At 33.8% G+C, this 106,547-nt stretch overlaps 1 protein-coding gene and 1 pseudogene across 9 annotated transcripts; one reads left to right on the plus strand and one right to left on the minus strand.

Moving 5' to 3' along the window:
• The first annotated feature begins 31,199 nt into the window (after window positions 1–31,199).
• Window positions 31,200–60,572, plus strand: DUO3 (Homeodomain-like superfamily protein). 9 transcript variants are annotated; one of them, XM_090307394.1, is made up of 14 exons: window positions 31,200–31,625; window positions 31,925–33,336; window positions 33,468–33,581; window positions 33,660–33,825; window positions 35,072–35,156; window positions 37,546–37,602; window positions 40,541–40,600; window positions 40,695–40,889; window positions 46,998–48,416; window positions 49,114–49,295; window positions 54,319–54,397; window positions 54,493–54,553; window positions 54,647–55,146; window positions 56,805–57,320. In XM_090307394.1, the coding sequence occupies exons 2-10, from the start codon at window positions 32,031–32,033 to the stop codon at window positions 49,135–49,137; spliced, it is 3,426 nt and encodes a 1,141-aa protein (XP_090163520.1). In that variant the 5' UTR covers window positions 31,200–31,625; window positions 31,925–32,030; the 3' UTR covers window positions 49,138–49,295; window positions 54,319–54,397; window positions 54,493–54,553; window positions 54,647–55,146; window positions 56,805–57,320. The 9 variants fall into 9 exon arrangements, with proteins under 9 accessions (XP_090163520.1, XP_038903857.1, XP_038903854.1 ...); XM_039047929.2 differs by lacking the exon at window positions 56,805–57,320 and adding an exon at window positions 59,471–60,572 and having other exon boundaries at window positions 33,468–33,825; window positions 54,210–54,397; XM_039047926.2 differs by lacking the exon at window positions 56,805–57,320 and adding an exon at window positions 59,471–60,572 and having other exon boundaries at window positions 33,468–33,825.
• Window positions 60,573–83,763: 23,191 nt separating this feature from the next.
• Window positions 83,764–86,055, minus strand: LOC150032332 (uncharacterized; annotated as a pseudogene).
• Between the last annotated feature and the right edge of the window lie 20,492 nt (window positions 86,056–106,547).

Consider the following 106,547-nt stretch of genomic DNA (forward strand, 5'->3'; position numbering starts at 1 on the left):
AATTAACCAACTTGGAAAAAAGACATGACTATTCAAATGACCACGAATAGTCTATAAACAGGCATCTTCTTCAAATTGCATATATATATATATATATATATTAACCATTACTTTTCTCGCATAAAAACATTTATCCCTTTTCGTAAACTAGTTAAAGTTCGATTTATTTCCACAGAGTATAATTCGTTGGATCTTGTGGACGAGTTGCTGCTTCCATAAGAAAGTTAATTTATTCTATCTTGAGAGATAATGACTTAAGAAACTCAAGTACTAGAGTGAGTAAAATTGTTTTAAAGAGACAACTAAGTCCTTGGGCTTAGATTCTCTTACGTTTACAAGGTTATGTGGGTGAAATTATTCATATAACAATCTTAAAGACATGTCCAGTTTGTTGGTTTACTTTGTTGATCTATTTTAGAATTATTAGTACATCATATATTGCTTAAAAAGATGCTATTTTGTATGTTATTGAAATGGAGTAATTTGATGGTTTGAAAGGATATTGAAAATTATTGAATTTTGTTAAAGAACCATAATTTTGTTAACCAGAAGAATTTAATCCGCTCCATCTTTTCTGGTTTTATTATATTTGACCATGTGATTTCACTTTTAAATTTTATCTTAGTTTACTTGATATTGCCGTCAATTGGTCCCAATTCTATTCAAATTAGCATACAGAGATTATTTGATTTGCATTGTTGCTCTCTGTAATTTCACTCATTCATTGGTGCAGTGTTTTTTTTTAATTAAAGAAATTAATTGAATTGACCTTTGGTTTGGTAATTTACCAAATGAAAATGGAACTAAGAATATTGACTTTGTAATCTCCACTATTGTATGTGCTCTTTCTTTTCCTCTGTGCATTTGTGAGGTGGTTTATGTTTTTTTTTTTAAACATTTGATAATTTGAAAATGAGGTCAATATTAGGTGATTTCAAGATCTTTTTCTGTCTCGTTTAATAATCATTTTATTTTTTGTTTTTGTTTTTAAAAATTAAGCCTACAGAGACTGCTTGCACCTCCAAATTTTCTTTCTTTATTATGTACTTTTCTCTAATGGTTTAAAAAATTAAGTCAATTTTTGATAACTAAAAAAAATTGTTTTCAAAAAGTTGTTTTTATTTTTTAAATTTGGCTAAGAATTCAACTATTGTATTTAAGAAAGACACAAATCATTATAAGAAATGTGGATGAAATAAGCTTGATTTTCAAAAACGAAAACTAAAAAATCAAATGATTACCAAACTGACATATATTAATATACACTCATGAGGCTTATGTTTTACGTATATTTATATACATGGATGCTTTGAACTTACCATTGAAGATGTTATGTTTTATATCTTTATCCTTGGTTGATTCTCTTCATCACACAATTGTGTACACCAAGTTAATCTATATGGGGGCATTTGCGACAAGGACTATCCTCATACTATAATAACCACCTCTTGTTACCGTAAATACTATTTCAAAACTCTCAATTAGCTACCGTCAACATTATTTCAAAACCCTCGTTTGCTACAGGATTTACTATTTTATACTTAGCATTTTTTTTTATTCTTTGCTACAGTGTTTACTATTTTCTTCTCAAACTAAAATAGTTTATACCTTAAACACATACTATTATAACCCAAACTAAAATATACACCCCAAATAGAAACTATTATAACCCAATTATAAAAATTTACGATTATAATAGCTAACTCCTTGCCTAAACACCTCTATATTTATTTTATCCATTGTTGGATTCTCCCTCTCTCCCTCTTCCTCGCTCTATATATATTACTTTTGTTGATTATGTTTTATCTAGGGTTTGTATGCTTGTAACTTATAATGAGATCTCTTTGATAATCTTATCACAATTTCTTCTTTATTGCGGAAGTTATTTAGTAATACTTTACTTAGGTTTGTTTTATTGTGTTTTGGAAGAGATGGTCCTTCTTTTATCATAAATTTTCATAGGTTGAAATCATTCTATCGACATGAGTTCATCATTTGACATATGTGCAGTGGATTATTGTTTGATGTTTGATTAGCCATGAATATTGCACCATCTTTGTTATCTATTTTTTTTCATTGGCTTATTTTGGTATGCTTTTAATTTAATGCATAAATTGATATCAAACCTAATATGTTCTTACGTCTCCAAGTTTATTGTTGCTGCTTAATAAGTTTTATTTTGTGACAATATGTTCAGTGAAGTTATTTGGCTTTGTTTCATAAATATTTGATGATCGATGTCACATAAATGTCACCAGCGATACCAAATTGTTGTACCATATAATTTTGGTGTAAATCATAGGAAAAAAAAGTTTTCTCTTTCGCCGAAAGTATGAAAAATTTAACTTTAATGATTTCAAATAACAACGAGAAGAAATTTCATTCTCCCTTGCAACTTAGAATATGACAATTTTCTTTAAAAATGCTATTGTAATATTAAAGGAGAAGCTAGGATTGGCAACGGGGCCGAGGCGGGTTGAGGGAGGGTTCTCCATCCCCGTCCCCATTGGGAGATTTTGTCCACATCCCCGCCCCCGTCTCCACCTAGGAAACGGGTCCCCACAGGGACTCATTCCCCGTTTTCCTATGAGGATTTTTTTTAAAAAAAAATTTCCCTAAAATTCTATTCGGTTTGGGCTTTGACACTTTAGTTGGGCTTAAATTGAGCTAAACTAGGCTAGATATAAAAAATTAAAATATATATATATATTTAAAAATTAGGCTATATATTATATAGTGTGTTATATAGTCAACCCATCCAACCCCGTCCTCGATTTGACCTCCTCCCCGGTCAAAACGGCTCCGCGGGGAATTTTTCCAACCTTAGGAAAACCCAACAAATAAGAGTTGCTTGTACTTGAGGCATAGAAATATATGCAAAATATTTATGCAAGAGTCACATTTTGAGTTGACTAGATAACACACTGTATAATGTGTATAGTGATTTATTTGGCCAAAAGCTATGGGAATCATTAGAGAAAAATAATATATATAAGACAGAAGATGTCAAAGTAATAAAATTTATAGTTAGAAATTTTCTAATCTATAAAATGATTGATTCTAAGATAAGATACATTTCATAAATATGTCTCCTCATGGTTGAAGGTTAATTATATTTTATATGGAATTTTATATATGAAAATATAGGAAATGATGGAACAAACACATGTGCAGCGGATAAAAAAAAATCTAAAGTACTCTAATTAGATTAATTACAAGGATAAGCATGCATGCAATAAAACAAGAAAAAAGAGGAAAAAAAATACAACCTTTATGGTCTTTGAATCTTCTCCAAATCAGCTTCAATCTCCTCACAGTTCGTAGACCATCACGAGAGTCTTTCCGACTATTCTCCGGCTTTAGAATGGGATGGTGAAATCCAATGAATTACTAATTTGGAGAGGAAAAGGCTAAAGCTTTAAGAGAAAAACGGATGAGATTATCACATAATCTCATCTAAACCCGCTATGGCTAAGAGGTCTTCAAAAGCATTAAACACTCCTTTTAAAGACCATTGCATGCAAACATGCAACCAAAAAGTGGGATTTAGTAGGACAAGTGTCTTCAGATGAAGACAACATTTAGCAATGCAAAAGTTGGCATTTCCCACTCACAAATGTTGGATCTTTCCACTAACTTGGTCAAAGTTTGACTCTTAAAGTCTAAAGTCAACAAATTTGACTTTTTTACTTTCAAAAATAAAAAATCAACAATTTGACTTCCATTGCATTTTTTACCTAGTCTACAAATTGACTTTTAATACAATTTTGACCAAATCCATTTAATTTCAAAATTAATTCTAATAATCAATTTTAAAATTAAATTAATATTAATTAATTTAATTAATTTAATTTAATATTAAATCCAACACTTATCCCAATTTATATGAATCACTATTCATAATCTTGATATTTAAATATTATTTAAATATCTCCTATTTTCTCTCTCTTTATGTTTAATTCACAATTAAACATTAGGTTAAATATATCATATATATATTTAATGCTTTGCTCCAAAAATCGAAGTTGAACACTTCAAATTCGTTCATCACATTGTCCTAAGGTTTAGTCCGATATGAGCTAGTAGGGGGATCTCATGGACCTACAAATCATGAGCTCCAACGATCCGCAATTAACCGACTAAACTCTTTAACCTAATTAACCATCATTGGTTAACTATTGGGTCACTCCACTAAAGTCCAGTAGTTGCACTCCTCTCAGTGTAGATATATTATGTCCACTCGATATAACCATAATTAATAAGTCAACCCTTCACATGTTGTTCGTAATAACGACTGGTCAAAAGCTGTTTTACCCCCAAGATTACATCTTGCTCATTAAGTCCTACTGATTCTCTATGAATGATTCGTTTGTGATCTAATCACTAACCGAGTCCCTCTCAGGCCAATGAGAGGGTGGGGCCCCTTGTTAAAGACCTGGAGTCAGCACTTAAGGGAACAACCTCTCTACTATCTCTAAAAGCGAGTAGGAGTGAATTCTGTCTTGCACCCTATGTCTTTAGCTATCTACCTAGTCTTACCCCTGAAATGGAAGGCTTATTGAGCCAGCGTTGTTGAGTCAACCCTTACCCATGAAAATCTAAGGATAATCCCGAATAAACAGGAGTTCATAGTTAGCTCAGGATTAAGGTCAAGTTACCTAGGTCATCACTTTGAAATAGTCAGTCTTAAAGAGTAAACAGTATTATAAAGTAAGAGTGACTTAATTCTTGGTCCGATCTTATGCAAACTCATTGCATAGGACGTCCCCACTCCTTATGTTAATACATGAACAAATCAAGATCATTTCATTTGTAGCACTTTACAACAAATTGTAACAATTACAAAGTGGGCCGCATCCGATAGTGTTACCAGAATAAGGTACCCAGCCTTATTCATATACTATAGACCGCTTTGACTATTTGCTGAACTTGATACACTTTTATGTCTCCACATAAAGTTCATGTATTCAAATAATAGCCATGGATCTTTAGTTTATTGGGTTTAGACTTTACAAGTGCAATTCACATATTCAATAAAGTTTTATTGAATAAACGTCAATAACATCTTTATTGATAATAGAATATGTTTAACATTACAAACTACGAGTTTTAGGACATACAACTCAACAAACTTCCACTTGAACTAAAACTCCAGTGGATTTTACATATATATACAAATATATATACAATGTTGAGTAATGAGAGAATAAATACAATAAACTAGGGCATCAGATACCTAGTACTTCTCCCACTTTCCCTAGTTCTAACTATTTCGCAGTTATCGTCCCACTAGGTGACCCTCAAACACTTTAGTTAAGAAGGCCTTTGTAAATGGATCAACCAAGTTGTCTTCAGAGGCAATCTGCATGACAATCACGTCTCCTCGGTGTACATACTTAGCTTCAATGGTGGAGTAAACAATACAACTTTGCTTGATACTTCTCCGCACTATAGCTCTTCCGTTCAGAGTGAATACTAACCCCAAAGTAGATCTCTCATAATCTATATCAGTTTGAAAGTCAGAATCAGTATATCTAGTAAGGATCAGATCCTTAGCACCATACACGAGCATATAATCCCTCGTTCTCCGTAGATACTTTAGGATGTTTTTAATGGCAATTCAATTATCATATCCAGGATTGAACTGATATCTGTTGACAGTTCCAAAGCATAGCATATGCCAGGATAAGTACATAACATGGCATATATTAAACTCCCTACTACTGATGCATATGGAATTCGTTTCATAACCGCAACCTCTTGAGGTGTGTTAGGACACTATTCCTTAGACAGATGAATTTCATGCCTGAAAGGCAACATACCTTTCTTAGAATCTTGCATTTTATATCGAGACAACATCTTGTCTAATATAAGATGCTTGAAACAAGGCTATCGTTCTATTCTTGTGGTTCCGAATGACTCGGATCCCAAGAACAAATTGTGCTTCTCCCAAATCCTTCATTTGGAATTGCATTGCTAGACATGTCTTAATGTCAGCAAGAAATTCTACTTCATTCCAATGAGTAGAATATCATCAACATATAGAACCAGAAAAGCTACAGTTTTGTTGACAACCTTCTTGTAAACACAAGGTTTGTCAACATTCTGTTCAAAGCCATAAGATTTGATCACAGTATCAAATCTCATGTTCCAGGATTGAGATGCTTGTTTTAGCCCATAAATAGATCTATTAAGTTTGCAAACCTTTTGCTTTTGACCCTGTGCAATAAACCCTTTTGGTTGAGACATATATATATTCTCTTCAAGATAGCCATTCAAAAAAGTTGTCTTGACATCCATTCGTCAGATTTCATAATCATAAAAAATGGTATTGGACAAGAGTATCCTAATAGATTTGATCATGTCAACTGGAGAGAAGGTTTCTTCATAGTCCATCTCCTATCTTTGGGAAAACCCTTTTGCCACGAGTCTAACTTTGTAGGTCTGTACCTTACCAGCTTGGTCTCGTTTTCTCTTGTAGATCCATTTGCAACCAATGGGTTTTACCCCTTCTGATTGATCTACAAGATCCCAGACTGAATTTAAGTACATTGACTCCATTTTGAGGTCCACTGATTTTATCCATTTGTCTTTATCCACATCACTCATTGCTTGTTTAAAAGTCAATGGATCCTCTAAACCGTCATCAGGTATGACGACCTAAGATTCACTTAAACCCATGTACTAGTCCGGTTGTTTCACTATCCTCCCATTACGTCGAGGCATTATCAACTTTTGAGAAGGATGTGAAGTACCAGTTCCATCAACAACTCTTGTTGAAAGACCTGCTCGATCAAAGACTCTTGTCGATCTATCTATAGTTTCTTTGGTTATCTCATTTAATACTAGCTTACTGCGAGGTTAATGATTTTTAATGTGCTCTTCCTCCAGGAATGTTGCATTCGTCGACACAAATACTATATCTTCCTGAGGATCATAAAAGAAACCACCTTTTGTCTCTTTGGGTTAACCTACAAATAGGCATACCTTTGAACAACGTTCCAACTTCTTTGGATTTTGCACCAACACATGTGTTGGGCATCCCCAAATTTTAAAGTGACGTAAACTACCTTTACTTCCTCTCCATAACTCATAAGTTATTTATGAAATACTTTTCGAGGGAACCATGTTCAATATATACACCGCAGTCTCTATTGCATAACCCCAAAAAGAATTTGACAATTGAGCATAACTCATCATAGAACGAACTAGTCCAACAAGGTTCTATTTATCCTTTCTACAACGTCATTTTGTTGAGGTGTGTCAGGTGTTTTGAGTTGTGACTGAATTCCGTGTTCTATCATATAGTCCTAGAATTTTAAGTCCATGTACTCACCATCTTGATCTGATCGAAGCATTTTAATATTTTTACCTAATTAGTTCTCAACCTCTGCCTTTTCAAGTATATCGGACTTATGATGCATTAGGTAATGTAGCCATACCTTGAATAATCATCGATGAAGCTAATGTAATATTCATACCCTCCTCTCGCTTTAACATTCTTTGGACCACAAAGGTCTGAATGTACTAGCTCTGAGGGTTATTTGGCTCTAAGACATTTTCCCATAAAAGATCTTCTGGTCATCTTACACTCAAGCCAAGATTCACATGGCTGTAAAGAGCTATCTTCTAACTGGTTTAGAAGTCCACTCTTAACCAATCTCTCAATCCTACTGAGATTAATGTGACCTAGTCTTAAGTGCCAGAGATAGGCATTTGGAGAAATTTTCCTTTTCTTATGATGAGTTTCAATTGTTTTAAACATCTCTATATTCAAAACGGCTTTTACCTCAATTGGTTTTAACACGTATCTCTAGATTTGTAGAACATACTATGTTACCTTTTGAGATAATGAATATTTCATTATAAATAAAAGAAACTTTATAATTTTGTTATAGCAAACATGAGATAGAAATTAAATTCCTTTTCATAAAAAGAATGTTATAAACATTTTTAAGTAAAAAGTGTCTATCTCCAATAAATAACTTTATATCTCCCATTGTTTTAGCCGAAACAACATCCCTGATCCCTACCTTAAAGGTTGCTTCGCCTTTGTAAGTTGTCTCTAGGAACTAGTTTCCTGAGCTTGTACAAATATGATTAGCGGCTTCTAAATCCATTATCCAGGTTAACTTATCATTTTCCACCAAGCACGTCTCAATAACAAGTAAATCATATTTACTTTGTTGTGCTTTCTGTAAAGTAGCAGAATTGAGAGATAGAGAACATTCATCTGTTAGAACATAGTATAAATCATCAACTGCTAGTACATTCAATTTCCATGTTGATTTATCGTTAAAAGTGTCGGAAGCGAGTAAAATTGAAGAATTCAACATGCTGAAAATATAAACAAATTCTAATTTTTCAATTGCTTCTAAACTCAATCAAATTTTAGCAAAGTAATAATATACCCAAATTTCATTATTTTATTTGCAACGATACTATAGTGAGTCAAAATAAGTGCTACCGAGGGACAATCAAATACTCCTTCACTAAACAAGATATTTTTTACTAAATACTATCTCCAGAATAACTCATATCCCGATAGTTATTTAGTTACCATTTTCGGTCAAGAACTTACTAACACTTAGTAATTCTGTAAGTGTAACCCTCTATTTTTAGATCTCGAAGATTAGCAGCCCCAATAATGCTACCGAATTGGAAAGTCAAAGGTGGGAAACGACCTAAGAAATCATATCCATTTCTAGAGTTTGAATTGTTCTGAATTCCATGTTACAACCCTCTGAGGAGATAGTCGTCGTTAAACGACTAGCAAGGGCCGCGTAAAGCTAACCAGCAGGTGCAACATAAGAATCTCACGGTTCAAACCAATGGAAGAGACCGTAGGACACATTGACACATATCCTTCACCCACTTACTATGAACTACTTTCCCCATTCACCTTGATCTTGTCACATACAAACACTTTCTGAATGGAGCAGTTAAGGGTTAATCGACACGAAGCATTGTATGGACCTTACGGTGTGAACTTCTTAGGGACGTGAGAGTTGAAATCAATATATCACATATTTGATTTTTCAATGAATAACTTTCCCTTATTCACCTTGATCTTGATTCATGCAAACACTTTCTGAATGGAGCAGTCGAGGTATAATCGATACGAAGTGAAACATGAATCTCGATGTGAACTCTTAGAGACGCGAGAGGTAAAAACAACATATCATATATGTTATTAATCTCCCATTAAAGTATTTTAACAACATATTGTTGGGGTTGATGCCCTAAATCTTGTAGGGTTCTATAGTTTGTAAACATTGTTGAACAAACTCTTTATGGATTTAATAAAATATTTGATATTTTATTCATTATCTATCAAATATGTGATATTTTAGTTGCATTGGCTACAAACCAATAAATTAACATCCAAGGTTATCTTTGTAACTTAGACATGTATGTGGAGACATATGAGTGGATCTTATTTATCACCTGAATGGTTTGTAGTAGATGGATAAGGCTGGTTACTTTATTCTAGTGACACTACGAGTATGACCCGCTTTGTAGTTATTACAATTGTTGTAAAGTGCTACAAATGACCTAATCCTAATCATTCGTGTATTAGACATGCGAGTGGGGATATTCTATACAAAGGAGTTTGTATAAGACCGGACCACGAAATGTTTAGTCCCATTATATAGCGCTGGTCATAATAGAGACTTTCATTTTATCAGGATGACCATAGGTAACATGACCTGGATCTTGAGTGAGTTCTGAACTCCTAGCTATGAGGGCGATCCTTTGATTTGTATGGGTGAAAGTGGCCAGATCGCCGACTCAACAAGCCTGAGAGCTAGAAACATAGCTACACAAGATGAAATTCACTTCTTCCCCGAGGCATGGGTAAGTAGATAAATTTCTCCCTTAAGGGAAGAAGCCCGATAAGACCCCATACCCAAAGCTAACATCATATAACCCAATTGAGACATTGTAAAATAGGCTAAACTTCTCTTAATATCTTTTTGAGCAAGAGCTAAAGTAGCTCCAAATAGTACTGTTATTATACCTATCAAAGCTATTAGATTCATGATGTAAGGTATTATTATAAAAAGCGGAAGAAGCTGAGCGACAAGAAAAATTCCCGCTGCTACCATCGTAGCAACATGTATAAGAGCCAAAATGGGGGTATGACCCTCAATAGCATCAGATAACTATACATGAAGAGGAAATTGAGTAGATTCAGATTCATTGGAATCAACATGAATTATGAAGCAAAGAAATAGAATTGGGCCACTATGTATATTAGATTAATATTACATATATGTAATTGATATGATATCTATATATAAATAGAAAGATGAACAATGTGGCGCCACACCCTCTCCTGGCCCGAGAGGGGTTCAGTCATAGTAGGACTATGATCTATTGTTCATTAGAGAGATACGTGGTACTTAAGAAGTTAGATGTAACTATAGGAGCAAAATGATAATTTGGCCTAACTGTACTTACGAGCAATTTGTGAAGAGTCTGAAGGAAATCGTATTCGCGATTTCCATGAGCAGTGAAAGAAAGATAATTCTAAATCATAATCATGAATGAACAATACATTTACAGTCGACTTTAAATAAGCAGTTATACAATTAAAATGTAGAAATTACAGCATAAACAACTCAAATGCACAAAGCGAAAAACTGTACGAACAATGGCAGAAGCGTCTCTATGCTCTGTTGCGCACGAATGCTCGAACAACAGTGACCACGAACGCTCGATCTACACGACCGCAACACAGCATAAATACTTCGCGCTCGTCCTCAGCGATCGCCTCGGTCACGAACTCCTTAACGACACGAACAGCCTCTACAGCACCACAAACGCCTCCAGAAAACCTCAACGGTGTCGAGTTGAGTCTGACATCACCAACAAGGCTACCTTGGTATTCTCGGTGTGAGAATCTAGAGGGTGGGCTCTGCTCGACTTAGTATGAGGCAGGTGAAGGAGGAAACACAGATCGCGTACACGACTAGGCAAGTGGGAGATGGCGGAGACCTATCATATAGGTTGATGCCCAATCATTTAGATAAAGCTAAGCGATCGTCTAGCAAAATCTATGCGATCGTTTAGCTCGATCTTTCGCCTACAAACACTACACGATCATTTACTTAGGCCAAACGATCGTCTAGTAAAACTATGCGATCATTTAGTAAATACTGCATGATCGTTTAGCTGGCCACTGCATGATCGTTTAACTCGCCCAGCCATCGTTTAGTAAATCTGTATTTACTTGACGATTATCGTGAGATCTTTTGCGCGAGAGCGAAAACTCAAAACTTTTTACGAAAAATTTTTCACCTGTTTGTAAATCATCTATAAAATTAGGAAAACCATTTTTCTTTTAAACTCACGATTACCATGAATCCAATAACCACCCACTAATTTGGTTATTAAAGAAAAAGAATTAATTATTCAATATTCAATATTATTATAAATATAAATGATAACCAACTTATCATACTATATTTATAACCTATAGTTTTAATATTTCATCTCATGAAACATATAAACCATAGTTCTTTTTCTATTCCATGGTACTTAATGTAAATCTCATTTACATCAATCATCCACTAGATGTATCTCATACATCAAACCGAATATATCATATATAATCAAAATACCTCTTGTCAATTTGAACATTTCAAATCAACACCAAGAACTGATCCTCGACTGAATCCATTGAGCTACCAAGGGGACCTCATGTACCTGTAGCTCGAAGCTCCAACGGTACGTGAATAACTGACTAAACTCTTTAGTCACGGGATCCACCATCCGTTAACTGCCAGGCACTCCACTAAAGACCGAAAACTGAACTCTCCTTACCACAGACATATTATGTGTTCATCTTAACCAACCAATAGTGCGACAACCCTTCACAGATTGCTCATAAGTACAGTTGGGCCAATAACCATTATGCCCCTATAGTTACATCTGTCTCCTTAAGTACCAAAGATCCCTCTAATAAATATAAGTCATAGTCATACTATGACCGAGTCTTCTCTTCCAAAGAGAAGTTGTGGCCACTATGTTCAAGCCTCATAATCAGCCCTTAAGGGAGCAATCTTTCTACTTATCCCTACTTCGGGAAATGAGTGAAGTCTATCTTGTGGATTGAGTTCCCAACTCCCAGATCAGACAAGTCCCGAAAAATGTAGGCATGTTGAGTTGGCAATCTGTCCACTCTCACCCATACTAATCAAAGGACCGCCCTCAAAGGCAGGAGTTCCCAAAACACTCAGGATTGAGGTCGTGTCACCTATGGTCGTTTAGGTGAGATGTAAATCTCTAGTATCAACGGCGTTATATACAGAGTCTAGTCATCTCGTAGTCCAGCTCTTATACAAACTCTTTGTATGAGACACCCCCGCTTGCACGTCTCCACATGAATGGTCAGGATCTACCATCTGTAGGAGCTTACAACACTTGCAAACCTCTACAAAGTGGGTCGTATCCATAGTGTCATTAGGAACAGGTATCCCACCTTAATCCTTATACTACAGACCTATTTAAGTTATCACTTAAGGCATGATCCACTTGTATATCGCAGATACATGTTTAAGTTCACATAAGATAACCAAGGAGCTTTGTTTATTGGATAACTAGAATTAAATAACACTTATATTATTCATTGAACAATGTGTATCTTTACAAAACAACGAGACTCCGAGAGAATTAAGACACCAATCTCAACAGAGTCATCATACTATTAATTGGTTATATCCAGTGGACACATAAATATATCTGTAGTGTGAAGAGTATAGCTGTCGGTCTTTAGTGGAGTGTCTGACAGTTAACAGATGATGAATAATGTAATTAAAGAGTTTAATTAATTATTCATGTACCATTGGAGCTTCAAGCTACAGATCCATGAGGTCCCCTTAGTAGATCAATAAGATTTAGTTTAGAATCATTTTTTTGGATTAATTTGAATTGTTTAAATTAACAAAGGGATTTAATTATATAATCGTTTCAATTATATGTGATATAATTTTCATAATGTATTTGATACATTATAGCTTAATGGAAGGATATAAAAATTTGAATGAGATTCAAATATACTTTTTATGAATGGGATTCATAGTTGTTAAATTTAATATAAATGAGATTTATATTAAATGTCATATAATAGAGAAAATAAACTAAAGTTTATATTGTATGTGATACAATATTAAAACTATAGGTTATATGTTATATTTGATATAACATATAGGTTTATATATATATATATATATATATATATATATATATATATATTATATTATTATTATGTGAATAATAAGGAAGGGAGTTACAACTCCCTTCCCTATCTTTTCTTTCCACCCACATTAGTGGGGGTGATTATTCTATTGGAAAAAAGGGAATAAAAAGAATTTTTTTTTCTAGTTCTGTTTGTTAAAATTGGTTGAACAATTGAGAGGTTACAGAAGTGTTCTATGAGTTTGTCTTGTGAGAGAGTTCTCAATCTTCTTCCTCCTCCACCTTAAACTTCCCCTCTTAACCAAAATAGTTAGAGTCCACCACTCATAGGATCTCATCCTGAGAATATCAAGGTTTTCGTTGTGGTAATGTCCAGGTTTTGGTTCGAGATTAATCTTGAAGAAGGTCTTCAAGTTGTTCGTGATTGTTTGAAGGGAAAACGCGAAGAAAAGTTCTTCAAATGTGAGGTTTCTTAAAACCTTTTATTGTAAAGCATGTTGTAATTTAGACTTTAAATGAATATCTTATTGTCCGTTTACTATAAACTTTGTATTCGATAATTAATGGAATTTGGTCGATCTGCTTCCACTCAAGGTTCTCCTCATATGAGTTCCTTCACATATCATATATGTTATTAAACTCCTACTGAAGTGTTCTAGTTATATTTGGGTAAAACTTTACTTAGGAACGTTCCAGCTAATTAAAAAAACATAAGTTTATGTGGTTTATCCAAGTATAATGCTTATAATTGGATTTAATCTACGATGTCTAGGTGAAAAAAATAATGTTAACACCTTATACGGCTCACGTGTGCTCATAAAACCGGTTAACAACGCTCAATTATTTGGCCATAATCCCCAAGTATGAGGTGTTCCATAGACCTCAACTTAAGTACCCCAACCTTAAACAGGATTATATACCGATTGAATTTGTAACCGTATTTTCTTAGATGCCGACCTATTTTAACTATTAAAACAGGTGATTAATGTAGGATCTAAAAGGCAATACTAGAGGAGGGTGAATAGGATTGACTACCATTTTTTTAAAAAAAAAAAAAAATAATTTTATCTTCAAACAATGCTCAATAAAGTTAACCCACTAATTTGATTAAAGAAAATTTATGCAAGACAAAACTTAAATCATGCAAGTTATGATAACTTCAAATTTAAAGACAATTTAATCAAGGATAAATTTAAATGACATACTAAAAATTAAATCGTGCAATTTGGAAAGATTAAAAAAATAACTAAGACAAGAAGCAAAAAATTTGAAGACAAGAAATAATAGAGAGAGGAAGAGAAAACATCGGGAATTACAGTGGTTCGACAAATTGCCTACTCCACTCTCCAAGACTCCTTCTTGGGTATTTCACTAAGTGATCCTCTTGCAGGTGAGGACCAAACTGACACACGACCCTCTTTTTCCTAGGCTAAAGAGAAACCCAAGATCCTTTTTACTGGTTCAAGATCAAACCAATTTCTTTTTCTCACAACCCAAAGTATACCCACACCTTAATACAATTCCCAAAAATTAAAAGAAAACCTCACAATATTACCTCTTGAAGGCTAAATATACAAGTTGAGCACTCAGGGAAAAAAAAAAAACTCATAAAAACAATTCTAGGCCAATTTAGGAGCAAAGAGGACAAGAATTTGAGAGTAGAGAGAATTGAGAGCTTAAGACTTGATAGCTTTTGCTGTGTCAATGAAGAGTAAAATCAAGTCGAATTTATAGGCGAGGGGGATAAATTTTGGTCATTGGATATGATTGCAAATGAAGGGTGGAGATTGAATAAAAATAGAAAAGGAAAGGATTTGAAAAGGAATTTTGAAAGATTGGAATTATTGAGATTTGGAGAATAAAAAGGATTTGAAGGATGAAAATTTAGGAAGGAAATCAAATTTGGAAAGGCTGAAATTTGGAGAAAATTGGACTAGGAAATTAAAGGAAAATAAGAAAATAAAAATAAAAATAAAAAATAGCCGGATGATATGAGCACCACGCGCACAGGGGAGGAGATTGAGCATCACGCGCCGCATTCTATAAAGAAACCGCAGGCACGTACGGCGCACGTGCGCGTCCGGGCATGAAGCTACGTGACCGCCACTTGTCATTATCTCATTCGTCCATGGTCGTCACGTCACTGCCACATCATGTGCCACGTCATCACCACGTTAGCAAAAAGTGATTGGTTGGAGCGTCACGTCATCCACCACGTCATCAATATTGACCGTTTGTGTACCTCGTCACCCGCCACGTTGGATGCCACGTGTCACTGCCACGTTGGATTTCCTTTCCAATCTTCTTTTGCTTATAACTTTCTCGTTTGAACTCCGATTTGAGCAATTCAAATTGCGTTGGAATCGTCTTTCCAAGCTCTACAAGATAGTGACTCTGAAACACTGAAAATGTTAGTACAAAAAATTTGAGTTTGTTATCATCAAAATACTTGGTTTGATTGAAGTCCTAAAGCTAACAATCTCCCCCTTTTTGATGATGACAAACCACCATAATACCAAAAATAATGCTCCACCTTTTGTTATCAACAAAAAGATATACAAGTGATTTTTCTCCCCCTTAATCATACAAATAATGCTCCCCCTCAATAAATTATAACACATAAATTCATAAAAATGTGAATAATGTTCCCCCTATCAAACATAATTAGGCAATTCTAATAATACCAAGTGCAAGTCTATTTTTACAAAAGGCTTCTTCATTTAATGCCTTTGTAAGAATATCTGCTACCTGGTTCTCAGTATTAACATAATTAATGACAATATTCTTATTTTGCACATGCTCTCGAAAAAAATGATGTCTAATATCTATATGCTTTGTCCTAGAATGTTGAATGAGATTTTTAGTTAAATTAATTGAACTAGTATTATCATAAAAGATTGGTACTTGTTCAAAATTTAAACCAAAATCACGCTACGCTTGTTTCATCCATAAAACTTGAGAACAATAACTAGCAACGGCAATATATTCAGCCTCAGTGGTAGATAATGCAACAAAATTTTGCTTTTTACTATACCAAGATACTAAAGAACTACCTAAAAAATGACATGTTCCACTAGTACTTTTTCTATCCGTTAGACTACCAGCAAAATCAGCATCAAAATATGCAATCAAATCTAAAGATTCATTTTTAGGATACCATAAGCCTAAATCAACGGTACCAAGCAAATATTTAAAAATTATTTTTATAGCATGCAAGTGCGATTCTTATAGTGGTACTTTAATATCTACATTTTTACCTTTTTCATCCTTATCAAGTTTTGTAGTGGTACTCATCAGGATCTTTGCTACTTTTGCATTATCGAACTTAAACCTTTTGAGTAGATCTCTTGTGTACTTTTCTTGATTTATGAAGATTCCATCTTCAAGTTGTTTAATTTGAAGCCCAAGGAAGAATTTAAGTTCTCCCATCATGCTCATTTCAAACTCACTATGCATACATTTAGAAAATTCTTCACAAAGAAAAGAGTTAGTAGCACCAAATATAATATCATCAACATAGATTTGCACTAATAAAATATCATTATCTTTAATTTTGATAAAAAAGAGTAGTATCAATAAGTCCCATTTTAAAACAATTTTCTAGCAAAAATTTACTCAAACGGTCATACCAAGCTCTAGGAGTTTGTTTAAGACCATAAAGTGCTTTATTTAATTTAAGAACATGATTTGGATTATCAAAGCTTTCAAAATCAGGAGGTTGTTCAACATATACTTCCTCCATTATGAAACCATTTAAGAAAGAACTTTTTACATCCATTGGAAATAAAGTAAAATTCTTATGAGATTCAAATGCAAGCAGCATGCGAATAGATTCTAATCTAGCAACAGGAGCAAATGTTTCCTTATAACCTATTCCTTCTTCTTGACTATAGCCTTAAGCAACTAGTCTAGCTTTATTTCTAACAATATTACCAGATTCATCCATTTTATTTCTAAATATCTATTTAGTACCTATAACAGGATGATCACTAGGACACGAGACTAGTTCCCACACATTATTTCTTTCAAATTGATTTAATTCTTCTTGCATAGCAATTAACCAGAACTCATCAGATTTAACATCTTTAAAAGACTTTAGTTCAATTTGAGACACGAAAGCAACATTATTTAAGACATTTAAAGAAGAGCGAGTTCTTACCCCTTGAGATACATCACCTATTATTAACTCCTAAGGATGGTGAGTGGAGAATCTCCAATCTTGAGGAAGGGATTTTTCTGGCTCTTTCTGAGATTCATTTGATACTGCTTCCCTATCTTTAATACTAAGATCTTCCATAGGTATTTCTAATTCATCACTAGCAAAAACTTTATTAGTGGCAACATGTGTTTTTATCAAAAATAACATTCATTGACTCTTCAATATGAGTTCTTTTATTAAAAACTCTATATGCTTTACTACATGTAGAATATCCTAAGAATATGCCAATGTCCGTTTTTTACTCAAATTTTCCAAGTTTCCCTTTGTCTTTCAAAATAAAACATTTGCAACCAAACTTTGAAATAGTTAATATTTGAGTTTTATTATTAAAAAGCTCATAAGGAGTTTTATCTAAAACAGGTCTTATTAAAACACGATTCATTACATGAGATGCAGTATTAACAGCTTCAGCTCAAAAAGATTTTGGTAAATCATATTCATTAAGCATGGAGGTAGCTAATTCTTGTAAATATCGATTTTTCCTTTCTACAATACCATTTTGTTGAGGTGTTTTTCGAGAGGAAAAATCATGAGAAATTTCATTTTCTTCACAAAAATTTTCAAAAAAAGCATTTTCAAATTCTCCTCCATGATCACTTCTAATTTTCGAAATCATAAAGCCCTTTTCATTTTGAATTCTTTTTGAAAAGCTAATAAAAGATTTTAAAGCTTCATCCTTATGAGATAAAAATAAAATCTAAGTAAATCTCGAAAAATCATCAACTATAACAAACACATAATGTTTTCCACTTAGACTTGCAACTCTATTAGGTCCAAAAAGTTCCATATGTAACAGTTGCAAAGGTTTAGAAGTAGAAACCATTTTTTCTAGTTTGAAATAAGACTTAGTTTGTTTACCCATTTGACAAGCATCACAAATTTTATCTTTTTCAAAGTTTAATTTTGGAAGACCTCTAACAAGGGATTTCTTAGAAATATTTGAAATTAAATGCATGCTAGCATGACCTAACCTTCTATGCCATAATCACGAATCTTCATGCAATGCAGATAAACATTTATTTTCTACTATAGGACAAGCTAATAGATCAATAGTATAAACATTTTTATCTCTATTTCCTACAAACAAAACTTTTCCATCACATGCATTTTCTATTGTACAATTTTTATCACTAAAAATTACTCTATATCTTTTATCACATAATTGACTAATACTTAAAAAAACATGCTTTAAACCATCAACCAACAAAACATTTTCAATAAGAAAATTCGGACCATTACTAATATTACCTTTGCCAACAATCTTACTCTTTTTATTGTCACCGAAGGTAACGTATCCTCCATCTCTCTTTTCTAGGTACGTGAATTTCGTGTGGTCCCCAATCATATGTTTTGAACATCCACTGTCCAAGTACCACTTATTCTTTATGGATCTCAAACATACCTGAGAGAATTAATTCTCAAGATGTAACCTTAGGTACCCAAATTTGTTTGAGTCCTTGGGGGTTAGCTAACAAAGATTTAGGAATCCATCTCTTTTCATTCATAATATTGATTTTTCTTAAATTGCATGCATAAGTTTTATGACCATGTTTTCCACATGCATGACAAATAATAGAACCTTCTTTGACAAAGTAGTTTGTAAATTTCTTTTGTTTTTGGTGAGGTTTATAACCTAAGCCACTTTTATCTAATATGCATTGTTGCTTATCCATCATGATATCTAAATTCTTTTTCCCATTTGTAAACTTTAAAAGAGTATCTGAAGTATCTTCATTTTTATTTTCTAATAATTTATGCTCTTCTTTTAAAGCATGCAAATATGATTTAGATAAATCTAGATCTTTTCCTAATGTCTCATTTTTCTCGTTTAGATTATCAAGCTCAATTAATAAATTATTATTTTCAATAGCTAATTTAACATTTTTCTTCCTAAGAGACATATATTTGCAACCTAGTTTTTCAAATTCAATTTTAACTTCATTATATGCATCAATGAGCTCATCAAAAGTAAGGTTTTCATGACTTACCTCATCATCGTCGTCGTCATCGTCTCCAAAAGCCATAACGCACATTTGCTACTTCTTCCTCGCTTTCAGATTCGTTTTCATCGCTTTCATCCCAAGTAGCTTTCATGGCCTTCCTGCTCTTCTTTGAAATGGATTTTCTTTTAGGACAGTCTCACTTCACGTGTCCGGGCTTTTTGCATTCATAACAGATGATTGTATCTCTGTTGCTCTTTTCTCCTTTGCCTTCTTGATTGTTGACTTTCTTTGAGAAGTTCTTTTTCCTAAAATGCTTTTGAACTTTTTAGTCAAGTAAGCGAACTACTCATCATTTAGTTCAGCTTCAGTTTCAGAGTCTTCTTGAACTTGAGTGGACTTCAATGCTAGGCTCTTCTTCTTTTTGACATCTTCTTCCATATTGGCCTTCATGATTATCTCATGTGTCATGAGAGATCCAACGAGCTCCTCCAGTGGAAGTTTTGAGAGGTCTTTTTCTTCTTGGATCGCCATCACCTTAGCTTCCCAACTCTTAGGCAATGATCTAAGAATTTTTCTCACATTTTCAAAGGTGGTATAAGATTTTCCTAATCCCTTCAAAGCATTAACAATATTCGTGAACCTAGTAAACATTTCAGATATAGTTCATTTGCATCCATTTTAAACAATTCATAATTATGAACTAACATGCTAATCTTTGACTCTTTAACTTGATTAGTTCCTTCATGAGTTACTTCAAGCATATCCCAAATTTCTTTAGTAGAATTACATGCAGAGACTCGATTAAACTCATTAGGATATAAAACACAAAACAGACAGTTTATGGCTTTAGCGTTAATAGAAAACTTCTTTTTATCTTCATCATTAAACTCTTTTATTCCTTAGGAATATCTTTATTATCAACTATCTTAGTAGGAATTAAAGGACCATTAAAAACAATTTTCCATAGATTATAGTCAGTAGAAATCAAATAAATTCTCATCCTAGTTTTCTACCATGCATAATTATTTCCATCAAACAAAGATGGCTTAGTGGTAGATTGACCTTCACCATACCCATTTATTCTAGTAGTTGTCATAATCGAACAATTAAGTTTTTCAAAAGAGGAAGAGAATATAATAATTTTTTTTCAAAGATTTTTATAAAGAGAAATACTTTTCCAAAATTTAGATTTTAATCAAAAGATTTCAAAGTTTAAAGAGTAGAGAAAAAAATAAGGTTTTAATAACCAATTTTCAAGAAAAAAAATTCTAATGAAAACAGCTTTTAAAACTTAATTTTTCAAACTTTTTGCAAAAATTAGAAAATTTTCAGATTTAATAAGATTAAAAAAACAGAATGTAAAATCAGGAAAAAAAAATACAAAACCTTTTTTAAATAAGAAAATCGAGCTACCTGGTCTGATACCAATTATAGGATCTAAAAGCAACACTAGAAGAGGTTGAATAGGGTTGACTACCATTTTTTTTTTAATAATTTTATCTTCAAACAATGCTCAATAAGGTTAACCCACTAATTTGATTAAAGAAAATTTATGCAAGACAAAACTTAAATCATGCAAGCTATGATAACTTCAAATTTAAAGACAATTTAATCAATGATAAATTTAAATGACACACTAAAAATTAAATCATGCAATTTGGAAAGATTAAAAAAATAACTAAGACAAGAAGCAAAAAAATTTGAAGACAAGAAATAAAAAAGAGAGGAAGAGAAAACAACAGGAGTTACAGTGATTCGGCAATTTGCCTACTCCACTCTCAAAGACTCCTTCTTGGGTATTTCACTAAATGATTCTCTTGCAGGTGAGGACCAAACCGATACACGACCCTCTTTTTCCTAGGCTAAAGAGAAACCCAAGATCCGTTTTACTGGTTCAGGATCAAACCAATTTCTTTTTCTCACAACCCAAGGTGCACCCACACCTTAATACAATTCCTAAAATTAAAAGAAAACCTCACAATATTACCACTTGAATGCTAAATACACAATATTATCCGCCACATCATCAATATTGACCGTTGTGTGCCACGTCAGCCGCCACGTCGGATGCCACGTCAGCAAGGTGCCACATGTCACTGCCACGTTGGATTTCCTCTCAAATTTTCTTTTGCTTATAACTTTCTCGTTTGAACTCCGATTTAAGCGATTCAAATTGCGTTGGAATCGTCTTTCCGAGCTCTACAAGACATTGTCTCTGAAACACTAAAAATCTTAGTACAAAAAATCTGAGTTTGTTATCATCAAAATACTTGGTTTGATTGAAGCCCTAAAGCTAACAGTTAACCTACGTGAGCATACAACTTATCTTTGTTATGGACTTTAATGTATAATCCAATTTTATAACAACTTATAAAATAATAGGCATGTTTTGCATCCACGACATGCTTTTATATAACAATTATATAAACATTCATTTCATGCATCAATATAACAACTTATATCAAAACATGGAATCCTACACGTGCATACTATATCTTATAAGACTTATAATATACTTGCAATGCATGCTACATGCTTATCCAATGGTGGGATTTTAAATCTACATAACATACAATCTGCACACGATAGATAAATTATTTAATCTATACATTCACAATGTATAATTAAATAAACACACTAAAATGGACCGGTTTTGACAATTTCCTGAACTTGATTCACGATTATGTCTCCACATAAAGTTAATGTATTCAAATAATAGCATGAATCGTTAGTTTATTGGATTTAGACTTTACAAGTGCAATTCACATATTCAATAACAATTTTATTGAATAAACGTCAATAATGTCTTTATTGATAATAGAATATGTTTAATATTACAAACTATGAGTTTTAGGACATACAACCCAATAGGAAATTTCTTGTGAATTATGGAAAGATTGAAACCTTAAAATTTTATATTATTGTGGGGTATATGAGAAAATTAGTTATTCCAATATGATAATCTAAGTTTTGAAATATTGGATAACAATTAAAAAGAGGCTAGAATGTGTTTGAGTTGTGTACAAAATTTTTGTATACCTCATTAGTGAATAATAATAAGTCTCGACATATATGACGAAGACTTAATACAATCAAACAACTACTTTCGTGTAGAATTATCACAATTGATTTTGTAAGGTCATAAAATAATATTGCGGATCCGCTTGTAAAAGACCTAACTAGAAAGTTAGTTGAAAGTTCATCGAGGAAAATGTGAATAAAGCTTTAATTTTAAAAAGTTAACAAGAAAGGCAACCCAACCTAGTTGATTGGAGATCCCAAGATTTAGGTTCAACGGGCAAACCGACCTTTGGATAACTTAGCGAACACGGCGTTGAATTTTTTTTCTTAACCATTATAAGGATGATGAGACACTGCAAGTGTGGTTTTGGGGTAAACATTGTGCTTTTAATGATTTCTATAAGTTGTTGAATAATTATTTATCAAAATAGCACATACAATGTTCTATATAGGAATCATCTATGTGAGTGCGAAGGTGCCGCTTCTATGAGAATTTTAAGGCGAATTCTCTAAAACACTCATGATACCAGGTGATGTTCAAGGTCAAAATGAACGACTATAAGAACAAATTTTGTTATAATGAGAAACTATGTGACTTCAATTGTCTTAGTTTAATGATTTCGTTGGAATAAATGGTAGTCACCATTCATGTAAAGTAGTATCGTTTCATAAATGAACGTGTCTTTTCGTAATTAACCAACTTTAAGAAGTGACATGACTATTCAAATAGCCACGAATAGTCTATAAATATGTTTATTCTTCAAATTGCAAAATAATAATAATAATAATAATTTTTAACCATTACTTTTCTCGCATAAAAACACTTCTCCCTTTTTGTAAATTGGTTCATGTTCGGTTTATTTCCTTGAATCTTGTGGACGAGATGCTGTTTCCATAAGAAAGTTAATCTGTTCTATCCTAGGAGACAATTACTGAAGAAACTCAGATACTAAAGTGACTAAAATCATCTTAAGGAGAAAACATGAAGTTGTTGGGCTCAAATTCTCTCACGTTTACAAGGTTATGTATTTTCTCATATTTTTTGTGAAATCATTCATATACACAAATTGCATCTAACATAGGTTGAGCAAGATGAAGATGAATTAAAATTTCAATGACCAATGTGTCCAAATAGTGAACGACCAAAATCCTAAACTCAAAATGACTTTTGAGATCTCCTATAAAAATCGCTTTACCATCTAATTCAAAACTGAAACCCTAAATTTTTTAGCGTGACTAACTTATTTGGCACCCTAGTTCTTTAAAAATACAAGCCAAGTTTAGGGACTAAAATAAACATTTTTTAAAGTTTAGGGCCTATTGGATAACGTTCTTGCTTCTTGTTTCCTATTTCCCATTTCCTGCTTATTTTTCTTTTTCTTTTTTAACAACAAGAAGCATGGATATGTTTGATAACTATTATTGTTTCCCGTTTCTTAAAAAAAGAAATAGAAACGGAAACTTGTTTGATAACTATTTTTCGTTTCTCGTGTCTCGGTTCTTTTTTTTTTTCTTGTTTTTTCCTTTATTTTTTTAACAATATAATATAAAAATAGAAGATATGTCATACATTAAACATCGAAAAAGATATTATCACTTTATGTCATCTAATACAAGTAAGTCTCGATGAAAACTAAATATAATAATAAATTGTATCATATTCTTCATACGTTGGCCAAATTTGATCAACACTATCCTCTCTAACTCGAGCCATTTGTCTTAAATGAGTCAAGTCAAATCCAACTTAATTATATTATTGTGTAAATGTCGTGGTCGTAAAATATTAAAATTAAGCTAAATGAATATCTTAATCGACAAAATTTATATATATAGTAAAAGTCAACTCAATTATAGATATACTAAAATATTAGAACTAAGATAATATATTAGCATGCATATTGCAAAATTTAATAATCAAAATTGAAATATAAAAGAAAAATTAGTATACATGTTGAAAATTAAAGTAATATATAAATTCAAATATTGGAGAATTTTAAATTTTAAAATTAAATTAAAATAAAAATATAGTAAAATTATTTTTGTAGATGACAAGATTAATAAAGAAAATAAAGAAAAGATGAAAGATGAAAATAAATATAAGAAAACAAAGAATAAATGAAATTTAAAATATAAAAAAAAAAAAAAAAAAAAAGAAGCTAACAATACATATTGAAAATTAAAATAATATATAAATCTAAATATTAGATAATTTTAAAATCTAAAATTAAAATAAAATATAATATAACATTTTTTCGTGAACATAAAATTAATAAATAAAATATGAAAAATGAAAATAAATATAAAAGAAAATAAATTAAAACGGCCCATCTTAAATCTGGACATGCAAAATTAACAATAAATTAAGGAGATATTTTGTTAATATAAGACAAAAAGGAGAAATTTTTTTTTTTTTATTTTTTTTTTTTTGTAGTTTATTAAAATACGTTCCTCAAATTTTAGAAATAAGAAATGGGAAAGGTTATCAAACAAGTCCGTTTCTTGAAAAATGAAAAACAAAAACAAGAAACATGAAATGGAAATGTTATTAAATGGGTTCTTAGAGACCAAAATAGAACAAGTTTCAAAGACCAAAATAAGGTTTAAAGTTATAAATTATTTTATTTTTTGGTTTTATTTTTAAGATTCATTAAAATGATGGTATTTTAACCATTTATTATTATTATCATCCTTTTGAAATTGAAAAAAGATCGATTTAAAGTTAGTTTGTCGGGAAAAAATTAGGATTTTTTTTCCTTTTAATATTGTGATTAGGAAAACAATTTAGGGAAATATAGTGGTTCTGAAACTATTTACAAATTTATGGTTGTTTTGGAGTTTTTGAGGGTGGAGATTTTATGTAAAATATTTTGTCGAAGGTGCAACCCTCGAAAATTAAAAAAGAGGTCGAGGGTTCCTCGACCTAAATGAAATTGAAGAATACGATAAAATTTGAAGAAGAGGTCGAAGGTCCAACCCTCAACCTATCGAAAATTAAAGAATAGGTCGAAGGGTGGAAATTAAAGAAAGACGACACAATTTAAAGAAGAGGTCGAGGGTTGAAGAATACGATAAAATTTGAAGAAGAGGTCGAAGGTCCAACCCTCAACCTATCGAAAATTAAAGAATAGGTCGAAGGGTGGAAATTAAAGAAAGACGACACAATTTAAAGAAGAGGTCGAGGGTTGAACCCTCGACCTAAATAGACGACAAAATTTAAACAAGAGGTTGAGGGCTCAACCGGTCATTCGGGAATATTTTATTTAGTATCTTTCCTCTGTACGCCGCATTAATCGCATACAATCGCTTAGTAAACTATGCGACCGTTTAGTAATTATATACGATCGCACACAACGCTTAGTCAGTTATCCACGATAGTTTAGTAATTATACACGATCACACACAATTGTTTAGTAAATTACAATGCGATCGTTTAGTAATTATACACGATCACACACAATCGTTTAGTAAATTACTATGCGATCATTTTGTAATTCTTTATTAATGTAACAATAGGTGCAAACTTTCGGAAATAACAAGTGAACGATGAACAATTTCTTTATTAGACGATAGGAATCAAACAAGATTAATCAATCACTTACGAGACGTTAAACGATCATTTACAATCTCTCCACGATCACTCAATATGAATAAACGATCGTTTACTAAATCCTCTGTGATCGCCCACAAACTTCTATACGATAACTTAACTATTACTATTACACAATCGCCTTCTCAAAACCTATATGATCGCCTACCTTTTACTATACGATTATCTACCAACTGCTACACGATCGCTGAGCTTCACTATACGATCGCCTGGTGGAAATAGACGATGAGCGGCACGCTGCGATGGCTTCTCCATGACAGCGTCTGCCGGACTCCCACTCTCGATAGCTCTTTCTCCTCACTATACGATCGCCCATAAACTTCTACATAATCATTTAGCTATTACTATTAGACGATTGCCTTCTCAGAACCTATACGATCGCCTACCTTTTACTATACGATCGTCTACCAAGTGTTACACGATCGCTGAGCTTTACTACACGATCGCCTAGTGGAAGTAGATGATGAGCGGCACCCTGCGGTAGCTTCTCCACGACAACGTCTTTCGAACTCCCACTCTTGAGAGCTCTATTTCCTCAACACAATTGCTCACAAACTCTTACACAATCGCTTAGCTATTACAATTATATGATTGCCTTCTCAAAATCTATACGATCGTCTACCTAGTGCTACACGATCGTTGAGCTTTACTACATGATCGCCTAGTGGAAGTAGACGATGAGTGGCACGCTGCGATGGCTTCTCCACGACAATGTCTTCCAAACTCCCACTCTAGATAGCTTTCTTTCCTCACTACACAATCATCCACAAACTCCTACACGATCGCTTAGCTATTACAATTAGACGGTTTCCTTCTCAGAACCTATATGATCGCCTACCTTTTACTATACGATCGTATACCAAGTGCTACACGATAGCTAAGGTTTACTACACGATCGCCTAGTGGAAGTAGACGATGAGTGGCACGCTGCGATGGCTTCTCCACGACAGCGTCTTCCGAACTCCCACTCTCGAGAGCTCTCTTTCTTCACTACACGATCGCCCACAAACTCCTACAAGATCACTTAGCTATTACTGTTACACGATTGCCTTCTCATAACTTATACGATCGTCTACCTTTTACTATACAATCGTCTACCAAGTGCTACACGATCGCTTAGTGGAAGTACACAATGAGGGCACACTACGATGACCTCTCCATGACAGCGTCTTCCAACTCCCACTCTCGAGAGCTCTCTTTCCTCACTACACGATTGCCCACAAACTCCTACACGATCGCTTAGTTATTACAATTAGACGATCGTCTTCTCGTAACCTATATGATCACCTACCTTTTACAATACGATCGTATACCAAGTGCTACACAATCGTTGAACTTTACTATACGATCACCTAGTGGAAGTATACCTTTACTACACGATCACCTAGTGGAAGTATACCTTTTAGTATAACTTTCGACCTCTTTTAAAACGAATCTGAATCTCTGCAGCATGTCAGCGACTCGTCCCGTCCCATTCATTTAATTTTCCCAATGCCGAACGCCTGTGAGTTAAGTTTTCAAAACTCAATCTTTAACCTTATAACCCCCTTCCCCTCCTCTCATTTTCTCACTGCCTTCATTCTCATTGTCTTCAGCCTTCATTCTCTCATTCTGCCTTCTTCAAACCTAATTAAAACTCTTACAAATTTGCTTTTGCCTTTTTCATTTCTTCATTGGCAAATCTTCTTCTTCTCTCACATTCGTCCATTAAATTGTGAGGTTTGTACCTTTACTATACAAAATTTCATTTTTTTTAAATAACTATAAATTTTGTTTTTATTCTCATACTATTATTTTTTTTTTATAATTTTTATTACTGTTTAGGAAACAAAGAACAAAAAAGGTAACGTTAATAAAAAAAAAAAATCATATATCCTCACAATATTTTGTTTTTTTCATAGTTTTTATTGTAGATCCATATTCTCGTAATATTTTATTTTTTTCATAGTTTTTGTTGCCGGATAACGGAGAAAAGAGAAATAATTGTCACTTTAAGGGAAAGAAGTAAAACCACTATTAAATTTGTGAGTTTACTATTTATTTATTATTAGTTTTTTTTTTTTTTTTTATTTAGTAGATCTATCATGTTAATTTTTTAGTATTTGTTGAATTCAAAAATATTTACATATTGATGTTAGTAGTTCTTTCTCTATTAGGGTTAATCTTAATAGTTGTTATTAGTGTTAATCTTATTTATATTATGTTATACCAACATGTTAATCTTATTTATATATTATTTGTTTTTGTTTGTATCTAAGTATAGTTTATTATTATATTTAAAAAGTTGATGTTTACATTTTAATATTTTTAGTTTAATATATTATTATGATTTTTTGAAATATATTTCTTATAATATTTGATTTTTTGAGTATTAACTTTGAAAATGTAGTTTAAAATAGTTTGAAAAAAATTAATTTGTTGTTATGTTTAAAAATGGTTATAAAGAATTTAATTTATTATTATGTTTAAAAAGTTGATGTTCATAAACCTTAAAAAGTTGACGTTTGTAATTTAAAGAGTTTAATATTTTTTTGCTTAATATAAATTTATTGTGATTTTTTTTAATATACTTCTTATAATATTTTATCTTATTTTTTTTGTATTAGATTTGAAAAAATAGTTTAAAAAAGTTTACCTCATTGTAATGTTTAAGAAGTTGATGTTTATATTTTAAAAACTTTAATATTTTTAGTTTAATACAAAATTGTTGTGATTTTTTGTATAAATTTCTTATGATATTTGAAAATTTTAATTTATTGTTATGTTTAAAAATAGTTTTAAAAAGTTGACCTTATTGTGATTTTTTAAATATATTTATTATATTATATATATATATATTCTTTCAGATCATGGCTTTAAACCCATGACTTGTTGATTACGACCAGTCCATTCATCGATCATCTATTGTATGGCGAGATCGTACTACTAAAGAAATATCTTGCAGGCGTTGAGAGACAGTTCTCCAGCGCACTATCCCACTTCACCCTCGAATACTACTGCTAGCACATCTAGATTCTATGAGATTGCCAGATTAAGATTTATTCAGTTGGACTAGAATCTGATCACAGCCTTGGTCGAGAGATGGAGACCTGAGACGCATACATTTCATATGTTGGAAAGTGCACTATCACCCTACAAGACATAGAAGTGTTGTTGGGGTTACCTGTTGATGGTGAGTCGGTCACCAGAGTGATGTACGATGACTGGTCACAAGTTTGTCAACTATACCTCGGTGTGACCCCACATGCCGAAAAAATTAAAGGATCGAGGTTAAGTTTGATATGGTTAGGAACACAATTCCATGAGCTCGCAGATGATGCAGGCGAGAAAACCGTCATAAGATATGCGCGAGCATATATACTACAAATGATGGGTGGAAGTCTGTTTTCCAACAAACCAAGTCACTTTGTTTACTTGATATTCCTGCCACTATTAGCCAACCTCTATGATGCAGGGTGGTATTCATGGGACGGAGCATGTGTTGGCATGGTTGTATAGACAACTATGCAAAGCAACAAGACCTGAGGTTCGTGAGATAGCTGGGCCTTTCATACTTTTGCAACTATGGGCTTGGGAGCGTTTTCCAACCATGGCTCCATAATGTCAATGACTCAGTTAGTTGGACGAGCCTACGGTTCTCGATATTTTATTTTAATTCAATCTAATTTTAATATCACTGATCTAGTTAATTTAAAATATAAATAATCAATTTAAAAATTTAGGTGGAGAGACAAATTTTGTGTGACTAGGAAAACCACACGTGTAGTCAGCTAGTACAGATACATGTTTGATCTGCTTTAACCTGACCAGATACATTAACACTGAACCAAATTGATTATTTTATACACATTTATATTACATTTGTCTTTAATGTTGTCCAATATAATATTTTGTGTTTTAGGTTATTTGGGAGCCATACAAAATTATTATGCATACTTTATCCAATTTCTGTACGAATTATTAAAACATATGGCGGACAATGAGTCATCTCATATATTTTCACATTGGTGAGTGACATCTTTCTGACAGGGTGATGAGACAATTCGGTTTTCAGTAGGATGTCTCATCGCCTTGTAATACTGAACCTCTACTGCATGATATCAACTCAAGGACGGTCCGAAAAAGTTGCACATTTGGTAGTGCGATGACACTATCGTGCAAAGTTTATTGTAGTGGGAATTTCTATTGAACAATTTGACAGAGATATCACTTAAGACTACATTCATTGGTATAATAATATCGCAAGGCGCTATGTCACTCGTCCGGGAGTAGTTGTGGGTCATTTGGTAAATGAATGAATATTATCTAATTATTTTTAATTTAAATTTATTTTAAATATTATCTAATTGTTTTATAATTCACATAGATCAAACACAGTAGACTCTGTGATGTTTCGAATGATCCGAACTAGGTTCTTGCTATATGTAGTGACAACCAAAGCTATATGAAGAAGATATATGTACGATATACCTATTGTTCCTCCACCAGCTCCTAGACGTAGAGGACCTGTTCGGGAAGATGATGAGTTTGATGAGGTTACCCATAATGTGGAAGAGTTGACCCCTATGATTTAGATGCAAAGTCAAACTGATTATGTTAGTCGAATGATGATGATGCTAGCATTTGGTTTAAGACATTACGACTTAGAGGCTGGTCCTTCGTCTTCATACGTACATGGATATGGTCGGGGTCATGGAGAGCATAATGAATATTTATATTATGAAGCGCCTCTGAGGTACCAGAGCAACATTAAGAAGAACTAGAGCCACCTCAAGTTTGAAGTCGACGACGACAACCCGCTCGAAATTGACGACGTCCGCTTGTGGGACACATTGATTTTTGTAATTATTTTTATATAAATGAAATATTTTAATTTACACTTTTTCTTTTTTATGAGATATTATTTTTTTTAATTTGTTATTTTTAGAGTTAAGTTAAATAAAATAATAAAATATTTTTAGAAATTGTTTTTATAAAATAGAAAATTTAAAAAGAAAGGAAAACTAAAGGTCGAATTTTGAAGACTCGACACATTAAAAAAAATTAAAAAAAAGGATAAAAATCGAATGTGGTCGAATTTTCAACCCTTGATATATTAAAAAAAAACCATATTTTTATAAATAGTTTCAAAACAATAATATTTTTATAAATTATTTTTAAAATTACAATATTATTTTAATTTTTCCAAATTAAAATGATAAAATTCAAATAAAACTGTGAGAGTTGTCAAAAAAAGAAAAAAAAAAAACTGTAGAAAAAACAGGAAAAAAAAAAAGCGAAGGAAATCCGTCTTCACGATCGTTGCAGAGAATAAAAAAAAAGAAAACCTATAAGCGATCGTGGCCGCGATTCGCATGGCGATGAAGCTTTTGGCATTGCACCGGAAGAATGGTACAAGAACGTGCAGCATGACCTCCAGTTCAAAGACCTAATTCGACTAGCGGCGGAGCAACGGCGGCGCAACCATCTGCTATGGGTGGTTTTCAAAGAACTCCGTAGAACGGTGATGAAAAATTGAGGATAATTGAAGCTCTATTGTTATTGTCCGGAGAGGGAGGGGACAGTTGAAATTAGGTTAGGCTTATTGGTTCCGGACAATCGAGGTCAGGGAACGGAGCTTTTTGGACTCGAGGTAAGTGATGAAGTTTTGTTTTCGGAATGGTTAATAGCTGTTGGGGATGTAATTGAGTTCGGCGATGGGATGGAATGATGTTATTCCGGTTTGAGGTTTATGAAATTGGCGTGGGGAGTGGCAAATTTAGCTGAAGGGGATTGAAACTTGTAACGCTAACAAGTTGGGGAGCGTTCATGCATAGGAAAATATTGAGTTTTGAAGGCTATTGACATTTTTTTGTAAATATTATTTCTTTCAGCAATAATGCATATGGGTCTACACGTCAGTTTTTCACTTTAATTTTCGTTTTCTATCAGAAATACTTTCACTAGAAGCTTCATCAAGTCTGAGCTCTGACCGAAGGTTTGAATGGTGATATCATTACTGGTTCTGAAACTGTAGACATGAAGCTACCGAACCTGGATGGAGATTCATAACCGTGTGTCCGGAGATTTTGGGCAGGATGAGGAGATTGTGCAGAAAATAACAGATTCTTATATGAGAACATGTGAGAAAGAACTTCAGAAAAGTGGGTCTAAAAATCCAAAGAAAAATAAAGAGGAATTAAACATGCAGCCAGAGATTGAGACTGGTCAGGTACAATATAATGGATCAAGTACAGGGACTGATACTAACGATATTAGTGCAGAAGAACTTAGTTGCAAACCACCTCAGAAGCCCTCAGCGGACTTAGAAGATGAAGATGCAATTTGTACACGCACAAGGGCTCGTTATTCACTTGCTAATTTCACTCTTGATGAACTTGAAAACTTTTTACAAGAGACGGATGATGAGGATGACCTTCAAAATGTTGATGATGAAGAAGAATACAGGAAATTTCTTGTTGCAGTGTTGCAGGATGTAGATGTTGACAGCAAAAGTCAAGAAAATGAAACTGTTGAAGATGAGGATGAGGATAATGATGCTGACTTTGAGATAGAACTTGAAGAGGCACTTGAGAGTGATGTTGATGAAGTTACAAGAGACTTGACCCAAAAGGAGAATGACAGAGCTGTAAGACGACCAGAGACTAGACAGAATAAACGTTTAAAAGCGTCGGTTCAAAATAGCAAACGACATTTAGGACAGGCAAAGCGGCCACTGCGGCCACTCTTGCCAATATTGCCTAATGAACCCATTGCTTCTTTTTCCCCTCACGATGGGAAAACCTTGGCAACTTGGAATGCTCCTACTTCTAGGTCTTCTGTGAATAAGGATAACTTAATAAATGGCTTTGCGCCAAATCAAATAGGCCAATTATACTGTTTGATTCATGAGCATGTGCAACTTCTCATTCAAGTCTTTTCCATATGTATATGTGATTCTTCTCGACAACATATTGCCTCCCAGGTACATGGATTAATCTCGGAGATGCTTCACAAACGGAATGACGTATTGGCATGGAAAAAGGTTCCATTTCCTAGCATTTGCTTTGACTTTCCATCTGTTTATTCGTCAATGCCAGATGAAGTAACCAATAGTAGTTTCCAAGTGCAAAGAACATTGGAATCAGACAACTTTTGCAGTGGACAAATCACGTGCTCTGCTCAACAAACCTACCAAAGGGTTGCATCACAAACAACTTATGATAGAGGGGGTGATTCTGTTTCTAGTAGACTGGTGGTTGGAGGCTCAAGTTGGGCACCATTTGTAAGTGGCCCAGTACTATCTATGCTCGATGTAGCCCCGCTGAACTTAGCTGGAAGCTATTTGGACGATGTTAATACTGGTAAAATATATTCTTAAGTGCTCTATGATGTTTGGTAAAAGATTTAGTCTCAAGTTTTTGATGTGCTATGACAATCTTCTGATGTTTCTAACTGCATTTCATATTTATTATTGGGTGGGACTGCATGCCAGTTGTTCAAGATTATCGAAGACGTAGTTTGGAATCAACATCAGATACACCCTTAGAAAGAGAACCCCTTTTCCCCCTCCCCAGTCTCCATGCATTTCCTGGAGTTAATTATGAAGGTATGTCTGGAAGCATCTCATCTGTCAACACAGTAACACTTTCTCCTAGTCAACAGCCACCTAAGAAGTCATTAGCAGCTACTCTTGTTGAAAGCACCAAGAAGCAGTCTGTTGCCACGGTTCTAAAGGACATTGCGAAGTTAGCCCAACAATTCTTTCCTTTATTCAACCCAGCATTATTTCCTCATAAGCCACCGCCAGCTGCTGTGGTAAACCGGATTCTTTTCACTGATGCTGAGGATGAGTGAGTTACTTTCTATCCAGCGGAAGTTCATTTTTCTTCTCTCCTAGTTGTATTCACTTTTTTGCTTCACTTCCCTGGTTGCTGCTTCTCATTACCTTAGACTTGCCAATGCTTTATGGTAATATGCGTGACTTTGATAATTTTTGGCTTCACTGGCATGTGATGATATTAAACACCAATTTTTTTGCCCTTGTATTTGGGTCTGAACTTCACAGAGAGATGTGAATTAGATGAGCTCTGTAAAAGGTGTCATTACACGTGCCACAAAATCTTCTTCTTGTGAGCTTTAAATTGAATGAAATAATGGATTTTTTCCCCACAATTCTTGTAGAGGGGTCAAGAGGATTTGTAGGTAGTTGAGTACTTCAGTAGCACCTTTTTGCCTATGCCCATTTACTTGCCCTTTTGTATTCTTTCATTTTGCTTAATAAAAGCTTGGTTTTCATTAAAAAAAAAAAAAAATCAATCGAGGCCTTTGTTTACCCCATTAGTTTGCAGGGTCAATATCTTGTCACCTCACCCTCTTTGTGAAGTTTGGATTGAATTGAAAATGAAATAGTGAGACTTGTGCTGTAAAAAGCCCGGTTTTGATTCCTTCCAAATTACCTATTTCCTAGGAAAAAGTGTTTGTGCTTCTTAGCCCATCCCCCATGCCAAAATTGATGGTTCCCAACCTTGAAAGATTCTTTTAGAATTTCTTTTAGGAATGAGCCTCGAATGAAGGAGATTTCATTGCCCTATTTGGAGAAAAGTGAGTCTCCTCATTGCTTTAGTGGCTTTGGCATTGGTAATGTTGAAAACACGATATTGCAATCCTTTCTAAATGGAAGTAAAAGTTTTTTTCTGCTTAACCTTATTAGGTCTTCCAATGGTCTTTATGGCTCGAAAGAAGATAGTAGAGTTTTTTAGAGAGAAAAATCCTTCTCAAAGAAAGAGCATCAATGTTATTTGGAGTCTTGTTTGTGTTGTGAGAAGGGAAAGAATCCGTTCTAATTACAATTGATTAGATCCTGAAGGATGTCAGAGGATGAGTGAATTAACCTTTGCATATGATGATATGACAAAGAAAAGTATTTGTTTCTGATTGGCTATTATTTGTAATTATGTGATTTTCATTATTAAAGTTATCATGCTTCAGTTCTGTAGCTTGTGAGAAAGTTTGGATTCCCATATTAATTCACACAACGATGAACTCTTGTGCATGTCACTGCCTCATTGTCCATGTCTGTTGTTGATTCATATGCAGATTATTAGCCCTAGGATTGATGGAATACAATACAGATTGGGAGGCTATCCATCGGCGATTTCTTCCTTGCAAATCTACACATCAGGTAGTTTTTGCTTTAAATTTCAATCTTTTCTTCTTCTTTCAATTTTTGGAAGCTGTGATTAGTGTTTTTTAAAGTTCAAGGCACAATAAAAGCGTAATAGTCTTCTATGGCTTAAGTGCAAGGCGGAAAAAAAAAGTGCGGGCTTTTTTTTGTGATGCGCACTATATATAGAAGTACTACATTAAGAAGAGAAAACATAGTTCAAGTGAAAATATGGAAAAAAAAGACCCCTAGATACAAGAAATTTTGCATTTAGGCTTAATAAAATTGATTTTTTTTAGTTAATAAGAATGAAACCCCTAATTATGACTATTTTTTAAATAATGAAAAAGCCCCAAGTCCAAGGCTTTGAGCCATGGGGCTTACAAAAGGCGCACCTTTGTGAGCCTCGCCTTAAAAGCGAGGCGCAAGACCTGTGCCTTGAGCCTAGGCGCATGCTCGGGAGGGCTTTTTAAAACACTAGCTGTGATATAGATAGTCATTGAAGTCTGAACTTCCCCACATTTACAAAATTTGAAATGTTCATGAATGTGACTTTATTAAATTGTATTGGTGGTAGTTTTTGCGGTTAAGAGAACATAGTTACCTGAAAAACAACATCAGAGTACAAATCCCTGGTTCCTAATGGATATAGCACTGAGTTCTCTTGAGAACATTGAAACACTAGGAAGGACAACATCAAAAGAGTGTTCAAAGATTTTATTTTATTTGTTTATTTTTTTCCTCTTCCTCCTGAGAATGCCATCCAATGTTTTTTTCTTGAAAAAGGAAATGATGCTTTTCATTGATATAATGAAAAAAGTCTAATGCTAAAACATATAAGATATCAAATATCAATAATGCAAAGTTACATAATTTAAACTAAAGTTTCCCCCGGAAAGGGAACCAACTTTTCATCGATACAATGAAAAGAGCCTATGTTGATACATAACAAAACATGAAATTAAATCATGAACGAGCAAACTATGACCATCCAAAGAAATAGAGAATAAGGTAAGTTAAATTCAAAATATGAAAGCATTCCAATTTAGACAAATGTTCTGAATGGAATAATCAACAAAAACTTTGGATTGAGAAGACCATGAAGAGGCAAGAAGATCAGTCAAACTAATCCAAAGACTTGTCATGGAAGACTTTTTTTAAGGCTCACCAGACAACCGCCGATGGTGAGGGGCAAGGCGAAGTGCACGGCCATCACCTCGACAATGGAAGTTCCACATGTTTATGGAACGATATCTGGATTGGCACTTCACCTATCAACAGGACCTTTCCACACCTATATGCACAGTCCACCAAGAAAGACAGCTCAGCGAAAATGCATCTTGAGAAATGGGATTGAGAAAGAATCTAACAGTGGAAGAGATTGAGGAGTGGTCGAATTTATCCTCCACTCTCTATCCCCAGGTGACCAAACAGTATGATATATGGAAAGGGGCTTTAGATAAAAAATAATAATAATATAGAAAAAGGCACCTACTCAGGAGCAACTTTATCCCAGAAGCTAGCATCGAGTGGAAATCAATCTCATGAAGATTTCTATTTGTATTTATGGTAGGGCAGTTCCCCAAAAAAGGTCACAAATTTTCATTTGGGAGCTTTGCCATGGTAGTATTTGCACAGCTGATATTCTTCTCGTGAAAGCCCTGTGGCTTGTGTCTTTTCCCAGCTGGTGTTTTTTGTGCCAAACTAGTGAAGAATCCTTGGTGCATTTCATCACCTCATGCCAGTTCGCCTCTTCATTTTGGACAATCATCCTTGCAGCTTTAAACTTCGATACTGCTTTCCCATATGTTGTGATTACTTTACTTCCGATGATCTTCATAAGACACTAGTTTAGAATGGAAACGGTAGTCCTTTGGATCACCAGTTTAGAAAGGAAAAGTCCTATGGTTCATATGGTTAGAATGGATTCGGCACATCTTTGAGGATAAATTTACTGATTTTCCCTCTTTTTCAGAACACTGCAATTATGTTTCTCTTTCATGGAGTAAATTGTCACTTTATTTTTGTGCTCTAGTGTTACACCCCTTACCCATTGAGAAAGTTTTTTGTAATTCCTTTGACAATGTTTACCCTCTTTTGTAATTTCATTTTATTAATGAAATTAAAGATACGGCTTTCTCATTTAAAAAAAAAAAGAAAGAAAGAAGGAAAGAAGACCAACATCAGAGTGATTTTGTTTGTCCAAAGTAGTGACTATGAAATTACGTTTTCCTTTGGTGTTTAGCATGAAAATACCAGTCTAGCATTATTTGAAAATTGCTATGGTAGAGCTGAATAATTCTTCTTAGCATGGTATTGATTATCAATTATGTTTTCTTCTCCTATTGGCGTTTGCTTGCTATATGAGCCTGTACCTCTTCCTGATGTTCTGCTATTCATTTTGCAGATTTTTGTTAGGCAGAAAAATCGATGCTCATCAAAAGCACCTGAAAATCCAATCAAGGTATGTTACTATTTTTTACAGGGAAAATGAGACGTAAACTTTTCCCTGCAACTTATCTAGATTTAAAAAGAAGTTTGCTCTTTTAGTTTTAGTTCTTCTTGATTTTTTAAACTCCTTGCATGTCTTACATGTATTATGCAACTGTCTCAGATGGTGAATAGAGTATAAAGGTTTTCCAGCAGTTTTTGTTATATCCGAAAAGAATCATATGATTACATGGATTGAGACTTCCTTGTTAACAGTACTGAATAAAGGGGGTGTTGATGGAAAAATGGCAAACGTACACACATATGAGCATCTCCGATGCCAAATTCTTGGTTCTTTATATAAAAAATGAACTTGGGAGATAAGGTGCATTGCTTATCACCCACATTCAATATGCTGAACTTTGTGAGGAAGATCATTTCAGGGATCACACGTGGTTTAGGGATTCGATGGAAAAGGGTTGCTTTAAAGGTGTTCCTTCAAAATCACTATTTGGTTGTGGTTTTATTTCAAGAGACTAAAATTTCAGTTTTTGTCCATCAGTTTATAAAGTCTATATGGAGTTCTAGGGTCATTTATTGGGTGAATGTGGAAGCTTGGGGTTGGTCTAGAGGGCTTCTAATTTTTTGGAATGAAAGTAAACTCAAATTTTTGGGGTTCATAAAGGAGAAAAGTGTGGGTGTGTGCGTGTGCATTTTTTTTTAGAATTCATAAATAAATTTACGAAACGAAACACAACTTTTCATTGATAAAATGAAAAGAGACTACCGCTCAAAACACATGGAAACGAAATAAAGAGCCAAAAAACTTAGAAAGTACAATGTCAAGAGAACCACGCTTTAGAACAAAGATTAATCAGAAAATAAAGTCCTCGATTAAACAAAATCTTGAATAGAAAAATTCACATAAAACTTAGATAGAGAACACGAAAAAGCAGTGATAATCCTTGCATCTTTAAAACAATCGTGGTCCTTTGAAAGACAGCCACAAAGATTTCAAACAAGGGGCATGAGAAGGTTTGAGTCGATGGAAGAATGAGTATTGGTTGAATTTTCTTTGATCAATGTCAGAAGTTTATCTTCTGGACCACATCTTCATTTCATTTCTGCAACATGTGGTTGAGAATTAAGGATTTTTGAAACCTTGTTACGACTTCTCATTCCTCTAAATGATAAAGTTCAGTGGACTTCTCGTAATCTTGCGGGCAACGAACCGCCACGTTGCTGCGATTCGAACACTTCACCGGACCATTCAATTAGTAGGTGCGATGGGCGGTGTGTACAAAGGGCAGGAACGTAGTCAACACGAGCTGATGACTCGTGCTTACTAGGAATCCTCGTTGAAGACCAACAATTGCAATGATCTATCCCCATCATGATGAAATTTCATAGATTACCCGGGCTTGTCGGTTAAGGCTATAGACTTGTTGAATACATCAGTGTAGTGTGCATGCGGCCCAAAACATCTAAGGGCATCACAGACCTATTATTGCCTCAAATTTCCTTGGCCTAGGTGGCTATAGTCCCTCTAAGAAGCTAGCTGCTGTGGGGTACCTCCGCATAGCTAGTTAGCAGGCTGAGATCTTGTTTGTTAACAGAATTAACCAGACAAATCGTTCCACCAACTAAGAACGGCCATGCACCACCACCCATAGAAGATTGAGAGTTAAGGATTGAGAAAAACTTATAGCGATTTCTTTGTTGCAAGATCGTTCTAGCCGCTTGGCTATTTTTTCAACTCCAAGCTCAGAATCTTGAAGATGGCTTTAAAACAGTGGTTTTATTGTTTATGAAGCAATTTAGAAATTGAAAGAAAAGGATCTTTTGTCAACAACCGTTATTTGGATAGTAAAGCAGAGGAGCTTCTCTTGTCTTTGCATGATTTAAATTATCGGAAAGAGATCTTTATTTTTGGAGTTGCAAACTTCAGATGGGTCTTCATCATTGGCTTATAGCGAGATTGAAGAGGAATTTGTTTGATTTTTACTGTAAAACTGTCCTTTGCATTGTCTTATGCCTTCAGTGCGCCATTTATGTTTCAAGAATGGGGAATCTCTTAACCACATCCCTTTCAACTTCTTTGTGGTGTTTCATAGAATTTGCAAGCATATTTAAATGGAAAATATTTAGGTGCATCTCTATCTTTATGCATCTCACCAAATTGTCCAATTATAATTTGTCGTGTGAAAAAAATTTCTTCTTTTTTTGAAATATTTTACTTCATTTTGTGTGTGTGATGGAAGTGCGATGCATAAAGATTGATGCATCTTGGGATGCACCGGAATATTGTTCTAAATAAATTGGGATTAATGCTGGAAAAGCCATTACTTTGCGTTTTGGATGGAAAACATTCTCTGCACCTTTCAAATTTCTGCACATATTCCTAATGCTCGTTTTGTTTTGGAATGCTTTGTTTGATAATTTTTTTTTTGTTTCCCTTTAGTTTCCTTGGTTACTAATGCAAGATGAAAAATTTTCCATTTATAGAGAATTGAAAAGCAAATTAATCATAATCCTAATTAACTAAGGAAACTAATCCTAATCCTAATCAACCAAGAACACTGATCTTAATCATAATCCTAATCAATTAAGGATTTGACCTAGATACCTTAATTTACTCTAATCCTACTATATTAGGAAAGACTCAAATTAACCTGACAGGACATTTTTACACCATGAAATACTTTTGATTTTGTTGTTATTATTATTATTTTGGGGTTTCTAGATGGAGTACTCTCTCAAAGATCTTTTGTAATTGTTCTGTTTTGATATTCAAGTACTTCTATCTTATACAAAAAAATATTCAACTCAATTGGAAAGTAATGCATCACCTTTGGCTAATTGGGAAGTTTCTTCTTTCTCCTCTTTTAACTTTCTTTGTTGAATGACATCTTTGTATCTTTCGAATAAAAATTGAGGATTATCAGTTGATGTATGACAATTTCTTCTTGCAGGCAGTTCGGAACTTGAAGACTTCACCTTTGACCGTGGAGGAGGTAGCACGCATTCAAGAGGTTTTGACCAGAAGATTCGTGAATTTATTATTTATATGGTTTTGCATTTGTTAAATGCCCTTTTAACTTAACTCTCTATGAAATAATTTCTCAGGGACTTAAAATTTACAAATCCGATTGGATGTCTGTATGGCAATTTGTTGTCCCCTATAGAGATCCATCATCATTAGCAAGGAAATGGCGCACTGCCCTTGGAATTCAGAAGTCTTATAAACAAAATAATCCAGAAAAGAAGGAAAAACGACGTATATATGAATCAACACGGAGAAAGATGAAGGCTGCAAATCATGTAAGTTGGTCATATTCTTTTGGACGAGAGGGTTTTCTCCTGTCTCTTGAAACCATTTATAAAAACTACTCTTATACACTTGTTGCCATTATTTCAAGATCTAATGTGTTTCAACATTTTATGGAGATTCATCAAGATTAAGAAAGTGGGAAGATAAGGTATTCACCTTATCAATTTTAAGGGAGACACTGGCAATGCTTTCTTGGCAATAATTAATTATAAATGGAGAGCAGTGCAAAAAGAAAAAAAATAAAAATCAACAACAGCAGGAGGCATTGACAGAAAAATCCCAAGACTCCAATACTCTTTTCCCAGAATTCTTTTATTTTGCAATCCATTTCTCCAAATTTTCATCTAGGGACAGTTTAATCCAAAGTACTTTACCATTTTCTTTGATGTCCCATAGGCATTTGTATAGTATGAAGCCTTTGACTTAAGAATTATTTCTACAATGCTAAAGTAATGTGTAATCATCCTTGTTCAAAAATTCAACATGAAAGAGTATTTTCCTTTACCCCTTACATGTGGTGATATTGATGGGCCCATGCCCATTTCGTTTTGAAAAATCTTGGCTTTAGAAACCTTCTTTCTGCTCTTTAATTGAATCCTGGTGGTCCAATAATCCCATTGTTGGTTAGCGTGGACACGGTTTGATGATGAAATTAAAAGGCTTAAAGTTCTTTCTTTGTTCTTGGAGTCAGACACAACGTGAGGCTGCATTGATTACCATCCTTAATTTCTAGGCTCCGTTATTTGGATAATTTGGAGGATCTTGGCCAGCTCTCAAGTGAACAACTTTCTTCTTGTCGTTCACATAAGGAATAGATTGAATGCTTGACGGCTCAGGAACACATTTATTGGAGGCAATGCTATAAGCTTAAATGGTTCCTAGGGGGGATGAAAATACCCGATTCTTTCATCCTATTGTTGCAATCGGTAAAAGGAAGAGTTTGATGACTAAACTCCTTTCTAAGGAGGGTCAAAGCCTTTTGACAGGAGGTAGTATCGAGTTTTGTGATTTCTGAAATAAAGGTATTTGACCACACAGTATAGTAATGTCACACATGACGTGTTTGCAATTTCAAGAACCAGAAAGTAAAGCGATAAACAAAAATAGACAGAACACAAAGTGTGATAACCCAGTTCGGTGGAATGCCACTTACATCTGGAGGGTAGTGTGCCCATGGAAAGATACTTTTACTAATATTAAGTTAAGCAACTACAACGTTGTACTTATCTAGAAATGGATGACAAAAACAGTGATACACGAATAACTCAACTCTCTAGATGAACGTTTAAGGTGTGTTTGGGGCGATGACTATCCTAAGACTATAATAACTACCTTGTGCTATAGTAAATATTATTTTGTATTCCTTAATTAGCTACAGTTAACACTATTTCAAAACTTTCATTTACTATGGTATTTACTATTTGCTACAGTTTTTACTATTTTACATTCATCATTTTTTTATTCTTTGCTACAATGTTTACTGTTTCCTTCTCAAACTAAAATAATTTACACCTCAAACACATACAATTATAACTCAAACTAAAATAATCTACATCCTAAACACAAACTATTATAACCAACCTAAGACTATAATAACCAACTTCTTGTCCCAAAAGCCCCTTTAAGCTTCCCCTAAGTATAAAAGATCTTCTCCCAAGGAAACTTAGGTTCCCCCTAAGTATATATTAGTAGACTATCTCTTGGGCTCCCCCTAAGAGTGAGAACACTTCTCAATGGTGATCTTCCCACCTTGATGTGAATATCTCTTCACATAAAGCATTTAAGCTCCCCCTAGTTAGAGAATCCCATCTCAAGTAATAAAGAGATCTTAGGCTCGCCCTAAGACCAAGAATAATCATCTCAACAATACTGCTTCAACAAGAACTTCTTCAAGGTCGAAAGAAACTTAGAAACATGTTTTGCACTCTCAGTCGTTGCACACAAACAAAACTATTCAATACAAAGATGTTCAATCTAAAATGGCAACTCTAGCAAGCAAGCAATTTGCCCTTCAGAAGAGGCAGCGGAAAAAGGAAACCCAACCCACAAGAGCAAATAATCGCAGAAGAACAAATAAGGAAAAAATTATCCTGCAGAATCAGCAACGCACGAGACATCCTGCAAGACACTTCCTGAGATAACCACCGAACCGGAAGCACCAAACACCCTAAAACAAATATAGCCAATTCCAAACTCGAACAATTTCAATTCTAAGGTATTCATTAAGAAATGTTGTCCTCGGTTTCTCCCAACTTATATTGATTGGAGCCCTATTAGTGGTGAGCATGCAATAGATCTTGAACTGTCGTTTTTTGAGGAGGAGGTTTCTAGGCCTACTTTGAAGCATGACATTATGAATATGATTCACAATTCTTTTGATGCTGGGATTAGTAATGCTTCTTTGAATGAGACCTATATTTGTTTCATCCCGAAGAAAATTGATTCCAAGTCGGTCTCTGACTATTGTCCTATTAGCCTTATCCCATGTGCTTATAAGATTATTGCTCATGTTTTGTCTAATGTCTGAAGATGGTCCTTCCACACACAATTACTCTTAATCGGCTTGGTTTCGTTGAGATCTGGCAGATTCTGGATCTGTTTCTTATGGCTAATGACTGGTCTCAGAATGGGAAAGAAGGGGGGGTGGTTCTTAAGCTGGATATTGGAGAAGCTTTTGATATAGTGGATTAGGACTTTTTGGATGTCGTTCTTTAAGCCAAGAGATTTGGATCCATTTGGAGATCTTAGATGCGTAGTTGTATCTCTAGTGCAAAATTCTCAATTATTATTGATGGTTGGCTCAGGGTAAGATTTTTCCTTCTCGCGGAATCAGATACAGAGATCCTCTCTCGCTCCTTTTTTTATTTATCTTGGTTGCTTATTGTTGAGTCTTCCTATGGATCATAGTTTATCAAAGGATCTTATTGAATCTCACTCTATTGGTGACTCTCCTTTGTCTTGAGCCGTTTACAACTTTTTGATGATATTTTGCTCTTCTCCACTGCTGACCATACTACATTACAACATCTTTTGGATGTCATCCATATTTTTGAGCAAGTTTCTGGTTTACCTATAAATTTCTCTAAGAGGGAGCTTTTAGGGATTAACCTTTCTGCCTATGAATTGGATTGGATGGTGACTACTTTTGGTTGTAAGCAGGGGCACTGGCCTACATCTTGCCTGTTTTCCTTTTGGGGAGGCAACTCACCATCTTCTAGTTTATGGCAACCGATTTCTCCCAACTTATATTGATTGGAGCCCTATTAGTGGTGAGCACGCAATAGATCTTGAACTGTCGTTTTTTGAGGAGGAGGTTTCTAGGCCTACTTTGAACCATGACATTATGAGTATGATCCACGATTCTTTTGATGCTGGGATTAGTAATGCTTCTTTGAATGAGACCTATATTTGTTTCATCCCGAAGAAAATTGATTCCAAGTCGGTCTCTGACTATCGTCCTATTAGCCTTATCCCATGTGCTTATAAGATTATTGCTCATGTTTTGTCCAATGTCTAAAGATGGTCCTTCCACACACAATTACTCTTAATCGGCTTGGTTTCGTTGAGATCTGGCAGATTCTGTTGAGATTTGGCAGATTCTGGATGCGTTTCTTATGGCTAATGACTGGTCTCAGAATGGGAAAGAAGGGGTGGTTCTTAAGCTGGATATTGGAGAAGCTTTTGATACGGTGGATTAGGACTTTTTGGATGTCGTTCTTCAAGCCAAGAGATTTGGATCCATTTGGAGATCTTAGATGCGTAGTTGTATCTCTAGTGCAAAATTCTCAATTATTATCAATGGTTGGCTCAGGGTAAGATTTTTCCTTCTCGTGGAATCAGATACTCTGCTCCTTTTTTTATTTATCTTGGTTGCTTATTGTTGAGTCTTCCTATGGATCATAGCTTATCAAAGGATCTTAGTGAATCTCACTCTATTGGTGACTCTTCCTTTGTCTTGAGCCATTTACAACTTTTTGATGATATTTTGCTCTTCTCCACTGCTGACCATACTACATTACAACATCTTTTGGATGTCATCCATATTTTTGAGCAAGTTTCTGGTTTACCTATAAATTTCTATAAGAGGGAGCTTTTAGGGATTAACCTTTCTGCCTATGAATTGGATTGGATGGTGACTGCTTTTGGTTGTAAGCAGGGGCACTGGCCTACATCTTGCCTGTTTTCGAGGCAACTCTCCATCTTCTAGTTTATGGCAACCGATTGTTGAGAGAATGCATTATAAGCTACATAACTGGAAGTATGCTTATCAAAGGGTGGTTGTCATACCCTTATTCAGGCTACTTTGTCTAGTTTGCCTACGTATTATTTATCTCTCTTTTGTGCTCCTTCTGAAGTTATTAAGAGATTAGATAAATTGATTCATGATTTCTTTTGGGAGGGCTCTTGTGGTGAAGATGGCATGCATAATGTGAAATGGGAAACGACTCAACGTCCTAAATTGATTGGTGGCATTGGTGTTGGAAACTTTCGTTGTTGAAACTCTATCCTTTTGGCCAAATAGATTTGGCCTTTCCACATGAACAGGATGCTTTGTGGAGACAACTTATTGTGGCTAATTATCATTCTCCTTTTTGTTGGCTGACTGGCATTTGTGGTTCTAAATCTCCTTGGCGGTTCATTGGCAGACCATCGATTTAATTTATACTCGTACCGTTTACCTTGGTAATGGTACTTTTATTTCATTTTGGAAGGACCCTCGGCTTAGTTGTTGTGTTCTCTCTACCGTGTTCCCTCGTTTGTTTCATCTTGCTCATTATCCTAACATTAAGGTGGCTGTTGTATGGATTGAAGATTCTAAAACTTGGGATTTACATCTTCGTCGTAATGTTAATGATCTGGAGATTGTTGAAAGGGCTTCTTCTTTGTCTCAGCTGTTGTTATCCATCATACTTTGTCTTTCTCCTGATTCTTTAATTTGGTCTATTGGACCTTCTACGTATTCGACTATTTGACTAAATCTCTTTTGGATAATTTGGTGGATACGATTGAACCTCTTGTGAAGGATCTATTTTCTGCCATTTATATGGATCATTCCATAAGAAACCATGGAAGCTTAGTCTTGGTGCTGAAAGTACTGCTTAATCGTCTTCAACATAGTATGCCCTACATATCTATTTCTCCATTCTAGTGTCTCGTGTGCCATAGCCATTCTGAATCATCTGCCCATCTATTTATTCATTGTTCTTTTGCTTCTCGCTTCTAGCATATCATTTTGGAAGCCTTTGGTTGGTTGTTGGCCTGTCCAAATAATATATTTGACATTCTTGCATCTTTTCTGGTGGGACATCCTTTTCTTGGGGCATCTTTTATGGGGCGAGTGCAGTAAACGTCTTTTTAGACCCTTTTTCAGTTTTTGACAGTTTCATGGATTTGGTTGTGTCTACAGTTTTGTATTGTATACATAGACACTCTTTTAAGCATTTTAGTCTATCTTATTTACTTTCCAATTGAAAATCTCTATTGTAATCACCTATAGGTGCTTTGGAGTCTCCCTTTATTTCATTTATTCAATGACATGTTTCTTACCTAAAAAAAAAGATAATAATAATTAAAAGAAAAATTCAACTTGAAAGAGCATGAATGAAGAGGGTGCAAACATCTTCCTCGTTCTTACAAATACTGTATTTCTTTTATGACAAAACCGGGGTTTTTCTCTTGTGAACTTTTCACACTTGTTGACACTGCCCTAGCAGAGGGTCACCAGAACACCTTGATATTTGTTTGTTTATTTGGCACACAAAATTTTGTACATCTTTTAACCTGGTCGAGAGGTCAAAAAGAAAAGATTTACCTGTGAGGCCTGTCAGTAATTAAAAGGTGATATTAATGATTAAATCAGATTTACCCGTAAGGCTGGCCTATCAATAATTTAGAAGTTGGGATCATTCATTTGATTATATAAAATATATGCCACAGCTTGCTGAAAATGCATGCTTGCCATCTAATTAGAGTGTGCACCCACTTCAGCAATATAGTTTCACCAGTGCTCCTGAATTTTAAGTATGAGGTAATAGATTGATGGCTATGAAATTTCTTTTCACTGACGGCTCAAGTTTTTTATTTTGATGTTTTTGCAGGAGTCTAAGTTTGAAAATACTGGCAGGATAAACAATAATGGACTCAATCTCGTTGATGGTAACCTTCCTTGTGATATATTACCGGAAAAGGATATCCAGAGTAGAGAACGAAGTAACACAGTTGAATCTGGAGACATGCAAACCCAGAAAAAAAATGTTGATTGGTTTTCTTCTGGACCAGCATTCTCAGAACCTCCACAATTGCTTTCAACTACAACTGGACATGTAACATCCACTACAGATGCACAGAATCTCAGAGTTTCAGATGTGAAGTCTCCGATGTACTCTAGGAGTTATTGGGCTCGCAGATCTAATAGTTCACATTTGGTCAAACTAGCTCCCGACCTTCCACCTGTCAATCTTCCTCCATCGGTTCGTGTGGTTCCCCAGTCATTTTTCAGAGGATCTCTTTTTGGAGCACCAGCAAAGGCTTTTGTAGCCAAAAGCAATAAGGAAGTTTCTCAGGCGACCAATACAGTCAATAGCATGCTGAACAATAGTAATCCACCGAACAATGTAACCAATGTCATCCCACTAACGGAAGATGCTTCTAAATCAGACATGGAAGAATGCAGAGCTAACAATGATAATCCTACTGAGACAGAAAGGGGAGCAGATTCTGATCTTCATATGCATCCTTTACTTTTCCGGGCCTCTGATGATGGATCTGTGCCTTATTACCCCTTAAATTGTAGTTCTAGTTCATCTGATACTTTCAGTTTCTTCTCAGGAAACCAACCTCAGTTGAATCTCAGTCTATTTTATAATCCACAGCCAGAATACCATGTTGGCTTTGAAAAATTATTGAAGTCAAAGAATTTCACTTCATCACATAGCATTGACTTCCATCCGCTCCTGCAAAGAACTGATGATATAGAACAGGTAAATACGGCTGCATCTTTGGATGGCAGATCTCCTCATGGTCACAACATATTTGGTGCTGTACAGAACCAACCTTTGGTTAGCAATGGACAGTTGCCTAGGGGTACGGAATCCTTTAAGCATGGTGATAAGAGTTATGGTTTGGATTTAGAGATGCACCTTAGTTCAGCATCCAATATAGATACTATTCCAGGGAATAGAGTATTCACTGCACATGATCATTTGAAGTCAATGACTGCTAGAAATTCAGAAGCATTAGAGAACCTACACAATGGTCACTTGCATGGAGAAACAAGAAGAACTAATGAAGAGAGCAATCTTGTTTCTGATGCTCATCCTGGGGTTCAACCATCTATGGACAATTGCAGTGATGATGTGGATGACCTTTCTCACCCAGGTATCGTTATGGAACAGGAAGAATTAAGTGACACTGATGAAGAAGTTGAAGAAAATGTTGAGTTTGAGTGCGAGGAGATGGCTGACTCTGAAGGAGAGGATGGATCTGACTGTGATCCAATTACTGATTTGCAACAGAAGGTGGCCTTACTCTTTTATTAATTTTAAAGATGCTTATATAAAAATGGTTGAGATTTGAGTATATACGTATTTTCCCCCCTAGTTGTTTAGTTTTTGCCTGCATTAGTCAGTAGTAGATTTTTGACAATACAATAATTTGTGATCTTTGAAATACTATTAGCTGGTATGAATTTTAAAGGTTTATGTGATCTTCTCCATGTCAACATTATCAGCTTCTCATAATTGTTTATAGACTCAGCTGGCAAGGGGGTTTTGTGAGGGTTGGACAAGCTTAGTTGTTCCGCTTGTTGCGCTATAAAATATAACTGTGATCCTTGGTTGCACTACAACCATTAAGGGAATTGGTAGCTTATCATGATAGCCTCTATACATTGATGGCATTAAATTGAAAAGGAATGCGTGCAAAATAGTTAAAACATGAGTGTGCTATTTCTCTAAGCCCTAACCTGTGCCTGGCGGAAGCTTCTCATGCAATTGAGGCCTCATTCCTAGGCCTCCTTTTTCTAGGTGGTTCTTGACAAAACAATCAGGAAAAAACAAAGTGTATGTGTGTGTGTTGGTCTCTGTGTGTGTGTTGCTTCTGTCATAGTATCCAACTCTCATTCAATCCTAATGTGTTGATATAATTCTGCAATAACTTTTAGATGGAGGTGTCTCCTAGGCTGAAATGTATCATTTCTGATAAATTCCTTGGCAGAGGGTTACTCGAAGTCCAGGCTAAGTGAGTACTGGAGACTTTCATGTCCATCGTAGAGGAAAACTCGATATCATAACCATCGCAAGTTGGTCTGCCACTTCTCAAAGTTGCTTTATATATTGCTCCCGAGCAATTTTTTGAGAATTCGATTCAATCTTGGAGACCAGAAAGTCATTTGCAGTGTGAGTATTTCTAAACTTCTGGATTCTAATCACATTTTACTCTGTTTCCATCTTCTTCTCACATTTTGACTTCTGTTGATTTCAAACTTTTTTCCTGGAAAATGTGCTCTAGTCAGCAACCTTTACTTCTGTGCAAGTTGCAGTCACTTTGTTATTTTAAAGTATTTTTAAGCATTATATTATATTTATCTTGTGCTTAAAATCTAATGATTTTACAAGCATTCTTTTTTATTCACTGCTTCGTTTTGTATTAAATTTTTACATAAAAAATGACATAGTATTTTGTCATTTCTCATTTGAGTGCTAGTGTCCTTGAACTTTTCCTTCATTTCATATTCATCTCTGGCAACTAACTGGATGTAAGTTATTTTTTAGAATATCCTTTGTGTTCAATCGTTTAGATTTTTTGTTTTATTTATTTTTTATTCATAATTGTAATAATAATAAACCTGTTTGTTGTTTGATTGTATTTGATAGAAATGATACATTTTCAAGCTCCCACGTTCAAAGCTTCCAAAGGAATATCTAGAAAAATACAATCCCAAGTTTCTAATTTTTATCTGATTATTTAACATGATTTCATATGTAAGTTCCTTAAGCGTTAATAGTCTTAGTCAGATTCGCTCTAAATCTTCAAGAACTAACTTTGAAAAAAGGTTGGTTGGTATTCTGTGAGGTGGTTAGACTTTCTGGTCAACGTGGACACATGTTTGCTCCTGTAAGCCTTGTACAAAATGGTATTTGCGAGTCTTTACTCTTTAGAATCAATCTTCTCTGATGATATGAAGGTGCCTCAAAGTTTTAAGGGAGTTCTTCAGCGAAATCTTAATAATCTTCAGAGTAGCAAAATATGCTATCACCATGTTCCTCTTCTTGGGTTAGGAAAGATAAGTGGTGGATGTAAATTAGGATATCTTGGTCAAATCATTAATTGATTAGGATTAGAATTATTTTTCTTGATTGATTAGGATTAGTGTTAGTTTCCTTGGTTTAGTAGGATTAAGATTGGTTTCTTTGATTAATTAGGATTAGAATTAGTTTGTTTTCCAATTCTCTATAATTAGAGAAATTACCTTTTTGTATGATAACTTTTAATTGATAATAAAGGCTTTGATTTGATTCATGGAGAAAATTCTTCTTTTATCCATGAGGCTACATCAATTTGGTAACCTGGTTTGGGTCATACAAATTCAAAGGGGCCATCATGTGAAACACATGCTAGGAATTGAGCAAACATGTTGGGTTGAATCACATGGGTGGAGTTGAATGGATCACGTGTTACCACGTATTCTTCCTCATTGTCTTCCAAGTAATTGACTATAGCCAAAGATTCAAAATTCCTCAAATTGGGTTGCCCATGTCTGTCGTCTTCTTCATTGAAATCACCACATCTATTATCACTTCTTATTCTTTCTTGAACATGACTTCCTATGTCTTTCTCCTAGATTTTTCTTCATTTATTTTTTCTTTCTTGCTCAGTTAGTCCACGTGTGGGTTCCAAATTTCTTTTGGGTTTTCTATCTTATGTGTTTCTTGTTAGATTCCACAACTTTGGTTGAATTCTTGATCTTCTTTTAATCTAACAAACTCTAGGTTTTGATTTTCTTGAATTATTTCTTTTTTGAACTCTTGCCATTGTTCTGAAATCTGATTCATGTTTTGCGTCATCCTTCCCAACACAAGTTGGATCTCTTTTATTCCCTCCTTCATTTCTTCCTATAGTTTAGGATTGATGTACAAATTGGGTGTTCTTGAATAAGTTTTAACCTCATAATTGTTGTAGGACTATGCTTGAGTTTTCTTGAATATGTTTCAACCTTTATTGGTCGTTCTCTATACACAAAATAATGATTTACGCCCCTAAATGTATTAGTTATGCTATAAAATTCCATTCTTGAATGATTCTTCAAATTTCTTTTTGCTCTCCTTGAATTTAAAGGGTTCCCCTAATTAGATGCGTGTTGTTCCACGATGAGCACAACTCACGAAGCTCCCTCTTACAATCAGTGTTGTCGAGAGTTTCTCAGTCTTCCACCGGCGGCAGTCAACGTTGGCCCAAATGACTGCTCTGACACCAAATTGATATAGTCTAAGAGATAAAAAGAGAATTTTCTCAAAGAATCAAATCAAAGTCTTTATTATCAATTAAAAGTTATCAATATAAGACAACAATTTCTATATTCATAGAGAATTGGAAAGCAAACTAATCCTAACCCTAATTCATCAAAGAAATCAATCCCAATCCTAAGTAATCAGAGAAACCAATCCTGATCCTACTAAACCAAGGAAACTAATCCCAATCCTAAGCAATCAAAGAAACTAATCCTAATCCTAATCAATTAATGATTTGACCAAGATACTCTAATTTACTCTAATTCTACTACATCACGATCCTTGTGTGGTTTCTAGATTGTTTGCCTACTATACATATAAGGATGTTCATTTTGCTTCGGAAGATTATTTTCGGTCTACGGTTGGAGAAAGGAGCAACCACCTATAAAGGAACATTTAGAGATGAATTTAGATGCAGGAGTCTTGTGCATGTCTTTTGTTGGTACATTCTCAATTGATAGATAAACAACTACTATTGTCTCCTGGTATAAATTTCAACCAATTAGTCGGTTATCTTATGGGATAAAATATTCTTTTTAAAGGGGTTTCTAGCCATCGACCCTTAAAGGATAATCTTTCTAATCATGATTCAGATGGAAAATCAGTGGTTAGTGCAAGTCTAAGAAGCATGGACATAAGACACAAACTCGGACACGGCACCACACGACGATATGCCAATTACAAAAGAACTAGGACACAGACGTGTTGGGGATACGCTCTTTTTTATTATTATTTTTAGGATATATATAAATTTAACATGAAATACTAAATGCACTCCATTAAAAAAAAAGCATAAAATGTCAAGTTAATTAACAATTGTAAGAGATGAAACATCGAGATTTCTAACTTCATTTTTTTTCTTTTTTAATCTTTGGTTAAAATGGAATTTTCTTTTGTTTTGTTTTGTTTTTTTTTAATAAATTTTACTTTAACATATAATTGATTTAGACTTTAAATTTGGGACCAACATAAAAGCTTTGGTCATTTTCTATTTTAAAAAATTTCTGAGGTGTATCCAGGAAGTGTCCTAAATGTGTTTGAAACTAAAAATAAATAAATAAAAATTTACGTGTCTGACATGTGCTCAGAGCGTGTCCGAACGTGTCCGTATCCAACACAAACACTCCGCCCAAAATGGGGTGTCCGTGCTTCATAGGTATAAGTAGAGTTGGGAAGTTGTGGATCTTTAGGTGCAACCATGATATGTTGACATAAATTTAGAGGTTTGCTTCCTAGACGATTTTGATACCTTATTTTAAAACGACGAAGATGAGCAAAAACTAGAAGAGCCAAAGTCTGTTATAGATCAAGCAAATAATTCACCTATTATTTCGGCCAATTTTTCTTTTTTGATTGAAAAATGTGGTTTGCAAATGAAACCAACTCCAAATTGCTCATCATTGGTTAAAGTCTAGTTGGGTGGTTGGTCTAGTGATGGAATTAATTTTGTGGAACTCCAGTGATCTTGAGATTAAAACTAAATGTGTTTCTTTAGCTCAAATCACCTATCGACCCAAAAGCTTAATCTGATATGTGAAGAAAAATTTAATATCATATCATCTAACACTCTCCCTTACTTGTGGGCTTGAAATATGAAGAAGACCCAACAAGTGGAAATCAATGTTAATTGGGGAGGAAATAACATTGTAGGGGTTTGAACACGGGACCTCCTTGGAAGCTTTGGGTGAAGGCAAATTATCATATTATCTAACACTCTCCCTCACTTGTGGGCTTGAAATATGAGGAAGACCCAACAAGTGAAAATCAATATTATTGGGGGACGAAATAACATTACAAGGGTTTGAACACAGGACCTTTTGAACCAACCTGTTTTGATACCATCTTGACTCAAAAGCTTAAACCAATATCATATCATCTAACACTTTAAAAGAAATTTTGGTTTCTCCGGCAGTTTTCAAGTTTGGAAGCGGCAGCTTAATAGCTTTTTGGTTTATATTGTGGGTTAGCTCTGAAAATAGAAGTCTTCCGTTCCTTGTTTATATCTGCGTACCACATTGGTGGGTCTTTGTCTACTGGGTTGGAATTCGTGTTCTTGGAATATCTCTACAAAGTTATTTCCGTTGAAGATATGCTGGATTTTCATTGGCTCTTGGGCTGTTCCTCTGAAATAAAACATACATCTTTACCAGATTTTAGGAGTGCTGTCTTGAAATCTCAAACCTTCCCTCGTTGGGTGGGTTTTCTTCAACAAATTGAAGGATTATATTTCCTGGTTGCTCATTAGTCTTTTATTGGCTTTGAAATTAAAGTTTTTATGGTCTATACCAGTGGGAGATAATTTTTCAGGTTTTTGGTGTTTTAGGATTAACAGGATCTTTAAATTTTATTGTTTCCATGCTTTGTTTGTTTCTTGTTCCGCTTGTCTGGAGATTTTTTCATGGATTATAGTGTTATTGTCTATCTTTGATTTACTTTGTTACTTTCCTCTCTTGGGGGTTATTGTATCCTTGAACTTTATTCTTATCCTCTCTCTTGGGAGTTATTGTATCTTTGAATATTAGTCTTTTTCGTTTTATCAATGAGAAGTTTCAATTTCTTTTTTAACAATATTGAATTTAGTCAAGTTCAATATTGTTTTGTTAAACTTGAGCTTGCACAAATCAAGAACGTAAGAACCTTGCTGAAATTTTAGTCTAAAATAATTATTGGCTTAATTAATCACTACTCTTCAACTAATTGTATCTGTACGTGTACATAATACCAAAAATACATCGAGATACTTCTAAACTGTGACTGTTTAACATGAAATCATATTGGTTTTTACATGGTTTTTTGCTGTAGATTCCTGGGATCATGTCCAAACTCCAAGAGGCAATTAAGTATTCTCCTATTGTTGTTCACGGTAGAGAAAAAAAAAATCTTATCTTGCATATAATTATTATTTTGGTAGGTTAATTCACTCTTTGGAGATACCTTTCAACATTGAACAGATGAAGAAACAAAAATACGCTACACAAGTAGCTAATTAAGTAAGAGGGTCTTGTTCTTTCTATTGTTTTATTTAATTTATTCTGACGAATGTGATTCCGTGATAATATTCTGTGGCTTTTTCCTCCTATTGCAGTCCTTGGCACTTTTCCACAGCCACTAGTCTTGATATGCATGGGAAAGTGCACAGTGAAAAGGTTGGTAGCATATTAATTGTTTTATTTTCTATAATTAGCTAGAACTGCTCCAAACACCTGTCAACTATGGTAACCACTTTTCTGTTAAATCAGCCACCATGAATTTAGGCCAAGCATGGCAACATTGGCCAGTATTTACCCACTGCATTTCAAAGTCCAATATTCCCAAGAAAGTTTAGGTATTTATTCGAAACTTCATTCAAGGGAAGCTAAAAAGTTGTGACGATATCAAAGAAGAATGTCTACATATCTTCTCTTCAATTGGCGTGGGTTGTGTAAAGGAAGCTCTGAGAACCATGGCCTCATTCTTTTTGCACGGTCCAGCCGCTAATGCATGTTGTTTTCAGTACTTTTGGGTTAAGTTGATGTTTTCCCCGATCTTATGAGGACTCCCTTCTCCAGCTCCTTTTGGGCCCCTCAAAAACCATGACAAAGTTTAAGGATCAGTGCCGTTTCTGCCACCCTTTGGCGTTTATGGCTTCAAAGAAACCAGTGAATATTCACTGGACAGCAGTTGAGGATAGACAGTTTATGTGACCTTATCAAGCCATTCCTCTTCTCGGTGTCTCTTTTCAGAAAAAGAAAAAAAAAAGGTTGGTGGTTATAATTTAACATATTCTTCCCAGTTGGGGAGCCTCTCTTTAATCCCTTGGCTTTTTGGGGATATTTGATCTTCCATCTTTTGAATATGACTTTTTGATCGCACACTATTCTCTGTTTCTTATACAAAATATTATTCAAAGAAATTTGTTTTTCCTCGCCTCCAGTATTGGTAAATGCTTATATGTATTTTCCAAAATCTAAGCTGTTGAGTTAGCGTGATTCTGGTATGACCTGCGTTTTAGTTTTCTCTTTTAGTTCCTCTAATTTAGTCCAAAACTATCGAAGGGCACTGGATTATGCTTCTGGTTTTTGGTTACACGTTGATAGTTTCCTTTAAATATGAAGGGGAAAAATGAAAAGGAGAATGTTTGGGATAAAAATGCCCTAGATAGTTTTAAGACACTTCAAAATAAACTAGCTCATCCACCTCTGCTAACCTTATCAGATTTTAATAAAATTTTTGAAGTCTCTGTTGATGCTAGTGGTGTAGGTATAGGTGCAGTCCTCTCACAAGAATCCCACCCCATAGAGTCCTTTAGTGAAAAACCAAGCTTAGCTAGATAAAAATGGAACATGTATGAGCAAGAATTATATGCCTTAGTGAGAGCTTTGCACCAATGAGAACACCATTTAATAGGAATGATATTTGTTCTCCTCACTGATCATTACTCCTTAAAATTCATTCACTCCCAAAAACACATCAATATAATGCATGCTAGGTGGATATCCTTCATACAAAAATATGAATATGTCATTAAACACACCTCATGCAAAACTAATAAAGTAGCTGATGCCTTAAGCAGAAAATCCGACCTTCTAACTTTATTGAGAGGATCCATAATAGCTTTTGATCATCTACTTAAATGGTATGAACAGGACACAGACTTTAGCACTATTTGGACAGCATGTTCCTCTAACAATCCCCCTCGAGATTTCCACATATTTCTCTTTCATGGCAATCAGTTATGCATATCACAGGGCTCCCTAAGAGAGAATCATTAAAGAAGCTCACTAAAGTGGCTTCTCGAGTCAAGTAGGAAGAGATAAAACTTACATATCTTTATCCGAATGTTTCTATTGGCCCAAACTAAGAAAATATATCTACAATTTTGTTAAACATTGCTACATATGTCAAGTATCCAAAGGTAACACTCAAAATTTGGACTACCTCGAACCCAAAGAGGTTACAACTCCATCTTTGTTGTAGTGGATAGATTTAGCAAAATGGCCCATTTTATACCATGAAAAAAACAGCCGATGCCCTAAATATTGCAAATCTTTTCTTTAAAGAAATTGTTGGATTTCATGGCATCCCTACAACCATTGTATCCAATAGAGATGTTAAGTTCATGTCCTTCTTTTGGAAAAATCTATGGAAGAGGTTTGGAACAAACTTAAAATATAGTTCCACAGACCATCCACAAACAGATGGTCAGACCGATATTACTAACAGGACACTTGGAAACATGTTGCGCTGCCTAAGTGGAGATAAACCTAGACAATGTGATGCTTCGCTTACTCAAGCTGAATTTGTCTACAACAACATGCAAAACCGATTGACAGGGAATTGTCCATTTGATATTGTTTATACTAGCCCTCCTAGACTAACATTTGATTTTACAATTCTTCCTTCTTTTATTGATATCAGTGATGAAGCCTCTGTGATGATCGACTGCGTGCAGAGAATTTATAAAGAAGCCATTGAAAACTTGGAAGCTGCCAATGAGAAGTATAAAACAGAAGCTGACTCCCACTGCCGATCAATAACCTTCAAACCAGGAGATTTGGTCATGATCTACCTCAACAAAGGAAGAATTCCTAGAGGAGCTACAAACAAACTTTCACAAAAGAAATTTGGACCATTCACCATCATTGAACAACTTGGAGAAAATGCTTACGAAGTAGACCTCCCTCCACACATGAATATTAGTTCAACATTCAATGTAGCTGATTTATCATTATATCAAGCTCCGGAAGACTTCAAACTCTCACCATAACTGATGTAAGAAGAATAGGGTTAATTGAGTAATTAGGTAATATTCTAGTTTAATTCCCTTTTTACCCCCACTTGTAAGAAAGCTCTATAAATAGGAACCTTGCCCTCTTGTATCAAATACATTATTCATTCTAATAAAAGATCCACAATCTTGATTCTCGGAGATAATTATCCTCTTATCTCCTTTAGACTACATCAATTTGGTATCAAAGCATCCGTTTGGGCCAATGTTGACTGCCGCCGGTGGAAGAACGGGAAACTCTTGACGAAGCCCATCGCAAGAGGGAGCTTCGTGAGTTGTGCTTGTTGCCAAACAACACACATCTAATTAGGGGGAACTCTTGAAATTCCAAGAAAGAAAAAAGAAACCGAAGTTTATCAAGATTTTGTAAGAATGGACCATTTTCAATCAAAGAGGACATCCAAAAAAAATCAGCAGTTGGTATAGGCAAGAAAATCAAATTTACTTCAAAAAACGATGCAAGAATTTTGACTTGAAGTGATCAGAAGAACTCCAACATCCTAATTTTGCCCATGCTCGATTTTCTCAAAGGATTTATCATTATCAACATTGAAAATTTGATTCTAGTGACTCGAGTGATGTTTTTAAGGCATTTTTGGACGGAATAAGAAGGCGACAATATCGAAAAAGGACCCAATGATCCAATTAAACCCATTTTTCAAGAAATTAACAAAAAGATTGGGAGTTAGATGAATTAAAGAATCATCCAGAGTGGATTTTTACAGCTCAAGAAGAACGAACAAAGACTCAAAATTATTCTTTTGGTTATGAAACATGATCAAGAAAGGTTGATTCAAGAAAATCAATGGACGAGTTACACTACGAGATTGAGGCATATCCAAGAATCTAACAAAATGTTTACTTTGATCTTGTAGCATTGGAGGAAATAGAGAAAACAACAAAAGAAATCCAACATTCATTAGGGAAAATGACTCAACATATTGATCAACTATCAATTCATTTGCAAGAGTTTAAGAACGGATTGATTTCATATACTGAAGAAAAAACAAAGGAATCACGGTTGGAAAGTTTTCAAATAGAAAATCTTGAAGATAAAATTGAAGAAAAACAAGAATTTGAAGATATTGATTTGGAAATAGTCGCAAGCGAAGAAGAAAAATCCAACGTAGAAGATGGAAGGGAAGTATTGAACATCGAGCAAGAATCAAACAAGAACGACACATTGATTGCAATGGAAATGGATCACCAAACTATCGAAGAACTTGAAGCAATGCCTTTGGAAGGTGGTTTTTTAAGAATTGGTCCTTTGAACACGGTTTTGAATGAACTTGAAGGAAATATCTTTTTTGGATTTATGGCCGATGGGAAGTTCATCTTTTGGTGGCAATATCGAATTTTGTCTCGAATTTATCCCTTTGATCATAATATTTTTGTTCAAAGTGTAGGAGGTTGGTTTGGTCATACTCCGTTGAACAAGTTTATTTCATTTCTTGTTTGCTTCATAATTTTTTCTTTTTAAAACTCGATGACAAGTTTTCTTTTTGGAGGGGTAGACTGATGAAAGAAGAATAGAGTTAATTGGGTAATTAGGTAATATTCCAGGTTAATTCCTCTTTTTACCCCCACTTGTAATAAAGCTCTATAAATAAGAATCTTTCCCTCTTATATCAAATACATTATTCATTCTAATAAAAGATCCACAATCTTGATTCTTGGAGAGAATTCTCCTTTTATCTCCTTTAGGCTACATCAATAACTTGAGGACGAGTTTCTTTTTAAGGGGGGAAGAACTGATGTAGGGCTACTTTGGGAATTTTGAATGGCTGTACTTTATTTGATTGTTTTATAATCATTTTTCAAATTAATATTTTAGTTTAGGTGTGACAAAATCCTTCTCCTTTAAGTCTATTTAAATGAGGTTAAGATTAGTTAGTTAGTTTGGTACTTTAGGTGTGAAACCACTCATTCCCTTTGGGTCAATTTAAAGGGAACTTATTAGCCTTTCATTCATAATATCAATAAAATTCCTTCTCCAACAATTCTCCAAAAAATTCTCCTCTCTCTTGCAAATTGCATCAGCATGTTTATAACATTATTATAAAGAAAAAAAAAAACGTTTTATGTTATTTTAATACAATGGAAAGCATGATACAATGTTTCTATTTTTTTTAAGCAAATAGAAATGTAATTATAGTATCGAAGATTTATTGTTGCATCTTCCGTAGCATTTGGTATGTTTTTTTTCTTTTCAAAGTTATCATGTCTTTGTTAATTTTCTTTTTCAACAAATCTAAATGACTGCTTCCTTTGGTCTGACTTCAACTATGACTTGTAGGATCTAATACTTGCCAATGGAAGAAGATGAAACAGAACCCGCCCCTCGTGGTGTAGTGCAATATGAAAGTCGGGATCCATTCTTTGAAGCTGTTTGGCAATTCAAGGATATTGCAGGTATCATTCCATGATTACATTAAGATTCAACTTCTCCAGATCGTTTCCTACATTCAAATCTTGGTCTCGGTCATAAGCACTTTTGAGTATGACACTGTAAAAATGCACCTCCTTCAGCCCGATATATTATTGAGAACAGAGAACACCAAGGGAAACACATAACATGTTTGCAATACGAGTTTGTGTAAAGCCCCGTAATTCGAGCGAGATTGTCATGGGTCAATATCAGATATGGTTTGGTAACCCCTCGTATTGGATACACGGTCTCACCGTTCCCAGGATGAGATGTAAAGAATTACTTTCATATCCCATCAGGAAATATGGAACTAAAGTAAGACGGAGGATTGGATTTGCAGTAGAAAGCAAAAGCAGCTAAGTGAGATAAAAGAAACTCTAGGTATGGCTAACTCAAATTTTCGGATTGTGGATTATCTGAGGTAAAGTTAAGAAAGTTTTCCTTTGCCTCATTGCTATATCCAGTTTGCTGTTAAATATGAAATGTAAAGAATTGTACAATGTTTCATCATTTCTGGATAAGTCTAATGGGCCATATTGGTTCTTTCCATATATGTGAAGTGGTTTCTTGAAGGAAGAAATAAAATATAATTTGGAAGGAAAAATGAAAAAGGAGTTTGGTTTAGAAATGATCTCAAGTTGAGGCCTAGAGGTAAATTGGCTCCAAGAGAGATGGTTTATAGGTAAATTGCCACTATGAGATGATTATGACAAGTCATATCTACAGCTATGTTCGGATTCATCAGTATTTTGTTAATATCTTTGAAATTATATTGGTTTTTATATTTTTAGAGTAGATTAAAGATATCAGATTGTCTTGATAGGTTTTTCCTAATGCGTAAAGAAACGGTGTGCCTTCCCTTGGGTTGCATAATTATCATTTATTGGTTGCATCTTAAATGCTACATTTTGACCACTAAATTGGCATTTACTACTTAATTTTAGTCCAAAATTCTTTTATTGTGTATTAAGGTTAATTCTGACTTTTGGTATGCTCCATGAATTTACATCTTCAAATTACCGTCGACTGTGGTCCATGTTATTTTTCATTATACTCCAATACTTTGTCCATAACACCCACTATTGAGATTTTCCATTTTCCTCTCTTTTCAATTTTGATATTTCTAAATTGATTTTCAAAATTGTAATCTTTATTAATTTTACGAAATTAATTAATTAATTAATTTTTTAATAAAATTAATAATTAATTTAATAATTTAATAATTTAATTAATTCTAATTAATTCAATATCAAATATTAAATTAATTTAATACTAACTCTACTATAATAGATGAATTTAATATTTAAATCATATTTAAATATTAATTAATTCTCTAATTTCGTTTAATTTTAAAACTAAACGCATAATTATATCATATATAATTATTAATTCTAAATTAATTTCAACGTTTCAAATTAATTTATCACGCTGTAGGAGACTTTGTGGTCATGAAGGCTAATCTATTTATGAGTTAGTAGGGGACCTGTGATCTTCAACGATTTAACTCCCATTTATTAACTAATATATACACACACATACACATATACACACTACTCTTTCATAAATATACCATGTCATGTTTGTGTAAACACACTATAAATAAAAGGGCATGTTTGGTTGAGAATTCGAAAATAAAAATTTGAAAACAAGGGATTAAATGAAAATAGAGTTGTATTTTATGATTTGTATATGTGTTTGGTAGCAGAAATTGAATTCTAATTTAAACAATTGTAAATTAATTGTAGTTATCCACTAAATATTGGTTGACAATAAATTATTATTAATTTATTTATGAACATGTTTTATGTTAAAAAATTGTATAATTACTATTTTGTAATATTATATAATTTATAGGAAAATTTGAAATTTTAGTCTATATAGTTTCGAGTAAGTTAAAATTTAGATCTTATAGTTTATAATTAGAATTTGGTTTGAGCTTCATAATAAATAGTCCGAACCATTGGGACTATATATAAAGTTATATCAAACAATAGGAACTAAATTCTAAATTTTAAAACGACTAACTTTATCCAGACCATAGTGACTAAATTTGGAATTTAACATAATTTAATTTAAAATACGTTACACAATACATATTTTAGTTTTAGAAAAAATAAATTGGATTTATAAACATGACACATTATATTTCTAAATATTTTATAACAATTTAAATTTTAAAATTCAAAATTTGGATACAAAGAAAACATAAAAATGTTGTTTTTAGATTTTGCATTGTTTGGATAATTGAATCCAAAAATGGTTTTCAGAAATAGAATTCGAGTTGTCTGCCAAACATACATTTATTGATTTCAGGGAATCTGAAAACATAAAGTTGTAATGTTTTTTCTTTTCTTTTTTTCTTTTTTTTTTTTAAAAAAGTCATTTTCATTTATATTGTTTAAAATATTTACACTCTCTCAAAAGTATTATACAAGTTTGTTTGGTTGTTATAAATGTATCTCAATTAATATCAAATTATTATTATAGAAGGCGACTATTTAATACTATGAACTAATTTAAATTTGTATTCGATGCAGTTGGTTGTTGGAGGGTGGTGGTAGTAGATGGTCGGAGAAGTAAGGTAGAGGACTAGTGACGATATTTTAGTAATTCTAAGTATTATTCTGGAGAGATCAACTTTTAAGCACTTGAATTTTTTTCTTAAAGCTTATTTCAAGTATTTCACACCAACCAACTTATTTGATAAATTCATATTTAAAAAAATTATTTTGAATGTTTGTCAAACACTCTAATTTTTTTTTAAATGATTTTCTTTTTTCAAAGTTAAACCTCGAAAATATAAACAAAATATACCCTTAAACACAGATAGGCAATTTTTAGTTTTAACAAATTAATACAGATTTTATATAAAGTTAAGTGAAGTCAATGCACAAAATTGACCATATTTTAAAACTCACGAACTTCGATAAAAATCAAAGTTCCGAGGTTATTTTTTAATAGAAATTACAAGACATTTTTTTAAGTTTAAGAAAAAGATTGTAACACACTACAAAAATATTTATTTCTCCGACACTAACATAAGTCGTCGCTCTCAATACTCAAGTAAACAACTTTGGGAGAATTCCTTTTCCGTCGCCTTAAAAAAGGGCACCAAGAGAAAGTCTCTCCCATAACTTCTCACGCACTTATTTAAATTGGTGTTTTTTTTAAAAAAAAATAAAAATAAAATTTTATTGTAAATATTGGTATAACTTACTGATTTAAGAGAAAATTTACTTTGTCCTATTGAAAATTAACCATCAACTATTATGGAGTTATTTATAGAGGGGTAGTGTGGATAGGCGGGGTGGTGCAAGGATTGCTTGAGATGAGGTGTGCTTGCCGAATGGTGGGGGGTTGGGTGTTAACATGTGGCTTCGTGGAACCAGGCTACTATTATGAAGCAATTTTGGCTTCTTCTAGTCAAGTCTAGCTCGTTATGGGTGGCATGGATGGAGGCGTATGTTCTGCATGGACGGTCTTTATGGGCGGTTCGATGTGAGATTGAGAGGTCTTGGTGCCTGAGGGTTATCTCGCGGTGTAGAGGTAGGTTCAAGTATCTGGTTCATTTGATGGTGGGCGATGGGAGACCCTGTTTTGTGTGGTGGGATCCTTGGTTGCCAGAGGGTGGGATTATGGAGATGTATGGGTCTAGGGTGGTGTGTGATGCAGAGAGTAATCCTAAGGCGCGGCTGTCGGAGTTTATGGATGGTGAGGGAGGATGGAGGTGACCTATCGTGTTGTGGGAGTTGCTCGAGATATGGAGTTTAATTCAGGCAGTGGGGCCTAGCGTGAGTGGGAAGGATTATTGGATGTGGGTTCCGAGGCCAGTATTCTATTGTCAGTGCGTGGGAGAGTTTGCGTCCTCATTGTCCTAGGGTGTCGTGGGCGTGTCTTCTATGGTCTAGGGGTGGTATTCCGCGTCATTCCTTTTGTACATGGTTAGCCGTGAGGGACAGGTCGGGTACATGAGATTGGTTGAGGAGGTGGGGTGCGTCATCTGGGGGGGAGGGGGGTAGAGGAGGGTGTCTCCTGTGTGTGGGAGTTGAGGGACCATCTTTTTTTTAGTGTGGATTTGATAGAGAGGTGTGGTCAGATGTCTTGCGTTGGTTAAGGTCGTCTCATCAGGTGGCGGGATGGAGTGTGGAGTTGAGTTGGGTGAGTCGAATAGAGTCGGGTAAGGGGGTGCGTAATTAGTTGTTTCGTGTTTTTTGGTGTGCGTCTATTTACTACATCTGGCAGGAGTGGGGACGGTGCTGACTCTGCTCCACCTTAGTTTCTATGGTTCGTGCTCGTGCTGCTTCCTGGCGAATTGACCTTTTTGGTCTCATCTAGCTTATTTTTTGCTGTATTTCTTTCTTCAGTTCTTTTTGTTGTTCTTTTGTTCTGCTATTGTCCCTTGCTTATGGGTTATTCTTGCTTCTTGTTTCTCGCCCTAGTGGGTTATTTTTTTTTAGTTTGGATAGGTTTTTGTTTTCTGTTGAGACTTGTCTTTACTCGTGCTTTATTGCTATGTTGCCTTGATCCCGGACTGTAGGATCCTCCTTGTTGTTGTATAATAATATTACTTATTCTAAAAAAAAAAATTAACCACCAAAATATTTTTTTTCTACATGCATGCTTCTATAACATAAAGTAGAGAGTTAAACATGTTCCTCGAGATGGTAGTTCTTTTGTATTCATCATTCTTAGATCTGATCCTAATTTTTTTTATTAGATCAAATATTCATTTGGGTTTCACGTGACCTACAAAAGATGATATGGTACTTGCCACATACATTATGATGCTTATGTCAATAAGGGAAAAAGTGTGGAAGTTTGGGAGTAAAGATTCAAATTATTTCATATAGGGGTTGTTTGAGGTGCTAAGTTGAGATATGATGTCGGAGTTCATACGTATGTGGAGTTCATATATCTTGTAGAATTCATATGTCTATGTTTGGGGTGCAGAGCTATTTGGTCTGAGTTCATATATTTGTGTTTGGGGTGCAGTATTGAGTTCATATTCGAGGTATCTGGTGCAGTTTTTTAACTCTAAATAATCTGCTTTTATGATGCTATTTTTATTTTGATTTTTTTATTCAATAATTCAACCCATCTTTGTGTTGAATAAAATATGGATTGCAATTTTTTCTTTTAATTTTTATAGTTTTTTTTTTCTTCTGGATAATGGACAACCATTAACTCACTACACTTCTTGTCGAAATATAGTTAAATAAAATAGAAAATAAAAAAGAAATTGAAATTTTTTATTCCTAATTTTTAAAAAGAAATTGAAACTTTTTTTTCCTAGTTTTTCTCCATGGATTTCATCATCATCATCTTCTTCCTATTGTTGTTTTGTATTTTAATTCTGTCAATTTTTTAATTGAATCTCCCCCATCATCTTAGGAGCCAATGGAATGACATCACATTTCAACAATTTCACTTTTAATTCCTCCAAATTTGGAGGATAATCAAAGGACAAATCTCAAATTTTCACTATTTCTGACCAGAAAATGTTCCTGAAAAAAAAACTCTATTTTATGGTTATTCTTTTGTTATGTGTTACATACTATTCAACTACATATATGCTTTTCTTGGAAAAAGAAATCTATTATTTATATAATCAACAACCCTACAATATACTTTAATATTCATCGGTCTTATAATAGCCGAAAGTGGTTGTCGAAGTTGGTTATTGAAGATATTTTTCGCTAGAGTTTATAATTGAAGGTGATATTAGAGTTGTCGCCGGAGTTTGTCGTTGGAGATAGTTTTTGGAGCTCAAAGTTAGTTTTCGGAGTTGGTCGTGCAAAGATGGTCGTCAAAGTTGACCATCAAAGATGATTTTGGTAGGAGTTTGTAGTTAGAGATGGTTGTTAGAGCTCGAAGTTAGTTGCATGAAGGTGGCACTAGAATTGGTTATCGGAGGTAGTTGTCGAAGCCTAGAGTTGGTCGTTGGAGTTGCTCACTCGAAGGTGGCCATCGAAGGTGATTTTCATCGGAGTTTGTTAAGAGGTGGTTGTTGGTGTTGGGTCCCTAAATCTCGTAAGTCCTGTAGTTTGTAATTGTAATGTACAAACAATTTATTTATCTAATAAAATCCGGAAGTATTTTATTCATCATTTAGTAGCATTAACCCACAAAACCAATAAACTAACATCCAAGATTATCTTCTGTAGCTTAAACATGTATCTAGAAATATACAGGTGGATCATGTTTAAGTGATAACCTAAATGGTCTGTAGTAGAAGGATAAAGTTGGATACCTTATCTTGGTGATACTACGAATATGACCCGCTTTGTAGATGTTGCAATTGCTGTAAAGTGCTACAAATGATCTGATCTCGATCATCCATGTAAAGACATATGAGTGGAGGTATTCTATACAAAGGGGTTTGTATAAGACCGGACCACAAAATGAATAGTCTCATTATATAACGCCGTTAATAATAGAGACTTACATTTTACCAAGATAACCATAGGTGATATGACTTGAATCCTAAGTGAATTGTGAACTCCTACTTATGAAGGCGATCCTTTAATTTGTATGGGTGAGAGTGGTCAGATCGCTGACTCAATAAGCCTACCATTTTGGGGATTCGTCTGATTGAGGATCTGGGAACACACCTACATAAGACGGAATTCACTCATTCCCTAATGTCAGGATAAGTAGATAAATTGCTCCCTTAAGAGCTGATTTTGGGGCTTGAACAATGTGGCGCCACACACTCTCTTGGCCCGAGAGGGGTATGGTCATAGTTGGACTATGATTTATTATTCATTAGAGGGATCAGTGGTACTTAAGAAATTAGATATAACTACAGAGACAAAACGATATTTTTGGCTCAGTTGTACTTACGAGCAATTTGTGAAGGATCATCGTACTATTGACTAGTTATATCCAATGAATACAAAAATATATGTGTGGTGCGAATAGTTGTCAGTCTTTAGTGGAGTGACCGACAGTTAATGATGTTAGATAATTTAATTAAAAGAGTTTAATTAATTACTTAAGTACCATTGGAGCTTCAATCTACAGGTCCATAAGGTCTCTCTGCAGCTCATTGGGGTTGGATATGATCTAACCCTTTTTCTTAGGCCCATTTTAGACCCAGGATGCTATCTTTGGCCCAAACTTTGTTATGTTTTCGACTTTGTTTTTTCTATTCTTATTTTATGTCGATTATACCATTTGATCCAAGTCACCCATAATAGATAATATGAGGTTTCATATCAAAACTAATTGAAGATACGAGAACTAGTTCACCCATCTTATAAACTTTATGATGTCATTTTTACAATGTGAAATCCTTAACCGAGGACACATTTTTTTAATTTTTTACACAGAAAGATAAGAGAGAGTACGGGAGGACAGAAAAAGCATGATTTTTACGTGATGGAGGCTGGAAGGCATATATATATATATATGTGTGTGTGTGTGTGTATGTATGTATGTATGTATGTATGTATGTATGTATGTATGTATGTATGTATTATTGAGTACTAAACTATGGATTCAATGTTTTGATTTCTTATTTTAATGTTATTAGTATATCATTTTTCTAAAATAATATATATCGTCTTCAAAAAATTGTGTGGAACTTTCAATTCTTTTCCATTATTATATATTTAGAAAATCTTAACTATTTTATTCATTTAAAAATATATGTAAAAACTCTATAAAAAAAAACAATAAAGTCCTACAAAAGAAAAAAGATCGTGAACTTGAGGAGCACAACGAGAACATGGATACTAATAAAATATAATATTAAAATAAATATAGAATAATATAATAATAAAATAAATTAATATAAAATAATTAAACATGATATATAAATATATGAAACAAACAAATAACATAACTAAATTGAATAAAAAGGATGGATTTCTCCATTTTCTCCAATCTTTTTAGATTTTGACCAATGTGTGTATTCCAAAACCCACAAAATGTCATTATTTATAGGCAATTTAGTAAACATGAGGTGGATTACATGAACACTAAAAATGTGTAATGTTGAGACACATGGACAACACTTTGAGAAATGAGAACACTACACATGGTCAATGAACACTAAGCATGAGCATCTAATGGACATCTATTATCATAATATTTGTAATACTCTGCCTTAGATGCCCATTATATATATGAAATATGCCTCGTCAAAACTTTACTAGGAAAAAACCCATTGGAAAAAAAATCTTAGTGAAGAAAAAAGAGTACATATTTCATATAATCTAATACTCTTAAAAAGAATACAGTATATTTACTCCCCCTCATAGAAACATCATTTGAGATGTCTGAGTTGCTGCATTCCAATATCGTATACCAATTTCTCAAAAGTTACGGTTGTTAATAATTTTGTCAATAAGTCTACTAGGTTATTCTTCAAACAAATTTGTTGTACAATAATCTCACCATTTTCTTCATGATCATGAGTGTAGAAAAGCTTTGATGAAATATGTTTTGTTCTATCTTCTTTAATATATCCTCCTTTGATTTGGGATATGCATGTTGTGTTGTCGTCGTATAATATTGGTGAAATATTTTTACTAGAAAACGAACCACATGTTCCACGAATGTGCTGAGTCATTAATCTCAGTCATACACATTCTCAACTAGCCTCGTGAATTGCAAGAATTTTAGCATGATTTGAATAAGTAGCCATTATGGTCTGTTTCACTGATCGTCATGATATAAAATTTATTCTCCATGTACTAAGTAACTTGTTTAAGATCTAGCTTGTAAGAGTTAGATAACTAACCTACATCTTCACAACCAGCTAGATCATAATTAGATTTATTAAAATAAAATAAATCAATCTAAACTAATTCTCAAATAAAACGTACCATATGTTTAAATCTACTCCAATATCCTCCTTTTGAAGAAATATAATATTTATATAATAAAATTACTGAAAAATACTACAAAGTGCAATGTATAATCTAGTTAAGCTATATGAGTGCACTTATTTCTCAAAATTTATAGTTCTTCAAGACCTAACATTCTTCATCATCTTTCTGAGATCAGATGATATCATCGAGTGAATGAACCACCATAGAAGTATTCAATGATGTACATAATCCAATCCACAAAAGATCTTTAGTGTATAAATTGATGCAATTTCATTTGCTCTATGCTTTATTTGCAAGTGAAGGCAAAATTTATCATCTCAATTTCTTTCTTTAGAAATTCTATTGTCTTTGAAATCTCTTCAGGAGTTTCTGCTCAAATCATCAACATATAGTAAATCTCAGATTGTGATTTATTTATAAAAGGATATGGACAAATAGGGTTATTTTTGTACCCTCATACCAACAAATATTGAATAAGATGATTAAATCACACTCATCAGGAATATTTTATAAGAATCTCTATGATATATACATGATTCTCTAATATTTGAATTATAATATTATGGTACCTTTAATTCTTCAGGAATTTTCATAAATAAATATCATTATTAAGAGATTCATATAAATGAGGTATGATTGCATCCATAGAACATATATTAAACTTTTCATACACAATTAGATAAAATTGAATATCTTATGATATTATATATCAACCATTAGAGAATATGTATTCTCATAATTAATACCAGTCTATTGCGAGAATTATTGTGGGATCTATCTTACTTTATATCTTGTGACTTCACTCTATTTGTTTTACAAATACTCTATTTGTATCCCACATGTTTGACATTCTCTTATGTCTGGACTACTAATCCTTTGTTGGGAATGTCCTAAACTCACAGTTCGTAAATGTTGCTAACATATTTTATTTATCAATAAAAATATTGTTGAGTTTTTTATTCAATAAATTATTGTTGATATTGCATTCTTTTATGAAAATCCAATAAACAAATCCATGGTTATTACATGAATACTTTAACTTTATGTGGCGACATAAAAGAGGATCAAGTTTTAGTATATAGCCAAAATGATCTATAAGTATATATATGAGATTGAGTACCTCATCCTGGTGATACTATTAGATGCGGCTCATTTTGTATACCGATACAAATGATGTAATCCAAAAATCATTCATGTGGAGACATGTGAGTGGAGGCATCCTGTGCAATGAGTTTGCATAATACCGGACCTCGAAATAGTCACTTTTCTTTATAACAATCTTTTATTGTTAAAACCGACTATCTCAAACTTAATGACCTAGGGTAACTCGATCTTAATCCTGAGCTATCTATGAACTCCTATTTATTCAGGATTATACTTTGATCTGTATAGGTGAGAGTAGTCCAACAACACTACTCAATAAACCTCTCATTTTGGGGATAAGACCGGATAGATAGCTGAGGACATAGCTTCACAATATGGAACTCACTCCTACCTGATTTAGGGTTAGCAAATAGGTTGTTCTCTTAAACGCTAATGTCTTGTCTTGAACAATGGGGCCCGACCCTCTCATGAAAGAGAGGGTCATGATTTATAAGTTGGACTATAAATCAATTGTTCAATGGAGGATTAGTGGGAGTTTAAGGAGCGAGATGCATTTACAGGAGTAAAACGATAATCTTTGACCTAACTGTAAATACGAACGACCTGTGAAGGATTGACTTACCGATTATGGTTAAAATAGACAGAAATATATCCACAGTGAGGAGAGTGCAACTATCGAGCTATAGTGGAATGTCTTGGTAGTTAACGAACAGTGATTAATTCGGTTTAAAAAGTTTAACCAATTAATTACATATCGCTCATGATCTGTAGATCCATAAGGTCCCTCTACTAACTCATAATTTGGATTAGTAAATTGAGTAATCTCGATGAGATTTGAAATTAGGGTTTAGAATTTGAAATGTTTAAATTCGATTAGGGTTTCTATTAATTGTATTCAATACAATTGAAATGTTTAATTTTATTGAAATTAAACAACATTGGAGAATCAATTAATGTTTAAATTATGATTTAAATATTCATTATATAAAATTAAATTCATTATAGTAAAATTGATATTTTATTAATTTAATATTAGATATTAAATTAACAACATTAATTAAAATATTTAATTAATTAGTTTTATTTAAAATTAACTAATTGAATTATTTTTTTTTTATAAAACTAATAAAATAAATAAATAACTTTATTCGTAAATTGGTTTTTAGAAATTTTTGTAAACAAATTTTGAAAATACAAAGTCGAAATTTCCAAAAGTTGGAAATCTTCACTATGGTGCGAAGCACCTTATTCATCCAATTCAAATTAATCCATGAAGAAGGAGCTGACCTTCATGCAAGCTTTGAATTTGCATGATGAAAGCTTTATAAATTAAAGTGTTGGGCTAAATAATGAAGTTAAGCATTCAGGACTTCTTTAAGAGCTCTAAAAAATTCGAAACCCACTCCAAAACCCCTTCAGCCTTCATCAAAACCAGCTCAATTTAGTGTTTTCACCACACAATCCTTGCAAGAGAATAGTAGAGAAGATCTTTGTGGTGGTCTACTTGTAGATTGAAGCATTTTTACGTGGAGCTCAGTTGGTTTCTGAAGAGGTTTCATCAAAGGTATTCTGTTCGACAAATTCTCTTATGTAATAGTTATTTTGAAGCATGTTTTCAACTCAAATTAAGTATAATTATAGTGGTTATTGATTCTGATTTCTCCACTGCATGTTAATTTACTCTATCATCCTCACGATTTGAAAAATTAGTTTATTTATATTGGATTATTTCTTTCCACATAAGTCAATCCTTTCTATGTCGATATTTTTCATACTCACTTTCATAAATAATATCGTGAGTAATGTATGCAAAAATGTTGTCAACTTATATGGTTCCATAATTTATTGAGATCTAATTTATTTCAATATCCTTATACTCATATCTAGAATTTCTCGTAGAACATCCATATTCTTAATCGAGTCATTTATTGATTATTTCTTTTTCGATGATTTTTATCTTTGCAATCGAATGGTCTATCACGCTTCTGGCGTATCCCAGACTCATTAGTGACAATTTACTGCATTTCGTAGAGCATTTGCAGCTGGTATATGTGATTTAGTCACTTTCTTAGCATTTATAAATGCATCTGGTAACTAATTTTCTATATTTGCAAATGAATTATTTTCTGAAATTCAGGTTCACATTGGTATGTATGGAGATCTAAATAACAATTCGTTCCATGTAATTTCTTTTTCCAACTTTTTAATTCCTCTCCCTAGTGTTGGAAAATTTGTCTCACTAAAATGACAATCAGAAAATCATGCAGTAAATATATCACCCCTCAGAGGTTCAAGATATTTAATAATTGATGGAGAATCATATCCAACATATATTCCTAACCTCCTTTGAGGACTCATTTTAGTATGTTGTGATGGAGCAATTGGAATATATACTGTACATCCAAAAATTCTTAGAAGGGAAATATCTGGCTCATGGCCATAAACTAATTGTAATGGTGAGTACTTCTGATAAGCTACCGGCCTAATGCGTACAAGTGACGCCACATGCAAAATAATGTCCCCATATAGATGTAGAAAGCTTAGCTCTCATAAGCAATGATCTAGCAATTAACTGCGAACGTTTTATGAAAGATTTTGTTAAACCATTTTGTGTATGAACATGAGCTACAGGATGTTAAACATTTATCCCAACTGACATACAATAATTATCAAAAGCTTGGGATGTAAATTCACCAGCATTATCAAAGAGTGATCTTAATTGTATAATTAGGAAACTACGCTCTTACTTAATTATTTGAGCAAATAATCTTGCAAATGCAGGAGTTCGACTTGATAATAAGCACACGTGTGATCACCTACTGGATGCGTTTATTAATACCATAAAATATCTAAATGGTCCACTTGATGGGCTAATAAGCTCACATATATCACCATGAATTCGTTCTAAAAATGTAGGAGATTCAATTCCCATTTTAGCTGGTGATAGTCTAATTATCAATTTTCTTTGAAAGCAAGCATCACATGATGATGCATTAAATTGAAAAATTTTCTGGCTTTTCAATGGATGTTCATTTAAATTCTCAATAATTCTTCTCATCATTATAGATCCTGGATGACCCAATCGATCATGCCAAATTGCAAATTTGTTTGAATTCATGAACTTCAGGTTCATTGTTGCATATGTTTCAATTACTCGTATATGAGTATAATATAATCTAGAAGATAAAGCAGAAAACTCTTACAATATATGTTTTTCATATGAGGCAGTAGATATGATATAAAATGAAGGAAATCAAACACGAGGATTTCCATGAGCAGCGGAAGGATCTTTCCAAATTGAAATCGTATATGAACTTTACAATTATAATCATAAACGGAAACATACGGTTATGAAATACAAAAATTACAACATGCTATACAATAGATCAAGGAAAGAATCAACAAACTTTGTAGACTCATCTTCAAGTTCCTTGATCACAAACGCTCGATCACAGTAACACAGCAACACATGAACGTTTGTCCAATACGACCGCTACACTGCATGAATACCGCACACTCGAACTAAACGATCGCCAAGGTCACGAACACCCCGAACACCATGAACAGCCTCCACAGAACCTCGACAGTGTCGAGTTAAGTATGACACCACCAAAAAGGTTACCTTGATTCTCGGTGTGAGAATCCAGAGGGTGGGCTCTGTGTTGACTTGGTTAGAGACAGAAAACGGGAGGAATCACAATCGTGTAAACGATTGAGCAAGTGGGAGATAGAACAACCTATCGTATAGATCGATGCCCAATCGTTTAGGAAAAGCTATGCGATCGTTTAGCTCATCGCTTAGCTGAGTGTCTATCGTATAAGAACACTCCACGATCGTTTAGCTAACTCCAAGTTGTCGCTTAGTAAATCTAATTTACTTGACAACTTCTCCGTGAAAATTTTTCGAGAATGAAAATCTCAAAACAACATTTTGCAAATATTTTCTCTTACTAAAATTAGGGGGAAAAAAATTCTTTTATCTCACGGTTACCATGAAAACCACCAATAACCTCCCATTCAATTGGTTATTAGAGAAAAAGAGATAATTATCCAATAATTAATATTATTATAAATATAAATGATGACTAACTTATCATAATATATTTATAACCTATAATTTTAATATTTCATCTCATGAAACATATAAACCATAGCTATTTTTCTATTCCATGGTACTTAATGTAAATCTCAATTAATCCTCCACTAGATGTATCTCATATATCTTACCGATCATATCGAATTACCTCTTATCAATTTGAATATTTCAAACCAACACCAAGAACTGATCCTCAACTTGAATCCATTGAGCTACCAAGGGGACCTTATGGACCTGTAGCTCGAAGCTTCAACAGTACGTGAATAACTAACTAAACTCTTTAGTCACGGGATCCACCATTCATTAACTGCCAGGCACTCTACTAAAGACCGACAACTGAACTCTCCTTACCACAGATATATTATTTGTTCATCTTAACAACCAACAGTTCGACAGCCTTTCACAGATCGCTCGTAAGTACAACTCGGCCAATAACCGTTATGCCCCTGTAGTTACATCTAACTCTTTAAGTACCACTGGATCCTCTAATGAACATAAGTCATTGTTCTACTATGACTGAGTCCTCTCTTCCAAAGAGAAGTTGTGGCCACTATGTTCAAGCTCTGGAATCAGCCTTTAAGGGAGCAATCTATCTACTTACCCCTGCTTCGGGGAAGAAGTGAATTTCATCTTGTGTAAGTGAGTTCCCAGCTCCCAGATCAGACAAGTCCCTAAAAATGTAGACATGTTGAGTTGGCAATCTAACCACTCTCACTCATACTAATCAAAGGATTGTCCTCAAAGGCAGAAGTTCCCAAAACACTCAAGATTGAGGTCGTGTCACCTATGGTTGTTTAAGTGAGATCTCTAGTATCAATGGCATTATATACAGAGTCTAGTCATCTCGTGGTCCGGTCTTATACAAACTATTTGTATAGGACACCCCCGCTTGCATGTCTACACATGAATGGTCAGGGTCTACCACCTGTTGTAGTTTACAACACTTGCAAACCTCTACAAAGCGGGTCGTATTTGTAGTGTCACCAGGATCAGGTATCCCACATTAATTCTTATATTACACACCTATTTAGGTTATCACTTAAGGCATGATCCACTTGTATATCTCATATACATGCTTAAGTTTACATAAGATAACCATGGAGCTTTGTTTATTGGATATGAGCAAATGCCAGAATGAAATAACAGTTATTTTATTCATAAACAATGTGTATAATTACAAACAACGAGACTCCGGGAGAATTAGGACACCAATCCCAACAATAAAGATACTCAATATTATTCTTTCTATCAGTCTCAATATGATGACAATTACAACGAATATCTTTAAAACTAAGTAGATTTCTCTTTGATTGACTAGAGAACAATGCATTGTCAATTGTAAATTTTGTTCCTCTAGGCAAAATAATATTTTCTTTTCCAAAGCCTTCAATTAGGTTTGCTGAACCTGATATCGTATTGGCTTTTGCTTCCAGCATTGTCAGTTTGGAAAAATATTTTCTACTTATAAGTATTGTATGTGTAGTTACACTGTCTACCAGACATAGATCTTTTTTACTCATTTTTTAGTCACCCAACATATAAAAATGATCCAGGTTTATTGATTAAAAGAAAATAGTTACAATAAGAAAAATAACACTTAGAATATACAAAATTTAATATTAACCAAGGAAAAAAACCATGAAAATAAAAAAACAGACAACATTAATATTAAATATTCTCAAAACAAAAGAAACGCTTGTTATGCCATCAATTGTGCTAATTTTATCTTCATGGGATTTGAAAAAATGTGTCACATCTAAATCTGTTATATTGGATGGATAAAATATTTCATTATCCTGGTATGCAAAATTTGCTTCCACATTTTGCCCTTTTTCCTTTAAGGATGTTTGATAGAGATCAACTAAGTGTTTTGACGTACGACAGGTACGTGACCGATGCCCTGTCATTCTGCATCGAAAGCATTTATTTTCCACACTTTTTAAGCTCTTATCTTGTGGAGTTTGTTCTTTGTGATCATCATTTTGTATGGTTCTTTTGAAATTTGGATGATTAGACCGAATGACTACCACGAAAATAATAATTATTCCTTCCTCTGCCACGATCACGACCTGGACCTCGTCTTGGACCTCGACCACGATTATTATTAAAATTCATAGTGGGAATGTTCTTGTTCCAGTTGGTCGAGATTCGTGATTTTTCATCAACGATTACTAAAATTTACAACATTCACTAGAGGGAATGTTGTTGCTCTAGTTAGCTGAGATTCATATTTTTTTTTTATCAATAACTCATAATCTCATTCAGCCACGAGAAGACATCAAATGAGTGCATAATACTTTTACAATATTTCTTTCTATATTGCTACTGCAAGAGCATATCCGAAATGTAGAAAAATATCTTCTCTAACATATTGATTTAAAATTTTGGAGCCTCAAGTGCATCCAATTACGACATGCTTTAGGAAGACAAATTGTTTTCTAGTGATCACAATTTTTATGGCATCTAGAAGTATTTTGGCATCAAGCACTAATGACAAATAATTATACTATTAATATCAAATGCTATAAATTCTAAATTTACAATATTTTTCATAGTAATACTATTACAAATGTTATATTTATATCAGAAATTTAATATATATCAAATATGTCAAACAACATTTAATTTATTAATTATAATGAAGTGGAAAAAACCAACATACCATTAGGACCTACCTTGGAAATGAAAGAAGCTTGTGTTGATAACGTGTTGTGAACTTGAGGAGCTCAACAGGAACATGGATACTAATAAAATATAATATTAAAATAAATATAATATAATGTAATAATAAAATAAAATAAACATAATATATAAATATATGAAATAAATAAAATAAATAAAATAAAAAGAATGGATTTCTCCACTTTCTCCAATCTTTTTAGATTTTGTTCAATGTCCGTGTATTCCAAAACTCACATAATGTCACTATTTATAGACATTTTGTCAAGTGGGAAGTAGATTACATGAACATTAATAATATATAATGTAAAGACACATGGACAATACTTTGGTAAATGAGGGCACGGCACATGGTCAATGGATATTAAGCATGAGCATCTAATGGACATCTATTATCACAATATTTATAATACAGACTAGTATATTTATAAATTTGTTTGCAAGGCATTGTTCTTTTAAAATCACATATATCCTTCAATATATCATTTTCTTTTTCCTTAAGTTTGGTTTTTATGTCAATTATTAATGGAAATTCATAAAAAATATATATATATTTCAAATTTTTGTTTACTAAAATTTTAAAAAACCAAGTCCATAAAAAGAAACAATAATTCATTTAGGATAAGAGAATTAATTCTACTTATTATTTTAAACTTCATCATCTTTCTTCTATATTTATATAAAAGAAAAATCAGTTGTACTTTTTATTCAACAAACTAAAATTAAACTATACGAAAAGAAATGAGTATAGAATAATGCATATATTATTCATAAAATTTATCCCTCCAATATTATTTTGGTTCTATTACTTGTAGTGGACATGCGAGGGGTCCAAGGGGATTACTCTAGAGGTGTTCAAAAAATCTGGATGAACCGATAAACAAGATCAACCTAACTCAACTTGTACAATTCAGGTTGAATTATCAACTCACATTGTTTGGATTGAGTTAGGTTCAAATAAATAAAATTTTATGAGTAAGTTAGTTCATAGGTTCACCCAGAATAACTAAAATCAACCCGAACTTATTATTAATTTTCAAATGTATGTTTTTTTTTTACTTATGATATAATTATATATACATATAAATTTTCATAGATAAAAAAAAAGTCAAACTATTTACAGAAATAGCAAAAAAAAAAAAAAAACACTAATAAATACTGATAGAATTCTATCGGTGTCTATCAGTGATAGAGTTGTATCAATTTTTATAGTATCAATGATAGACTTCTATCAGTTTCTATCACTAATAGACTTCTATTGGCCTTTATCAATGATTAACTTCTATCAGATTCCATCACTGAGACACTTATAGACTTCTATCAGCGACTATGTTTATCACAAATAAACTTTGATAGGCAATGTTTATCACAACTATCTAAAAGCAACAAAACTCAAAGCTAACATCCAACTTCATGGGTAAACCAATTTTAACACCAAAACTTAATGAGTGTTCAAGAACCAAACAAAATTAACTAAAAATGTCCAAAGTTTTACCCTTAACGGCCAAAAAATTTGACGAACTCTAGCGCTGGTGGCGACAAGGATTGGATTGCATGGATTTAAGAGTTAGAGGAAGAGAGAGAGTAAATCGGGTAAAGAAAGAAAAATCGGGTCACTGGTGGTGACGTACAACCAGATCTACGATGTAGACACAAATGGCAGTGGATCGACAATTGGGCATGAATGCGATGACTGTTGGATGTTAAAGTGCATGGGTTAGAGAGAGAGACCGAGATCGGACTGAAAAAGAAGAATAAAGTGTGTGTCACACCCCTCTGCAGATTACTCTCTTAATCTAAGAAGAGATGTGAAGACAACAATATCCAAGCCTCTTATGACAACTACTGCCCAATATACTCTTGAAAACCTATATCTTTAGTACATGTTACACCTTATTAACAGTTTATAATCCTCTAGAACTTAACACACGGTCTTAACAATAGCTTTAAACATATAATTTACTGCTAATCAGAAATATCAGCATCAACATACATAATAGTTTTCATAAACCAAACATATACGCAACATCTGTTCAACACAACTCTACCCATTCCCCCTGGCATGGACATAAAATAAATAACATAACATGTTGAGCCACCTAAATTTTCGCTCTGTATGGGTCTGAGAAGTGACTGACTGACAGAACTGTTAGGCCTCGAGACGTCGACCGCTACCTGAGGAGGAAAACATTTTTAAAATTTGAGCTAACAAGCCTAGTGAGTGTCTATCTTAAATAAAACATACTTTAAATCATAAGTTATGTGAACTTGCTTATCAAGGAAACAGTTATAAAATCATAATCAGGGTTTTGAAAATGGAGTTGAAATCGTAATAAACATCATGTAAAGACCCCGAAATAAAATTCATTAACAACATCCTGATAACTCTGCTACTCCACTACCTAAACATGTGGGAGAACCCTTTTGCTCAATCCATAATAACCTTAGTTGAGAAAAAGCTCTTTTGTTCAATCTCATCAACGTTGATAACATAGTCATACATGCACGCAGAGCTGAATTAGGTCTTGATCACCTTACCATACTTTCGATGTCAAGTATCCCTAACATCACTGAAATCCAGGTATCTTACCATATCTTTGGTACCAACATTGGAGTAGGGTTTGTATAAGGCACCAACATTTAAACAAATAGAAAAATATACAAAATACATATTTGAAATAATCGTACTTTATGGTTTCATATCAATGTATAGTGCCTTGTAAAACATGGAGTATACTTATGTTATTTCCTTGATAATATTCATCATACGGTAAAACATGGCATAGGCTACTAGAAAACGCATGTTGAACTCAAAAATAACTTCATCATTTAAAAGCATGGATCCACTACTACAAAAATTGGATTACGTGATGTTTTTCCAATGTCAAGTAAAGGATATACTTGGCGCGTATAAAAGCGTCGAGTATTTGACTGTCAAGTATAATGTGGTAACTTGATTCCGAGAAAACATCAAGACAAATATTTCTTGATACAATTTTCTTGTCAAGAAAGATAATACACTTGACACTAATGACATATCAAGTGGATTAATTCTTGACATTTACTACGTATCATATGTGATTACTCTTGACATTTTTTATTTGTCAAATATATTTTTATCTTGACACGAAATAATGGACAAGTTATTTAATTCTTGACACATTTCCAATGTAATCTATGCTTTTTTTTTTCAAATTAACATTCAAATTTAATTTTCATTTCTCATTTCCTGCATTACATGTGTTTCAATAAGATAATTTCATCGACTAAAATAAATAGTTGCACATATTTCAGATCTATATATCAATCCAATATATCTAACGTAACTTAACAGTTCCATTCTTCTATTACCTTTCATGTATATGAACAAGTTCAAAATTTACAAGATAAACCCACAACAGTATATACTCTATCAATCCGCCCCAATATATGATAATTTCAAAATTACAAGACCAATCTATATGTGCTATATATTCCAAATTTCACCAGACTAAAAGTATATCCCCTATCACACATTTTTTTGAAGTATATAACCTATAATGGCTATGAACAAAACATTTACACAAATTCGCCGAATGTGATTGTTATTTTTCTATATATAACTAAAATAAACCTTCTTTTGAGAGGGAGAAAAAGTCCAATATTTACCTTCCCGCCGAGTAAGAAAATTGGCTTTCTTTGTCTCACGCAGGAAAGCATGAACTCTAGTTAGTCTGATGCATAGAAGCATCTTATGACAATCTTCTTCCGATAATTGAATCTGGAAGAGAGCTTCTCCCCCTCGGTAAAGCACTCTCTTATCTTCTTAGTGGCAGTATGCTTAGAGGCATTCCTGTTGAATACCCCCGCATTCAAGTGATACCCACCTTCACTATGTGGTTCCTTTGCCACTAGAACGGCCCGACTGTTGAATAGTTGCCTAAGCCGGTCTCTCACCAACTCCTTCTTTGCGGTAGGTCTTCTATCCGCATAAGTTAGCGTAACAAGAATGAATTTCTTGATTGGGGTGCCCCTTCTTTCCATGGTTCCTTCCTTCATTTGTCTGTGCTCCATCTCTACCAATGATGAAATCAAAATGAGGTTTGTCCCTCCTGCGTCTGCTTGCTACTCCCGCAAAAGTTTTGGGCATTCCCATGTAGCCACATACACAAAATTTATAGGAAGTTCATTAGATATAGTGACCTAAATATCCAGCCCATTCCACGCGTACTTCATCCAATTGAAGTTGCGAGTACAAGCTTCTCGTATCAATCTGTAAAACATAAAAAGTCAAATATACATTATTTAAACTATTTAAACTATTTATAATGTTACAATATATATATAAGTAGTTTAAAAACATACCGCATATGTGATAATATTCTTCTCTTTAGTCACGATTTCTCGCATATATCTCATAACATAATACCCACATTCGACAATTTCCACTTGTAAAGGACACTATAATACAAAACAGACAATTAATACATATCATATAGATGCACTAAATATACATTATTCTATTAATTTTTTTTAATGCTCTTATACTTGCCTTTACTGTTTTCTAGAATGTAGTTTTTCAAGTATTTTGCAAATTCTTTTGAGATGGAAAAAACATCATCATTGCCATACATTTGCCAAAGAGTATACTATAATATTCAAAATGAAATAAATTTTACACCAAAAAGAAAACCCAAGCAAAGTTCGCTTACATATTTGTTATGTGTTTGATATTTTCTCGCGAACTTGTTCTCAATGAGTCAACGCATTAATAATAATTAATGACCAATGATCAGTAACATAATTAATCAGTATGGAACATGAAAGTAGCTCATTACATTAACATTTTCCTTGCCAATGATGTGTTTCAATTATGTGGGAGTACATCGAAGGTGGGTGTAACAAAAGTTGGGGTTCATCCTTAAAAGGGATAATATATTGTGTCGTTAACCAACACTTGAATTGACGAAATGCAACGCCTGTAGTTTTAAGAAGAGCCTTCTTACTTCTACCATCAATTATGAATATACCCTAAACATTTAAAAACTCGATTATTACTTTTCAAGTAAAATATTAATACAATATATCAATAAAGAAAAATATACATACCTCAACAATATTATAAAGTTTTCCTCAACTCAGTTGGTACAAACTTCCAAGATGTATATGTAATCGTGATATGATGATGCACAGTAGATCCAATGAAGGATTTTAACTTATATCCTTTTTCTCCAATCGGTACTCCATCATCATTATATTCAGCAAACTTTTTCTCCTCTACACTCCTAATTTTTGTTACCTCATACAAAACAATTGGTCCCCACATTTGCCTTTTCTTTTTGTTTGGTATTTCATCTTGCTTCAGTTCCATATTTTCATTATTTAAACTTTCTTTGACATCATCCAAACCAAGTTCCATGTCCTCATTACTTGCTAGCTCCATGGTGTAAGAATTAGCCTAAAAAATGTAATAAAGTTAAAAATTAGTAAGTGAAAACCCACCCGTACATTTACTCTTTAGGAATCAATGTGCCTTCACAATCAACTCGTAAATATGTTGAAATGTTCTCATCCAAATCAATTCTAGATTCAATATCTAACATAGCTTTAGGCTTTCCTTGACAGTGTAGAGTAGTTTCTCTAAGTCCATCGTCATTGTATTGATCCTCAAAATCTCTTTGTGGTGGAGTAAGAACAATATACCTTTCGGTTTTTATGTTCTAAAACTCGTGGTTTGTAAAAAATAAACTCATTCTGTAAATCGATAAAGTTGTTATTGAATATATGAATTGCTTTTTTCGTTTTATAAATAAATCCAATAAACTAAAAGATCCATGACTATTAAATGAGTACTTGAACTTTATGTAGAGACATAAGGGTGGACCAGGTTCGAGTAAATAGTCAAAATGATCTATAGTATACAAATAAGGTTGGGTGTCTTATTCTGGTAACACTATCGGATGCGACCTACTCTGTAGTTATTACAAGGTGTTGTAAAGTATTACAAACGAAGTAATCCTGATTCGTTCATGTGGTCGCATGAGGAGTGGGGGTGTTCTGTGCAATGAGTTTGCATAAGATCAGACCAAGAAATAAGTCACTCTTACTTTATAATGTTGTTTATTGTTTAAGACTAACTATTTCAAAATGATGACCTATGTAACTTGACCTTAATTCTGAGCTAGCTATGAACTCCTATTTATTCGAGATTATCTTTAGATTTTCATGGGTGAGGGTTGACTCAACAACACTGGCTCAATAAGTCTCCCATTTCAGGGGTAAGACTGGGTAGATAGCTGGAGACATAGGGTGCAAGATGGAATTTTCTCCTACCTGCTTTTAGGGATAGTAGAGAGGTTGTTCCCTTAAGTGCTGACTTTGGGTCTTGAACAAGGGACCCCACCCTCTCATTGGCCCGAGAGGGACTCAGTTTGATGATCGGGTCACAAACCAATTGTTCATTAGAGGATTAGTGAAACGTAAGGAACAAGAGGTAATCTCGGGGGTAAAACAGTCATTTGACCCAGCCGTTATTATGAACAACCTGTGAAGGGTTAACTTACTAATTATGGTTATATCGAGTGGACACAATATATCTAAAATGGGGGGAGGAGTGCAACTACTGGGCTTTAGTAGAGTGACCCAGTAGTTAACGAATGAGGGTTAATTCAGTATAAAGAGTTTAGTCAATTAATCTTGTATCGTTGGAGCCCATGATTTGTAGGTCCATTAGGTCCCCTAGGGGTGATCATCGACCGGTCGGGGTTGGTTTTCCGACCAGACCGATGTCGAATCGACCAAAATCGATTCAAAATCTGACCAAATCGGTCCCGACCGTCAACTGAGCAGAAACATGACTGGTCGATCGGTTTGGTCGTTTTTTTCATTTTCATTTTCTATGTTCTTTTTTTTTAAAAAAATTATATTTATTTATTAAAATTCTTAGAAAATTTGATATTAAGTAAAAGTTATATTTAGTTATAAATCATTATCGTTATAAAAAGCAATTTTTAATACAAATAAAAAATCCACTATTTATTAACTTCCTTATCAATCATGTTTAGTTTTCTCTCTTAATTTGTGATTGTGATTCGGAATTCAAGATACTATTTCACATTTTAATACTTATGGAATAGATGTATTAAAAATAAAATATTGATATGATTTAATTTGATTTGACAACCTTTAATATTTAACAATTAACATGTCTATTATTTGGGATTGTGTTCGCTTTGCTTAATTGCTTAAAGAACCCCTAATACATATTACATATATATTTGAAAATAAAACTATTATGAGAGTCGAAAGTGTACGTCACAAATAAAAATGTCACATGACACATAGTCACATACAATCAAATTAGAAATTACAACATAAAGTCAATTGTCAAACACAACGAAATTACAATAAAACATAAAGTCAATTGTCAAATACAACCAATTACAATAAAATCAAATGATTGATGCTTAATTGATAACTGACAACTTTTCAAATTCTGGAAGGTATTGAATCTCTTTTTCATTATCCATAACCACTCTGAATCCTATATAATTAAGATTAAGAAGAGAAAGACAACCTCATTAAGATTTTAAACCAACAAGTTACAACTACAAAATATAAATGAATAAAGTTTAAAGTAAACAATTGAATAAATACCTTCTTCAAATAATGAAGTTTATTCCATGTCATGTTGAACTTCAAAATCTATTGGACCAGAATTTAGCCAATTTTGAGTACAAATGAGAGCCTCCACTATTTTTGGAGCCAATGAACAACGTGATGAATCAACAACACGTCCTCCTATACTAAAAGCCAACTCAGACGCTACAGTAGATACTGGAATTGCTAAAATATCTCTAATCATACGACTAAGAACCTCAAATCGATGACTGTTCATCTTCCACCATTGAAGTATGTCAAAATCACCTTCATTCTTAACATTGGCTTCCAACAAATAAATATCAATCTCTGACCCCTATTCGAAAGGTGCAATCTCATCGCCTTCAAAATCAATATCAATTGTATCATAGACAAAGTCTTCACCCATCTTTTCAGTTGGATAACAATCAATCATGGTCTCTGAAGCTGAGACAATTGGTGTATTAGTAGTAGTACTCCCACTCCCACTTTGAGTAGTACTGTACTTATGAAAGAGACATCTACAACATTGCTCAACTACATTTCCCATAGATTTGGTAACCTTTGGTCCAAAAAAAAATTAAGGCAAAAAGATACAAACCTTAGCTTTTTTCGAGGATCTAGCACAATAACAACATACAACAATAGATTATTTTTTTTCATTATTCCCCCCAATACTTCTCAAATTTGACCTTCATGCTATTGGTGATTCCAACTAGCATTGCATTTGCACTACCAGTATTCAAACTTATACAATTTTGAACACTATAATCTGATGAAAAACCATATTCGAAGTGGTGTATAAATACCCTGAAATTTTCAACATCACATCATAAAAAACCTTTAAAAACCTAATCAACATCTTAACATTTGGTTAATCTTCCTTATTTGGTGACAAATCATGTCTATAAGAAGCATCTTCATCTTCTAATATATCAAAAGCCTTTTCAAACTTCACAACTGCTTCAAGCATCAAATATGTAAAGTTCTATCTAGTGGAGACATTAAGACACACATAACTCTTATAAGAAATTTTTTCAATTTCAATGCACTTTTTAAATTTCAAAAAACGTGCAGGAGAAGATCTTATAAATCATACAACATATCGAATCCTTTCAATGCAATCATTGTGTTCCTTAAAAGCATCACATACTATGATATTTAATATATGAGCACAACAACGAACATGCAAAAATTCTCTACCAAACATAATCCTTTTATTGAATCTTTTCAGAAGATAAGCAATGGCAGTGTCATTCAAACTTACATTATCAACCGTCAAAGTCATTATCCTTTCAATGCCCCAATCCTTTAAATTATTTTCAATGGTTTTACCAATAGTATCACTTTATGATTCTAAATTGGACAAAAACTAAGTATCTTTTTATGTAATCTCCAATCAGAATTTCTGAAATTGGCAGTTAGTACCATATAATTTATATTTTGTTCCCATGTCCAACAATCCATAGTGAGAGAAACTCTATACTTGTTCATAAACATGTCTTTCAAACGCTTTTTCTTATTAACATACGACTTAAGTACATCTCTAGCTACAGTAAACTGAGACGGAACAACAAATCTAGGTTGACTTGCACATGTTAATCTATCGACAAATTTCTTAAATCCTTTACCCTCCACAAACTTGAATGGCAATTCGTCAACAATTATCATTTCAACCAACGCTTCCCGACAACTCTCTAAACTATATGACTCGCATACAAATTATGATGTATTATCCCCAACATTGTCTTTGTTTTTAGTTTTGAAAGCTAATGTCATTTGGGTTGGATCTCTCTTTTTCTAGTAAGGGTATTTTTTACAATTTTCCAAATGATTCTTTATAGTCTCAGTACCATTACGTTTAGAATGACATGCTAGACAATTCCACAGTATTTACATTAAGCATGAGGATCTTTAGGATCACCTTTTAGCCTCTCAAAATGATCCCAAACCATGGATTTTTTCATAACCTTCCTTCTTTTTGGTGGATTTGGAACATCTGATGTCTCATTTGCTGAATCAACATAAATGATATTTGTATTGGCATCTGTTTTTGCATCTCGTTCATTTTTTGAAGCATTAGTTGCAGCTCCATCAAACTCCATATCCATTGAATCCATGTAGCTAAACCACATTATGTCAGACGTTAGTATCACACAATTCACAAAAACTCAAAGTATTTCAGCTTTACAAAAAACTCAAAGTATTTCAGTTTTACAAAAAACTTATGTCTCAAAGTATTTACAAAAACTCATATACCTATACCCTTATCACCTTATGCGTGAAACATGAGCAAATAAGGAATTCATGCCAGAACACACAATACCTCGACAGGTTTCACAAATGACTCGTAAAAGATAATAAGGGGAGTAACAATGCCTCTAATCCTCATGTACTCTGCCTCACCACAGTAGAACAACAACTAGCACTCATCCCCAATTTGTTACATAAATGTAAACTTTCAATACAAGAGACTATGCAACTCAAATTTGTTAAAATTGTGAACTAAACAGTAAATTAGCAATATTGAAAATTGAACAGAACTCTATCCACAATATTTTTCAGAACTCGACAACATTTTATGAACACTGACCAAATATAAAATGACCCTTTTATGGACTCGACAACAATTTTCAGAACTCATCAAACCAAATCGACCGAAGTGGGTATTTATATTTTATTTTATTATATATGGAATCGTTTATAACACTGACCAAATATAAAATGACCCTTTTATGGAATCGTTCAATGGTACGGATTACGGAACGAAGAAGAAGAGAACGATATCGACCTGTAGGAAATGACCGGCTGAACGATCGTTGAAGTCTATCTGAACAAATAGGAAGAAGATGACCGATTGATATTGTTCAACGGTACGGATTACAGAACAAAGAAGGAAGAACGATCACTGAACAAAGAAGATGGCTGAAGAAGATTGCTGAAGTCTGAACGAAGAGGAAGAAGATGGTTGGCACCACGACTTCTGATGGAAGAATGGAAGACGAATATCCCTAAATTTTTAAAATACCATTATATATATATATATTTAATAATAGGTCGGGTCAGGTCGAGACCCGACCAATAAATCGGCCCAACCGTCGCTGGAATCGATTTTAAAATTCAAAAACCGACACCGACCGCTTCTATATGATTTTTCTACCTCCGACTCCATTTCGGGCGATTTGGGTTGGTCGTGTCGGTTTTTCGGTCTAACATGCTCACCCCTAAGGTCCTCTACTAGCTCACAAATAGATTAGCCTTAGAATAGTGTGATAAGTTGATTTAAAACGTTCAAATTCAAATTAAGAGAATTAGTAATCATATGTGGTATAATTACACATTTAATTTTGGAATTAAACATAATTGGAGAATCAATTAATATATAAATATGATTTAAATATTAATTTCATGAATAGGGATTCATCTGATGGATTTGGTGACAAAATTAATTTAATATTTAATATTAAATTAATAGAATTAATTAAATTATTTAATTAATTATTAATTTTATTAGAAAAATTGATTATTGAATTATTTTTTTATAAAATTAATCAAATTTTAATTTTAATTAAAGAATTAAAATTGGAAAAAGTCTTGATTTTGAAAATCAATTTCAAAATCAAAGAGGGAAATTGAAAATGGAGAAAAATCCCAATATAGGATTTTCCCACTTTCAAGCAAGAAGGTTAGTCACTATCTTACACATAATTCCACCACCAAATTTAAGGAGTAGCTAGAGTCACTTGAAGTGATTAGTTTGCATGAGAGTCGTGTAATAAAATCATTCTTCATTGAGTGGAAAAGCTTATGCAATGGCTGAATTGCTGAGTTTTTTATTGTTGAAGAAGTTGTTCTTCAACAAGCTGATAAACCAGAAAACCTCTCCTTCAATTTCCCTAAGTTCAAGCTTGTTTGGAGCCCCACAACTCAATCTAAAACTCCTAGAGAGTAGTAGGGAAGCTCTAGTGGTAGTCCACGGCTTGAATTGGAGAAGATTGCAGTTGTATTTCGTTGAAGAAGAGGATTTTCAAATGTATGTAATGAAACCCTCTTGATACTCCATGAACATGCTTAATTTTGATGTCAACATTGAGAAATTAGAATGCTTAATGATCATTTTTTTCCTATGCATGTTTTTGTAAACTAACAAGACCATCGACCATCACTTGGATCCTCAACATAAAACACTTGTCTTGTCTGGGATGCTAATATGAAAGAATCATTCTTGTGGCCTATTCTATTTAAGTCAACTAACACAAAAATCAAGCTCATCAGTTTTGATGCCACCACTATTCTCAACTGAATCAGATTTAAAAATGGCAACCTTAAATGTATTGTAATTTAGTTCCCAAATCTCTTGTATCACCCATAAAATGACATGTCTCCAATTATAGGATTTTTATCTTTTGAGCTAGATACTTGCATTGTATTCGCAACTAAACTAACCCCACTATTTTGTACACGTTTATTTTTGTCATATGACTTTATGTGATAGTGACATCCATTAATAACATAGCTATTTGTATATAGTCACAATTGGATAGGGACCATGGGCAATCCATCTCAAGTTATCTGAAACCTTTACATCTCCCATTTCAAGTTCATTTTCAACCTGAGAGCCAAAAGGTTACATAATTAAAATATAAGTGACAAAAGATTATGTTAAATAGTATATTTAATGTTTATCTTTTCTCTTAATCAAGATATGAAATTTCGATTACATTCATCTTGAATCCATTTATGGTTTTTTGATATACGTGAGAGTTGTAATTCCAATGTGATCATATGTTTCCTTATAAAGAAACAGAAAAGAGTTCAAATATAGTTATTTTAAAATTCATGGATTTCAATGAAATAAATGGATCCAAGCCACAATAACTTACTCTATATATGGTTGCACATCAATTGTATTCTCCAAGACATATCGATGAGCTTGGTATAAGAGTTCTCATTCAGGTATGTAAGGAACTCCACTTAACAATGATCTACCAATTTCTCAATTGTCTGAATTGTCTCTTAACTTTTGACACCCAAGTCCAATAGGATCTATTCCACATAAAAAATCTGAACAAAATTAACAGCTTCTTCTAATATATAACTTTCAGCAATACAACCTTCTGGACAATGCCTATTCCTCACAGAGCTTTTAATCACTTTCACGAACCTTTCAAAGAGATACATCCATCGCAAATATATAAACCTACAAAGTTTGACTTCTCTAACAATGTGTACTGTGAGATGCACCATTATTGTTAAGAATGAAGGAGGAAAATATTTCTCTAATAAACACAATGAAATCACAACTTCTTCTTGCAGCTTCTCTAATTGTATAACATCTAAGACTTTGTTACATATAGAATTGAAAAAAAATACATAGACGAGTTATAGCATATCAAACATGTTTTGGTAGCACAAATTTGATGGCAATTAGGAGTAATTGTTGTAAAAGCACATGACAATCATGAGATTTAAGACCATTGAGTTTTAAATCTTCCACTGACACAAGATTTCTAACATTGGAAGAGCAACCCTCAGGAACCTTTATTTCTAATAGTGTCTTCAAAACACAGTTTTTCTTCTCCAGTAAGTGTATAACAAACAGGAGGAAGGAAGATTTTTTTATCCCCATTAATAGGTGTAAACTCTAGTTGAATTTTTAAATCAGCTAAATCACATTTAGCATTCAATTCGTCTTTTGTTTTTCCTAGAATATCAAGAAGCGTACCTATAATATTCATGCAAACATTTTTCTCGATATGTATCACATCTATGCAATGTCTAACATGGAGATGTTTCCAATAAGGAAGTTCGAAAAAAGCAGACATCCTATTAAAACAACTTTTGATACTTCCTTTTGTGATTTTTTTTTTTTTGTTCTTTTTTTTCCTCTTTGAAAATCAATATATTCAGTTTTTTCAAATACAACCTCCCCGAACAAAGGTTCTGGAATACTTCCAAGTTCTCTTTGACCAGCAAATGATTTCTTTTGATGTTGAAAAGGATGATTATGTGCTAGAAATTTTTAATGGCCAAGGTACATTTTTTCCCCATGTTTCAGTATTAATGAAGATGTGTTATCTCCATAAATTGGACATGCCTTATAACCTTTGACATTACATCCACTAAGGTTTCCATATGCTGGAAAATCATTGATTGTCCACAATAAAACTATTCTTAAGTTGAATAGTTCCTCTTGATACGCATTATAACATTACACACCACTTTCCCACAAAAGTTTTAAATCATCAATCAATGGCTCTAAGTATATCTCAATGTCATCCCCTATTTTTTTGGACCTAAAATCAATATTGATAACATTATAAACTTTCTTTTCATACACAAACATGGGGGAAGATTATAAATGACCATCACAATTGGCCAACAACTATACTTAGAGCTCATATCACTATGTAGATTTACTCTATCTGCTGACAATGCTAAACGAAGATTCCTAGGTTCAGAACTAAAGTCTGGCCACATGGTGTCAACTAACTTCAAGCTGGGGAGTCTGCAGGGTGACATAATTTATCATCCATTTCTCTCTCATTAGCATGCTAGGTCAGGTTTTTAGCATATTCAACACTTCTAAACATATGTTGAAAATGTAGTATAGGTGGAAAATACCACATTATTTTGGCAGGGATTTTCTTCTTCTTATTTGTGTCTTTACCATATTTCCACATTGACTCACTGCATTCATGACACATAATTGCTTTGGCATATTCCTTTCGATACAAGCAACAATCATTAGGACATGCATAAATCTTTTCATATTCCATTTCTAGTGCACCTAATGTTTTCTTTGCTTCATATATTGATGTAGGGAGGTCATTAGTAGAAGGTAAGATATCCTTTAATGCTTTTAGTAGTTCTGAGAAACTAATGTCACTCCATCCATGTCTAACTTTTAAGTTATACAACTTCACTAATGTAGACAACTTGGTGAATTTTTTGCATCCTTCATATAATGGCTTTTCAGCATCATTAAGCAACTTATCGAATCCATCCGGATCTTTTGAATATTGTTCATGAGAAATTTCAACCATTTCTTTTATATTTCCAATATCATTCTCTTTATACCTACATTTAGAGGATTTTCCATGCTAGGATGAACTAAGAAGTTCTTCACCTGCCAAAACCAAATCTTATAACTTTCATCAATGTCACTAAAATATAAATGATCTCTAATATCATTGTTATTATGTCTTTGAAAGTTTCCACATTTCAAACAATGACAACGTATAAAAGTACTATTTGTATTGAAAAATCCAAATCTGATGAAGTTTTCCTCACCCAACTCAAACTCTTTAGATAATCTACTATTTGTCATCCATGATTTATCTATACTTATAATAAGTTGATCTTGGAACTACCAAAAAAAAAAACTGTAATATTCCAAATTAGATAACTCATACAACATAAAATTTATATGAGATTGATATTTATAGAGAAATTAAGAACTTGAACTCTCAAACACTTCAAATGTGTGCTAATGTTGTAATGAATACATGGTTTACTAAATTCAAAATCTTAAGAATTAAATGGTGTAAAGAGCAACTATAGCCACTTTTCTATTATACTAAAGTAGAGACCGATGATTTCGAATGGGATCAAATGCTTTCAAATTCTAAATGTGCCCATTATCAACCAAACAATATTCACAATAATAAGAACAAAAATAAGGAATTGTGTGTTTTTTAAGCTAGATTGGAAAATAAAACCTTAGTAATTTTACACATAAGAAGAAAAAAGTACAAAACAAAGAAAGATATTATAAACTACACACTGTAAATAAAAAATGAATACACAATTAAAAAATTCAAAATTAGGAATGAAATATTTTATTTATCACGGTGGCAAATGCACAGTCAATACTATAAAAGAGAGAATGCAATCTTAATATTAGATGAAAGATCATAAAATAGAATTGAAAATGTGGAAGAGTTAAGGTTCTCATGATGCTAGATTAAATTTTTATCAAATTTGACACTGAAGTAAACTAAATCCACAGAAACAAAAAGGATTAGGTCATAGTTCACCACAAATCAAAGCTAATAACAAGTATCCAAAATTCCAAATGAAAATTTTCATCAACAGAATCAAATCATGGAGGAATATAAGAAATTAAAAGGGTGAATAAAACTTACAAACCAGAAATCATAGTCGTAATGTCAACAGAAAGAACACAGTAATGATTAACATAATGTCGAACATAGCCACAGGGGAGAACAATTAGCACAAACCAGAAAACATCGAACGGATGGCAAACAGACAGAATTTCGAACGAACGTCGACAGAAAGAGCAGATGAAAATGATTTAAAGGTCGAATGGATGGCGAACAGACGAAATTTCGAATGGACGTCGATGGAAAGAATGGACGAGAATGATTTTGAAAGTCAAACATACGGTGAACGAATGACAACGATTTTGAAGGTCGAATGGATGGAATAATTCTTGAAGGTTGAATGGACGGAAAATGCTTGAAGGTCGACTGAAATATGGCCGAATGGAGAGGAAACGACAATCTAGGGCATTTAACCCTTTTACTTCTTTAAAATAATAAGTTAATTATTCTTGACATTTTATTCGTGTTAAGTAAGAGCTTATTATACTTGACACGAAAAAAGTGTCAAGTTATGGTTCGCGTGAAAATATCCTAAACATTCCATCAATCTTTACTTTTTTAACCCTTTTACTTGACATTTTCTTTTCTAAAATGTCATTACTCGACGTTCTTTCCAAAGAAACGTCAAGTAATTAAAAACTACAAGTGTCAAGTAATGTAGATTTTGTAGTAGTGATCTTGCGATCAACATTCATTTTAAGGCATGCGTTGAAGAAAAGCATAGTATAAAAACCTCATATAAAATGTTTATGCGTTAAAACCATTCATACAATTAACATGGGAAAAACATTTATTAAAACTTGTCACTCACGGTCTCAAGCTATTTATCCAAGGGGTTGTACACCTCTCCTATTTATGTTTGCCCTTAAAAGGAAAGGTCCTTTGATCAGTATATTTAGCTCCCTTTTGACCTTAATGCATAACTTAACTTTACCATATATTAATAATCATCGCATCACAACCAGCATCACAACTAAATTTGATGCATCGAACTACCTTCACTGTATCGACTATCCTTAACCATTTTACCTTATAACTTGGCTGATAACTAAAAATACTTCCTCAAGGTGCTCAAGTAAGTGCTAAAACGCATTTTCAGTCTATGCGACGGACTCAAAGTGCCTTCGTTGTGGATTTACTATGCTATATGCATCAATGCATAACATTACTGGGTCAACTACTTGCTTGTTCTTCGTATGCAGCTGCTTGCTTATTTATCCACAACATCATTTTTAGATTCAATCTTCTAGATTTCTTAGCTTAATTCCAGCATTCATAAAAACTAAATTCCCTTTTATGAAATTGCTAAAAAAAAATCTTAACTTTTACTTACCTTAGAATTTGAGCATTATTTCTTTCGAAATCGATTAAAAATTCCTCAAATTTTCCTTTAGCTGGTCGAAAATTCATTTACTTTCAAAATCTACATATGGTAGCAATACTCCTCACTTAGGCATTAGAAAACAATAGGCAAAACCATCTCCCTCAATTGCTAAGCCTATTTGTACTTGAGCGTTGATGCGTTATTTTCTGTGATGAAATTATGGATTGAGATGCATTGATAGAACTGCGTTGAGCAACAAGTTTTCTCAGCGGAATCCAAGTATAAACCCCACTGAGTTTCCTGGTAAGTCCAGGGTCGAACTCAGGGTCTAGGAAAAACAGTATGTGGTGATAATTTCTAAGAAGACTTTGCGGTAACTAAATAAATCAAATAGTTGTTTGGGTTGTTGTTTACAGTATAAAAATAAATGTATGCGGCGGATTTGAGAAAAGATCGATTATGCGGTAGATGCACTGAGTATGCAGAGGAACGGGTTGAGAAGGTCTTTAGCTAGTGTTTTCCGGGAATGCGTCAAACTATGCGATCATGCTACACTCATGAGACAGCAGGTCATTTTCCAATGCAAATGCGGTGCACCTAGTTCTAGGATGTATGTGTTGAATGCAAAAATGTCCATAGAGCTTATTCCTAAGTCTCTACTCTTTTCCTATGTGATGATGCAAGATGCACACAAAGACTAGGTGACCACACACAATCATATCCTTCTCTAGGATGCATGCGATGCGTTAATAGCAAACAGTGCTTATTCCTAAGCTTCTATCTCTTGATTATGCATTCTAATCTGACTCTCTCGAGTCTAGATTCTAACCCAACTTTTCCAAGCCTAGATTCTGCCTTTAAACTACCCTCGCGAGTATCTCTAATAGACGAATGATGTATATATAATACAAGATAATCACATAGAACGAAGATCCCCGGTTATACAAGCTAAGTACTTCTCAACCATTCAACAGATTTAGTTACTCATGTGTAATAAACAGAGAGTGAACAGATATAAAGAAGTAAGTTCCATTTCTATTGATGAGTTTAAGTACAAAATAACAATGGAAGATAAGGATAGAGAGTCTGGCAGCAATCCTTTGCTTCCCAAGGCTTTTACACTGTCAACTCTATTCTGTTCAAAAGATATTCCTGTTTCCGAAGGAGTTGGCCCTCTCTCTGATCTCGACGCTTCCGGCACTCTCCCAAGTTTATTAGAACGATCTATCGACACAATCCCGCTTCTCTCGCTTCCGCCTTAAATAAAAGATAATCTAAGAACAAGGCTAATCTGTCTAAGGGAAAATTCTTTAAGTGTTCGAACTTCTTTTCTGAAGGTTGCCCTCGGTATTTATAGAGCTTCGGGGTGAAAGGTGTCTTCTCTCTTATGATTGCACTAATGGGATGGCATTAATTCTCTGTCTGATGCGCCGAATATTTGTCACCGAAAAGTTGAGTGTACTTGCTACAATAGTTTATTAGCGGCTTGTCAACTTAATTCGGACTCGACCGTCATCAGCTTTCTGTCCCATCGTGATTTATTATGGTTTTCACCTAGATGCGCCCACCAAGTTGCGCCGGCTCTATGCAGCAATCCTTCTTGAGCAGACGTTTGCGAGCACAAATCACCGTAAAGCTTTGCGGTAATGCTGCGCTCGACCGTTGATTTATTGTGATCGCATTTTTCGCCTTGCGTCAACGCATATTCTGCATAAAAATACAAAAGTTAACTATTTTCGTGCGATGAACGCATGCGACCACAATATTATGAACTTAATGCTTTTTGGACGCAATTTTACATATTTTATCAACACAAACTTTCATTGTTTAATAACTTAACACTGTAATAGCGTGCATTTCTGCACGTTATCACACCCCAAATTTAAACAATGCTTGTCCTCAAGCATAAGCTAAAGATTTCCTTTAGAAAGTTGACCGCAATCTCTTTTCCTAGATTTCTCAAGGATACTTCATTCAAATTCTATACACCAAAATTTCCTTAATTCTTATTCAAGTTTCTTCTTAAAATATTTCTAAGACCTAGGGACCGCAAGCTTAACCTTTAAAAAGACTTTACTAAATTCCATGACATCACATGATTTATTTTAAAAAAAAAAAAACTTTTCCACTGGGGTGTTAATTGATTTTTATCCTTGCATATTTTTTACATTATTATTTTTCTCTAACCTTGCGCTGATCCAAGTGTCTTGCCTTCGTTTTGGCTTGCCCCCACGTGTGTCATGCAGACATCCAACTACGAGCAAGGTGCTCTTTCTCAGACTAAACTCATACTTATTCGGCAGCGGAGTTGTGGTCATTTATTTATGCATTGATCCTGGCGACTTACTTTCGTTTTGGCTTGCCCCCACGTGTGTCATGCGGACATCCAACTACGGGTAAGTGCCCTTCACAACTTAACTCTTATCAACATGGGTTTCCCCATTGCGTTGACAGTGGAGTTGTTATTCTCAAAATTTCCCCTTTTTTATTCAAGAGTTAAAAATAGCAAGGTCGAAAATAAATACCTCACCCCCTAATTTAAAATGCAGCAATGTCCTTATTGTCAATAGAGTGAAAGAAGTCATGCGATGTTCTTAGGAAGCTACGTAAAGAGTTAGTTTGAAAGAAAGCTAGCAAACCACTAACTTCTAGAAATATTTCATGAGATGACTATCCTAAAATTAAATTGACTATAGTATGTACGAAAAAATAGAAGCATGTGTTTCATCATTTAATTCATAATTGGCAAAGAGAAAGCATGCGGTGACTTACTAAATTTATCAATGTTAAATGATTGTGGTAACCAAAGAGGATGCGGTGATAAAATGTTCACAATTAAAAGGCGATGCGATAGTGCAGAATTTGGAATAAAGTCAAGGAGAAATACAACCCCTAAATTTGCGTTGTCACTCGCATTAAGCGCATTCTGCTTTGCGGCGATCTTCTTTCTTTGCAATGCGGTGACAAAATAAAACAGTTGTGTCTTCATGTAGCGCCTCCGCAATCGTGTGCCTTGATCATTTGCAAGAAAACATTAAGAGGGTCAAATAATATTAAAAAAAAAAAAAAAAACAGAGTTAACGAAATCGCTTATTACGATTGCTTTTTTTTTTTTTATAATAAAAGAAGTAAATATGCGATAACAGATAATAACAAAGTGATGAAAGTTCATGAAGTATTGATGTAAAAAAATGATATTCAAAAGGTTTGCGTCCCTAATGAGGCTGAGTCACATCGTAACTCAGGGACTGCTTATTCCAAGCTGGGTTTTTTACGTCCATGGTGACTTTTTCTTTTTTTCTCGATCTTCCGGAATCTTGACTGCCTTAATCCGGAGATTTTCCTTATTGATGTTCATTATGATTTCTCCCTTGTGCACATCAATTTGAGCGCGACTAGTCAAGAAGAATGGTCGTCCCAATATGATGGGCGCATCTTCGTCCGCTTTATAATCCAAAATGATGAAGTCTGCCGGCAAGATGAATTTATCAATTGAGATTGCGGCATCTTTTAACTCTCCCTCGGGATGTATTCGGGATCTATTCACAAGTAGGAGAGTCTCTGTCGTAGGCGTGAGTGTGCCAATATTCAATCGTTTGAAGATTAATAGCGGCATTATGTTTATACTCACCCCAAGATCGCATAATGCTTGGTCACTATAGACCCCTCCAATGGAGCATGGTATCGTGAAGATTCCTGGGTTGCACATTTTTTGTGGGATCATCACATTTTGCGTTACTACCACTGTCGCGATCTTTTCCTCATCATTTTATTTCTTTTTTAATCTTTGCGGAAATAGTGGTGGCTGGACTTTTTCTATCTCATGATCTAAGGGCTTAAGGGTGGACGTAACTTTGGGATTCATTTTCTCGGGCTTTTTCGAATTACAAGTCAACGGGTCCTTGGTTGTCAACGCATTCAAATTGGTCGTGATGAGCTCCTCCCCTACTTCCGCAGTCATTTTGTCACTTAGCAAGGAGACTGTTAAGCATTGTTCCTTCCCTGCACACCCAACGTTGTGAGGAAGCTCAGTTGAGTCGGCAATGCTCCTTGCCGTCTATTTTTAAGCTCACTCGCAATTTTTCCCAGCTGAATTTCGAGATTTCGAATGGACATTGCTTGATTCTGAAGCACTGATTCTTTTTTCTCAATGTACTGCTTCAGCAAGCCTTCTAAGGACGAAGATTGCGGTGTCTGCAAACTACTGGCTTGGTTGTGCATTAGACCGTTGGTTCACGGGAAAAATCTGGGTGGCCCTTCTTTTTGCGCCACTGGTTGAAAATTTTGTTGTTGATTTTTTCACGCGAAATTTGGGTGGTTTCTCCACCCGAGGTTGTATGTATCGGAGTAGGGATTATTCTTTATGAAGCATACTGATTGCGAATTTCCTGGGCATTCTTCCATTGGGTGCGCGTCTCCGCATATGACACAACTTGCAGTCGTTTGAGCAATTGCGTTGACCTGCCCTTTGTTCGCTCCCGTGCTGTTAATTGCAATACCTTGTATCAAACTCATCATTGCAGTCATTTGGTTCTGAAGGGATGCGATGGCCCCGTTGTTTGCGTCATTGTTTCCAATTCTTAATCTTTGATCGCTTTCTCTCAAGTCCTCGTGATTTTTTTAAATGCGATCAAGGATATTCTTGGCCTCCTCATACGTTTTGTCCAGCAGACCTCTAGCTGTTGCCGCATTAGCAGCGGTCTGCGAAGTAGGGTTCAGTCATTGATCAAAGATCTCCATTTGCAAGCAGTCTGGTAATCCGTTGTGTGGACAGTCTCTTACCAACCTCTCAAACCTCACCCAGGCATCGCTGAGCGATTCATCAGTTTCTTGTTCAAAATTTGTTATTAATTTCCTTCTTCTTGCATTCTCGGTTGGTGGGAAATATTTCTTCATGAACTTTTCGACGACTTGTTCCTAGGAAGTGATCTCCCCCGGTTCGAGAGAATATGCCCACTTTTGTACCTGATCACAAAGAAAATGGGAACAAAGTTAGTCGAACTTCTTCGGTAGAGATATTCGGGAACACAAAAGTGTTACAGATTTCTATAAAGCTTCAGAGGTGGGCGTGCGGGTCCTCGCCATGCCTTCCTCCGAATTGCTCTATAGTCTGGATCATCTACAGTATCACCGGTTTCATTTCGAATAGGGATCCATCAAGGGCAGGCCTCATAATTCCTGGAGAGAAATCATAGAGGTTTGGTGATGCATAGTCTCGAATGGGCCTATTGCAATTGTTCGTAGGATTGGATTCGTCATGACATTGTTTTCGTTTGGTGCTCCGTTTCCAGGTTGCTCTGCCATATCGTCTTTATTTGGTTGTTGTTGGTGGTTGTTTCTTAGTCTTCGTCGAAACACCCTCTCAATCTCTGGGTCGTAATTCACCAGAGATTGAGAGCTATAAAGAAATCAGAAAAATTATCATTAGCACACTGAATGCCGAAGTCCCCGGCAACGACGCCAAAAACTTGATGCGTTATTTTATGTGATGAAATTATGGACTGAGATGCATTGATAGAACTGCGTTGAGCAACAAGTTTTCTCAGTGGAATCCAAGTTTATACCCCACTGAGTTTCCTCGTAAGTCCAAAGTCAAACTCAGGGACTAGGAAAAATAGTATGCGATGATAATTTCTAAGAAGACTTTGCGGTAACCAAATAAATCAAATAGTTGTTTGGTTTGTTGTTTGTGGTATAAAAATAAATGTATGCGGAGAATTTGAGAAAAGATCGATTATGCGGTAGATGCATCGAGTATGCGGAGGAACGGGTTGAGAAGGTCCTTAGCTAGAGTTTCCCGAGAATCGTCAAACTATGCGATCATGCTACACTCATGCGACAGCAGGTCATTTTCCAATGCAAATGCGGTGCACCTAGTTCTAGGATCCATGTGTTGAATGCAAAAATGTCCATAGAGCTTATTCCTAAGTCTCTACTCTTTTCCTGTGCGATGATGCAAAATGCACATAAAGACAAGATGACCGCACATAATCATATCCTATCTTTAGGATGCATGCGATGCGTTAATAGCAAACAGTGCTTATTTCTAAGCTTCTATCTCTTGATTATGTCTTCTAATCTAACTCTCCCGAGTCTAGATTCTAACCTGACTTTTCCAAGCCTAGATTCTGTCTTTAGACTACCCTCCTGAGTATCTCTAATAAATGAATGATGCATACATAATACAAGATAATCGCATAGAATGAAGATCCCCAGTTATACTAGCTAAGTACTTCTCAACCCATTTGACAGATTTAGTTACTCATGTGTAATAAACAGAGAGTGAACAGATATAAAGAAGTAAGTTCCATTTCTATAGATAAGTTTAAGTACAAAATGACAATGGAAGATAAGGATAGAGAGCCTGGCAACAATCCCTTGCTTCCCAAGGCTTTTACACTGTCAACTCTATTCTGTTCAAAAGATATTCCTACTTCTGCAGGAGCTGGCCCTCTCTCTGATCTCGATGCTTCCGACACTCTCTCAAGTTCACTGAAACGATCTATTGGCACAATCTCGCTTCTCTCGCTTCCGCATTAAATAAAAGAAAATCAAAGAACAAGGCTAATCTGTTCGAACTTCTTTTCTGAAGGTTTCCCTCGGTATTTATAGAGCTTCGGGGTGAAAGGCGTCTTCTCTCTTGTGACTGCACTAATGGGATGACATTAATTCTCTGTCTGATGCACCGAATATTTGTCACCGAAAAGTTGAGTGTATTTGCTACAGTAGTTCATAGTGGCTTGTCAACTTAATTCGGACTCGACCGTCATCAGCTTTCTGTCCCATCGTGATTTATTATGTTTTTCACCCAGATGTGCCCACCAAGTTGCATCGGCTCTATGCGACAATCTTTATTAAGCAGATTTTTGCGAGCTTAAATCACCAAAAAGCCTTGTGGTAACGCTACGCTCGACCGTTGATTTCTTGTGATCGCATTTTCCGCCTTGCGTCAACACATATTCTGCATAAAAAAACAAAAGTTAACTTTTTCGTGCGATGAACGCATGCGGCTGCAATGTTATGAACTTAATGCTTTTTTGACACAATCTTACATATTTTATCAACGCAAACTTTCATTGTTTAATAACTTAGCACTGTAATAACGTGCATTTCTGCCCGTTATCAAGCGTGCATGAAAAATTTGCTTTATTAATTACCATCTTGCATGCTTATCCTTTCATTGACGTTTACAACGTTGCCAACTGGCTTACTTACTCGTTAATTAAGCTAAATTCCTTAACTTAAATTTTATCGCATGGCCTTGCGGCCACCCAAGCCTTCTCCCTTCAACGCATGCTCTTATGTTGCATCCGTTGTCAGCTTATCCTCAACATTGATATACAAAGTTGGTTGTATAAATCTTTCATACCACTTTGTTGTACTTAGACATAATGCCCCCTTTTTGGACCTCTGGCCGCATAGTTCAACCGGATTGGTCATATGGCACCTTATAGTTCCAACACATGGAACCCTCTCTGCCTTCTCTAAGTATTAACTTGTTTCTACTTCACTCGAGAACTCAGCATTCCACACTTAACATACTTTCTTGTCCCTTTTTTTGTTTTATCATTAATAGTCTTCTCCAACTCTCTATGTGTCAACCATATTGACAACCTGAACGCATATAGTCAGAAAACTTAGAAAATTTTCCTTCTCTTACATTTCAGATGCATTATTCATTATACACACTTAAGTTACTCTTTCCATTGATGTTAATACACATTTTTCACTCATAATTAAAAGCACTTAAACTTAATTAACTAGTAAAACAAATGTTGGGTTGTACGTCCTAAAACTCATAGTTTGTAGAAACATATTCTATTTGCAATAAAGATATAATTGATGTATACTAAAAAAGATTATTGTTGAATATGTAAATTACACTAGTAAAGACTAAATCCATTAAACAAAAGATCCATGGCTATTACATGAATACTTGAACTTTATGTGGAGACATAAAAGTGGATTAAGTTCGAGTAAATAGTCAAAACGGTCTATAGTATACGAATAAGGTTGGGTACTTTATTCTAGTAATACTATTGGATGCGACCCACTTTGTAAATGTTACAATAGTTGTAAAGTGATACAAACAAAGTGATCCTAATTCGTTCATGTAGAGATAAGCGAGTGGGGATGTCCTATGCAATGAGTTTGTGTAAGACCGAACCTAGAAATAAGCACTCTTACTTTATGACGACCGTTTATTGTTAAAATTGACTATGTCAATCCGATGACCTAGGGTAACTCAATCTTAATCCTGAGCTAACTATGAACTCCTGTTTATTCATAATTATCTTTTTATCTGCATAGGTGAGAGTAGTTCAACAACACGGCTCAATAACCCTCCCATTTTGGGGATAAAACCAGATAGATAGATGAGAACATCGCCTTGCAAGATGGAATTCACTCCTACCTAATTTAGGGTTAACAGATAGGTTGTTCTCTTAAGTACTGATTTCTGGTACTGAACAAAGGGGTCCCGTCCTTTCATGATAGAGAGATACATGGTTTATTAGTTGGACTATAAACTAATTGTTCAATAGAAGATCCGTGGTGACCTAAGGAGCAAAATGTATTTGCAGAGGTAAAATGGTAATTTTGACCTAGTTATAAATACAAACGATCTGTAAAGGATCAACTTACTGATTATGGTTAAATCAAGTTGACAGAAATATATCTACAGTGAGGAGATTGCAACTACTGAGCTATAGTGGTATGTCTCAGTAATTAACGAATATTGATTAATTCAATTTAAAGAATTTAGCCAATAATCTCAAATCGTTGGAGCTCATGATCTGTAGGTTCATAAGACCTCTCTACTAGCTCATAAAAGATTAAACCTTGGATTAGAAGATTGGAATTTGACATGTTCAAATTTCTATTTAGGGTTTGAATTTGAAATGTTCAATATCAATATAGGGTTTGGGTAGTTATATTTGATATCATTAACGTTTAATTTTGTTGTAATTAAACGTAATTGGGGATTTCAAAATATTTAAATATTGATTACATGAATAAGATCCATGTTTAAAATTAAGTGTTTTATTAATTTATTATTTGATTTATTAAATGTATTTAATTAATTAATTATTCAATATATCATTTTTTTAATTTATAAAATTCAATTTCAGAATTGATTTTTTGTTTTTGTCTAATTTGATTTTAAAGTAAAATTAAATTAGATTAAAAGTTCAAATTAAAAATGATTTTTAAATGTGAAAGTGGGTTTATCCCAAATTCACTCTTTTGTTAGTGGATTAATCTACATTTTAACACTTATCCCACTTACTAAGTACTAATTGGAGTGTCAATCAGTTGAATTAGTTAGTGATTGCATGTTTAAACTTAATTAAAGCTTCAATATCTGAGTTTTAAAGCTTCATGCAATCTAATTTGACAAAAATTCTGCAAAAAGTAGTTTTGTTCTAAATCTCTCTCAAACCCATCTTAATCCCTCTCAATTTATAGTTTCACCACTCAAATCCAAGGCTGAGGATATATAGTAGAGAAGAATCTCTTGGTGGTCTACTGAAAATTTGAATATCAAATTTGTGGAGATAAGCAAGATTTTAAAGGATTCTACGAAGGTTGTACTTCTGAAACCCTCTTGTATGAAAACCTGTTTGTTTTTTGTTTTTGCTTTTTTTATCATGTTTATTATTCAAATAAAGTGTAATTAAAGTATTTAATGATTATGTTAGCTTCCTTTTTATGTGTGTTTACTCTATCAATAAATTCAGGGATTTATAGTGTGTGGGTTAGAGAAAAAAATCGAGATCAGACTAAAGAAGAAGGGGAAGAAAAAGAGGAAGAAGAAGAGGAGAAAGGGAAGGGGGAAGACAATTAAGTTTTGCTATTTTGTATAAACAATTTCCCTTATTTTTCTATTTTTGAAAATCTCTCTATATTTATTTTCATTTATTTTAATTTTATGATTTTTTGGACAATTTATTTCCAACAACTCCTAAAAATATATTTTTAGTATTTCGAAAAGAAAATTTTCATTTATAAATTGAAAATAAATTTTTATTTTTATTTCAATATATGGAAATCGATAAATAATTTGTTTTTATATTAACAGTTTACTTAATTTTTGAACAAAAATTTAAATAAATGACTCAATCAAATAACCCGAACCAATCTAACCCAAATGTTTCACAGTTGAGTTGGGTTGGATTCGTTATTTAATAAGAGTTATTTGGATTGAAAAAACTTACAAACTAAAAAATTGAGTTGAACCTAAAAACTGCTTTAATTCAACTTACGAATACTCGTAGCTTGCCCCCTCTTATTATATATATATATATATATATATACACTTAGATGTATTGAGGGTTGTACTCATATTCTTGAAATTTGCTTAATTATCCGGCCACAATTTATCACGTGACAAACTGTTTTTTCTTTTTTAAAAAATAATTTTGTATTTTTTCTACTTCATGGGTTAGAGTGAGTTGCAAAAAATGGCTGCAACCCATAATACGACCTAATCATTTTTTTTCCCGCTCTTTTTGGGAGGAAAAAAAACTACATGCACTATGAGATGTTGATTCAACTAAAAACTTTAATTTTTTTAAAACCATTCCTATGCTTATCTTCAGAAAAAATTTATTTGATCATAAGATTAAAAATAAAGTTATTGTGCAACGATTTTATAATATAAAAAACTCGTAGAGGATTAGCTGTGATGTATTGAATTAATAGTTGAATTTCATTTATAATTTTGTTGGATTAATTACTTAAAATTTACGTTTACAAAATTTTAATTGAAGCTCCTAAGACAAAAGTTATGGATCGACATTAAATGTTATTAATTTATGATAGGAAAAATTAGTTAAATTGGATTATATCTTGTAATTGAAATTACAAGCAAAAATAGGGAAAACAAATAACTTTTACCTTTCGAAAGCTAGAATGATATTAAAAAAAAAAAAAAAAAAAAACAAAACTATTGTTAAAAATGTTGTTGGAAGAATCCGCGCTTTTAATTAATTATATATGGGGGCGGCTCCTCTGTTGTGGGTAAACGGGAAACCCGACTCTACGAACCCGAGGAAAGGCTGCACAGCAGTAGTAAGGGCGTTAAGACCGGAGCACATAGGATTAAACGTAAAGCTGCGCTTTCTTGGCGGAGTTTTAGGCGGCAAGAGACTTTAGGACTTGTTGGAGGTGTTGAGCATAACGAATCGAAACCAGAGACGGATCAAGGTAGCTTACCTGCCAAGCTCGAAGACCCCTGGTTCTGGAAGGCACATGAGTTCGAACGCTATGTTGAATGTGCGACCGACACTACACTACGTAGGTACCTGTGCAGGTGAGGCGTCGGTCGGTCCTAGAAACGGCGGCAACGGCACGAGGAGTTAACGACCGGACGTGCTACAACCTAGGGATCACCAGGCAGCTCTTTCGCTCTATAGGGATCAAGGGGGCATAGCACAATTCTTCTTGGAGGAGGGTTGGTTTGCCCGAGTGACTGATCCTGCCATAATGTACTCCTACCTATAGCACCGGCAACCGAAGTCGAGCATACATACGACGATCTTCATGCGTGAATAGCCGGGAAATGTGCTAAACTTGCTTTCCTTTCTCATTACCTTGGACTATCGGTTGAGACTCTCCGACATCCGTCAAACTCTTGGTCTATTCCTTAGTTCCATTTCCTTCTAACTCTGTCCCTTTGAGTAGTGCTTGACGATAGAAGCAAACGAAAAAATCTAGGATAAATATCAATTTATACTCCTAAATTTTGAGTATTGTATCAATTTAAACCATAAATTAAGAATTGTATCAACCTATATCTTAAATTTTGACAGTTGTATCAATTTAAATCTTGAACTTTAGAGTTTGTATCAATTTGAATCTCATACTAATAATTATAATAATTTAAACATTGAACTCTCATAAATTTATCAATTTAAACCCTGAATTTTAAAAAATATATCAATTTCAACTCTGAACATTTATAAGTCTATCGAAATAAAACATAATGGAGGGTGATACAAATATGAAAGTTCAAGGTTTAAATTGATACACTTATAAAAGTTTGGGGTTTAAGTTGATACAATTATTATTTTGGAGTTTAAATTGATACAATTCCTAAAATTTAAGATTTAACTTGATTCAATTATTAGTTTAAAGTTTAAATTTATACCATATCTAAAGTTCAGAGGTAAAAAAAAAATGTCTACGAAATCGAGAAGAATTTACAGAAAAATTATATTTCAGTTGGAATTTTGTTGAAAGAAATTCGTTTTGGGCCTTTTTGGTATGTGCAATACGTAATTTTGTGCGAACTCTTTTTTCTTTTTTCCAATGAATTGACTTTTAGATGAATATTGTCTTTTGTCTTTTGTTTTTTTTTTTTTTTGTTCTTTTAAGACTATATATTGTCTTTTGTTAAAATTAATCAATGGGTGATCTTAATTAAAGTTTCAAGGGATGATGAAAATTGCAGTTATTTATATAAGTTTGGGTTTTGAATCATATGAAATAAAAAAAAAAAAATTATGATTCTTTCAAAAGAAAAATTATGATACTTTTGCCAAAATTCACAAAGGTAAAAATTAAATTCCATTCCTAAAAAACAAATAATGATATTAATAATAATAGAGTATACTGTTTTTTCTTTTTATTTTCAATCTCTATGTATCTCAATAATATTTTGGGTACAATTTAACTTATACTTCAACTTTTGAAGTTAGAGATTCAAATGTTCATATCTTATATTTTTATATATAATAAAATATAGGTTAAATTACATATATTGTTCATCCATGTGAGTAATTATATTCATGCATTTCAAAAACTTTATTTGTCAAAGCTAATCTAGCGCAACTGACATATGAATGTGATGATATGTTAACAATCAAGAAGTCTATTAGTATACTATATATACTTTTTTTTATAAATGAATTCAGGCCTCTTCCGAATGAGAAAGACTCTAAAGATATGAATATATTATCAAGAAGACATAAAATAATTAGAATCTTAAAAACTTAAAAACTATAACGTTAGGTATGCTTCCTTTGGGTCAAGTTTTTTTTTTTTTTAAGTTCATAGATCTATGAGATACAAAATTGAATATTCAAACTTCAAATAAATATTAAACACTTTTTAAAGTTGAGGAATTAAATGGATATAAACATAAAGATATAATATTTTG

The sequence above is a fragment of the Benincasa hispida genome, chromosome 11, assembly GCF_027475165.1.
Source record: "Benincasa hispida cultivar pf3 chromosome 11, pf3_genome.v1.1, whole genome shotgun sequence".
In the NCBI taxonomy this organism is placed as follows: Eukaryota; Viridiplantae; Streptophyta; class Magnoliopsida; order Cucurbitales; family Cucurbitaceae; genus Benincasa; species Benincasa hispida.

Bases quoted from the DNA above. Each gene is read 5' to 3' on its own strand.
- DUO3 (XM_039047929.2), top strand. From the start codon at position 32,031: ATGGAGATTCATAACCGTGTGTCCGGAGATTTTGGGCAGGATGAGGAG. The intron at 33,826-35,071 runs GTGAGTTACTTT...ATTCATATGCAG, and splicing joins TTCACTGATGCTGAGGATGA to ATTATTAGCCCTAGGATTGA. The intron at 40,601-40,694 runs GTTTTGACCAGA...ATAATTTCTCAG, and splicing joins AGGTAGCACGCATTCAAGAG to GGACTTAAAATTTACAAATC.